The 126,794-nt window shown below is 44.1% G+C and overlaps 2 protein-coding genes across 2 annotated transcripts; one reads left to right on the plus strand and one right to left on the minus strand.

The window, feature by feature from the left end:
- Positions 1 to 27,167: 27,167 nt before the first annotated feature.
- Positions 27,168 to 98,456, plus strand: LOC118124022 (protein shisa-8). The gene is made up of 5 exons (XM_035181800.2): positions 27,168 to 29,303; positions 29,731 to 30,369; positions 60,184 to 60,299; positions 90,591 to 90,707; positions 97,523 to 98,456. Exons 2-5 carry the CDS (start codon positions 29,807 to 29,809, stop codon positions 98,113 to 98,115), a joined length of 1,389 nt encoding a protein of 462 aa, XP_035037691.1. The 5' UTR covers positions 27,168 to 29,303; positions 29,731 to 29,806; the 3' UTR covers positions 98,116 to 98,456.
- A 23,669-nt stretch (positions 98,457 to 122,125) lies between these two features.
- desi1a (desumoylating isopeptidase 1a) lies at positions 122,126 to 126,502 on the minus strand. Its single transcript, XM_035181835.2, has 6 exons — positions 126,307 to 126,502; positions 126,053 to 126,074; positions 125,227 to 125,296; positions 124,929 to 125,038; positions 124,713 to 124,835; positions 122,126 to 124,439 (listed from the first exon to the last, which is right to left on the minus strand). Exons 1-6 carry the CDS (start codon positions 126,395 to 126,397, stop codon positions 124,349 to 124,351), a joined length of 507 nt encoding a protein of 168 aa, XP_035037726.1. The 5' UTR covers positions 126,398 to 126,502; the 3' UTR covers positions 122,126 to 124,348.
- Between the last annotated feature and the right edge of the window lie 292 nt (positions 126,503 to 126,794).

The raw sequence follows: 126,794 nt of genomic DNA on the forward strand, positions 1-126,794 counted from the left end.
CGTTTCCTTCAACATTGACCTCAACCTAATCTCAGCCTAACCTTCAACCAAGTCCTCACATTAAAGTGTAATGACTTATCCTATGGGGACTTTTTAATCTGGTGACTGTGTAAACTTATTCATGGCCTCACAACATGAGTAATGCACACACACACACACACACACACACACACACACACACACACACACACACACACACACACACACACATATTTGGGTGGGTAAAATGTGCTTTGAGCAGGAGGATGACAGAGATGACGACACGGTTACAGCTCTGGGGCGAGGGAGCAAAACACACACGCACACACACACACGACTCAACACAAACATCTTTCTACATATAACAAGCAAAACACTGTTCTTTGTCAAACCAGGACATGTTTGGCTGATCTGAAGCTGTTAATGGGGGGAGCGGAGGATGCCAGACAGACATCTACTCCACTGAACCTGAAAACAAGTGTGTGTGTGTGTCAGTGTCAGACCCGGTATCACAAGGGGTCGTTGGAGGACTCCGCTCCGTCAGTTGTATTTCTGCCCCTTCTGGTTAGGACACGGCCACGAGCCGCCGCCTGCTGGTTTTGACAGTGATTCGTTCATGAATTCAAACGACCAGTGGGACGGTCCTGCTTTTTTTTCATTTGATTCTCATGATGCTGTTATTTAGCTTTGAGGGCGTCACACGGTTAAATCTATGATTTTAATTTTACGGCAACAAAATTGCTCCCTCGCAATCTTTAACAGCCCCGTTAGTCACTGCATGCTGGCGCCAGGCCTGGTGTGTGTGTGTGTGTTGTGTGTTGTGTGCATGATGATGACAGTCATGAGCACAGATATAATATCTTCTGATATCAATGTAAAAGCACTAATCCTCCTCAGTCCAGTTAATTAAGCCACATTTGCCGCATAAGTGCTTAGAAACGTCCACGGCTTAAATCAGCTGTCATGCTATTCTGATCAAATCTCAAGTGTAAGATAAAGGCTACAAAGAATCGCATGCAAGCGCTCACTTGTTCATTGATCTACACACACACACACACACACAAAATAAATCGCATTTACATTTCGACAGCCTGAAGTCATTCTGCAGAAACTTTGATGCATCTGAGCTGAACAGTGGGGGGGGTCCTGCCTTTGGTGTGGAAGCAAATAGCAACACAAAGAAACATAAGTATGCACAATGAAAAAAAACAGAAGTAAACAGGGATTTATAAAAGTGCACACATGCCCACATGCGAGCGTATAACTCCAAAAGCTTTTGCCAGTTCGTACGTTCAGTATAATATTGTAAAAACGTAACTTTACTTCTTCATACTTATTTCTTTTCCTCTGTTATCTCCACATCGGAGTTGACTTCCTCAGGAGCCGGCTCTGAGGAGAAGTACCTCACCGGCGTCTTGTTGCTGCAGTGACCAATTATATAACAAACTCACCTGGTTGGTCCAATACATTTGCACTGATGTGATGTAATGTGCTGTCATTCAGACTCAAAACAACCGAGTCCACCTTAAAACACACAACAAGCACATTCTCCATCTGTGGTGATGACTAGGCCGGGAAAAGCTCGGATGTGAAAGCGCCCACGGAGCCGTGGTGTGTGACATCGGCTGTGTTGCCGCCGCTGCTCCTGATTAGATGTGACAGTCTTTTGAAAGCTCGGGTTATTTCAGACCAAACATCATGACACCTCCGCCGTGGATGAGAGAGTGAAATTAATTCGTGGTTAGCAATGGGGGGGGGGTGAGAGAATATCTGGCTTCTGAAGCAGCCTCCTTTCAAGCTGAGAGAAGAAACACATGTAGGATGAGAGGAGGAAGAGGAAGAGCAGTGAAGAGGAGCCTACAACATATATTCTTAGAGAAATCCACAAGGTCAAAGCAGCTTCACTCCAGATGACAGATAATATTCTAAATCTGGAGCGTTCTAATGGAAACCTGCTGTGATGAAATGTTTAAACTGACACACACACACACACACACACACACACACACACACACACACACACACACGACAGACTTCAGCTCCAGCTGCACACACACACTAAAATGCTGACAGTAGCTGTCAGATACACATGTGAATTTCAAAAACATGCCTGGAAGAACATGGACACCCACACACAGAGCGAAAGAGAGAAACTGTAAGACATATTTATATATATATATATATATATATATATATATATATATATATAATGCATTATTATTGGCTACCTCAAGGGTCCTGAGGTGATGTTGCCGTTTAGCAAGGCACCACATGTTCAAGGGCAGAATCTATGCACTGGGATCATTAACACAATTTGCTGATTTAGTGCATTTTCATGGATTCAACGATTTACTCAGGTTTTTCACCTTGAACTCTTCTTGGAGCTTTTAATTTGTTATGTCTATAAATGTGATCCAGTCAAACACTGGGTTTGGTCGTTCTACGATACAAGTGTAAGTTTGGATTGGGTTCGTTTGTTAGTCAGCAAGATTTGAGGGGACTGCTTTGACGGAGGTGCCCTTCTTGTGTGTTGTCTCTCAGTGGCTTCTGGATTTTCCCTCCAGTCTTTGTTCGGTGGATTCCGTCACCTCGGTGGTTCAGACGTTATGACCACACGCTGCTTGAAGTTTCCTGTTTGCCTGTTTGCTCTGTCTGCCTGTGGTTTATTACCCAGCCTTCCTTGTAAACTGCCACATCCTGCTAAGTCCTCGCTCCGCCATCTGCCTGCTGAGCTCCGCCAGTCAAATCCCTGTCTGCAGCCCAGCACCTCTGCCAGTCCGCCCTCACATCATTTGTAAGTTTTTACAGAAAATAACCTGAAACTTTCGGAGTCTGTTTCTGAGCCCTTAACAACGCAGCATTCACTCGACCTGTAAGGAGTTTGGTTGTTTTCTGTGCTTTTCTTTTTGTTTTACTGAATCCTTCATCCTCAGTTTGTTTCCGTCTGTGTGTCTCTGCTGCCTCGTCCAGCTCAGTCCTCATTTGTTGTCTGCTTTGAACCGGATTCAGACCACTTCTGCTCCGCCGCCATCGCCAAATCCTAAACTGGTTCCAGTGTTTTCCCTTCAAGGCCTTTGCACCACTTCAGAAACCCCCAAAAAATCCAGCTGGCCGTTCAGACTTCCAGCCGCCATTCATCCCAGATCACTCTCATGTCTAACAGTCCGACATTTTGGCCAATCTCTACCAACGTCTGTCTCCATATCGATGCAGATACTGACTGTTTATCTGCGTCCAACCAATGCCTGCTCAAACGTGATTGGTCAAACTAGAAATGGAAACAACCAGAAGGCCCCTGTCCCCAAATTCTTGTCCCTCGTCGACAGACTCTTCAGATTCACATGTGGAATCTGTTTTTCACCTACTTGCAGTCGGTAATATACGAGTAGCACGGACACTAACTTGTTTTCTGCCTGCCAGAATAGCAAGTAAAGGCTGTGATAAGGCAACAGATCCCGGAGTGTAACCTCTCCCTCAAACCCTGAAGAGACGATGTTTTTACCTCGTGTCTGCCTTCCTCCCTCCGCCACTCGGAGGAACGGACTGAATAATAGAACAACGCCGGAGGAAACGCTGACATCGCGACAAATTCAACACACAAAGGGAACAAAGAAAATGTAGTTAAGAACAGTGGAACAGCGAGAGATAAGGTGTGAGAGCATTCAGGAGGAGGTGAGAGGGGAAGAGAGCGGAGGGTGTGTTGTGAGGAAGCAGGCGTGTGTGTGTCTCTGTGTGTGTCTGTCTGTGTGTGTCTGTGTGTGTGTGTGTGTGTGTGTGTGTGTGTGTGCGCTTTTTTTCCCACCTGGACCAGAGCTAGAAGAAATATGTGAGCAAGAGACAGGGGAAGAGAGAGCGAGAGGAAGAAGACAGAGAGGTGAAGAGTTAGAGAATGGAGAACAGAAATAGCTGCACCCCATTATCATCACCTCTACCTGTCTGGCTGTTGCACCTCTAATTACTGCTGCCACATTGCTGCAGATAACACACAATGAGAGAATCTTGTGTGTGCGTGCATGTGTGTGTCCTTGTGTAGATGTAATGTGTACAGTATATATTCATATGAGGTTTTTTTCCCCCCAGTTTTTTTGCCGTTACGAGACTGTTTCTGCACGAGTTGCTATGTTTCCTTGCCTATAGCTGTGTTCTTGTGTGTGTGTGTGTGTGTCCGTACATGCATGTGTGTGGGGATTAAACCTCTCCTGTTAACCACCTGGAGAGAGGCAGCCTGGTGAGGGAAGCTTAAGGAGAATCTAATCCTTGCCTTAATGTGACAGCAGCATTTTCTGTGAAACTACCATCATTATTTAAACTGGTTAGCCTCAGTGTGTGTGTGTGTGTATGTGTGTAGGTGTGTTTAAGCAGACTCAACGCACGCAGACACACACACACACACACACACGCTGTTGAACGCAGACGTTTGGCAGGAAGACACAGTCGGTGTGACTTCATGTGTCGTCTTAAGCAAACTGCGAGCAGCCGATGTAGGTCAGGCACATTGCAAACTGAGTGTCTGACTGTTCCCTGACTTATGCTTGAAACCAAATGCTACCGCGGGGATTATACAGAGACTGTGGAAAGCAGCACACACACACACACACACACACACACACACACACACACACACACACACACACACACACACACACTCACACGTATTAACATGCACACAAACACGTAAAGGGTCTTTTAAATCTAGGTCAGTGTTGGAGACAGGCCTGACCTTCCCCAGCGAACACGTTACCTGACAAATACAACAGGTATGAAAAAGATCCACGTGGAGTTTAAAGATGAGTCAAATCCAGTTTCACCTGCGGTTTGTGTTTTCATGTTTGCCTTCAACCCTCAAGCGTCCTCCAGCAGAGCTCCTTTCGTCCACATGTCCTTGCCGTCAATCTCCCTCTCCATCTCTGTGTGTAAACTGCAGAGGCAGCATCATATGGCCCCTGACAGCTTCCATACTTTCTTCCCCAGCTGAACCGTTGCCAGAGAGAACGAGCGAGCGAGAGAAACAGAGACGGGCAGCTCCCAGATTTCCCATCTGTTTACGATGATGCCCAATTTTCCCTGCCACGGTCTCTGTCACATACGTGTGTTTAAACTCATAAATCGGTGCGTCCATCTGTCCTGTGGCTTCAGGTAGTAGTCGAAAGAACCAATAAATACATTTAAAATACTACATTTATGAGTGAAAGTCCCGCATTCGACATCCTACGTTATCACAACTGACCTTGCGCAATGTGGAGTTTTAATATTTAAGACTGAATATACTTGACTTAAATGAGTTATGAGAGCAATTTGCACATTGGAAACACAACAAACAATCTCCAGTGCAGCCATGTGTGAGCTGGGACGTCCCCGGGAGCTCCACCTTGTGATGAATGTTTCTTTGAGCAGGTGCATTTCTCTGTAGTAATCCTGCCCAAAGCAGCTTTAAATTTAACTTTATTAGACTTTATTAGATTATGCAGATACACAGTCCTCCTTTCTGAGCCACTGTGTATTCCCTCCTCCTCCCAATCTGTACTGGGACGACAGTTGTAAGATGTACGACTCCGATGCAGGTGTTCCCTGACCTGACTTTAGTTGAGAAGAACACATGACCCCAAATTAACAAGAGGCAGAAGGAGGGCAGAGGAGGAAAAGAGAGGAAAGTTAATACAACAGGCAGAGTGGTGGATTTATTCACACTTTACCAGAGGAGAGGAGAGGAAATGAAAGGGGAGGAGAGGTAAATAGCACTACATTGTGAAGTGCAATGTTTCATAAACTCATGGTGGCTTCACACATAATTCAGAGACTCCAATAAACTGAACCCCAAATCGAATGTCTTTCCTAAGCTGAGGAACATACACCTTCCACACAGAAAGGCTGCAGCAAACTGGGATTCGAACCAACAACCTTACGCCGTGAGGCCACAGTGCTACCCCTCGCCACGCCGCCAGTAATCGTTCAGCTATTGGTGATGCAGGCAGGACATCAAACTTTGGCCTGTGGGAGCTGGAGGAGATCAGACAATATGAAGATTTGAACTCCACCCCCCCGTCTGTCGTCAGGGGAAATGTGCGGTTGCTGAACAGGAGGAGGACGAGCTGTCCGCCTTGATCTTCATCCTTCTTTGGGAATATCACAGAGGCCTCCTAATGTGCTCGACTGAGGATACACGAGGAAAGTAACTGACTCATTGATCGTGCCGCAGGGTTTTCAAACTGTGTGGGCAGACGGGTCCGGCTTCTGTGATTATTTTCCAATGGCGGACTCCCGGGGAAACGGCGGAGGTGCTGCCGTGGGAGAAAGTGAGGATGTGGTCAGCAGGATGTTGAGGTATCAACTCAAGGCTTCAGGGCAAGGGTGAGGATTATCCTGCACAAAGTAGGATAAGGTGGAAGCTACGTTTGGAAATTCCCTTCAAGAGACTGAAGCCAACAACATAGTTTTTTGGCGCGGGTGTGTGAGTTTGTCCTCTCGGGGGAAAAGGGAAAGCAAAAGGTCAAGCAGCGGAGTAATGAGGTCAGCTTCACACGTAAACACAACAGTTCAACTCCGAGGCTTCAACGGTCACTTTGTATACGTCTCTCTCATTTACACTCACCCAGCACCCGTTCCTGTTATTAAAAAAAAAGTAAAATAAATTCATAGCCATCAGGCAGGTTCCACAACAACACACTGAAAACATATTATTAATAAGTGAAACAATATGAGGTGTATTGCAAATTGCAAGGATCAGAGCGATGAGAAGAAATGAGAGAGAGAAAAGACAGAGAATTCTAATTATAGTGTGTAGTCACTTTTTTTTGCAGCTGCCTTTATCATATTTTTGCACAGTTGTATGTTTTCACACGTGACGTTAACAGGTAGGGGGGGGTCATTGAAAGTCCCACTCAGTGTCGCTAATTCAAATCCTTCAGATGGAGATCAGACAGAATAACAGTGCTGGGAAAGAGCGGCCGGTTTGATGGGGGGGGGCGTTAGCGAATCAAAACTAAGCGGGGTCAGTGTCATGGCGCCGGATCACGCCAGAGCAAGCGCTTAGAGCGAGCACTAATCAGGAAATGAGTGAGAATCACCTAATTAGAGACATGGGAAAATCTGAGGTTTAGTCTCTGCGTACAGAGGCCTCTTGTACACACACACACACACACACACAGACAGATCTACTCACATTGGTTTTGACAGTGAGTGTTTCCAGATAAAGAAGAAAGGGATGCCAATGTTTATGGAAGCCTACAGGAAAGAAAATGCAGGAAATGGAGAAGAAACTTAAATGCTGCAGCGTGTGAGAAGAAGATGGAAGTGGAGAAGATGAGGATGGCCTTCGCTGTAGAAACAACGGACATCGGAGAAACAACGGAGATACTGTCCAGCTGGAGAGGGAATGAGTCTTCACTGAGGACAGGAAGGCAATTGAGATGGAAATAAAGACGATGGAAAAGACAGACATCCAGCTGTCAGCTGCCAGAAAGTCAGACTCGTCATCTCTCAGCTCCTCTTCAGTTTGGACCAGTAGAGATGAAAACGGCAACTGCAGCTGCGACGTAACCTCATTGCACCCAAACTTTGCCAAATGTCAAGGACACAAAGAACAGACTTTTCTAATGATCCATCCAAGGCTTGTCGTTAAATATGCCTGCAGGCCATCATAGATTTAAGATGATGGTTCCAGACTCTTGGCAAAAGCAATGTGGACTGGACTGTCCCAGTTACCCCATAAGATGACCTCGGAGCCACTGCTATTCATTCACACACCCACAATTATAAACATAGGACCCAGTATGAGATAAAACTTTAAAAAATGTAAGTTCTTTGCTCTCAGATTTTTATTCCTCTGTCTTTTGGGATTTTTTTTGCAACAAGTCTGTTGAAATTCTCCAATGCCAGGTGTAGTTTTGACGGGAGGAGAATACACTCGAGAAGGAGCGCTGGGTTTTGAGTGAGAGCATTATGAAATCTGAAAGTGAAATCAATAAATCCTGCTCTGCGACTGAAAAACCTGGCTCTTCAATAAAGATCGGGGGAAAAAAACTCCCATCATTCGGCTGCATATCTCAATTTTCTGAGGGAAGAAGAACGAGGAGAGATCGTTTTCTTCAAGCTTCAGTTTTGTAATGTGGAGATAAAGTAACATCCCCCCGCAACGCAATGTGCTTCACTTACCAGAAATACAGTGAATTATTTAAGTCTATTGATTCACGCAGAAATTATAATGATTTCCAATTCCAGCCGCAGCCTTTGCCTCCTCCGCACATGAGGCAGAGACACTGGAAAGCCCCACTGCAGTGCTGTCTGTCTGTCTGTCTGTCTGTCTGTCTGTCTGTCTGTCTGTCTGTCTGTGTGCTTCGCCTGCACAGAATTGATTTCCAATACATGCGTCAGCAGAGCTGGGGGATGTGTGCCAGGCAGCCAGCACATTGTCCGCTCTATACGACCGATACATACAGTAAGAGCGTGTGAATATGATGCTGCACATCAGCAGGAGATGAAATATAGCGGCTGGTTTGAGCACAGTGTGTTTCACAGGGTTTAAACATCAATTATCACGGCGTTATTCTTTTATATCTCCTGCTGTGGCACCTCTCTCTTTGAAGTCACCCACAGTTTGGCCTCAGATGCGTTTACCCCCCCCCCCCCTCTGCTTTTCTCCTTTGCTCGTTATCCTGATTACCTCCATGACTTCGAAATACTGCGAATGTACTGTCCTTAAAAAACTGCTGCAGTCATGTTATAAATGGGGGAAGTTTATGCCTACGAGGAAGGAGATAAAAACCCAATGAATAAACATGACCCGTCAGCATCTCAGTGTTGGTTTTACCTCATTCGTGCAAAAAATACGACGTGTTGCCAACGAACATTTGATATCATGTCTCTCTAGGTTGAGCTTTTTATTTCACCATTTAAACACATCCCCTCTCTCTCTGCTACGCTCCGTCCACAACATGAAGCGCATCCAAAGCCACTTGACGGCAAAGAAAAAGTTCCTGTTTCGTACTTAACAAAAAATATCACATTTTAATGGAGCCTGACAATCTGTCCTGGTTTCACTCCTTGTCCCTTTGTTCACGTTAATAGAAAAAGTACGTTGTTAGAGCTGTTTACCGACATGTGGTAATTGCCTTGCGGACGCAGGATGCTGTTATTCTTGAGGAATCTCCGCTGAGTAGATAAATATGGCGACGGGATGATGACATCCATTTCCCACCAAAACATGTGAACAATGCGATGAGGGCATCGAGTCAGTCGAGCTGGCAGCAGCTTATAAAGTAGTTTGGGCCGGACGGCAGAACGACAACCAAACCATTACTTTCTGCAACAATACTATCATAATAGAGGAATCCCACAAATGACTGACAACATAACGCCCTTCAGGAATCAGTGAATTGTGCAGCAGCTTCTATTATTATCATGTGGAGGTAAAAACAGCAACTTGAATCTGCAAGAACTGGTATTGATCTTTGGGCCTGCACCTGTTTCACTCTGTTCCCAGGGGTCTTAACAATTAATTATCTGAATTGTAGGCGTTAAAAAGTCTGTAATGTGTCAAAGTGTTAGGTACCAGGTCTTAAATACGTTTAAGTAGGTCTTACTTGGAGCTGATCTAAGTACATTTAGCATGTCTGTGGGAGACGTTATGGAAACCTATGACTGTAGTTTATAAGATAATTATCTTCAATTAAGTGTAAGTAATTCTGAGACTCCCATATTCATTTATATCGTCGTACTTGACAAGGGTCTAAAATTAAATATATTAGGTCTTGAAGAGTCTTAAATTGAACTTGTTGAATCCGACACAAACCCTGGTTGCATCATCGACATGATTCATGGTCTTGTACACTAATGTCAGCTGGGATTGACTCGTCCAGCGGTGACTATCAATTAATTAAGTTGTTGCCATTAACTCCTGCTAATCAGTCCATGGTTGCACAAAGGAACTGAGGCAATGAGACTCCACCGATGAGAAAAGACACTGCCCTTGTTTTGTAATTGGTTGCTCTTAATGTCTCTATGAGCGATAACGAGCACTGAACACTTCTGCACAACAGACACAGATTCAACAGACACAGATTCAACAGACACGAAGCACAATGCTACTGATAAGGAGGTGAATCACTGCACAAAGATAAGCAATAAAACTGATCACACACACACACACATGCATTTCACCTGCAGATGCCGATGCGGCACACAGGCGGAGGAAACTGCTGACACAGTGTGTGGTAGTGAGGGAGTGTGTGTGTGTGTGTGTGTGTGGGGGTTAGTGTGTAGCAACGTGGAAACACTCATCAAAGCTATTAGCATCAGTGTGACCCCATCGGCTGCTGTGACAACAAAAGCTGAGCTTGCAATGATCTCAGCTCCACAACGGCACAAAGACGGAAGATAGGAAACCAGGGCACACGTGCTAACATGCAAGTAACATGTTAGCATGGCCGCTGCATGCTTGTTAAATAGAGATGAAATAAAATATTGTATGATGATTAAAGTAGTTGGTAAGATCAGAACTTATATAGAACTTCAGAAGTTGAGCGATGTGACTTAATGTATGGTTGTTTTTATAAAACGACGAAAGATTGAATGACCATGAACACATTTTGATGGTTAATATTCCCCGTTAGCGTTTGCAGTTTCCGCGGTGTCTCATCATCGTGAACCAAAGCGACGTATATGTGAAACGATAAGTCGGCGAATCCCAGAAGTCATTAGGATTTATCCTGTTGTGATACCGCAGACGTTGACCCAAATTTCACGGCAACCCGAAGGATGAAAGCGATGGATCCACAGACCCTGAGCCGGCTTCTCTAGAAAGATGAGACTGCGAGGAAGCGTCAGGAGGAGCCGTGTAACACGTGAGAGAGGAGAGAGGAGAGAGAGAGAGTGAGTTTGGTGTGTTCGGGAGGAGGTGGGGGAGAAGGGGTGAGGAGCAGACTCTCTATAATTAGCAGAGGAGGTATTGTTTACTGGCTTGTGGGGGTTGAGGTGTGCGAGGCAGAATCTCTCCTGGTAAACCAAACAGCACCTTTATTTATACAGACGGATCGGACCCTCACACACAAACATGCACAGTATATAAATTAGGAATATGTGTGTGTGTGTGAGAGAGAGAGAGAGAGAGAGAGAGAGAGAGAGAGAGAGAGAGAGAGAGAGAGAGAGAGAGAGAGAGAGAGAGAGAGAGAGAGAGAGAGAGAGAGAGAGAGCACCCCTCTAACCATTTTACGCCCAAGCAATGTCCGCTGGCTCCGTCTCATGGCTGGAACTCATCACATTATTATGATCATTATTCAGGCGATGACCTTATCAGTGTGTGATTTATTGCTGACTCCGACACAGTATTATTATCATCGCCCCCCAATCTCACAGATTTGGTGTCCTGGCACCTCTGTATCTCTTCAGCCGTATTTAATGAGGATCCCCAGACTGCATATAAACAACATTGGAATGGGATATTGGAGAGGGAGTGTGTCTGTGTGTGTGTGTGTGTGTGTGTGTGTGTCTGCAGTAAATGGTACCCTGAGCAGGTATCATTGTAAACAAACACTGTAAAGCTGCCTTCAGACATTGCACTGGATTCCGCAGTTCTTCTGTATTTTCCCCGGAGGAAATGAATGTGTGTACGTAAATGTCCGAGTGAGACGCTTTGCAGTTTGTACGAACTTTGTCCACCTGACCTGATAGAATAAAGTTCGTAGAAATCCAGAAGAAGCAGATGTTTCCCCGGAGGTCATGTCTGAAAACGGCTTAAGTAGCAAAAGTTTTATATATAACTCAATTACTTTTATGCAAGTGTTTCTTGCACTACCTACAGTGACCAATAGTGCCACAGTTTGCGACCCGATATTCCGCCCTGACACTTTAAAGAACATGAGTCTGTGTGTTGTCTCAGAGCGAAACGCACAGAGTTTAACAGCGTCCAGGGACCAGGAGACGTCTAAGATGGATTCCCTGGACTCCTCCCCTGACGTGTTGTGGTTGTGTTTGCACATGCGGTGTCATTAGCATTGATCAGAGGCTGCTGGTGCTGATGTCTGTGTGGCAACTGTGCGAGGACGACGCTCCACGCATGACTCCACGCAGTCCGCTGGAAGAAGTGATGGTCGACTCGGAGGAATTCCCCAGTGTTGCTCCAGGAGGCTTTGTGTGTTTTATCAGTGTCGTGTATCGACGTAGCACTCGGAAGTTGCCTCTGATGAGAGAATCAATGACAGCTGAAGCCCATTGACTTTGCTATAATTGTCTTTCCTCTTGGAAATTTGAGCTTCAAGCAGAGGAAGAAGCTGTGCAGCTAATGAGCTACACAAATGTATGGGAGGAAGCCTGTTGGGTTTTTCTATAGGACCCGTTCAGACCTGGATCCAACAATCATCCTGAGAGATCTGATCATACATGGACGTTGCTCATGTTAATACCAGGTCTGAACGGGGTGACTATGATAAAGAGGAAAAATACACAACAAACTTCACTTATTAAGCACGAATACTGCAGCTTTATGCCCTGAGGCAGGAAGTGTATTGGAAGTCCTCAACTTGTTCACAACTTGTAGCCTGAGGCCGAAGTAAAGCCGCACACACAGATCATCTACAGATTTAATTTGGGTCAATGGCAAAAATTGAAGAAGAAAAAACAGTCAAGGGAAAAAAAACCCTGAAGTAAAAGAAAATACTAGTTTCATGATTCTACTTGTTTCATCTTTGAAAGCTGGTTACATCATCCTCTTCTGTATTGACTTGGTTTCCATGGAGATGACTGGACGGCGACTTGAGGGCCACCAACCACGTCCCGGCGCGAAGGGCAGAGGATGCCCCGCCCCCTCAGGTTGAGTCAGGAAGAGAAGAAGAAAACTGAACATGACGGCGACCCTCACATGGATGATGCTTCACGTGCTTTTCTCTTTTTTCTTTTTTTACTCTGCAGGGCCAAGTTGGGCCAAATAGAATAATCATCAAGAAATACCCCTGGAAAAAAAAAAACCGTTAGAGAGGAGAAGAGCTGAAGGCGAAAGAATGAGGAGGAATAAATCGCAGAGTAAGTGGACCTTAAAATGTCAGACAAATGCTGCAACACAAAATAATGTACATGCTTTGACAAATAACCAAATGTTAGAGGCTGTCGTGAGTTTGACTGAAGCATCATTATGTAACTGCAGCGGAGAGCGGAGCAGCCGAGTGTGAAGCCAACTCGCTGCTGTAGTTTCTGTATATTTCTCCTGCATCCAGCAGGACTTTCTGACTGATGACACAAAATCAATCAAACTTGGTATTTCTGTTCTCAATCTTCAGGAAAAATAAACATCTAACATCTTTGCCCCTGAGGTCATCCGATGACAGGAGCTTCTCTCGTTCCCTCAAAGGGAATAAAGCAACGCTTCACTCATTCTACAAGAGGCATATTATATTAGTGCTACACCTTCAGCAGATGCACATGTTTATTTAAGATAATATGGTAAATTATTTGGTATGAATTCCTTTTGAATACAATTCCAGAGCAAAGAAACTTAAGCTCTGGTGAAAGTTCAGAACCAAAAACTTTAGCTTTCTATAGGAAAATTACCATGGTTTAATTTCTCAGTAATTCTACCAGTCGCTTCCACGTTCCCACGATCAAAGTCCCCACATTCACAGTTCCACATGTGTCAGATGATTGGTTATTGACAGATGTTCCATGTTGATTGCTCAGCCTCAGTGCAAATGAAATATCTCAACAAATAAAGAATTGACTGGTGAAAGGTTTTCATAAGCAACCGGCACAGTGGTCCAGAGGTTTGCACTCTTCCTGGTTTGTTTATGGATTCAACGGGCTTCTCCCTCTGTGGAATTTGCATGCTCTCCCTGTGTGTGTGTGGGGGGGCGTTTCTCCACAGTCCAAAGACATGGAGATTTGGGTTACGATTCCTGGAGACTCAAAATTGAATGTATAATAGCTTCTCTCTATACGTTGACCCTAAAATAAACAGGCGACCTAATGTCAGCTGGGATTGGCCCCAGCTCCTCGGGGACCCTCAAAAGGATAAAGGGTATAGATAATAGATGGATGATGGATGGATGGATGTTGATGGACATTCCCCAGATGTTAAAAGTTTTGCAATCCACTGACTTTTCCTGTAGCACCACCATGAACTTGGCATTGGTAGTTTTGAGAGAAATCTTGACCGCCATGAACACAGACGCTACCTTCAAGTGGAACTCTGCGTTCTGATTGATTTATGATATTCAACACCCTGATTATTGACTTCATTGTATTTTTCAATTGCTTTCTGTCAAAATTATAATCTTTAGTTACTCACTTCCTCACATTCCCATCAGCTGCACCGTGTTTTGTCTGTAGCACTGACAGGGTTAAAAAACACATATGTCCATTCCATGTCTCCTTATTGAAATGTGCACCGCTCGTCCGATCGATTCCACATTGCTCCATGCGGCACAATGTGTTGCCAAGAGAGAAGAGACGAGGAGAGGAGGGCGAGATGTGATAAAGAAGCAACACATTTTTACAGCACTGTCTTTATGAGGGATAACCGTCGGTGCGGAGGGGCCCCGCGATGCTCGTTCAGCGCACTGTTTTCAAGCACATAAATTGAAGTGATTGCAGGGCCTGTAGAAAACTAAAGCACAAGCCACTTTCCGAACGAGCCCGTCTCCTGCGCACTGACCCGTTCACTCACACCGACCAGGTAATGTTGGCTGTAAAGCAGCCGGGAGAAGGCACCGCAGAGTGAGAGCAGGGGGAAATGAGATGGCTTTTAAAAATCAATGAGGATATCAAAGAGACGCCTCTTTCTCTGCACTCCAATCTGAAGACAGAAATACCGAAAAACCCTCGAATCTCCCACTAACTTTTTATTGGTGTGCGGGGCGGGCGGGGTGGGGGTGGGGAAGAGCCTCGGGGTAACAGTTTTTAAAACGGCGTGGAAGAACAACAAAGAACAAATGTGTAACACCGCTGCAAGACCATTGATGACTTCTACTGTAAATACCAGCGGGGGGTTGCATATCTGTCTCTTGATGTTGCTGAGGAGACAGAACAGAGACGAAGAAAAGATAGAAGAAAAAACAAATAGAGAGATTGATAGAATGGGGAATTCAGGAGGCATTTAATTGCTAATTAATAGGATCGTGGTTGGGCTGTAACAAACTGTAAAGCCTTATGGGACCTCTACAGTGGTTCCTTATGGCGCTGCCTTTAAACTGCCTCTGGAACACTAATTAATTCACACCCTGCTGCTAATTAATTTGCCACCGCTAATTAAACCGAAAGGCACCTTCTTTTCACCCAGTCCTCTCCGTCCCGCAGCTCCTCTCCTCTTTGCAAGTTTCTCCCATCTTTGTGTTTTGTGTTTATTTTCTTGCCTCCCTTGATTCAACAGCCTCATCCAACAAGCCGAGCGCTCGCTTTCCCCACAGTCTCTTCACGGCTGACAGCTGATGCTATTATTGTGTTAGATGCCCCGAGCTAAGAGTGAAACATCTTGCTATTTGTACCTTTAAATGGTTTCACCAGCAGGGGGATTGTTAGCAGGATGTCAAATATAATCACTCTCTAAATCCCAGCACCACATTCGGCTGATGGGATTCACCCCATGTCTCCCACACAGCAACATCTGCAGTGTTCGTGGCAAATGGGCCCCCCCCCCCACACACAATTATGCATTTATATAATCACGCAATGCTTTTAATTTTGGCCTTAATAATGAGAAACACTGCTAATCTCCTGCTTTAAAAATACACAGCTGGTTCCGAGGAAATAACCACAATGTGCTTTACGTTCAGGCCTGTAATCGTTTTGTCAGACCACAGCGCCGGATGCCTTGCTCTGCGTCAGAGGCGCCGCACTGCCGCTGAACTGCGGGGTCGGACGGAGAGAGAGAGAGAGAGAACCTTGCGGAGGAAACCTTGAAGCGCCGCTGCTGATTTGTGCCGCACGGTGACTGATGAGTCAGGAGGCAGATGTGTGGGAATGATGTGTGATCCCGGCCTCGCTCGGATGAGCTCAGTGTGAGTTTAGTTCCCTGGGTGCACACACTGGCCTCGTGACCCCTCCGCCATAACTCTGTCATGGAAATGTATTGCATGTCAATCCGACCATGGCCCCCACGTCCACACCGGGAACTAATGCGCACGACAGTTCAATCCCGTGTCAACTCAAATGAACTTTTTTTTTTTCTACAGCATGGTTCCCATTATAACCAGTTACGAATTATTGATATACATTATATTGAGCAGCCATAGTGTCTCATTAGCCTGAGGATCTTAACCCCGGGTTAATGGCTGGCTCAGGGTGTTTGACACACAGACATGAATCCATGGTTAACTGTCATTTCCGGTCGAACGATTCCCACGGACACATGTGTTTTCATGATGTGTTCTTACAATGAACAATAGAAAGCTATTCTGCGTCAGAACTACCTATAGGACATTTACTCTTGAAATATAGATACTAAACACCAACTTGTGCCTGATGGCTCTGTACGGGCAACGTATAGAAGGGACGTGTGACCGTTAGAGATGTGTTGGGGGAGCTGCACTAACCAGAAGGTTGTTGGTTCGATCCCTGACCCAACTCACGCTGACTTGAGTCAATTTACCAGTGATGGTGTAGCTTCCTCTAGACAGAGCCACAAAGAACAGCTGCAGTATCTCACCAACTGAAACATGCAGTTAGCCTTGATTCAATATATATTCACAGATCTAAAGTGAAGATAAAGGTACACATATGCTTCACATACTGGAATGAAAACCTATTTCCATTATAACTCGTGTGTAGGTCCTCCACGCTTAAATGACTTGACTTGCAAAATTGATTTAGCCAATAATTTAAAAATATAAGCACCAACTAAATCTAATTTTCACACGACAGCTCCTTCTCTTTGTTCGGCTCCGACACGTTTAACATCTCTTTGACCCAAAGAAATCACATAAGACACAACAGTGCCACAGTTTGTTCAGCCATGTAATTGAAACAGTTCTCGGAGCGGATCTTCAAAGTAAGTGATCTTCCAGTGTGTGTGTGTGGGGGTGTGTGTGTGTGTGTGTGTGTGTGTGTGTGTGTGTGTGTGTGTACGGCTTCCCTGTGCTTTAAATATCCATCCACTTACATCAGCAACAATTATGATGATGATTATGATGATAGAGGTTTGTGCCCCAGTTCTCTTGCACAACGATGTGATTATATTACCAATGACAAAGATAATGAAAGTCATACACTATTGACTATAGCTGGTATAAACCTTTACGGTGGTGGTGTAAAATGTAAGCCCCCCCCCCTATCTATGCAACACTCTTACAGAGAGGTTGTGTGTGTGAGTGTCTGCTTGTCTTTCTAAAGTTATTGGGGACAATTTTTGTTCCATACCATCGTTCTGAGGACATTTTGGCCAATCGTCACAAATTCAAAGGGCTGTTTGAGGGTTAAGACTTGGTTTAAGGGGTTAGGGTAAGTTAGGGTAAGGGTTAGGGTTAGGCATTAGTTGTGATGGTTAAGGTTAGGGGTAAGGGGCAAGGGAATGCATTATGTCAATGAGTGTCCTCACAACTATAGAGAGACGTGTGTGTGTTTTTTCACAGCATCAATGCACCTTCACATACTTCACTGTAGATATATATATATATATATTTTTTAATATAGAAACGTCGCTGTGTCTGAGCGTCTCCGTGCGAGTGTGAAAACAGAGAGACGGCTCGTGTTGTCAGATAATGAGATGTGGTATTTAAAGATGTGTCAAGTACATGAGGTCATGTGGTATCCAAAGTTACACCTGTAGCACTGAAGCTTTCAATGAAGCACATCACATTAAGTCCAGTATAACACTGAAGCTCAGCACCTCATCAGTTGTTAGATTAAATGTAAAAAAAACTATGCAGATCATACTTTTCTGCTCTGGAGAGAAAGAAAACTGTTTACACCCTGATGTGGTAAAAAAAGTAATTATTTTATATTTCAGAACGAAACAACTACCTGTTTATTCATTAAAGCAGATCTTCTTTTTGAATGGAGCGAGCAACAGGAACTAAAGAAGAACCAGACTGTACAACTCCGAATGTCCCGCTCTGATGAGAGAGAGTTTTATGGCCTCGGCCGCTACGATAATGGAACCTGATCGGTGTTTGTCCTATAGAGCAGAGTAAATGGACTCTTGAACTGTAACCTTACACAAACCTGTGTGTGAGGTAACGGACGGCGGCGGCAGATTGAATGTCCCGGTGCAGCCGTGTTGTGGAGCAGGTCAATTACAGCCTCTTGGTGAAGGTTCAGTGTCACAGTCCTGCTCTGAAAGAAGCGTCTGCTCACACTGGAAGTCTTAGAAATAACCACAATTACACCTCATGGTCTAAAGCTGAGAAAAATCATGTTTGAAATGTAATAATATCTCTGATCGCTGAATTATTGTGGCACTTTTGAGCTTGTAACCTTCAAAGTGACAGTAATTGTTGGTGAACTAAACCTAAAAGTGGTAAAGATCTATTTTCCTTTCCCGGCTTCAACAGAAATATTTTCCTTAGGATTCAGAACGTCTGAGATCGGTGGAGACAGATCCGGTGATGAGCTCATTTCAGGAGCTCTTTGAAATTTGAAATGGATAATGAGATAACTGCGGCGGGCTTTGATGATGGCGAGGAAAACATCTCTGTCGGCTTTTGTAGGTGAGCTCTGACGCCTGACACCTTTTGGAACATAAAGAGAAAAGGAGAGTACCTCTTGTTGAAGTTTAATTCAGTTAATGTCTCTTTTCAAAGATTCTTATCTGTTGGGGAAAGGAAGGGAAGAGGAAACAGTAAATGTCTACATCAGGGATTTAACAAACTCATTTGTGGACCCAGTAAATCTCTGATGCTCCGCCGCCCTGGATGGTTCCATTACTGGAGTATCTCTTTTTAAGGCCATTTTTTACAAATACTATTTACGTCAGTATCTTTTTTAAATGTTTGTTTTTGTTATGCAAGCACAGAATCCAGATCTACCACTCGACAATTATGATTACCGTTATTATTATTTGCAGAAATATCATTCTCAGTATTTAGATTATTAATTCGAGTCAGGATTAGTCAGCTTATACTGTGAGGGCCCGACTTCCAATGTAGAGCCGTGAGATATGGTATGTAGTGACCAGGCGTTATACAAATAAAAGTTAATTTAATTGAATACCTTTACCCAGAATGTGAAAATTACATATTACAGTATATATCGTATACAGTGTAGAAATTGAGGCTGTGCGATAACTCAGCTCAGACACACTGCTGCTGCTGTGGGTCAATAAGAACCTGGCAGGCTGCTCTGCCTCCTGAGACGCTGCAGTAGAATCCCCAGTCAGAGCTTAATGTGCCCTTTAGATCCTCAATATGGAACCAGGGCCGCTCTCCGGCATGAGGCACTAAATCTCTGCTTCTACTTCTCCACCTTCTAAAATGGGAAAAGCTCCTCTTATTTTATCAAGTGAAGAGGGAGACGAGATCTTCATCACTGGATGTTTTGTGAATCCATCAGTCTTTTTTTTTTAAAAAGGAGCTGGCACAAATCTATCCAAGCCTTTTAGTGTTGGAACCGTCAGAAATGTGTATCTGTGCCAGTAAGAAGAGTTTTGTTAATATTCTTGTGTGTGAAGGCGTTTATGTCCTCGCAGCACTGAGCCTTCGACTGCTCTTTATCATTCCTGAACAGTAAAAAGCAGCCGTGCTTCAGCCCCCGCTGCTCACTGACTCTGCAGAGCATGTCCAAAATGTCCCCTTATGCACATATGGTCACGAAGTCAGGGCCTGTCCGACTGAATTATGAATGTTGGTTCTCTCATAATAAATATTTGAATGGATATTATGAATTATTTTTTGGCTAATTCTGAATATTTCAGCGTTCAAATTATAAAATAAAACATTAAACATTCTCACATTTCCCTCCTCGGAGGATTCAGCAACTCGAGCATCGCCATAAGCCTCCATGACTCAACTTTTGCTTTGAAGGAGTTTAGAGAATCAAAGAGGAGGCCCTGACTTTGATACTGCCATCTCAGCGTGAACATTTTAGATTAGATCAGGAGAAATATCCTCCCCGAAGCAATCTGCTCTCCAATATATGTCACGTATTTACACGCTATGAAATATACAGCCTTTTATCCAGTTTACAGCCCTTTGCGGAAGCTAAATGCTGCTCCTGGGCTCTTCATGGCATGTAGGTAATCAACTGCACAAGTTCGAATGTGTTTCTGTAAGTGTGATACGAAGATAAATATAGAGTCGGATAAACAGCTCCGGGCAGAGGCACTTTGAGATGTACGGTGATGTCATCAGCGCTACTGGACCAAATATGACTCATCCACAAGTTTAGGAGCCTCGGTGATGAAAACATCAGCCCTAAAGTAGGCTAATCCACTGACATCCACAGATTCACACTGCTCACACACACACAGACACATGTTTAACGTACAAATCAGTGAAAAAGAACATGCAACGAATGATGAAACTCTACATGTGTTAATAAACACGTTAGTTTATAAACCGTGCACTGTGCAGCTTATTAAACCCTCAAACTTTAAGAATCTACACTTCCATGCATGTGTGTGTGTGTGTGTGTGTGCGCGCCCAGATCACTGAGCTGCAATAAAAAGTCGACTGGATTTAACAAATCCGCTTTGTGTCAAAAAACTTCAGCGGGCGGAGAAAGAAGGAGCAGACGAGCGTTAGTCAGGGAGTGTCTGAGCATGAAGGTCCCCTCAGTGCAACGCTACGCAGCTCTGCTTCTCCGTTTGTCCTCCGTCGCTCGCTCCTCTCCAGCATTGATCTGGATTTTACAGACCTTCCAGGGGCCAAATGGGTCAGGGGGCCCTTGTGCAAGAGCCTGCGTCAACATAACTGTGGAGAGACACAAAACGACTGCAAAGAGACGCAGAATGACTGCAAAGAGACACAAAACGACTGCAAAGAGACACAAAACGACTGCAAAGAGACACAGAATGACATGCAAGACAACTACTAAGAAATGTGAACTGACAATAGAGATGCTAAATGACAATGGGGCAGAAAATTGACCGTAAAGACACAAAAACAAGACTCAGAACAGCTGAAGGAAAACATGCAACATGAATAAACACACACTGACAACCCCAAAGAGATGCAAAATGAACAGACGCAATATGAGACTCAAAAAAACTGTAAAGGCACAAAGAATGACGGCAAAGATTTGCGACAAACATACAAGAACAACCACCAAGAAATCTGACTCTATATGAGACAAACACACACAAAACTACAACCAAGAGACACACAACAAAAGCAGAGCAACACAAAACAGCCATAACAATAATTCCCCTGGAGGGTTTGTTTCAGAATCCACACCTGATGTTTATACACCTCCTTACTTCTTATGTTTCCCATATCACCACCTCCGCCTTTCCTTGTTCACCTTCGGGCGACCTTTCTGTCTATCTTCCTCTCTCACACACAAACTCTTCCTACATCTCTCTCCATCCTGTCTCACTTTCTGAGGCACAAGTGAGGACAGATCTCATCTCTGACTGGCTGATTGAGTTACTGCGGCTTGTTCCCTGTTGACACACACACACAGACACACACAGACACACACAGACACACACACAGTGGATGGCTTTGCGGGGGAACTGAGGCTGCATCAGGATGAAACCGAGACAGACAGTTAATAAAACCATGGACCTCCCACAGAGACGCAGTGGGATAATCCTCTGTTGACGTGGACTGGATGACTGCACGACTACTTAGCCGGTGGCACCTTGGGCCGATGGCGCTCTGGTTGGCTGATCGGTTGCTGTCTCTAAACATTTTCTGCAGTTATACCACATGTAGCACATTTCCAAACGAGTAGTTTCTCACCTGCAGGAATTAGTAGCTTGCGTCTGTGCACCCTAATCACCACAGACCATAAACTGACAGATGTCCACTTCCTCCCACTGTCCAGAAATCAAGCCAAACTATCCTGGATGCACAATCTTGTGCTTTTGGAGCCAGGGTCTGTGCAGGATGGAGCCGCGGCATCCAGCCAGTCAACCCATCACGAGTCAGTCTCAGCTGTCAATTCCACTTCTACTGGTTTTTGCTGCCTTCCCTGGTTCTCACGTCTCCCTGTTGCTCCGTCTGCACCGTCAGTCTGGAAGAGCCCGAATACAGGTGAACTGTTTTTGACTTTTTGGTGCCTCTGAGTCCTTAATGGGATTATGCCAAAGCCCCCATAAGTGTTGAGATATCACCGGTTGACATTTGTCATTTTGATTTAGCGTCAAGCTTCCAGGAGCAAACTTTCAGAAGTCAGAATCGGATCATGAGCTGCCCCGAGTCTTGAAAACATTTTTCCGGGCTTAATGGCTGATGGGTAGAGCTGAAATGTTGGCAGATAAACTTCGTCTCCTGTTTACAGTCATCAAACTAAATGACTGTTTGCATCGCTGACTGGAAAAACTGGAATCCGCTGGTTAACAATCGGCTAAAAGCAACCATCAATACTTAAGTACATTAGCATCAGTCATCGATCTGCCCTTGGAAGGGTGTTTTGTGTGGGGGTGCAAAAACAAATGGACACACAGAAACCAGACATAATATGCATCCTGTAGATTCACAGAGTATGACATTACTCTAAAGTTATCCCCTCCAAAATAAACCTGAAAAGTCTCCAACAGGAAATCCAAAACTCCCAATAGATTATCTTTTTTCTGTCTCACTCAAACTGACCCACATTGTCTTACAGCGAGGTTAGAGCCCGGCTCTCCTTTCACTACGGGGCCAGTTCTGTTTTTGCTCTGATGTGAGGAGGAGACAGGGTGAGCTCTCTGGGCACTTTCTGACTGAGGAAGAGGGAAAGTCGAGAAGGTTACAGACAAAGAGGGATCACAGTGTAGAAAAGGGAATTAGACCCAGATGAGGTTTTATCCGCAAATGAAACTCTGCGTATAAAGAGAGAGCTGAAACGACGACAGCTGGGGGACATCTTTAATCCACCGGTGGGAGAGTGTGTCACCTTCGAGAAGTTTTAGTTTTTATATTTCGCCTTTTTGAAAAGATTAGACTCAAATCTGCATCTGTAGATTTCAGAATCTGTAGGTCTGTAGGTTTATCTGTCCATCCCATTCTTGTAAACACAATATCAAACACAATATCAAACACCTTGATGGAGTTTTTTCCAAATTTGACAACATTCATTCTTACTCAAGGATGAATCCTTGTGACCTGATTAGATTTCACTGGTCAAAGGTCAAAGGTCAAAGGTCATGGCAAACTATTCTGAAAACAAATATGGCTTCTGGTTGGTGAAGGTAAACAACCTCAGGGCAGTAATTCTAGTTCCTTGCTCACCTGTAGAGTTTCGTCTTTAGGGCAAACAACTCAGCTGCTAAAGAACAACCTGTGTCCCTGCAGTGCAGCAGTGCCCAGGTGCGTATCAGGGTCGGGTGTGTGTGTGTGTGTGTGTGTGTGTGTGTGTGTGTGTGTGTGTGTGTGTGTGTGTGTGTGAGATGCAGTGACTCAGGACGGTGCTAATTGTGAATAGAAAAAATTGCTTATAGATGACATCCAACAATAATTTCCTCACTTGATCTTTTTCTTTCACTCTTTGCTTTGTTTGACTTCATCTCTCTTCTAATTCCATCATTTATTTTATTTCTTTTGCAGTTTTTACTTTCTCCTAAATTATCGCTGCTTCCATCCCATATTTCACGTCCCCCTTTAACCCCCTTTTTCCTCTGAGTTCTGTCACGGCCTTGTCTGACATACCCTGACGTACCTCCACCCTTCTTTCTCCACCCTGAACTCATCTATAGTGAGTGACAGTCAGAGAGCACGGGAACCACGAGCGGCTGTAGAGAGCGAGCGGAAGTGAAAGGGAGCGAGAAAAAGCCACGAGGCAAATTGGAGCGAGAGTGACAGGTGTGGTGTGGTGTGGCCCATACGCTGCGATCTGAGAGACACGTGAGATAGTTTGATGAGAGGATTCGAAGACGAGGGGAGAAATGTAGACAGGCCGAGGAAAGGATGGAGCGGAGGTAAAGGGGGGGTGCGGTTGAAGGTGGCGGCAGGTGACAGAGATGAAAACAAAGATTGAGGCTGACTTTGAGGAAACGTATTTACCCTCCTTGGGTTTTCTAGTAAAGTTAAAAGCAAGACGGAGATCAGAAGGAAAGGAGACGAGTGCCAGGGAAGGCAGAGAGAGGCAAGAGGAGAGGACACTATGTCCAGATTTGAACAGTGTAATTAAGTGAAACAGTTTAATATTCAGACTATTAACCTTATTCTGAATAAGACATTACTCTGATTATAATGCTCACATCAGCTGCTAATAGAATATTCCAATCATATCCTTGTTACCGGTTACAAAGTGTGACTATGCTCACGTCCACTATGTCATCAGCCGACATTCCCACCAGAATATTAAAACCCCCACCTGGAATGCTGGGAAAACTCCAGTAGTATAATGCGATTAAGACGTATACATGTGTACATATTGTTGGAATACTCCACCTGTCCTACTTTAACTATTGTAAGAAATAAACATATAGGAAAAGCACTAATCACGGAAATTCGTAATTAGAAATTAATTAAATGACCACAGACGATAAAATGCTGGTGTCGATAAGTCCTCCATATTTCTACTATAATTATGAGCTGCTAATTGGGGAAAAAAATTAATTTAAACCCTTAAAAAGCAAATGATAAGAGGCCTAATTGGTAATAGAAGACTATTCAGTCTAGACTGCTGATGTAAGTCCACTTGGCTAAAAAGAGCGAGAGGAGAGGAGAGGAGAGGAGAGGAGAGGAGAGGAGAGGAGATGATGTGTGCTATTAGACCACAGCCAAGCACCGAGAGAAAGGGGAGATTGAAATGATTTAAGACAGATCTCCCATTCAATCTGTTCTCTCCCCCAGGACTTCTCCTCCCATCCCTTTCTGCCTCTCCATCTTTTCTCATCCCTCCTTCCTTCCCATTTCGCTTTTCAGCCAACACCCTCTGCTCCCATGTCGCACCGCGCGCCTTCCTGAGCGCTGAGATGCGGCGACTTGTGCGTTTGATGCTGCATAGACCTGTCTTCATTCACAGCAACTTTGATATCTTCTCTTTTTGTAAACGAATGGCCTATTTTCCATTGGTAGAAAAAAAAAGCCTCTTTAATGTCAGACTGGGGGAAAAGGGAGGAGAGGGGGAGGGTGGGGAGGGGGGGATTAGCTCATTTGTGGCACATCGCATAGCTTTGGTGTGAAGTGTGTATCTGGCACGGTCGTTTGTGTGCATGTTGTAAACGTGCACGTATGTGTTTTTCTTGACACAAGTCCTGACGCACTGTGCCAGAGAATTTAGCCTGAGAGGTTTGGACAGAGTACAAACAGTGAGCAAAGAGGAGCCGCAGGAGAAATACCACAACAAAAGAAATGTGGCTCAGACACACGCAGGTTCATATTGTGTGTGTGTGTGTGTGTGTGTGTGTGTGTGTGTGAGAGAGAGAGAGTGGAAATGAAAACTGAGAGAGGGGAATCAGAGAGATTAAAAAGAGAGATGGTGGCAGGGAAAGGAAAAAATGAGAATATAATTTCAGCCCCTTAAAAAAACAGAATTAAATATATGAACAAAGCAGCTCAGTTTGCTCATGAGCGCCCAGGTCATAGTCAGACCCCGGAGGCACTACTCCTTATTGTTACCAAGGAGGAGGACTTTGTTTGTTTGATTGTCAGCAGGATTATGCAAAAAAACGACTCGATCCGTGGATGCAGGAGTGATATGATTGTTTACAATTTGGTGCAGCGTGATTGAATTTAACGGGACGATGGGGCCTTGGCAGAGTTCTGCTCCACTGAGGGATGTTCTAGTTATCCTGGTGTTTGATCTGTAGAGAAGGTGAAATGTAAAAACTGAACATTGTTGTGTTACATCAACGTTTCTTGTTGATTTCTCAGAGAATAATTCATGGATCTTGATGAAGAAAGCCGTGTTTCGGGGACTGATACATGTGAGTGGCTGCAGATCCAACTAAAAATCTGGATCAATACTGAATTTAGATGTGGTTTCATCGGGGAACTGTTGCTCTTGGTGGAGGTGTGTGCTCATACTGAGTGCTCTACTAGTCACACTGGAATTCTATCTCTCTCTCCCTCTCTCTCTCTCTCTCTCTCTCTCTCTGAATAATAATCCCTCCCTTTTCTCTCTGTTAAACCTCTATAGGTCTAATATGTCACTTTCCCTTCAGAGAGCTTTTCTTTATTTTCCTCCATATTGTCATCACTTACTTATTATCTCTTTTCCCGCACTTCCTACTACCCCTCCGTCACTTCCCATTCCACTTGCTATCCTTATGTTTCTTAATCCCCCCTCCCTTCCCTGTAATAATTCTCCTCTTTCCCTCTCCCTGCTTCTCTCTGTCAAGCTCCCTCTCTTTCTCCCCCTCTCTTTGGCAGCCGCTCCGCTGTCCTCTCCTCTCCTCCCCTCCCTCTCTTCCTCCTTCCCTCCTCCTCCTCTCCATGCATCCATCCCTTTCCTCTCCCTCTCTCTCTCTCTGTTTCCCTCCCTCCCTCAATCAGCACTGCAGCACCACACATGTTCCAGACACGCTCACGCTCACAAAGACGAAGATGTGCAGGGGAATTAGCTCAGTAATTACACGCAAGCAGAAATAGGAGACACACGTGCATGCACAAAAAAAAACATGCCTCACACATGCTACTGCTCTGTCAGCACTAATGCTCTCATTTGTGGGGCTGACTGGCGTTTTGGGATTGAAGCACAGAAGAGCTGGAAGCAGGGAGTCAGGGAGAGGATGAGAAGATGAGATGAGATGAGATGAGGATAGAATCTCCAAAATAATGGCAGAGCAGAAAAAAGACAGGTGGGGGGGGGGGCAGCCAAAGAAAACTGAAAAGGTTAGACAGACAGGACGTAAACAGAGATGAACAGATACAAAAAAAACCAAAAAAAGAGTAAGAACTGGGGTCGGAGATGGAGAGAACGGACAGAAAGGACAGGGAGACATCGTGAGGAGCCGAAACAGAAAACACAAAACTGAGAGGAGAGAGTGTCAGTGACACACGATGATGGAGAGAGGAGGAGAGTGAAAGCGAGAGTCAGCAAGTGCTCATTTACCCACAAAGGATGAGTGTGTGAGAGGAAGGGGAAAGGGAGGAGTGAGCGAGAGAGGGAGGGCGGAGTGAGCTGGGAGAGGGAGGAGAGAGAGAGAGAGAGAGAGAGTGTGTGTGTGTGTGTCTGTTTGTGTGTGTGTGAGAGAGAGACATTGTCATCCAGTCCTGCCGGAGAACAGCAGCAGCAGCGAGAGCAGCAGCAGCAGCAGGAGCCGACGAGATTCAGACGCACTGAGCAGAGCGAGGGAATACGAGGAATACACACTGACGAAGAACAACAGCAACAAAGGGGGAGGATGGAATAAAACAAAAAAACTGAAAAAGCATTTTACTGCTTCTTCCACCCTCTTCTGTTTGGAGCATCCCACAAGCAGAGCACCAGTGAAAACACATACATATGATATATATATAAAATTCCTATACATATATATCAAATTATGCCTGTTTTCAAAGAAGCTGCAGCCGGACATGGACTGAATTGACAGCAGAGTGAATCCATTGCATGAAAAAAATTGGGAGATAATATGCAGCATTTTGCTTAAAAACTGTTGCATATTAATGCTTTGAGATTTTTTTTTCTTGGTTTTTTTTTTTTTTAAAGCTAAAACTGGCAAGTGAGTTGTTGAGGCAACATCATCAACAACAACAACAACAACAAAGAGCAGCTGCTGCAGACAGTCCCACGTTTCCAAACGGGGGCTTCTCTTGAAAAAACAGGACATTTTTTGATCTGCCCTCGGTGCCACACGGCTGCTGCGTGGCTGTCGCATCTCCACTTGTCTCTGTCGTCCGCTCGGGCTCACGGGGGAGCATTATTCCCCGCTATAGGCTTGTGCAAGTGCATCGCTGAAAGTGCAGAGGGCAATCCACAGGCACTCTGACCCCCCCGAGCTGATATTTCCTCAGGGCATGAGAGCAGAGGGTGAGGTAAGTAGAAAAAGAGGCAGGGAGCTCAAAGAGAGGATAGATAGGGATTGAGATCATAGTGTAAAAAAAAAAAAGAAAAGCCAAAACCAAAGCCCAGGAAAGAGAAAGAGAAACCATCAAAGAACAATCCGTTAAACAGGACCCTCCACTCTGGTTTAGTAATTCCACCGCTTTTCTCTTTTTTTTTTTTTTTTACAGCTTCTGTTGGATGCAGCAGCACCAAGACATTTAGATTAGAGATTCAGTATCAGCACATCAGCCCTCCCCTTCCTCTCTCTTTCTCCTCCCCTCAGTCTTCTGAGCACTTGTAGGGCAGGACCGAGCAGGGCTGATAGACAGAGTGCCCGGCTGGTGTCCTGGGTCCGCTCGAGACCCCGGGATCCACAGGGGGAGAGGAGGGGGTTTCAGTGGAGTGTGCACGGAGAGCGGCAGCGGCGGCAGCAGCAGGAGCCCTGCAAACGCCGAGCACCAAAAAGCCATTGGACTCCTTGGGTGTTGCTTAAAACCTGCAGAGTGACACTGACAGAGCACTGTCATCAGGGGGATTGGAGCTGATTGTGTGTGAGTGTGTGTGTGTGTGTGTGTGGTGTGTGTGTGTGCGCATGCATGAGAGAAAACACGCCTAAGGTGCAAGAGGAGACGCTTTTGGACTGGAATAGGATCTCTGGAGTCTGGAGGTGTGTTTTAAAGAGCAGCTGCTTTTACCTGTTGGCTGGAATTAGGAAGGAACTGTCCAACATAACCTTTTCAAAATAAAGGCTGAATATTTAATATCCCTCACAAAAGACCTCAGGAGCTGAGAGACTTGGAACCAAACTTCTCAAAGAGGGAGTCACGTTCACCAAAGTGGACCAAGGTGGCGGTGAAAAGATGCCCACCACAAAAATAAAAAAGCCTACTCTGAACAGTGCCACGGAGAGTAGGAGGATGATAGATGCGAGTTAAACTCTGAGAGGGAGAAGAGGAAAACACTGCACACTGGTTTCAGGCGTTTTCTTTTTTCTTTCCTGGACTTATTTGACTCCAGACTTGAGCATTAGAGTTGTGATCCACTCAGGAATATGAGTCCGTCTGCGGAGTCAAAAGCCTTTCATGTGGGAGCCTGTGACAATCTGTGAGTTTGAGAGGAATCTGCCTTCTTTCTCCGCCGTCAGGAACCCAGAGTTCTCTCCTTTCACGGATTACTCATCCACTCAGCATGGGAGCTTATTGCTAGAAATGCCAGAGGCAAGTCCATTCGTAGGTAACACGCCCTCCTAAACTGCGTTTCCCTCCAAGCCAGCGGATTTGGATTTGTCTTCAGCCGCCTCCGCTGTCTGCTTGTGACATATGGCTTTGTGAAAGGTGACATTTCCTGAATTTTAGAATATTTAATTGCTTTGTAACACACACACACACATATTCAGTCACACACACACCTAGAGTAAATTGCCAGGGACTGTGATGTGTCTGTGCATGTGAGCTCCTGCCCACAAGGGACTCATTCACCCCCATTAGAAGCATGTTGAGATGAGAGATTGATTTCTTTCACTCACTTGTTTCTCTGCCCTTGGACGACAGTTTTCTGTAACTGTGCATTAACAACTCCCACAGCACTAATTAAAGGCTGTTTTATTTCTCTTCCAGGCATGAATATAGACTAAACTCCCTCTATTTGACCTCAGTGTTATCTTCAGTGTTTTCTAACAACTAACAGATTGATTAAATGAATATAATTTGAAGCTCCGGGCGTATTTAACTTTCTACTTCTTTGTTGTTTTCTCTAACCTAGGAACTTTAATTTGGGCCTCTAATTAACAATTACACATCAGCTCTGAGCCGCGAGACACTGGAAGTGTAAGTTCAAGATGGCCACCTCCATGCATCCACTCTTGAGAAGCGCGTTGCTGGCCGTTCTGCTGGGTTTGACCTCACTGGGTGGACTGGGCTCTCGGCCGTCTGGTCAGGCTATGGCCCAGGTTCCCGCCAACAACCAGACTGAGTCCTCTTTGTTGTCAGAGGTCGCCCTGGCAACGCCCACACCAGAAACCGAGGACCAAACGGCTCCGAGCGACGGCAAAAGATGCTGGGGTTACTATGATGTCATGGGCCAGTGGGACCCTCCCTTCAACTGTAACGCGGGCATCTACCTGTTCTGCTGCGGCTCCTGCTTCTACCGCTTCTGCTGCCAGTTCAAAATTCACAGTTTGGACCAGACGTCCTGTTCCAACTACGACACGCCTGTGTGGGCTAACACCGGGAAACCGGCGGCACCCGTCACAGAGGTCCACGAGGAACCAGACCGGGATCGGACCCACATGATCGTGTATATTATCTGTGGAGTGGTGGCCATCATGGTGTTGGTCGGGATTTTCACCAAGCTGGGGCTGGAGAAAAGTCAAGGAGGACAGACGGACATGACCAACTCCAGGTAGGAACTGAGAGCGGTGGAGGATATTGATACTGATATTGATCTTGGGTTTGGGGGGGGGGAGGGATCCTTAATTGGAAGATAATGGGTGTCATTGTCATAGTTTAGCTTTGCATAAAGACTGGAAGCAGGATTACTGTAGTTGTACTGTATTGTTTACGTAACTAAAACTAAATTTAAACAAAAAAAAATCCAAAATGTAAAGTTTTATAAGATGTGCTTGTATGTTTGTGGATGGTTTCCTGCACGTAGCACAGCAATGTTTCATTTTTCCCATTCATTTTTTTTTTCATTGCTGTTTCCCTGTTTCCAGTCATAATCCTAAAATCAGCTAATTGGCTGCTGATTCCAGCTTCATGTCCCTCATGTCTACAGACAGTAAAGTGGTATCGGACTCACACGTGTGCATTAACACTTGACGGTGGTGAAGTACGGCTAAAACAACATCCACAACCAGATGAACACAAACCAGCTTCACCGGCCGTCTCTGCCTCCTCTTGCGCATTAACGTGATTTGATTGGTTGGTGCCTCCGTTGCCGCGTGAAACAATTGAGCTCTGCTGAACTTATGTAGCACGAACAACACGACACAAGGGAACCACAATGCAGTACGGCGACACATGACATCGCCCTGTTCACAGTGGAGCTCTTGGAAAACAGATGAATGGATAGAAATACTCGTCTATTTTGGAAAAGAAGGAAGATGAGTTTCAATGAGCTCATTTGACAACAAACGTATGGACCTGATTTCAAGCTTTACTCTGCTGACCAGCTACTGAATGATGAAGATGAGGGGAGGACAAGTTACTTAACAATTCCATTACTCATCTAAAGTAATTCACCACTTACTTTATTAAATTACTCTCATCATAAAGCATCAGGCTTCATGTCCGTCCCAGGGACTGTACGCACTGTACGCTGTGTTTGAGATGAAGTCTGCTTCGTCAGGTGCACATCACATTAGTGTTTCTGTGTGTGTGTGTGTGTGTGCACGTGTGTGTGCAAGAACTCTTGTGCGCTTGTCTGCATATGTGCCAGAGGGTCACCGGCTGGATAATGAATCAAGTGTCTGAATCACAGTGAGGTGATAATGGCTGTGATGTCTGTTTGAAACCACGAGGGAAGGAGGGACAGAGAGGAGGAGGAGAAGGAGCGAGGAGGAGCGGATGGAGGTCAGGAGGGAGGATGGAGATTCAAATGGGAAGATGTCAGGTGATAGTAAGGGAGGAGAGTCTGTGACGGGGGGTGGAGCTACAGCGGTGTTGTGCTGTGTTTTTCTCTGTATTGGTGGAGCCTGTTTCACATTGATGGGTGATTGATTGCTGCTGTGACACAACTCTGACTTTGGCAATGTGCAGCCTCCAGTGAACGATGAGGAGGCAGAGGGTGGTTTTTTGGTAGGGTGGGATATCGAGTGGATCTCGCTGGAGCGCGTCCAACGGCTAATTCTAGTGCAGAGAACAGGGGGGTGTGTGTGAGTGAGTGAGTGAGGAGGGTGACCAGATCATTGGGTGTTAAGAGTCCGGAAATGGTGTCTCCTTTAAAATCCTATCATTGCTGGATCTCCTCTCACGCTTCCAGGGAAGGAGGAGGAGGAGGAGGAGGAGGAAGACGAAGAGGAGGAGGAGGATAGCCGTGGACATGAGTCAACCACAGCACAATGAGAGCTGTCTGCTTCTGGGACATTTTATTCCCTGAATCAAACAAATGTGTGAATTGAAATACTTGAATCCAACGTTTGCTTTGGAGACGTTCCTTTGTTTGCACAGTAACACGGCAGTGACAATAATTCAATACAATTGTATTTGTGTACCACTAAATCATAACAAACATTACCTCAAGGCACTTTACATAATAAGGTCGAGACCTAGAAAAAAAGAAAATCCCACAGTTTCACGATGTGGCTGCGTGAGAGAGGAAACAAAGACCACAGCACGGGAGCTAACCGCTGTGGTCATGTGACGAGAGCACAGCTGAAGCATTGCGAGGCGAGAGATACAACGACGATGATGAAGGGAGAAAGTTATACAAGAGAGTAGGAGGTGGCGACGAGTGAAGGGCTGTTACAATCCTGCTGAATCGTCCACCGAGAGCCGTGGAAGGCTGGTCGGCTCTGTGATCACGCTGCGTGGATAATGATCGTCTGAACAAGTCCATTGTGTGTTATTTAATTGTCTGAAATGTCTGAAATGACCCCAAAATACGATAAATACCTCTGACAAGTAAGTTGTGTGTCAGCCCGGGATCCGTTGGTTTGTTTGTCGCAATGATTACACAAAAACTACAGATTTCCACGAACCTCGGTCAGGAGACGACCTCTTTTATTTTGGATTGGATCTGGATCAGGGGACAGACCCAGGATTCTTAGATTAAAGATTGTATTTGGACATTTTCATAGATTTCCAAAGGAATCATTTGTGGATCTTGATGAAAACAATTAGGGGATTGACATCTATAAAAGGCCGACACACCTGATGATGCTAAGGTGCACAACTGAAGACATGTCCCTAACATCCGCATTAGTCAGTGTGGTAGAACATATAAGGAACATTCTTCATCTTGTCAAATGTCCTAAAATGGGACAGTGTTTAGACTAAAAAGACATAGAGGTAATGACGTCTGATCTACTGAGCCGCCACATGGTTTTCATAGTGCTGCCATACAAGCCAGTAGCCAGTCAGATTTACTTTTAGCCTCAGCACACCCTCAAGTTCGGCCTGTATCTTTGATTAAAAGCCTGAAACACTCAATGACGCTAAGGTGCTTACGTCCCTAACATCCACTGGTAGTTGGTAACTTAAATTGTGCAGAAGACCTTCAAACTTAAGGGATATTCACCATCTTGTCCTACATTCTGAAATGAGTGTATGGATGATTGAATTTAAGGGGACTGCTGGGGCTTGGCAGAGATCTGGAATGTCTTCCTATAGCTGCGTATTGTGTGTCCACTTTGTGTCTCTGTGGATGAGGAGGTGAAACAGTGTGTCACATCGATTTAAGGACGTCGCGTTTTTTAAAATCCATTCTCAACCTGCATACATTTGACAACGGGACACATTCACCCGGCTGAGAGCGGTAAAATGGATTGTGAGTCTACGTGCAGTCGTGTGTGTGTGTGTGTGTGTGTCTGTGTGTGCACTCGACAAATAAATCCAACCAGAAAGCAGCTAAGGTGGTAATGTGCTGAAACCTCGGGTCAGGCAATCACAACAGGCAGCGGCACAATGATACATAGCAACACATGCACACATGAGCATGCACACGCCCCCTCCGTCACACTGCTGCTCATCTCCCAAGTAACTGTTTGTGTTGTGCTTTCAGTCTGTGTCTGTGGAAACCGCTGCAAAGCAAAATTAAAAATGAATTATATCCTTTGAAACACGATCCAGCCATGGGGGAATAGATGTGACGAATCAAGTTTTTAAATTTGAGCGAGAGCTCGGCTCATGTCGTCGTCGTTGACTGCAGCTTCAGTGGAGGTGTAGACGGAGGAGGAGAGAGGAAGAGGAGGCAGAGAGGAGCACGTCACAGCACAGCGGTTAAAAGCTGACATTTTGCATCAGTGACTTTGCAAAGTGTATAGAAGTGAACGTCGCTAAATCTCAGTGCCGCACCAGCGTGATCCGAGACGCCCCCGCTGTGAAACAACCGTGCACGCTGCAGCGGTGATAAACAGAACCGGAGTAATTAAGGTGTTGGTCAATAAATATTCTGCACATAAACCTCTGCAGAATACAGTTGTAGAGCATTACTGCAAACACAGCTACTGATGCATTAAGCACTTTAAAAGACAATGAAACAGCCCAAAAACACAAATTATTAAAATGCCAGGCATGAATTAATTCCAGGGTTAGAAGAGTGAGCATCAAGTGAGCAGAGTATAAATAATCAGGCAACGTTTTCTACAAGCACAATTAAATAATCAAGGACAGTGGATAAGCCTTCGCCAATATTTACTGCAGGCTAGTACTTTACACTGTGCCGTAGAGTTAGGGTAAGAAGGTTTTCATGTAAAATTAAAGGTAGGATTGGTAAGTTGTGGGTAAAATATGTGAAATCATTGGCCAGCCTCGTCAAATCCAAGTTGCTTGTGATCAGTGTTGCATGTTATTGTTTGTGAGCGGAGAAGAGAATTGCTTTTATGAACATATTCACATTGTCTATGGTAGTATAACTTCCCCTTCCCTACCCTTAGCCACCCAAGTAAATAACACATATTATTTAATATGCAACATGCAGCTCATCATTTGGGGGCAAACAAAAGTTCACTCAACCGTAAGATGTGGAAGTTAAAGCTATTCAACTCATATGAGGGATTATCAATGATAATATTCTGTTTGTTATCTTCCTCTGTGACCTTTATAAACACAACGGTTTGTTACATCACACAGATCATGATGAGACATTTGGCCGATCAAGTGCTTTTGTTTTGGGTTTGGTGCAACGAGCGACCGCTTCATGCCTAAATCTATTTCATCTGATACCCACACACACACACACACACACACACACACACACACACACACACACACACACACACACACACACACACACACACACACACACACACACACACACACACACACACACACACACACACACACACACGTCCCTCTCATTCCCCTTAACAGCATTGCACCACTTATCATAAGTTATTCCTCTGAAGGGCCATGTGCTCAAGGGCACAAACGATTGAATGACCCACCAGGGATCTAAACAACCGTTTCCATCGGCCGTTCTATTCCTCCACTGTATTGTGTTTCATCAACAGCGCTCCCCTCTTTCCGCTATTGTTCAACCGCGGTGGCGCTTTTCATCATCGCCCTTGACAGGTGTGTTTAGAGCCAAGAGATAAACATGTGCACGCAGCGGGCGGTTACAGCGGCGGCCAGATGAACATTGCGTTGGGAGCTTTGTAGTCAGAATAAAGGCGTGTGTGTGTGTGTGTGTGTGTGTGTGTGTGTGTTTCTGCCATGTCATAACTTCAATAATTTTCTTTTTTCATCTAGAACAGAAAATATCAAGACCTGCTGATTAAAACGATCAAATAAAAAAATCAAGCAAATAACCCCCAAAACAAAACATCAAACTATTCCTCAAATTGACTTTGCACTTCACAAAGAAACTCATCACTAATGTAAAATGTGTCTTCGGGCGTCAGCGCTGATTTCACCTCTATTGTTCGAGCCGTTGCTTCTCTCACCCTCGCTTCAGCAGGAGCTCCAACAAGAGTCTCATTTGCCCTGTTAATTCAACTTCCTCCATCTGAACCCAAAATAAACTCTTTGATGCTGCAGCGGGACGAGAAAATAGACTCCCGAAGTGCAGCGTTAACTCAAACCGCCACGTAATTATAATTCCTCTAGTGTTGCTCGTCGTGCCGTTCGTTAGTCTCCGTGCATATTTCAGGCTTAGAGTGATAATTGTGAGTGTTTTTTTTTTTTAAACCTGGGCCTTATTTTTGTGCCATCTCTCACATTTGAGTTGTTAAAAACTTTCTGTGATCTTTGGCACTTTGGATTTTAAAAGGGATTTAAAACATTTTCACACACACACACACACACACACACACACACACACTGCGGTTACTAAGCAGGATGTTGGATTTCGGCCAGCTAACAGGCTTGAGAGTTTTCTTCCACGCAATTGACTTTTTGGATCGTGCACACATCCAAATTAAGGATTTAAAAAGTTTTTGAAGTAAACAACTCGGAGGAGCAGCAGCACACTGTGGGATGGTGTCAGGTCACGATGGGTTTTATCCTGGGTTCGTCTCCACCGAGCTAAACAATGGCAATCTGATCAGTTTCACAGCTTCTCGTGTGAACTGTGACTGACTCAGGATGACCTCACACATAATCAACATTTGACATCCTGTAACACAAACTGAAAGACGGACGACTCATCTCCACCTCCACACGCTTTCCAGACTTGAAGCTCAAATATCGAGGATACGAAGGCTGCCATCTCGTGCACTTGGAGCCTCATCATCAGTTTCTTGCCCAAGGACACTTCGGCACACGGAACGAGGAAGAGTGAGCCACAGCCAATCCGTTAGAGTGCTTCTAACCAACTTACCAAACCTGACCCGAACCCCACAGGCTTTCTGTTGTTTGCGTCTGAACCTGAACACGCTAGTACTAGTGCAAATACTTATGCAAGATTGGTGTATTTTTACATTTGATATACTTGTTTAAAGGATCCCAATACGTCCTGCAGGCGTGTCTTTTCACATGCGTGTCCCACAGAGGCGGCGGTACCAGTTGTTGTGATTGTAACTCCGCACCACACCTCAGTGCAGCACAGCTCAGAGAGACAGATTGCTGCAGAGCGTTTGAGTTCCTCAGCTCATCTGTTGCTGCAGCGGCTCCACGTCAGCTGATCTCCATACTCTTCTTCTCCTCACGCTCCCGCTGTGCGCTGTTTTTTCTATTTCCTCCTTATTTCCTCCTTTCTTACATCCTGTTGTTTTCCTCTCCTCTTTATTCACCTCCATTGCGCGACGACACAGCATCTGCCAAAACTCAGGCTGAAAAGTATGACAGATGGTCAAAATTAAATCAAAACGGCCTGATATCATAAATATGTATTCAGTGTTTGAATGATCCCTGTAGACACTTTGTGCACATTAATAAAACAGTGAACATTTGTTGGAAAAATATATAAAATCATAGTTTTTTATTTCACACATCATAATAGTAACAATGGTAATAAATACCAATATTTCTGCACAATGTATGTAGTTTATCATACGTATTTTAAATGTAATTTATGCATAATAGCCTGATGGCTCATTGTGAGAGGAAAGAAGATGGAAGATGTCATCCATCTCCTGTTTGCTTTGATATTTTAAGGTCAATATTGTATTGAATTTAGCTCATGAGGGTTTTCAGAGTTTACAATATTTGCTTCACGAGTTGAAATCCTGAAAAGAGAAACTTCAAGCAAAGAGTCATTGTTACTCCTCAAAGCAAAAATGATTATGTCCTCCGTCTCTCTATTATTAGCTTTCTTCAACAAAAGCACAATATATTCTTTTAACCTTCCTCACATCTTCTCTTTCTCTGCGGTTATTTCAAAGAAATTTAAATGAAAATACAACAGCGAGGCTCAAACTCGCAGTTTCCGTGTCTCGGCTCCTGCAATTTATTTTCATACCAAACCAAGGAGGGGAAACAAATTCCCAGAAGTCGCGGCTCCTCTTCACCACCATCATCATTTCTTATTTCCAATCTTTGCTTCGTATTAATATTTACTCATTCAATCAAGGGTTGTATTAGAATTACCTTTCAAGCCTTTGATTGAAAAATAAATAAATCATCCCCTCAGCAGGAGGCTGGACTCAGGGTCGATTTCCACAACAAACTTGCATAAAAGTTTGTCTAATAATCTGATAACCCCCCCCCCCCACACACACACACACACACAGCCGTCAATATCAATGTGGGCTGTAAACCAGCATCTGTGTCTCGTCTGACTCTGTCATGTGGAGGCTCTGTGGGAGGCTTGTGGGAGGAACCATTGTTGAAATGCATCGCCAGTCAATCAAAGCTTTGCCGTCTCCTGGGACAATTGTGTCAGTGTTGCTTTGTGGCTCTCTGTGTGTAAAGAGTGTGTAAACTTTGGTTGTGTGCGCTTGTGTGTGTAGCATCTACTGTACATGGAGTTTGGGTACACGCCGTCCACCGTGGACTCCATTTTCACTCCAGTGATCGCGGTAATGGTCTTGTCCCAGTGTAGAGTGACGCAGGCTCCAAGTCGCCCTGACAGAAAATCAAGTGCTTACATGTAACTGTTTGCTGGAGCGCGCAGAGTAACAAGCATCACCGCTGTCTGTGCACTGTAGCTGGTCTTCTCTCTCTCTGCTCGTCTCCTGTCTGTCCGTCTTTCTGTCCAGCCGTCTCATTTTTATTCATCACCATGTCACCTTTCCCATCTATTACCCAGCTCTTAATTTCTTTGCTATCTGCCCTTCGACCCGCTGGTTCCTTCTCAGCTTTTTAATATCTTTCACACTGTGGAGGGAAAGAAACTGAAATATATCACCCGCAGGTAAAACAGCTGATACCTGAAGAATGTTGAGTATCCAAAAAACTAGTCTCATGAAATTAATGTATTCATTCATGCATTTTACCGTTGTTATTGCAATCCTGCCTCCTCCATGTTAGTTGACGTGGGCCAAATTAAAAAATCTGTCTATACAGTTAAATCATTATATTACTGATGGCACAAAGTTCAGTCTTTTCCTCCCTTTTTTATTCTAGCTTTCAAAACCAGAAACCAATATGTCGTGCTGCGTATGTTTTCCCCAGCTTCACTCTCCTGTCGTCTTTGCCCCTCTCTTCCCCGCCTACATTTGCCCGTCATGGCTGTGCCTCTCGGCTCTTATCTCTACACAGCATCATATCTGAGAGAGAGAGCTTATACTTCACACGCAGATTAAACAAGAAGAAGAAGGATTTTCCTCCCAATCTATCCCCTATCCCTTTTCCCTATCGTCCAAAAAATAATTACCTGCTAGCTTGTTTTGCCCAAACCCTCGTGCATGTTCCGTGTTGTGGAACAGAGATGAAACGAAAAGGGGAGGATGAGTGTTGATGAAGAGGAGGGGGATGGCACTCTTGACTTTCATCCCTTACTGTTCATTTTACATTCGAAGGCTCGTGCTCCTCTCGTTCCTTTTCCTGTCTCGTGGCTCTTTCTCCCACTCAGTGCCACTGATTTCCCCACATTCATCAGCGTGCTACAAGAACATCTACTGTGAAGAATGCCGCCAAAGCCGAGAGACACGTCGATGTAGCCGTCTAATATCACACGATTGTCACAAAGTACATTTTACATGTTACTTGATGTGTTTTTTGCAACATTTGGGTCAGAAAACTTGAGTTTAAATGTTTATAGAGCAGCAGAACATAGTTAGTTTGGCGTCAAGGCTCCGACCAGATACTGTATGATTCCATTGATATAATAGGGAGTTGCAGGAAATATCTTTACCCCCCCCCTGTCGGAGCCTACAGGTGGATGCTGGCGTGGTGGAGACACTGAAAGTAGACGACCACATTGGGAGGATGTACTGTATATGATGGAGGATTGTGGAGAGTGAGGCAGGTCACATGATTGGAGCAGTGCAGCTCCAGTTGGCGGCTGAACTAGCTCGCAAAGCGTCGCTGCATTTATCCTAAAAACAATGGTCACGTTCTTCTGGGGCTCTTTTCAATCGTTTCCTCACCAACACACAGACTCTCTCTCTCTCTCGTCTATGAACTCGGTTACACACTCAGACTTGTTGCGACAGGCTGCACTGGGCAGTTCCTGCGTTGGGAACAATCTCTGCAGCACTTTTTCACTGTTGAGGCCCAAAAAACCTGTGTTATTTATCTTCCTCTCATACAGACAGACAAGCAGGAAATGAGAAAATGTGCACGTTTTTCTAGTTGGTTCTTCTCCAACAGTTACAAGGTTCCTCCCATATTTCTACTCTTCTCATTATAACCCTTTAAAAGTTATCATACCATCAGCCCAGTTTCTATCCTTGGTTTGTATTTTTCCTTCTTTGTAAAGCGTACATTCAAGATTCCTGCTCCGTTCAATGATAATTCTGTGACACAAAAGAGAGTTTTTTCTTCCCACAGTGTGTTGTTGCTGTTCCCCGGCAGCTGAGTGGGGGTTTATTCTGTATGTTGGTGGTGTAACATGTCGTATAATTGATGAGACGGGACTCTGGGGAGGGAACAAGGCCCATAGTCGATAAAACCACGGTATGATTTTGTCTTCTGCTCGACTCCCATTAACCTCCCCCCTCCCAACCCATCCACACACACACACACACACACACACACACACACACACACACACACACACACACACACACACACACACACACACACACACACACACACACACACACACTGAGAATCACAAACACCCTATTCAACAAAGCAGCATTAACGGCATTAGCAGCAGCACAGAGCCGTGCTCGCAATTTTCACATTCGCGGTCTCAAAATAGACGTTTTTACACTTTTCTAAAAGGCGGCCGTCGCTTCAGAACAGACTGGAAGAGAACAAGATGTTTTCAGGGAATTGATGCTTTGGCAAAATAACAAACATGTATCTGATTAACACGCGCTCGGCCTCTCTCTCTCTCTCCTACTTTCTCTCATGCACACACAGAAACAAACCCGCTCTTTCCCTGTGCCTTAAAAATAATTTGTTTTTGTTTATGCTGGATAAAATACGCCTGTCCACCGTGTCCCCCGTCTCTCTCTCCATCGCTCCCTCACTCATACTGCAGCTATCCTATATGAGGACTCTGCATTGACTTCCATTCATTGTGGACCCACTAACCAAAACCCTTATCCCTTAACCTTAACCTCACCACAAAATATATTTGTATTTCATTATGTTGCCTCATGACACCAGACTCTTGTAACTGTTTTAAGTGTTTTACGATACGAAGACACTAAGACAACAACCCGTGTGCTTCACAGAGGCAGCAGCAGCAGCGTGTATCTCTACTATCTGTGTACTGAGCAGGATTGTGTTTGCTCTTTGTACTCAGGATTAATAATACTGCGTTTGAGCTATAATGAAAATCAATCAGGCTTCAGCCCTGCAGTTACAAACGCATGATGACACTATCATAGTACACGAGAGCTGCTGTGCTGGAGGAGTTGTAATGTCGCTGCTCTGCCCAATTTAAATTCAATAACGTTTTCCTACCTGCGACTTCTAAGTACTTAGAAAAGCCTCTAATTATCACTGGAGACTTTCTAATTCTCTGTCAACTCGTTCCAATTTATATTTGAATGATTTTTCTGCTGTGTCAATGTTGCCAATGTTGTGTGAAGCACTGGCCGCAATTATTGTTTGTCTACTACTCAAGTGAATGATGCACTTTTTGTTGTGTTATCGTTCCAGCAATTCTGGAATAAAACCAAATAAAACAGAATAATAATGAGTCACTCAAGAGTGTTTTAAAGACAAAAAAACAGGGATGTCCTTTTGTGAATGAAAGGATTGGATCAGATTTAACATTTAAATGACTGGAAGTCGCATATGCTGAAAACCGGCTTTAGTTTGTATGTGAAACACACACACAGACACACACGCACGCACACTCAAACATACGCACACTCACACTTGGCAGCATGAGGCAGTCGATATGTGTGTTCTAATTATACTGATGTTGTATCAGCGTTTCAATGTCAGGGTGACGCAACACTGACGCTGGCCGAGGGAACCCTGTCACTGCGAGGAAGAGAGGAAGAAGGAAAGAATAGATGAGCAAGGGAGCAAGAGAAGAACCAGAGAGAGTAAAAAGAGAGTTTGATGTCTTGCCCTTGAGCCGGAGTGTGAAATAACACGGAGTGGATGGAAAATGACAGAGGGAACATAGATTCCTCATCGCTACACGACAGCCCTGATGGTCAAAATACAGCTCACCTTACACATCCATTCCTCCCTCTCTCCAGGCATTAGTCTCTCAATCCATCTCCCTCATCCATCAGCGTCAAACACCCCCTCCCCTGCTTCCTTTCTCCTCCCCCGTTCTTTTCGTTATTAACCTGCAGAGCTGTGATCCAGCAATATTTTCATACGGCCACAAATGTCGACATACCCTGTGGCTCCAAGTCACCGGCCGTGTGTTTTTTAGCAGATATCCTCGTCTGAGTGCCCGAATGAAATGGTTAAATCCAGATGTGTGCAGCTAAGTAAAGTGATGACCCTGCCGATTAGGGAGACCACCCTCTCCGTCGCCCTCCGGCTCGCTGGCAGGCTGCTCTGAGGGTCGCCATCGTAGATATTACAAGCTGCGTCTTCTGCAAATCCTCGCCTGAAAACATTCGAAAGGCCAACACCGGAGGACTGAAGGGCTGTGCATGAAACATAATCTTCAAAGAGCACGTCTGGAACATACTCGGGCTGCAGAGTATTAAGCCGTTTGAAAAGAGTTGGCAAGTAGAGTCGGAAATGTTTTTTTCAGCCTCGGTCCACGCGAACATGTTCTCGTTTTTAAAACAAATAAGCTTTTTAGTCCGTCTTTATTAAAATACCTAAAAACAAACGCTCATCCGTGTACACTGTGCACGCTGCAGCAAATACGAAGCAGATTGTCGTGTTCGGTTGCTTGGCTGCATTTCAGTAATAATCTGAATGGGTTGAAGTAAAGTTTCCATCACACTTTGTGGGTTTTATGCAGGAAATGTTTATGTTTCTATGGATTCTGCCGTTAACTTCAAGCGAAACACTTTGGCTAATTGAATTTTTTTGCCATGTAAGTGGTCAGCAGCTCCTGTCCACAGTGTATCCAGGCAGCTATCACTGAGTTACTGTGATACTGAGGTAAAACACACAAAATGTGATGATTCTCAGGGAGGATCTGGAATTAGACTCTGAGCAGGAGCAGGATTTCTGAAGCAATTAGTGGCAATCAGGTGTTAAGTGTCTTGAAAGTGCCTTAAATACCACTGCTGCTGTTCCAACTGCTGTTTGTGTTCGTAAACAGGCGAAATCATTCTGCAGTTACTGGGTTTTTAAAATACATTCTCGGTTGTGATTATGGGAAACTTGGCCGCAGTAAACACACTGAAGAATATAAAGTGGAGTATGATGACTGCAGAAGAGCCGCTCAGGTTTTTTACAGAGGCTGATGTGAAACAAGCACTTTAGAGTTCAGCTACCGCTCCAGGAAACAAGGTCACTTCATCTGCTCTGCTCATCTTTGCCCTCCCTCCCTCTGTCCTCAGCGATGGAATAAAAAAACACACCGGTTACCATTAGTCCTTACAACCAATAACCCCGGCCCCTGTTTCCCAGTGTTCATCTGCGTTGTTTAACCACACAGGCTCCCTCGCACCCCCCTACGAGAAAGTGGAGCACGAAGGCGCAGAACCGTGGTTACATAACGCGGCACAGGAGAAGAGAGTGTGAGAGCGAGACAGTTTGGGGAAAAACAGAAACAGAGAGGAGGGGAAACAGAGAGCAAGAAATGGATGGGAATGAAAATGTGAGATAAGCTTGCAGATATAAAAAGAGATCAAGGGAAATGAGGCAGGAGACCAATCAAACCTGTGGAAACCAGGACTGAAGACGTGTCGTCCAAATGCAGGGTCGACTATTTATTTTCATGAGATTAAACTAAAATATAAGAAAATATATGAAATAAACATTCACCAACAAGAACTTGATGAAACCTCTGCACCACTGTGGAACTTAACAGAATCCATTACAATTTCCTACACTGAATAAATCCCATCTCTTCTTCTCTCCTCTCGTTTCCTCGCTCATAACCTTCTTTTCTCCTCTCCCCACTTCTTTTGTACCTCGTCTATTCCTCAGTCAGTTTCCTCTTCCCCCTCCGTTTGCTGTGTTGATCAGTGTGAAATGTATACGGGACATTTACATTCCAGCCACATGGTTCCTCTCCTCCACACTTTTGTACAAATGAGTGCGATAAATCTTAAGGGAGGGGAGGACCGCTGTATGTGCTGCATACATAAATGTGGTAGGAAGGTGCAAGTGGAGAAACCAGATGTTCAGTGTTTTTGCACCGTTCACAACCGTTAACGCTGAAATAGCCACTTTACTCACCGACCGTATGTGGCGACATGAGTTTAATATGGAATACACACTGGATGCTGAACAATCTAATGAAATTGTGGCTTATTTATAGATATTTATGTGAAGAGTGATGGAGGGTGGCACAGTGGTGAAGGTAATTGGTTTGAATTCCAGTTCCTTTTGCATTTTCAAGTGTTTCTCTGGGTTCTCCGGCTTCCTCCCAAGTCCTGTGATGGACTAGCAAAGTGTCCTAGGCCGTTCCCTGTCTCTTGCCCAATTGGTTTCATGACCACCACCCTCAAAAGGATAAGCACCATATGGAAGTGTGATGAAAACTGGGAAAGAAAGAGAGGGGATGACATGATAACAAGCTTTTAAGATAAGAGCTCAGGAAGGAAATACGATGCATGTAGGACTACGTACATTTTGCATGTGTATTAAGATTCAACAATTATTTTAACTTCTTCCCAGGTCCTTTTTTAAATTCATGGCTGTACTTCACTCTTTGCAAAAACCAAATACTTTGTTCTGATGATAAAAGACGGGTCTGTTGTCACTGTGGGTGTTTGTGTTAGAGGGGGGGGGGAATCAATAACAGCTCTACAATAAAGTAAGATTTTACCCATCTGAAATAAATGTATAAAAATAGAAAAATCAATATGAGGCAATCAATGTTGATATTGTGGCGGGCTGCCATAAAATAAATCGATTTTTGGGAAATTATGAGAAAACTAAAACCGTTGCTAAAACTGAAACTGTAGTTGAGTAGGAGGTTTGTCGACGTGGCCGAGGACTCATTTGCGATCTCACTGCAAACATCCCACATGTGGTTCGAGGGATCAGATCTCAAGTGACCACACAATCCAAACTGAAGCTAACTCTGGACTGTCAATAAAGATGATGATGAGCACAACAAAAATCAGGATATATTTGTTGTGACTTCTTGGTGTGATCCATGTCCTTTCCACTAACATGAAGGAGGCAGGATTTAGGACAGCCAGCCACCAGGGGGCGATCAAGACACTTTGGCTATAGCTTTCGTGTCGTCTATCTTTATATACACTATAAGGTCAGGAGCTAAAATATATTCAGTTAAGCTTGGCATGTGATAATCCCTTCATTACTTCTCATTCTGTTCTAGCCGCAATCGTTACAGTTTGTTATTTTGCATCGTGACTGTACGTTTTTATTGCAGAGCGCTGACATCCCACAAAACTGAAAATGCTCCTTTGGCTACAGTAAGAATACAACTGTCTCTCTTCCTGCTCACTGACACGTCTCATCCCTCCACTCGCTCTCCTGTCTACAGCCCTCCAACACCTCTAAAGAGAAAGGAGCATCCCGCATCCCGCATTCGCTCGTGACACCACACAACTGAAGTGTTGCACTTGCACTCCACTCACATAACACACCTGCTGCTGTGAGCGAGCGGGGACGATAGTTACGCACTTTAAAAAAGGCCCAGAACGCGAGCAGGGCAGGGACGGGGCGGGCAGCATAACTCAATGTGCCACGGTGAAGTGAGAGGAGGAAGATATCACATGGAGCCCAGCATGCATATGTACACACACACACACACACACACACACACACACACACACACACACACACACACACACACACACACACACAGAGTTGGCATATCAGGCAGGGTTGGTCATTACACGCTGTGGCAGTCCAAAGACCTCATGCTAATAAGTAAGCAGAGTGCTCATAGGCAGATAACTGACTGCAGCCTATTCTGTGTGTGTTTTAATGTGTGAAATGATCCAAAATGGACTCCGACAGTGGACCACTTCATTATTACGACTTCATTGCGACTATATTTTTATAAAATTCTTCAAGGCCCATAGTAAATTAGTGATCATATATATCACACATTAAAATAGTAGTTGTTATGTCTCCTGTTCCATCAGAGGTCATGAAGAAAAACTGGAATTTTCTTTGTGCCGTATCATTAATCTTCTCTGCCACCGTCCTTGGAGACAAACTGACACTTTGGAACTATTTTCCTTTGTCTCTCTGAATTCTCTCAGCTCGGCAGCAGCAACAAGGCTCCTTCACATATATTCTCCTCCTAAATGAGGCTTCAGCCTCTCGGTTGTTAGCTCTGTCACGACAAAACTTGTGTCTGTCAGAATGGGATCTGGTGAAAGCTGCTTATCGGGCCCCAAACTCCGTCGAAGAGCGTTAAGTTGATCCGAGCACATTTGTCCTTCCAGCGCAGTCGTTTCCTGCTGTAACGATGCCTGAGATTTGCATTTTTCATCACGTTCCCTTCAAACTAGGTTACAAGAAAATATTGCTTGTCCATTTCTCTTGAACAGAATGACATTCCTCATCTGCCTGAAGATGTTGCTTGTGTTTCCTTCACCCTGACATTGACCTGGCAGGTACAGAGCCAGTCGGCACCCCCCCTGCAGGACATTAGTCAACTGTTGCACGTTGTCTTTTACCAAATACAATACTATAGCTTTAATGAGATGTGTATATAGGGTCTGGTATTTGCAGCTTCTGCTCTATCAGTCAGTCAATTAGTGAGTGAAAACAGACGGGCAGTAAATCCTGGGCTTTGCATTTTCTTCCTATGCCTCTGTTTCATGTGTCAGGAGACCACAGGTTGTCTGAGCATGCACCTCATCTGTATGTGCATAAGTATTCATTTACACAAGCGCATCGGCACTCTGCATATAATTTAACTACTTTCTGTTGTTTACATCCCGTCTGTAAGTGTGTCTGTATTCTGCCTTCCATCCATCTCGAAGTGATGAGCATCCCACCGGCTCAGCTCATGCTCCTATCTCCAGTCATTAAGTGGATTTATGGCCCCTTCTTTTCTCTGAGAGCTATAGGAACCTTTCAAAGGCAACCAATCAATACGCACTCTCTGCCTACATGTCGGCCCAACCTGATTTCATTAGAGAGGGGGGGGATCAACAACATACAGCACAGACAAGCATCGTGGTCGTTTCATAGCAAGAAAAGCAATATTGGTTCAATATAAATCTCTACAATAGATTAAATACTTCTTTCAACATTAATAAATGTATGTATATTTAATGCAGACGACAATGTAAACTGCAGGAAGGTCGCTCTGAGGGATTTTGCATGTTTTGCAGTGATTGAGTGGAAAAATAATAGCAGCTTGCAGAGAGTTTTCCACGGTGCACAGTTCTTCATGGTGCAAAGACCCGTTTTGAAAAGTACTCAGTTTTTAAATACCACTGTGCAGCTGACTGTTAAACTGAATTTGAAGATGTGGTATATTAACGGGACCTTTCTGCTTCTCATACCTTCTTCACCTCCGTAAGATTCAAATATCAGCCAATAGCAGAGAAAGGCAGCAGTAGACGAAGCCACGTTTATTTGTGGGGCGATTGTAACGTTGCACATTTAGTTAGGTGACCTCTTCCCCCCCCCCGGGCTACGGTGGATGTGTGAGCTGTTTTCAGGTTGTGAGCCTCGCTGCTCTTCTGGAGAGTCTCCAGGGTCTCGCCTGTTTCCTCTGCGAAAATAATCTCTCTCTGTCGAATATCTCACAAACTTAAATATTTGCCGTTTCAAAATAAAAGCGCTCCCGCGTTGCTGTTGACTGAATCCATTAGTTTTAACGAGGTTTTTATTGTTATCGTTGCAGGACCAGAAGATGCTTCAGTCCGTGGAGTCCTGGCGTTTAGCTGAGAAAATAATCCAACTTTTATCAGAGGAAATACAGTGATTATACCAAAAAAAAACCTTGTTGCAGTGAAATGTGCTGCACACGCACCCAGAGGGAGAGTCCGCTTCTAATCTCGTGATATAACCCATGATGCACCTATTTTTATTCAGTGGAGTGCCCATTTAATTAATACCTCGGAAACCAGTGTCCCGATGCAACAACTTTAAAATCTTTGTATCATAATTGAGACTTTTTCTTTCACAGCCATGAAGAATTAGTAATATATCAATTAAGATGATTTACTATTCAACAATCGATTTTCCTCATGTTCCCTCTGGAGCCACCGGATCATTTACATCGTCTACAATCAGTCCAGGGACACGTGTTTTATTTTGTCGTCTGTGTTCACATCTTAAGGCACGGAGGAAACAGTACATTCCTTTAAAAGTGTTGGTATTAAGACAGGCCTGCAGGTAACTGCAAGTGTGCATGGACACAAAGCAATAAGCCAGAGAGAGGGGATAGCGGGATGAAAGAGGGGTGGGGTGGTGAAGGCGGGAGGAGAAGATGCTACAAGTGTGTGTGTGCGCTTATATGTGTGTGTCTGTGTGCGTGTAAGTGAATCAGAGGGCAGTTTGTCATGTTGCTGCTCCACAGCCCTGATCCAAGCTGACAGGTGAAGCTAAGCGCAGCTAAACAGCACACGTAACAGAGGGCGAGAGAGAAAGAGAGGGGGGGGAGAGAGGGAGAGGCAGTCAGGAGGCAGCGGAGATAAGGAGAGACCATTAGACCAAAAAAAGAGAGAGAGAGAGGGAGATGAGGAAAGAGGGATGGACATGAAGTTGGGGGGGAGAAAGAGGAAATGGAGGGATTGGGGGAGATAGTCGTCAGAGTACAAAGAGAAGAAAGAAACAGCGGAAAGAGGGAGTGACTTTGAGTCAAATGGAAAGCTCGGAAAATGTAGGAGTTCAGATTAACTGGTGAAAGAAATTGAGTAATTGGCATTTAAATAAAAATAGACAAGTGGGCAAGTTAATTCTTCAAACCATCACTCCATTAATCTGTCGCTCTCTCCGCTCAGTTGGCGACCATTGTGCGAGTGCGCTGGAAATGACTGAACGTTTAAATGTGAATTATTTTCTTTGATTCGAGAACACAAGGATAAACATGAATCATTGTCGTAAATACAATCCAAAGAAGTACACCAAGTACACTAACCCTGAGTACAAAAGGAGACAAAGGAGGACAAATAGCAAGGTACAAATATACAAGATAATATCATATGAAGTGAATATTTACTGTATTCATATATTTATGTTGTAGCCACTGGAATAGTGTATGTATGTGTGTGTGTAGTAATGAAACCTTAACAGGTGGGAGAGAAAGTCAACCAAGTAGTGTAGGTTATAAAAAGAGGATGAATGCAGACTGAGGTCAGAAGTAAAATGACACAAGTGGGACGGACTGATTCAAAACCTCCGAGGAAAATCGGACGTACGAAAAAGATGATGAGGAAGAAGATACAGGTGGAGAGAATGGGAAGGAGGAAGAGGAGGAAGAGGAGGAAGAGGAGGAAAGAGAGAGAGAGGGAGGAGTGTGTGTGTGGATGGAATTAGAAGCAGTCAAGCCAGACAGGCTGATAGATTAGAGTCATTGATGTGATCCATCCTGTAGGTATATGCACTCACTCACGTGAAGGGAAAAGCCGACCTCAGGCTCCTCGTGTGTGTGTGTGTGTGTGTGTGTGTGTGTGTGTGTGTGTGTGTGTGTGTGTGTGTGTGTGTGTGTGTGTGTGTGTGTGTGTGTGTGTGTGTGTGTGTGTGTGTGTGTGTGTGTGTGTGTGTGTGTGCGTGTGCATGTGTGCGTTTGATTTCATGACAAATGAGGAATTGAATGACAGAGTTGCTTATACATTCTGATATTAAACTGCGAGTGTGTCCTTGCACTCTCTCACTCTGTGTGAGTGTGTGTGTGTGTGTGTGTGTGTGTAAACGCTGTGACACTCTACATATTGCGCGCAGGTTTGATGTGTGTGTCTGTGTACGAGGCTGAACTTTGAGCTGAATGCAGCATGAAGGGATTATCTGTGCATGTGTGAGTATATGTGAGCTAAACACAGGTTGACACCTGGCTCCCACTTCTGCTGCGCTGCGTTGCTAAGCCTTTTTCTGAGTGTGTGTGTGTGTGTGTGTGTGTGTTGCTTTCTGTTGCATTCATTGCATCGCGTCAATTTGTTGCACTGCATATGCTGACGGATGAATTGGATTTTCGTCATCATCATCACAGGAGCAATTAACTCATCACAAAAGAGGAGCTGAAATGCATCAAATTAGTAAAAAAAAACATTAATTTACAGGGTTTTAAATAACATTTTAAGACTCGAGTGCAGGATCTGAGCTAAATGAAGCAGAGAGAAAACGATGCTGAATGTTCTCAGCCACAGTTTGTTGTCCTTCATCGGAGTCTCCTTGTACATCTGAGCTACTACGTCTGTTTTCTTCTGTCACCTCACTAAACACCTTGCAGCAACATTTGAGGCACATCTCCAAAATGTGACGTCTTCTTAGATCCAGACGTCTTGTTTACAACCTCGGTCGTTCGTCCCCAAGCAGTCGGTAACTGATGTGTTTCCAATTTGCAAAATGCTGCAAAGTCTCCAACAGGTAATTTTATAATGTGATGAAAACGTTTACATGTCTATATAAAGCTGGAATACTCCACATTTCTAAATGTGTCTTAATCTGGTTAATATTGGAATATCTGTGTTAACATAGTCAATGTGTACACTTATACTTTAAGAGGATCCGAAATATCTCTGAAGTAAAGTTAATTCCAGTCCAAGTTAAAATGGGAACACTCCTGCCATGAGTCATGAAAACTCCAACATCATAATAAAAGACGTTTCAGCACACGGATGCGAGACAAAAGTTAAAAACCTCCGCACACTCGGTTACATAAAGCTTGAGTAATTCACAGCAGCATGAGATCTACTGTATTCTATTCCGTTTGACGAGGAGCTCCAACGACTTCCCCTGCACCCAGAGGTGCTCCAGCTGTTTTGACAGTCAATGATATCTAATAAAAATAGGTCGATACCTTTCTGTCCATCTGGGTGTGGTGATGGATGACGGTGAGATCAGAGCATACTGAGAACTTGTTTGAAATCAATAACGTCCAAGGCTCCACCGGGTGATAGATACTTAGCAGACGAGTATGTGTGTGTGTGTGTGTGTCTGTGTGTAGGTGTATTCATGCATGGGTTATGTGTGCGTCACACTGATGACTGTTTGAGAACAAATCCCTTGAGGAGAATTAATCTGTATGTGTGTGTGTGTGTTTCGTTGTTTCTAAAATAAAGACAGCCCAAAATAATGAGTGCAGGCGGTGACTCAGAGGTTGACATATGGTATTTTTTCTGTGACATCATCCGCGGCAGCTCCACAGCTTTAGCACTGAGATCCTGCCAGCGACTGGTTTATGCTTCTTCCAACATTCTGGCTTTAATTTATTTATTTATTTATTTTTCTATTCAGTTGCCTGTTTATTGCTCCTTCCACGTATCATGATACATATAATTGAGAGATTAAAGCGATTTGTTGAATAAACAGATAAAATAATCAGTCGACTAATTTGAGAATCAATTGTGTGTTTATCAGCTAGAAAAATATGACAAAATTGTGTATATTTACAGATTTTTGCTTCTCTCAAGTACATTTTTGTTGCTTTTCTTTGTTATACAGTTTATCATATAAATTGGATTATGAAGGATTGGTGTCTATTTTTGTTATTCAGAGCATTTCCAGGGACAAACAAATTCCAAATCACATGAATAAAGGACCAGTTTGAAGGATGGTATCCTCGTCTGGGCCTTTCATGTGATAGCTTGTGTTCTTAGCATGAAGTAACATGATCGTCTGCACCGTCTTTGTGGATATGAACAGTTTGCTCATTTAGTTGCTTCTGGAATTATATTTCGTTTAGATGAAACCGGGTCTGATTTTCTTAATTCACCTGGAGAAAACCGCGTTTGGATAAAAAGCTCCTCAGTCGACCTGAGAGTGAAATGTGAACAGAAGAGTGTTGTGACGCAGCAGAGAATAAATCCACTGCAGCTTTTTGTTGGCTCACAGAATACGAGAGAGAAGCGTTTGACCCACAGAGTCCGAGGCTGCTGCCGTGTTGTATGTGCCGCGCTGCCAGAGACCGACCTAAACATGTGACCCTACTATCAACACTGACTTTAACTGAACCGTCTGAATAACCTCAAACGTTCCCTGTGACCTCAAAACTTGATATCAAGTACCGAGACACCATTTTGTTCCAAATTTTTTAAGTGAAACTCCTCCGATGTGCGGTTACACACATGCAAACGCACACAATGAGACTATGAATAAACACACACAGGCCCTGGCATGGCAGGCACTCGGCCATGCCAAGGGACATTATTTGGCAGCTGTCAGCTCTAATCGGAGTAAGGCAGGGCGGGAGACAGATCCAGGCTCTGTACCAAGCCTACAAGGGTGCACTATCTGGCAGCTAAAACATATCAGCATGTCCGCTCCGCGTGTGTGTGTCTGTGTGTGTGTGTGTGCGCATGTATCAGTGCACGGATGTTTATGTGTCAGAGAGACTGGTGTATCAGATCCCCTCTGAGAAGATGCATGCCACCACTTGTGCCACTACAGTGCCCATTTAGCCTACTATCTGTGTGTGTGTGTGTGTGTGTATTTGTGTGTGTGTGAGTGTGTGTGTTGCAGTGGATTACTGATAAAGTGAGACTTCAAGTGTTGGGTCTGTCATTTCATAACGCCACAAGACAAAGAGAAGCGGGGAGAGATAAAGAGACAGATAAACTAACAGAGAACGGACACACACACACACACACACACACACACACACACACACACACACACACACACACACACACACACACACACACACACTATATCTGAGCATCTCTCTCTCTCTCGTTTCTCCTCTTACCCACAAAAGCTTTATTTCACATTCTGGCTCAAACATCCCATTCAGAGGCAGCAGCTTTATAACAATAACTCTGAACTTCAGCTTCATTTACATAAGAATCCCACAGTTTGGAGAAGCTGCTCATTGTCGCCGACATGTAAGTGAGTGCGGAAATCCTGCTTAATCCTGCAAAGTGTAAAAAAACAAAACACATAAGCACAGTGAGTAACGTTCCCTAAGTGGGCGGATGATCAGATCATTTGGTCATAAGGCGATAATGGATTTCTGTTGTTGTTTTTCTCATTTGCAGTTTTTTCCATTTGTAATCAAAGAGGGACAAAGAGAAAAACAGCCCTTGCGTGGTCGCAAACTCTCGTACGTCCTCCTGCTGCTTCACTCATGTGCTTATTTTGAAATTCACGCTCCCTGCCCTGGAGGACCGCACGCAAACACACACACACACACACACACACACACACACACACACACACACACACACACACACACACACACACACACACACACACACACACACACACACATACCCGTACAACGCCCACCCACTGTAACCTCTCCAAATTACCACCCCTGAGAATTTAAGGGGTGAGTCACACCCGAGTGGCATCAATTATCTCCCTCTAGGCACAACTGTAGGTAGGAGACCAGCGGCTGTGTGTGTGTGTGTGTGTGTGTGTGTCTGTGTTTGACAATGTGCGAGCACTGATGTGTGTTTTTTTTTTTTCTGTTTGTGTAGGCTGCTCGGGTGGCAACAAGCAGCGCTACACACAATTATACAGCATCAGTGTTTGAAAACAGCAGGGTTGTATCTGTGTGCTCCTCACTTGGTTACAGGCCCCTAGAATCATCCGTGGGGTGCCTCGTAATGTAAACTAACCTGCTGTGACAGTGAAGAGTGATTCAGCTACAGAGCACTGTGTTATAGACCCAGGGGTGTGAATGTGTTTGTGTGTTTGTGTGTGTTTGTGTGTTTGTGTGTGTGTGTGGAGCACAATAGTGAGTGTCTTTAAACGTGACCGTGGAGTCTTTTTTCTCACTTTAACTTTTAACGCTCTTTGACAATTGAAAAACAAAAAGTGCACGTTGCCACTGCAGAACAAACGGTGGCTGCAGCGGTTTGGTTTCAGGGTTCGACTGCATCAATGCTAAATTTGACCAGGGAAACAAAATGGCCGTCCTATTAGGGACGAGGTGAAGTAAAATGTGTTTGAACCAACTTCCTCAAAAGGTCTGATACTGAACCAGTGAGCTCTGTGTCAATCATATACAACTTTATTAATCCAGAAGGCAATTTGGTTAAAGGCAATTAGAAGAAAAAACAAGATACAAACATAACAACAATAACTATGAAACACCGTAAAAGAGCCAAGATATGATTTGGTAAACAACACATAAAAACATGTAAATGTAAAATCACTTTTTTTAGTTTTCTGTCGTGATGTGAATAACATTTTGACTCTTAAATACATATGTGTGAATGGATATGATAATATGTCTTATTAATGTATACAAAAATGTATTATTCATGTAAATAATTTGTATTATTTGAGTAAAATAACTATACTGTACCAAACAGTTAAATGTCAGTGAATAAATCTGTCAGAGAGGTTGAATTAACTTTAGTAAATTACAATGATTTACATCATAAACTCTGTTTTTCCACGGATTATATTTATAGACATGTATTTAAAAACGTTATCCTTCTCTCTGCTTTAGTCTGTTTTAAATAAGAGATGGGGACTCAATATGAAAGTTCCTCTGTGGCTAACTCTGGCATATTTGCAGAACTGTTATTAATCTGCTCCGTCCCTGTCAAATAAAGTAATAAAATAAAGTAATAAAGACTTCCCTGGATTGTCACAGTCCAATCGAGCGCCACATGTTAAGCAGGTTCCCCCCCACTGACTATCAGAGCAGCTTTCACAGGCTAATTGTTTTTCCCACGGACGTCTGAACGATCGCTAATTGCGCCCGACTGAAAAGATTCCGCGGCGGTAGATGGCCGACTCCATTTGAAGCAATTACCGCACGTATTAAAACAGCTTCACTTTGGAAACGCACTCGTGCTCAGTCAGTGGGCTCATGGGTTTTTTAATTTGTCACTGTTATCAGTTGGAGCAGCACCGTGGCTGCTGGCTCCTTTTTTAAAAAAGTTTTCATGTTTCATCAAATCAAGTTGTGGGCGCGACACGAGGAGCCGCTTGTCGTGTTTTGTGTTTTCTCACTCTGAGATCGTTCAGTCGGGATAAAGCTGATCGTGAGCCGTCCGTCAAATCGCCTGGAGAGGAGTTTTCCAGAAGTTCCACGAATAAAACTCTCAGTGGTGGATTATTTACTTCCCTCTCTTAAATAGGTTTTGTTTGAGAGTTTTAAAAAGTACTTCCATTAATCATTTCATTCATATCCTCTCATGCATTAGAGGGGGGGAAATTCCTTTTGCAGTAATTTAACTGGAAATGAGGCTGATCCAAGGCTTTGTGTGAATGCAGACCTCATGAAATTCATTACACTGATTCACAGTTCACAGCCGCTATTTATCTCGAGCTGCTTGTTGTGCAGCCCCGGCACTGAAAGAGGCCAAACCAGCTCCAGCCTTCAGAGGCCTCCTTAACAGACCACTTTCTAACTGATTGGCGGAGGATCTGAACGCCCGCTGAGCGGAACCCGGCTCCCGCGAGCTCCGCTTCATCCTCTCTCTGGTGTGGACTGTTTGAAGGCAAATTGTAAAACTCATTAATCACTGACGAAAACTAAAGTAATGGCGTCTTGAAGAGAATTCTGTAATGAAGTATACGCGGAGGCAGAATTGAAGAGGAAGGGTCTGTTTATTCCAGAAAGGACCACAGCTCTTATACTCCAACCCACACTTCCAGTTACTTCTCACTTTAGGTGAGGGACTTTCTTATCGTCCAGCCAATTGTGTTTGTATGTGTTTTTGTCCAGATAAGGTAACAGCTGGGAATTGCTTTCGTACTGCAGCCAAGTTTGGTCGAAACAGTTTGTGTAACACAGGTCATTTAGAGGTCGAGCTACACACAATAGGAGCGTAATTGCTTGGAAATGGCAACTTCTCCGATTCGTCCGTACACGGTCGAGCCCGAATGTGAAGGTGGAAAGCATCAACATCTGCATCAACACAGATTACAATAGGACGCCTGTTCAGTAAACCTGATGCCATTTACCTGCTCATTCGGTGTTCATTCACCTGCTCATAACTTTTTTCCGTTCATGCCCCTGGAACATGTGGGGAAATGCACTAAGACGCAGACTGAAGTGGAATCTGCTGGCAGGAAATTGTAAATTCAAAGAGGGATTTTGTCGTGTGCACTGCAGCCATCGTCGTTTGTGTGAGTTTACAGAATTCTGTACTCTCCTCGTTCATATATGTTTTGTTTGCAGCGACACTCGCTGCTTCTCCTCCTATCATGAAAGAGCCAGACTTGCCTCGGCACAGAGACTGGATAGATGCTATTCTCATGTGGGTTTCACACTGGATTCCAATTTCTCTGCAACTTATAGTGTTTGCGCCTTTGCCTCATGCAACAGAATGAAAGTAGAGGTTTTGCTCACAGCATCGGGTGCAAAGCCGGTGGAGGTAGAAGTCGTCTTTTAGGACTTTTTCCATATGTTTTGAGTCATTCAAGCCATTTGGAGACAATTCCAGAACATTTTTCAGACAGTTTGTCTTTCTGTCGCACAGGAAAACGTCCAGAAGACTGAATTGAGGTGTTGTGTTTGGGCTGAGCAGCAGGAGGAGGGACATGACGTATAAATTGCGCTGCAGGAATGTTTTATCGTCTTATTTTTCAGTTTTGCGTCTGTCACGTGTTAGAAATTTGTATTCTCTCTCTTTCTCTCTCTCTCTGTGTGTGTGTGTGTGTGTGTGTGCCGTGCTCTGATGTCATAATATTGCCCTCCATCATTTCAATAATGCTAATATTGCAAGTTGGAATAGTTTATGTGACAGTTTCCTGCGGGAAGGGAAGAGAAATGAGGGAGGGAGGCCTGAGAATACTATGGAGAGGAGAAAGAAAGGAAAAGAAAGAAACTAGGCTAAAGGGTGAGACGCTGAGAGACGGACCAGACGCACTGATGAGCGAGTGAGTGCGAGCGAGGCACAATCGGAGGCCTGAGAGGAGAAGAAAGGCAGAGACGCAGGGTTGAGAAAGTGATAACAGGGAAAGATAAAAGGCTCGTAGCAACGAAAATGACAAAGGGCAAGAGATAACGGGGGAGACACAGAAAGTTTAGAAGATAAGACGGGTCAGAAGAGGAGAGAAAGAAAGAGAAGTTGTTTTCAGGGAGATGGATGGTGGAGAGAAGTACAAGTACGCAACAATAGCGCTCTTAAACATTCTGCAGGGGACGGGGGGGAGAGACAGAGCGAGGGGTGGCGGGGTGGGGTGGGGGGGGGACGAGGAGATGCAGCTTCAGCTCACTTTATTACCCACAGAATGAGATGGGGGGGGGAAGACAAATGAAGTGGTGCCCTGGATGTGGACAGATATTAATGAGATGAGAGAGAGAAAATGGATTGGGCCAGCAGGCAGAAAATGCAAAGGTCAATTGAGATGCATGTGTGTGGCCAGGTTGTGTGTTTCTCATCCGCACACACTCTCCATGTTTATACAGTCAATGGACGGTGGCCCTGAAGTTTACATCACAACACACACTGACTGACCAGACAACACAACAACTAATCAGACAACACAACAGCAAATGATACAACACAACAACCAATCACATTACACAACAACCAATCACATAACACAACAGGAGATCATACAACACAACAACCAATCACATTACACAACAACCAATCACATAACACAACACATCATACAACACAACAACCAATCACATAATACTACAGTAAATTACAGAACACAATGACAAATCATACAACACAACAGTAAATTACAAATGACCGCAACAAATCACATAACAAGTCACATAACACAACAACATTCATTTCTATTGAAAAATGGAGGCACCTGCTGACGACAAAGATCTTGTCTTGATTGTGTAATTTTGTAATTTGTTGTCGTGTTTTCCCATCTGTGTGTTTGTGATTTTCTCTTCAGGGCCACTGTAAATATAAATTAATTTTCACTGACCTTCCACAGATTTACATGTTTTGGGGGGGGACAGATGAGATTATTTATCAATTCCAGCAGGAGACTAATATCAAATAAACTTTCTCCCGAACATTAATTTGTCCGGGAGAGTTTGTGCCGAGCTGAAAGCTTTTCAGCAACACCCTGTTTCCCACAGACACCAGGGAGCCGCCCAGAGCACAACCACAGACGACTGACATGTCGCTGTGCAGCTCCACTGGAGCGGCGGGATATTGCTTAATGGCACCTTCGCTGCGAGAACTGTGTCAAGGGAGGAAAAAACGAAATACCAGTTTAAATTTTTTTTTCTTTCACCCCCCTGTCTGATACTTTAGATTTTGTGCTGCACTGTGCAGTTACTTAAAGTCTCTGCTCCCCGGCTGGTAAAAGCCCACATGGCCAGTTTCTATCACATCGCAGCATCTGCATTTAACATGAGATAACTCAAATCACCTCAGAGCACATTGAACAACTGTTTCCACGGGGTGAGGTGTACCACTCATGTTGAGTAGATGAGCTTTGATAAGTAATGACGTGTCATATTGTGATAAATTGGCATCGCTACAGCCGTCGTCAGTCATGAGCTCCGGAGGACGTCCACACAATCGGGTCCAGACGTTCTCACATGAACAAAGAAATCTCCGGAGCGTTTAGCTGCAGGCAGAGACGTGACCGATTGATCCTGCTGCGGAGATCATGTGTTTTTCTTTACAGCACATCGACTCTGGCCTTGGCCTTCGTCACCAGAGGCTCTCCTGACATCTTCATCAGTCTCTACTACGTGTATCGCACCGCTTCATCCTGGGATGTCAGTATTCCTTTAGTCCTTTTTTAAAGTTTTGAGTCCCGCTGTGTTCTCACATGGGCTCATTCAGGCATTTTCTGGAGTTTTTACGAGGAGACGGGTGAAACTCCGACACTGACATTTGCGTTGTCACACACAGCCCCTCCAGAGAATGTCAGGGGGTTATCCAGAGTTCAGTTACTACAGGCATGAGCCAAAAGTCGCTGCTGAACTAATTACCATTGAACATTTTGTGCCTTCATTTGGGAAAAATGACACAAACAAAATAAAATAAAACTCACAACTTTGCCCACGTATTAAATCCTTTGTCCCCGTTGCAGATCTACTGCTTTGTATTGCGCTGGTGTTCATGCTTTTTTATGCTCACTGCTCTCGTGACCACGGGCAGTCATTTCACAGCGGGCTAATAAAAAAAGACAATTGCTCCGTTGCATTTCCGAAGGTTGTGCCAAGGTTTCCACAGCGAGATTAACGGTGAGGAAATATTCATGGGTCTCTCGATAGCGGCTCTCGGGGTCACGGCTGATTTGTTGACGATGTTGCTGTAATTTCCTTGTCAACGGTGACGTGTTGATGCTGAGCCCTCACTTTTACTCCTCGTTAATATGTGCAGACGCTGCAAAGTTTTGCGGAGCCAATTAGAGAGTTTGAGGTCAACAGAGGAAATGAAATCAAACTTTTCAAACAAGGGGGGGGAGCTGTGTACAGGATGTGTGGTTATTTTAGCTTTTCTTTGTGGTATTGGGTGTTTTTAATCAGTGGTATTTGTCTGTCTGTCGGTTAGTTTAATCCAATTTGGATTCATCTTGGCCCGTTGGTAGGGGGTGGGGTCAGGACCAGCGCCACTGATGAGCAATTTAACATGTGAGTGATGATTGGAAAACTCTCTCCGAGGGCATTTCTAGTTTTTAGGAGCGGAGCTGACACTCTAAAAGAAGTAGAAGTCGTTTCCTCGTGTTTTCCATGGGATGTTTATAGCAGCAAACAAAATGCGATCACTTAAACAGCGATGAAGCCGTTTCGTATGAGACAAAATCAGATGAACATGGCTGAAACCACCTTTTTTACACTCAATTACTAATTGAGTTCTGTAAACATGTTGAAATGAGAGCTAGCAAATAAGTAAACTGAACAAAATCGACCAAAAACAGTGTGAATCCCAGTTTCCTGCGTCAGGGTCTTCACGCTGGAAGGCTGCTTCCTGCCCCTGCTCCAGTTTTGAGGAGGCATCAAACAATAAAAAGATGGCAAGAGGGGAAGTCGTTTTTCTTTTTATAAATGATTGACGCGACCAGTTGGGAAACATCCAGAGACTTTATCCTTTTTATCCTCGATTCCGACACCGCCTCAGATTTCACTGCGAGCGTCTCTGTCTGGGTTTGTTTTTGTGGGCACGATCTTCAATGATCACAATTTTGTTTCAAACCCCCGTTTTCATCCTCAGGTAGATGAAGGCTGATTGGATATGATTAATGTACATTCAAATTATTTTCATGTGCATTTATTATCATCTTCCTCCCTCTGTCCCAACTCGAACTCACATCTAACGCTCCCCCCTCAGCCCTCCTCCACTTTCATTGTCTCCTTCCTGTGTGCTGAGTACACATGTGAGAATCCACAACGTTTCAAGTCGTGTTTTCTTCTCAGCTTGTTTGCAGGAAGCTGTAAATGTGTGTTTTCTTCTCCCTCCAGGACTCTGACGGAGCTTCTGAAGCAGCCGGGGGAGGCAGGAGTGGTGGACGGAACCGGGGTTCATCATCCGATCGGCACCAACGGCATCTCGGCCAGGGCTCTGCGCTCCAACAACGGTCAGTCCTCAGCGCACGTCTTTGTTTCTTTACACGCCAGTTTTTATAGTGTATTTACTGTAATAACTGATATTCTATTTATTAACTTTTAAAGTCTTCAATAATTACTTGAATTACTTTTCTCCAAATCGAGAGCGAGTCAGAAACAAGGCGGCAGATTAATCGAGAGAACAGGGGCAAAGCCTTAATATCCAATGAGAGACACCATCAAGACCCCAAATATGTACATCCACTCTCAGTGCTCTTCCTGTCACCCCCACTCACACCCCCACTCACACTCACACACACACATGGGTCTAACTCTCTTTTGCTGTAAACACATGTGCACACACACACACACACATACAAGCTCACATGTGTCATGAGGCGCAGGGACAGACAGGTCATTTTTAATCAGGATGTAATTAGCCGTGCTCCAGCTCCAAAACCACTGAGGGAAACGCTGCGTGACCCATCTGTCTCACTCTTCCTCTGGATGCTCTGACCACACACACACACACACACACACACACACACACACACACACACACACACACACACACACACACACACACACACACACACACACACACACACACACATACAACGTCAACACAACCCTGTGCGTCTTAAGTGGATTGAGACTCAAATTAGTGGGCGTACAGTATGTCCTGGGGGCTCATTTGTGTTGAGAGCGATGGCATGTTTTCAAGGACACAGGTCCCCGTTGCCTCGCAATTTGGTCCTCGTCATTAGGCTTAACAGGAAACTGCTTCGGTCCCGTTGTATCCGTAACCAGGTTGACTCATGTGACTGTGTGTAGCAGATGAAGGAGTTCATTGTAAACCACTTACGATCAAGTTAATCATCAGCGCAGCCGTATCCAGAAAGTCGATCAATTATCATTTACCGTGTGCTCTGGTTCCCGAATGACTCATTCAAGTGCAATTTTTGTTATTTCACGCTCTTAAACACACACATGCACTTGCACGTGCAGCATTTACACACAAAGAGGAAATTGCCGAGGCTCATCCCTTCACTTTCATCTTCCCCCCAATTGCAATAAACAAGTTTTTGGCCTCTTTTTCACCCTGCGCGCTGCTTATTAGCACTTTGTTGTTTTCTGCACTGCATTCCCTCGCTCCCTCCATTTCTCTCCGCAGCCATTAAACCCTCCTCTGCTTTCTCACGTTGCTTTGTCTTGGTAAATCTTCCAAATGATATATATAATCAGACTCTCTGAAATATACACATGCATTTCAGTACATATGGAAGAAAGTATAACAGCGTTTTTCTTGGTCTTTAATATAAATTGTATGTTGGGATAAACATATTTTATTTAATGAATCACTCCTGAGCTTTAAATCCGTGAGGAGCAAGAGTCATAACTGCAAAAGGATAAGTTGGTAACGTTAGAAAGAGGAAATGACAGTGGGAGAGGTGTTAAATTAGGAATAAACAAGGCAGACATATGGAGGAGAAGGTCTCAGTGTGTGCTGGGGGTTGGAATGGGGGTACAGGGCGATGACAGTCGGGACAATGGGATGAAGCCATCCTGATCCTGCTGTGTCAGCCGTCTACACATAATCACCTCTTAATTAAACACATTTAATCCTCCAGGCCAATTAGAGAGAGAGAGAGAGAGAGAGGGAGGGAGAGAGAGAGGAGAAGCGGAGATGAGTGCGAGCGAACGAGACCGACAGGAAGAAGAAGGCACGGCAGACAGATGGTTATAAATGCAGATGAATCTTTATCCCTTCACAGTTTAGATTAAAAAACTTTTCAGGGGAGATTTCTCGGCTGAATCTATTCTCCTTCTCCGTGAGTTGAATTTCTGGGTTCATCAAAAAAGACTTTCATGCTTCACTACTTGGTGCATTAAGCAGGGATTCAAACTCGCATTCAGCATCTTCAGTCAATGATATGTAGTAAATGTATTGTGTCTGCATAATGGTGTCGTTGCTGCCTGTAAATGGGCGAAAACACTATGAGACTATTTAAATACATAAGTAAAAGCTTGGAAATAGATTCTGTGCTGTAGCAGTTTTATACGTATGTCAACTATTATACCGTTTGTTTTTTTAAAGATTCATGGTCACCAGAGGATGATCCCACTGGGTTTAGAGATCCTGAAATATACCGTAACACCACTTGAATGTATTACAATGAAATGTGGTAAAGCGTATCATGGCTCCCAGAGGACAAATCCTACTGACTGTGGTGATCACTTATTCCCTTTAGCGGCAACAGCAGGTGATTTAACAAAAACTTTCACTTTCACATTCATCACTTGGAAACGTTACTATGCTAAAATAAGGCAGTGTTTTTCTATTATGACAAAACTGTGACAAATAAGGTCCTGCACAAAATAAATGTCCACAAAAATAAATCTCTTCTTAAACTAATATGATAAAGTCAGACGATGGTAACTTTTACTTTACCTGCTGATCATCAGGACAATAACATTATTTTCTTTATTTCTGTTCCTATCCAGTGGATTTTCAAACTAAATGAAAAATCTCTAGCACAGCATTAAACAGCAACTGTTATCGTGCATATTTAACAGTTTTCTCCCACTTATCTGTCCACACGCTGTCTTCGCTGCTCTGTGGCTGTCGCTGCACAAAGTTAGAGAGCAGTGAGAGGCGTGAGCTGATTAGGATGAAAATAGACCGAACAAGTTCTGAGCCCTTTCCCTAATGAAGACAGCAGCCAAATCCTCATGTTTCCTCTCTGGGAAAAGAGTGATCTGCCTTCCCACTTCTCTCCTGCTCTGATTTCCAAGGCAGATATATTTTTAATTCCATGTAAGAGTATGTATGAACCGAGGCACAAAAAAAGAAAAACGTGGTTTGATGTAAAGTCTAAAGCTGGAAAAAGGGAGAAAAAGGGAAGAAGGAGAAGTATTGAGGTCATATGACAGTTACAATGACTCAATCAGTGAGACGGGAAGACAAGAGATTTCTTTGTGGTTACACAAGACGGGTGATGTGGAGAGAAGAGGGAGGAAGAGGGGTTGGTGGACGGACATTCTTGAGGACAGTCGTAGGACGAGGTTTACGGGGGGAGAGGAGGGAGACAGGAGGGAGGAGATGAGATGGAGATGAGGTTAAATTAGACAAGTGACAACAGGGATGTGGGGAATGGGAGGTGGAGCAAGTGAGGCGGGGGGGAGACTGTGAAGATGGAGAATGATGATGATGGTCTATGGAGGGAGGGTCCGTCCCAGCTGAGATGATGAGGTGATTGAGGAATACGAGAAGGGAGTCTGAGGAAAAGGGGGAGGAAAGAGAAAGAGAGGGACAAATGTGTGTCAGAGAGAGGGAACGACCAAAGAATAAAAGGGTGAGAGAGAGCTGGATATATTAAAGTAAGACGGGAATAGAGAGAATGGATAGAGGAGATAACATGCTGCTAGCTGTGAGGGGGACAGCTGGTCAGATGCTGCTCGGCTCCGTTCTGGTGTGGAGAGCTGGCCTGAGGACAGTCAGGGCGCCACACACACACACACACACACACACACACACACACACACACACACACACACACACACACACACACACACACACACACACACACACACACACACACACACACACACACACACACAAAACAGTATGCAGATGGTTGCATGTATGAAAAATTGCCTGTGTCACCTGAGTTCAGGGCTGGGGAACATGGATAGAGAGCAGGGACTCGGGGGAGTTTTCATAAAGTGGTAAAGTGTGTGAGATATATTACCGCTGATGTCAGACGTGCAAACATTGCATCTAATTGAGGCACCGACTGCAGCACAGAGCGACACAGAGCGACACAGAGCGACACAGAGCGACACGGAAACTGTCTCTGTTCAGTCAAGTCTCCGTCAGGTGAGTTCAGCAGGGGAATCGACTTCCTCACTTGACTTCTGCTGCGTCGCATCAGAGTGGAAAACCTCAATCCAAGTTAACTTTAACAAAAATCCTCTGAGGACGCCTGAAATATCCAATCAGATGAAATCATCGTGTTAAGTCTTGTTCACATGATGCAACTTTTATCCATATTTTCTAGTCACAGACGAGTTTTGGAAGTCGCACACAAAACACCCCCGACAACTGAATGGAAAACTGTGACAGTTGAAAGTAGCAGCGTCTTGCATCTGCTAAAATGTCCATTTATTTTATTGAGGCTGCTGTTAATGCAACCTTCATACTAACAAAGTATAATTCTGTAAAGTCATCCCCCTTTTAACTGTGCTTCTTATTCATGCACACGCGCACACACACACACATGAATAATGCACGCCGGGTGCAGCGTACAGTGCCGGAGCGGGTGTTGAAACAGCATAAACAAGAAGTGAGGTTTAGTGGGACACTAACACTAGCGAGCGCGGCTCAATCGCTTCCTCTCAGGATGCAGAAGCTCAGCAGCCGAGCTGGTAAGCTCCTGATTTCCAAGTGGAACGCAGACCCAACAGCACAATGCTCCGTGTTGTAAAGGAACAAAACCTGAACACAATCAACGCTTTGTGTGTTTGCTGACTACGGGGGAAAATCCAGCTTGTACCCATTTTTCTAGGCTACATGACGGTGATGTCTCCAGTGAGTAGACATGGAAATTGATGGCTGAAAGTCAAAGGGTTGTCTTTTCTGGAAAACAAAAACAAAAAATCAATATAGCTTATATTTCCTTACACAGAAAGTGCAGGAGAAGTTAAATTTGTATTCTGACCATGTAGAAATATCATGTAGTCATATCAATGTGGACAATGGCTGATTCTTCTGATGGCTACATGCAGTAAATGTACACCAACAAACACCTACATGGATTATTATGCAAATACAACTACACACATCTCCATTTTACACACACGCTGAGATATAATGCATTGGTCTGTGTCAATAATGTAGGACTTTCTTCAGTAGCTGTCACAGGTAGCCTTCAAAGAAGCGATGGCCCTCTGTCAGGGAAGGGAAAAGGATTGAGGGGGGGTAAATATCTGAGCGGGGCGGACTCCACCGGAGGTCTCCTCTGATAGGGAAGGATTTGCATTTGTGGGGCATAATTTGCATGTTGCTGGCCTGCGAGAGAAAGAGAGAGAGAGAGAGAGAGAGAGAGAGAGGGGGAAAAGAAGTGGAGAGAAATAAAAACATCAGAGCACAAGAGGGAGGAAGGAGGCTGAGAGGGAGGGAGGTGGAAGTGGTGGAGCGGGAGGAAAAAGAGAGAGACAAGGAAGAGGGAGAGAGAGAGAGAGAGAGAGGGAGAAGAAATGTGTGTTTGGTGCAGAGAGAGAGAGAGAGAGAGAGCAGAGGAGGGAGATAGGATCAGTGTGACATTGAAATCAAAACAAGGAAATGAGTATCATGGGAGCCTGCAGAACGAGTGTTAAGTGAAAAGACGTACTACATGCAGGGTGTGTGTGTGTGTGTGTGTGTGTGTGTGTGTGTGTGTGTGTGTGTGTGTGTGTGTGTGTGTGTGTGTGTGCAGGAGTGTGAGAGAGAGGGTGTTTGTTTACATCTGTGCGCCCTTGATTTCTGTGGCTCGTCACTACAGTGCCACATGGGGCCGGTGCCAATTATATCTGCATTGACACCCCACCGGAGACCGAGCGAGCGAGAACGAGGGAGGGTGAGAGAGAGAGAGAGAGAGAGAGAGAGAGAGAGAAAACACGGCTTAAGAATATGTGAGTGTGTGTGTGTGTGTGTGTGTGTGTGTGTGTGTGTGTGTGTGTGTGTGTGTGTGTGTGTGTGTGTGTGTGTGCGTGTGTTCACACAAGCATGAAAACACGCACTGAACCATGAATGTACTGTACATCAGGTGGCCCACTTGTCTTCTAATTCAGCTTCAGATTGACTCGGCACCAATCAGCTTGTTGTTTAATGGTGTGTGTGTGTGTGTGTGTGTGTGTGTGTGTGTGTGTGTGTGTGTGTGTGTGTGTGTGTGTGTGTGTGGGAACCAGGAATGGTGTCAGTGGCGTTGTGACGGACGCCGTGTGCCCTTTGACTGACCCTCGGCTGCTGGCCTCATCCGACCACGTTTCACATTGCAGAGTAACACATTTCAGGGGATCACAGGAATGTGCTGAAGCAGACTTGGCAGCTGCAGCACGTCAACACAGATGCCAGTGACGGCGACGCAGTGCCAGCGCGCGTTTGCCTTAATGTCAGTGTAAACAAGTCGGAGCCACCCACAACGAGGGAGAGAGGCCGGCGCAGGAGAGCAAATGTCAGGGGGGGGGTTGAGATGTTTATCTGACCAGCTGCTGTGGTTTTGTTATGTTTTAACCACATTCACTCAACCTAACACGCTGAACGGTTTTATTAAATCTCTCTCTCTCGTAAATCTCCGGTTCCTTTTCTTTCCATTTCACGTTTTGAATGTTGCAGACCTTTTTGTGTGTTCTCGCTTGCTTTCTTTTCCGGTCGACTTGAGTTTCCTCCTCTGGGTCTTTCGTTCCTTTCTCTCGACCTTCATAACAGAGGAGAAATGCGAGTGTGCGTTTCCCTCCTCAACTTCAAACTTCTCTTTCTCTTTCTCTCTCACTCATTCTCCCTGCACCATCGTAACGATTGACTGAACTACCGACACAACCAACACACCCACGACTCAAAAGGCATTCTGAGAGCTCATTCCCCAAATGCCCTATCATGGCATGTCAAAGCTGTGCTCTGCATTTGTAATCAAAGACTAATTCTTCCTGCCAGAGTTGTACCAAAAAGAAAATGTCCACTTCTCATAATAACATCAGGGTGTTCGGCTTCGTCACTGCATTGTGTAGCTCTCGCCCATAAAGTTGTAACTGTCCACGCAGACAGACTGACCTCATAGTTTCAGCTGCAGTTGTGTGCGTACAAGCAAGTGACGTGCAATTTGCTCTGAATCGCGTCAGAACCCATTTTTGTAGTAAACTGTCAAGTAGTTTTTTTGCGTAATCCTGCCAATTAATATACAAACAAACAGATGAAAAACACGTCTCCTTGGAGGAGGTTATAAAGTGTGTTTTTCTTTTCCACAGTGAGTATTTTCATGCATTTGTTGTGATGATCTCCACGTTGTCGTTATCTCTGAAGTGGCAACAAATGTGTCGCCCTCACTTCTCCAGATGTACCGATACAGCAGATGTAACAGATATACGGCAGCGGGGAGATGTCCTCGCTGATTGTTAGTCGCTAAATCTGGTGCAAACCTTGCTGATAATTCTGCAGCGCATCACAGTCTCCTCTCCCGACGCATCCTTCCCCTCTCCACTTCCCTCTCATTAGCCGCCAATCTCCTCTTATCTCCTGCCCTCTTTCTGCTCACAGCCCTGCCTCCCTCGAGGTCTCTCTTTCTGTCACTCTCGCCACTTTTTTTTTTTTTCCTGCCATCTACCCTCCTCTTCCATCTCCCCTCTTCTCCCTTTCATTCTCTAAATCATAGCCTGAGTGTCTGCAGACCGAGCTGTCTGATCCCCCCCCCGTTTTCCGACTGAACTCTAAAGTCACCCAGAAATGATCACAGAGCTGCAGCAAATAGACCTGATGTTCCTTTTGGTGGTTTTAGGAGTTCAAGAGTTGAGTTTTGCGCCGAGTGGAAAGCAAACTTTTCAAGCTACAGGGACAAAACCTGAAGGCAGAATGATGCAGATACAATGAGAAAGCAACGAATAGAAATTGTTCAGAGTTAGTAGAGCAAATAAACCTCATATCGTATCGACAGAAAGAAAATTAATACGTAAACACTAGAAATTCACATTTTAAGCCGCAATTTACGGACATTAAAATACAAGAAGCACAGATGGTTCAATTCTATTCATCCTAGTTCTGTGAGGATCTGTAGTTGCTGCTGAAAGTCAGCCGGCTCCGCAGAGGGGAAATATCCAGAATAGTCTTGTTAATAAGCCGGGGCAGCGGCAGATTACAGCTTCAGTGAGCCGCCGAAACAATGACGGAGGATAACAAACAGTCGGACACAAAAGGAAGAGGGTCGGTGACACATGTTTTCAGAGAGACAGACGAGGATACTGTGTGCATTTCATATTTAAAAGACATTTTAATAGTCTTGACTGCAGCCACGTGTATTTTCTTTAAATTCATTCAATTATTTCACAGATTCATTTATTTGTGAATCTGTTGAGTTGTTTTTTGGGGTAATCTTGCTTACAAACAGATGAACAGGGGTTAAAACATAACCAGAAGGTAATTACGAGATCATTTAAGTTGATACGGTTTATTCTGAGGGGATAAATTATATGAATATCCATCAGAAACATACATATCCACCTCATGGTGACACTAAAGGAAAAAGTGAGAAGGATTCATCCGACAACCCGACATGTCCGTCACTGTCCCTTTCGTCTCTCCACTCTTCTGACTGGTGGGCGTTTTATTCTGGTGTCGGTGTTCTGTGACAGTGACAAATGAAAAATTAAATGTGTTTGGACAAAAAAAAAAAATAGCCACCAGGGCATCTCACCGTCCTACAAAGCCATCGAAAATCATTACAGGAGTGTTCGTGAAGATTTTGTCCCAGTGAAACACACCGAGTTTTCAAAATTCCCCATGAACACAGACCTTTTTCCTGCTGGTTGATCTTATTTCTTCAGATAATTTATGAAGGATTTCCAGGATCATCTCAGGGATTGCTTTGCCCGGGTCGGGGGTGAAGTTAATGTTTTCTTACAGTCGACCCCTCAAGGTGCTGCAGAGGACATTTTTGTTGACAAATGTATACAGCCTGCATACGGGAGGGCAGAGTATCTTCAGGCATATTGTGTAGTGTGTCTAGATGTGTGTGTGTTTGTGTGCTTGCGTGTGCGTGGGTGGGTGTGCATTGATCCTGCGCGGTGCGGGGGATATTTTCTCTAAGTCATTTGAAGGACACCAGACGTGGCTCTGCAGCCCCACGCATCAAGCATGACAGCCCCACTACACACAGACACACACACAGACACAGACACACACAGAGCAATGACAGCCATAGCGGATAGTGTTGACAGGCGACTTATAAATTGCAGCTCAATAGAGACAAATGACGGCGCGCGTTGGCTAGACGTTTGCCGCTGTGTCGACTTTGTGTGTGTCTGTTTGTCGATCCGCATGTATCGGAGATGTGGAGAGAAGCTGTGCGAGGCTTGTTGTGTGTCACCTCCTGGGCCTCCAACCACCCCGAGGGTCAACCCGTATGGATTGACACATTTTTAAGCATTTGACCTTAAAAAAAATACAGATGTGGGAAAGAGGGAGCGGAAATGTGGGCGTGCTGCTGCATGTGAGGATTTGATTGCGTTCACTATTTTTTGGCGTGTGTGTGTGTGTGTGTGTGTGTGTGTGTGTAGCCTAAATATTTAAGATCATCCATATTTCCTGTATTATTTTCCGAGCACTACTGTATGAGAGAGCATGGTATTATGTATTATGTATAAGGAGAAATAAGCGGCGGCAGTTCAAAGGGAGAATGTGGATTTCCATGGATGTGAAGAGCGTGTGTGTGTGTGTGTGTGTGTGTGTGTGTGTGTGTGTGTGTGTGTGTGTGTGTGTGTGTGTGTGTGTGTGTGTGTGTGTGTGTGTGTGTGTGTGTGTGTGTCTGTTGGATACTGATATGAGCCGCTGCTCAGCCCCTGAGTGAGGTGCAGTGTGTGGCTATACATTAAATGGCCGGGATTAGCCCCGGCTGCTGCACACTCGCTGATAGTATTACTGTTATGGAGCGACTGGGAGGGATCGGGCTCCATTTTGGCTCCGTTATTCTGTCATAATGAGGCATAACCCCTCTCACAGAGGACTAAGTGGTTTCCAGGTTAAAGCGTCAGGCCAAAGTTAGAGCTCTCGTGCTGACTAGCAGGGTGGGAGATGTGGAGGCTTTAGGAGAGGGAGCTGGAGAGCGTGAAGGTTTTAAAAATATGAGGAAAAACAAATCTTCAGCAGAAGCAAACTAACTTCTCCCCATTAGCAGAATATTATTTTTACAACTTCAAACATTTCCCTGCCTCTAAGGTCAAATTTATACGATATAATAGATAGATAATGTTTTAATAGAGAGTTTGTTTCTGGCTATTGTTAATATTGTTTATTTTGTATCTGTTGTTGGGTTATTGACCCCCAATTAAACGTGTGTGTGAAGTTAGACGAGTTCCAGTTTGGCAGTGAAACAGAGCTGGTGACAGGAAGAGGCAGAGGAGAGTTTGTCTCTCTGTCCGAGCCCCAGAGGAAACTAACTGAGCCAACATCTATACTGGAAAATAAATATGTGAGAGAGAATCGTGATTCTCAATCCAGAGTCGTGTCGCTCTAACGTCAACAATTCTACAGGGAACCGTTAAAACTGTAATTGTTAGTTCTACAAAATGTGTGCATAACTGCAGAGAATACACATATTCACAATATATACACAAAGTGACAAGTTTAAGAGCTGTGGTTTATTCTATGTTGTAATTTTTACAAATAACCCCACAGTCATAAAGGATAACAACACTGGGTGTGAACGGTGCTGGGTAAATCCATTTTTGTGATTGTGTTATATTGACTCTCGTTGGCTCAGTGATTTTTACTGTGTAAGATAAATATAGGATGAAGATGCAGCTCAGTGTAACAGCGACGCCTTCTGCTCACACGCTCGCCCTGACGCTCTGTACACGTGTCCTGTCATGTTCTCTGTCAGCTGGAACCACGTCCTACAGTCGAACCAGCACAGGCTCGGTCTCAGAGTTACAGGTTTTCACGATGAGATCAGATCGAGGAAACATCTTGTTTCCTCCCCGATGGATCTAAAGTGACGGGTTGTAAGTGAAGAACACATCACGAGGCTTCGTCCTGCAGTCGGGGGAAGAGTTCTGTTAAAGCTCCAACAGCAGATTGAAGGTGGCAGGTTTTCACAGGACACGAGTGAGTCATTAGCTTCACAAAGGAAACAACTATGAAGTACACGGACGAGGATTTACCTTTGATAGCAATGTGTCCTTGTGCCTGTGAAGGTTGCCCCCACTGTGACAGTAGTGAGCACTAAAGAAACAGCTACTGTGCGTGTGGGCGTGCACGTGTCTAAACTAAGCCAAACAATAGTGTATCTGATTAAAATCGGTCTTGGAAAGCAGAATTGAAGGATAACACACAGACACACACAGATACACACATATACACACACACACACACACACATATACACACATATACATAGAAGAACGAGGAGCCACTCACCTCAAGAGTCACAGACACACAAACTCTCGGCTGCACACGGCACAAAGAAAATGACAACACGTAAAAATGACACACATACAGTACATTCACTTTCTTTTTTCCCTTTCTGTCCACACACACACACACACACACACACACACACACACACACACACACACACACACACACACACACACACACACACACACACACACACACACACACACACACACACACACACACACACACACACACCATACCATGCCACATCACATCACGTCACTTCAGAGAGCGTGTTTAACCTAATCACACTCAACCATGCGTGAGCCTCAGAGGGAGAGTCAGGTCTGTTATGACAGCCGATGTGCTGTGTGACGGCCATGGGGGTTTGGAGAGCACCGACCAGCAGTCTGCTTTTACACACACACACACACACACACACACACACACACACACACACACACACACACACACACACACACACACACACACACACACACACACACACACACACACACACATGTATGACAAAGACCTGTGCAGGATGTGAGGAGGGCATGTGGACAGATGGGGAGGAAGCCAAACAGACGACACTGCGAGGCGGTGACTAACTGTATGGTTCATTTCCATATCACTAACCTGTGTGCAGACGCAGATCAGAGCCGCAGCTCCGCCGTCCCATCAGATTTGTCCCATTAAACCTTACAGGGGGGTATCCAGTGTAATTCAGTGTTTACCTGTGGGGAGATAATAGCACTGAGATGGAAACCTGTAACCCTAGATTCTGAGGATTTGATCCGGGCATCAAATAGATAGAAAATACATGTTTGATGTCTTCCCATAAAAACACCACAAAAATGTTTAATTTCAACAATAAAAACAACCTCTTTCTTATTCTAAAGAATGTTTTACAGCTACTTAAGTTCGGCTGGTCAGCTAAAGCTTATTACACTGCATTGTCCTAAACATGGAGAAAGTTCATTGTTTTTTTTTATTAGGTTTTATGTACGATTTCTGACTTTGATTAATACGCCACATTAAAAGGTTTCTGCAGTTTGACCAAGAGATGCTTCAAACTTTGAAAACCATGTGTCTGTGTTCTCTGCTTGTAAAAAGCAACACTGAGTTTTCATCAGTAGTGTCATAGATGCTATAGTAGTTACATCAATCTGTGTGTGTGTGTGTTAGTGTGTGTGTGTCTGTGTGTGTCAGACAAAGGTGAGATTGTCATGTAACAAAGTGAAGCCATACACTACTGCCAGTATACTGCTGCGTAGGTGACAGGTAACATTTATCTAGCAACAGCGGAAGGAGAGAAGTGCTCCCTCTCTCTCTCTCTCTCTCTCTCGCTGTCTCTCTCTCTCACACTCACTCACACACACACACTGTCACTATTAATAACAAATTTCTCTCTTAATTGAATCATTAATCCACAAACATTAACATAATCCCACGTTGGATGTCATTCAACTCGGTGGGCCGGGGGAAGTCATCCTCATTCCAACACTCTCGCCATATGTTGAGCGGCGCTGCTTTCGATCCCAGCTCGCCAATTACAGATCTGCGACGCAAGGACGAATCAAAACATCGTTTGTACCTCACGTTAAGCTGATCCGTGTTTGGATGCCGTCTGGATAATTAGCTATTTGAGAGGAATCTTTGTGTCCAATGACAAACTTAATGCTGCTATTCTTGTCATTCTTGAACGAACTTGTAGTGGTGGGTTTCTGTCCCGTGGTACATCTGTATCTGTCACCCTACGTGTTGCAGCTCCAGGGACAAGAGTTGCTCCATTGTGCTGTGAGCATCAATTAACCCCCTTTGTTAATGAGATTTCATAAAACTTAAATAAAAAAAAAGGGGGGGACCTTAATTTAACAGATGCTGAAGTAGAAAGGTTTTATCACCGCTCACATATCAGAGAGTTTTTTATCATTCATGTTTTCCACAGACACACCCACAATAAGTCAATAATCCAATCACAACCCCAGACCACAGCCCCGCGGATTCTGGGCCACTATACAGAAGTGACTAGTAGGCGGCGGAGCAATGAGTGTCTGGGTCGGAGAGGAGAGTCGGAGAGGAGAGTCAGAGAGGAGAGTCGGAGAGGAGAGTCAGAGAGGATCGTCTCTTTTACCTTTGCAGAGGTGCTTGATCATACACTGTGAAAAGATGGACAACACATCTCCATTTCCTCCTGCTTTCAAGAGAGGAAGCCAAAATATCCAGGACACAAACAAACACTGCCATCCCGGGCATTTGTAGTCTGCACAGAAGTGATCGGGGGGATGGAGCCGCGGTAGCGAGATCCTGCCGATACACACGCTCGACCGTCAGTCTCAGCTGTCAATCACGATGCCTCACCCTGCTCTTATAGCATCAAATACCCGTGGCTTTGTTTGTGCTGCCACAAAATAGGTGGTAGCATTTGAGGGGAGGAGAAAACAACCTGTAAACACACACTTATCCAATTGAACTCTGTAATCGTCGCACTTACCCGCAGCAGTCACACAAAAGAAAAACAACCCTGTTGCTGCTGGAGCACTGTGACAGAATATTTGTTAATTTTTTATTATACGACCTTTTTAATGTGCATTGAGGCGTTTTCCTGCCTGTGCGTGTGTGTGACAGGGAGAGAGAGAGGGAGGCAGAAAGAAAAAGACAATAAATAAATCACAGACAGACAGATGACAAGATAGCAAGAGAAGGCGCAGTGCACAGGGTGGAAAAGGTTGCAGGAAGTGACAGAGAGATAACAGAGGTTGGGAAAAAAAGAGAAGAGGATGTTAGAGAAGAGTGAGGGAATGAGATAATCAGACAGACGGAGAGAGAGAGAGAGAGAGAGAGGAGAAAGACAAACAGAGAAAACAGTTCCCTGGTGACACGGCGATATTGATCTGAGCTTGTTGCAGAGAGAGTTTCTTTGCGACCAGGGTGAGTGCTGACACAGCCATCACAATGCATTATGGGGGATCAAAGAGGGGCCACTGTTGGCCACTGTGCAGGAGCTGACGCCTGAGGGCGAGGAGGAGAGAGGAAGAAAGAGAGGGAGAGGGGGAAAAAACAGGAGGAGGAAACGCACTCTGCTAAACAGGATTTTCAATCACCGCCTGTCATTCGCTGTGGCATCTCAATCGTTCAGCGTGGCGCAGGAGGGACGGAGGGGAAGGAGGATTAGAGGTGGCGAACGGGGTAAACATGAGAGGGGAGAGAGAATCAGGGCCCAAGCAAAGAATAAAAAGGAGTGATATCAAAAGATTTCAAAAATAAAGAGATATCTGAGAGAGAGAGAGAGTGTTTGAGCGTGTGCGAGCGTCTGAGCGTGTGCGACAGATGGAGGCAATAGGGTGACGATGAGGTGAGAAACATGGTGGGACTCGGGGAGTGAAACCTGAAAGAGAGAGTGAGAAGGATGTGAGTGCAGTTGCTTCCAAGAAACAACAGGCTGAGTGTTTTCATGCACAGAAGTAAAACCTGTTTAAACGTCTCCATCACATCCTTCTTCTTCTTCTTCTTCTTCTTCTTCTTCTTCTTCTTCTTCTTCTTCTTCCTCCATCTATTGTTCTCATTTCCATCCGTATATTCTGCTCTGTCTCTCTCTGTCCCTCCATGCACTGTGTGAAATGTCACTGGACAGCTTCCATGTGCTGGCTGCAGAGTGAGAGAAATGTCAAGCATGACAAAACTGCTGATGCACATTATTACAAGCAGCATCTATGTAAAATCCATGGTGTAATTACAGTGTCATATGGCTCAGGGTTGGAATATGAGCAACATGAGGAGATAGAGGTTAGATTAACATTGTGTAGTTTGAATTTGGGGTTATAGCGTTGAGGTTAGCCAAGTAGCAGACAGTTAAATGAATGGGTTTGTAAAAGGGCCAAAAGTCCTCACATGTCATGCATGTGTAATTTGTTGTTTTGATGTGTGTGTGTTTGTGTGTGTGTACATCTGAGCTCAGCACAGCCACGTGGCCCAGCGCAAGTGTGTTTTATAGCACACCCTGCAGTGTTACACTTCACCCAGCCTGTCTCCACCAATGACAGGCTGAATCACAAATGTCAGCGTCCTGACCTTGGCATATGAAGTCACTTCTCCTCCTCGTGGACTCGCTGGGAGATTTTGAGGGGTGTGGTTCAGCAAACACGGGATTTTATTATTGTCATTAGTCACGTCAAGTCAACTTTATTGTTATTCATCCACATGCACAGGGTGCGGCCGAACGAAATGACGTTTCTCACAGGCCAATGTGCAAAAAGGAAACGATAACAAAGGTAAAAACACAATGTGCTGATGCAGAACGTCGTAGTTCTGATGCTGCGACCGTGGGACGGACGATAAATCAGTACTGTTATTATTCTATTTGCACATAAAGGAAGCAACATGTGAGAAGTATCAACACTCAGACCAGTGGGGAAAGTGAGGCCAGTGAAAGTACGGCTGCAGCAGGAGAAACCCGAGTCACTTGACCTCCACTCGTTCCGCCGCCGCTGATCTCTGCCCACACTGTTTGTGCTTGCCGGCTCTCAGGAGAGACTGCACCAAACCTTATGAATGAAAATGAGCAGGAAGCAGGAAAAAGATGGTCACAGCCGCCCCTCAGCAAATAAAGGTGACACAGAGGTCGGCGACGTCGGAATCAGGTCGGCGAGTTCAGTTTGAATCGTGTCGACGTGGATTGACACTGAAGTTGATGCAGTGCATGAGCTTTTAACAAGTAACATGTCGGTTTCAAATAAAGCTCTGTCTGCGGAGGATTTTCTCATGTGGTGTGAACACTGGCTCAGTGTGACGGTTTACAAGGGAGCATGGCTGCTGTAAGAAGTCAGAGGACGCCTGTCAGTCACTTGAAGGGAAAGATGAAGTCAGAGGTCGCCTGTCAGTCACTTGAAGGGAAGGACATAGATTAGATCAACTTCAGAAAAGGACCGACTCCATGTCCAAGGATTTATGTTTATAATGTGAATAAAGAAGGACGACTTTCTATCCAGAAAGCCAGAATGTCCCAGATAGGAACGCTGCCATGTCGCACATTTGGATCCAGAGTCTGAGCAGGAGCCATGTGACGTCTCACCTCATGTTTATTTTCATCAATTGACTAAATATAATCTTAGCAGACAAATGAGCAGCGTGATCAGTGTGATAAGAACAAGATCGACCTACAATGACAGAATCCGCCTTTGAGAAAAAACTATTTTGGGTGAACTTTTCCTCTAGTCCACGTCCCATCCACTAACATGGAGGAGGTGGGGTTTATGACCTGTAGCCAGACACCAGGTGGCGATCAAGACACTCTGGCATTCATCAGTAACTTGCAGCTGTTTGCAAAAGTGTAGCTTTTAAAATGTAAACTGGGGATTTTCTGGGGTCTGAAGTGACGCTTCTTGAAATTCATAACGAAGGTTAATTGTTTTGAGCAAAGAGCAAAGTCCAGTTTTAGCTCAGGGAGTCTGACAGAATGACAGGTTTACAAACCTCGGACCAAAAGGACAAAAGACACTCTGACGTCCCATTGCAGTGAAGGAACAGGTGTAATTAATAATGAGGACAATGGGTCTTTGGCCTGATTAAACATGTTATTCACATTTTGACTCGACACAGCAGGAAACACGTGCTGCACATGTGTCACTCACGCCTCTGCTCCTCTGAGGAGACATAAGATGGCGGCTGTAAAAGAGAAACAACCATCAGGTGTGTGTGGAGCGACGAGGAGACGGGGCCACACTCTTCAAATTCAAACACGAGACAAACAAATGCCATATGTCCATCAGGTCTATTCCCTGCTTTGTTTTCATTCAAGCTTTGACTGGTGCTCTTTTAATTACCTCACCTCATTACTCCCTATTCTTCCTTAATGGTTTCATTCACCTGTGAGATAATTAGCTTCCACAAACTAACTGCATCTACACTAAGTGGTGGATCGTTTGAGCTAAATTTAGGCCTCGTCTTCACTAGTGCAGATGTTTTTTGGATGGATATTCTCCCTTCCGTTTAAATATTGTTTTTCTAAATTCTTACAACCTTCGTTTTGACAAAATATCTTGAGAAAACAAAAAACAACTACAAACGCTCAACCAAGCATGTTGGACAGTAGATGGAGAAAGAGTCTTCATCAATCATCTGTCAGATACCAGAGAAGAACAGCTCTAATATTGAGCGAGGCACAAAGCTGTGATTGTTGTTAATGTGGTGCAGTGATGCTAAATCTAGCTGCAAACTTGTAATCACACCTATAGCAGTGTTAACCAAAGGTATAGGGAAACGTGTATAGCTGCCATTGCTGTTGTTGTTTCTGGCACCAGACTTTTACATGTTCACACAGATTCACAGAATCCAGAACTTTTGAAAATCTGCACGTTGGAAAGGCATTTGTGAAAATAACTGTTTTAATGAGTAATGCTGTTTTCCATCTGGACGAGAGGCCGGACCACAGAGGAAAAAGTTGCAAAGTATTCTGCAAAAAAAATCTGTATTACTCCGGACAGTGCACTATCCAGATGTTGATCCAGATGTTGATCCAGATGATGATCCAGATTAAAGGCACAGTCACACATGCGCAACACCTGGAATCATAACTACATGTTTGTTTCACCTGGTCTTCTGAAGAATGGAGGAAGTCATTCATAAAAGGGTGAGAAAGCAGTCAGGCTTATTTTTAGTTTGGTGGCCTACATTTCACACCACCTAAAGGATGACAGCGCACCGAGAGAGTGGACGTGTAATTATTCGGAGGTGGCGAGACCCTCGCGTCCTCTCATCCTCTCTCTCATTTCTCCTTCTCTCTCTCTCCCTCTCTCCGTCTCTTATCTCCATTTCCTCCCATTCCGCTCCCCTCCCCTCTCCCTCCAAGGGGATCAGGATCCAGCTGTGACAGAATTCACAAATCACTGGCCTGGGGGAGCAAAAAGTGGGGTAGGGACGGATAGAGGGAGGAAGAGGGGAGGTGAGCAACTGATATCATGGATAGCGTTTTTAAATAAAAGGTGGAACATTGAATATAATGGGGAGCTTTTCTGGAGAGTGTTTGAAAAATAAGTGATGCTTAAGGGATTGTTTTCTAACTTTCTCAAGCGACGAGAGGACGAGTGGACGTGAAGTTGACTGAACGTGCGTCCAACATTTAAAAAGGGGGCAGATTGCTTCTCTGCGACACAAAACAGCAGCTGGATGCAGCAATGTCGATTTCTTTTCTTTTGTCACACTCGTGTCATCCGTTTCTCTTCCCGAGCCATCTGCTCCCTCTGTTTCTCTTCATGTGCCGCCTCTCTCCCTCTCTCTCTCTCTCTCTCCTTTTATCTTTCCGTCTCCCTCACGCCATCACACCTCCATCCCAGCATAAATCATGGACCTTCTCTTCCTTTTTCTTTCCATCTTATCTTAGCTGCTCTCTCCATCATTTTCTTCCCACCTCCTCTCTGCATCCTTTCCTCCCTTTGTTCCACCCTCTCCGCAGGGTACATAGCAGCCAATTAGCAGTCTGTTCGGAAGGTGCTAACAGCCCCCCCCTCCCAGCTCCACATCCCAGCTCTGCATCCCAGGTGGCCTTTGCCGCACTGACCCAGTCCACCATGTTAATCAGGTATTGGTCAGAATCACCAAGATGGAGGCACAAACAGGGAGGCTGGGAGGTTGGGAGGTGATGGCCGTGGTGGTAATGTGGGTTAGTTTGGATGGAGGGTGATTTGAAGGTCAAACACAAGAGTGCACGCAGCAACACGTGCACGCTCAGGGTCTGTCGGGGAGTGCGTCTGTGGAGCATCAATCACCGTTAGACATGGTGGGTGGGCACACCAGCAAGAGATTCACGCTTTAGGAAACACAAGAGAGGAGCTGGCTCCTGATACGACAAGACAAAGGGACCGAGAGCACGAGTGGCTCAGTGTGTGTGTGTGTGTGTCTGTGTGTGTGCGTGTGTGTGTGTGTGAGTGAATGCACATACTGATTATGCGCAACTTGTGTGTGTTGTGCGTTCCTCTCCGGCACGCCACGTGACCGAGGTGTTTGTGTTTAGTTGCTTCTGAAGTCTGAGGCCGAGGAGGAAAACCCACTGTATGAAAACAAGCTTGTTCAAGCGCAAAGTATTTCTCGCGACTGCGGCCGTTGTGTTGTCTTGTGTCGTTAGACTATTCCAAATCTTTAGTTGTAATCTTATTCATTGTGTTGCAAAAAACTGAAATTCTTTCTCTGGTCTTATTTGACATTTTCTTCCTCTGTTACTTCCTCACGTCTAACTTAGCTCCTTAACTACACGTGTACATTATTAATGTTATGTTGATAGACACTATTAAACCCACATTTTTAATAATTCTAACTATACCTTTGCAATGGTTTGCGATTAAAGTGAATACAGCAAGTTAAACTGATGATTTTCTATCTGAAGTATAGATAAATTTGCATCTTAATCTAGTCAGTGTTTCCCAGTAAATACTCTAATCCTCAGACATTATAAACGTTAGATGGATCCTTTCGTCTTCATCAGTCAAGTCAAGTATTTTTGTACTTTCAGCATCGACGCTTAATTTTTCCTGCTCTTTCTAGAGTTAGTGAGAAACCTGCAGAACAGGTGCAGGATAAACGCTGGGTTGGTTTGTCTCTGATGGTTGCATCTGTGAGGAGATGAAAAACGATGCCCCTCATATCCACATGTCTTCACACGAGTATAATTCTGCAGCATCTTTCTCCCCCAGTTAATATTCTTGATCAGTCGCCCCTTGCCAAGTGGTGTAATGGGAGCAGTTGAGTGAAGGACAGCACTGGGCGGCGGCTGCGTGTTTATGGTGTGAAGTCAGTGAGCTGAGCGACTCCAGCGCTGCTGCGGCTGCCTGGAGAATATGGATGAGATCATTCCCACAAACACACACACACACAAACCAAAGGGCTGAGACATACCTGTATATTAATGTGTGTACATACAAGCACATTCCAGAAAGTGTTTGGCCTTTACACACACACACACACACACACACACACACACACACACACACACACACACACACACACACACACACACACACACACACACACACACACGCAGGGATTACCATGATGTATGTCCCTGTGAGCCTATAGAGAGTAGCCAGGCATCTCTCCTCTACAATCACATCACAGGCCTGCCATAATTAGTCAGGAGGCACCAGAGCTGAGAGGAGGCCCACACACACACACACACACACACACACACACACACACACACACACACACACGTACATATATATGTGCATGTGTGTGTGTATATATAGATGCTCTTATAGCCTCACAGGCACAACATGAAGGTGTAAAGAGGTCGGACATGTGCATGAGATACAGATGCATTTGCAATTCTACAAGGTTATTGTTAATCATTTTTACAATTAGTTAATCATTGTTGTTGAGGAAAAATAAAATAATCAGAAATGTTGTACTTTACATTTTTACTTTACTATCTTTTTATCAACTTCATTTTATTGTCCATTTCCATTAAATACAGAAGATCAATGTGTGTGTGTGTGTGTCTGTGTGTGTGTGTGTGTAAACCTATTTGCTCTGTGTCGATGGTTGTCCAGTAAATGAGGAGTTACCCGCTAACAAGTAGAGAGTCAGTCAACTCTGTGTTAAACCCTAAACACACACACACACACACACACACACACACACACACACACACACACACACACACACACACACACACACACACACACACACACACACATCATTGAGTATCACTATCATCAAGAGTTTCACATCCAATTACATCACAAGAGATTACATTCACTTCAGGAACCAAAACTATTAAAGTGACACTGAGCAAAGGAGCTCTTGTGTAATAATGGCCTTCAAACATGTACAGCATCTATACACACACACACGCACACACACACACACACACACACACACACACACACACACACACACACACACACACACACACACACACACACACACACACACGTGGATATAGTCTTTTCTTCTCCGTGCATCACTTTCACATGACTTGCCCTCTTCTCCTCTGTAGCTCCTCTGCTCTCTCGTCCCTTCGGCTGCATCAAAGCTCTATTCAGTAATATGTCACAGAGAAGCTAATATGCAAACCCCCGTGCCCTGACTTCCTGTCCCGATGCATACATTAATGATGAAGTCCACCCTTGATGCTCTTCTTTCACACAACGTGGACGTGATTGGAGGGAGAGTGTGCGTCCATATGTCAAATTGTGTGTTTCTGTGTGTGTCTGTGTGTGTGTGTGGGGGTTCTCACTGACCTTCATCCGCTTCCTCTTTCAACCTGCATCTACAAGTAATAGCGTCATGCTGTGGTCGTGTTCACACATGAAGACGTTCATTAAGTATTCATCATCAATACCTTTTACACCACGATACGATATAACCGTAAGAAGAAACTTATAATAAACTTATTTAAATTGAGTCACAGTAATCTCAGTAGAATCTTTTGACACCTTTAATATTGTGTCTTCATATCTTTTGCCTGAATATGTTGAATGTATGACACATTCCCCGACACTTATATTAATGTGATGGGAGTGAAACTGGTCACATGTCCTGACCCCGTGAAACAAAGGGTTTACAGTTTTATTGCCCTTGGAAACCGGGTAAATCAATGAGAAGGAGACGTGGCCCCCACAGTCACAAAAACATTTTACGAAATTAGATTTAATGATTTAATGTAAAACATATTAAATCATTTCCCCCCCTCACCTCTGTTACGGATACAACATTAGCCCCAGGCTGCGAGTAAAGTGCTTTTATGGATGAGGAGGAATAAGCTTTAAATCTCCTTTTATCAGGCCTGACGCCGGCTGTGATTCATGCTCCTGTACAGAAGATCACAGAACAATAAATAGAACAAATTGTGTCTCTTTCAGAAAACAGAGGAGGGTTAAGAGAAGGTGGGGAAGAGATTCAAACTTAATTAGAGTTAAAAAAAAAAGAACAGTAAAAAGGTTAAATTTCCATTAAAGGTGATAAATGATTGATGAGGATAATCCTCAGGCTGCGTATATACAAACCTCCAGCAGGTAAAGCAGACTGTATGCAGAGTGAATGGCAAACCTGAGGGGGGGGTCTTCAAAGCAGTTTCCTGTGCTGCTCGTTTCTTCTGATTTCACACAAGTTGACTCAGATTGAGTGTCTGTTATCTACTCGCATCACCTGGATGGAGGCAGCCGAACAGTCTGAGGTCACTGTTTACAGAGGAGTGTGTGTGTGTGTGTGTGTGTGTGTGTGTGTGTGTGTGTGTGTGTGTGTGTGTGTGTGTGTGTGTGTGTGTGTGTGTGTGTGTGTGTGTGTGTGTGTGTGTGTGTGTGTGTGTGTGTGTGTGCGGCAGCAACGCAGCAGCAATGCATGAATTGCAAATTTTCAGAAGAGTAAATCAAGTGTCATTTGAGCACTGAAGAGCCCTTATGGTTTGATCCTCTCGCCGTAAGCCTGTGAGAGGAGTTTGAGAGATTTGTGAGTGCGGAAGTGAAGCCTTGGGAGACGCTCGGCCTCTGTCATGAAAGGGCTTGTTCAACACCCAGATTAGCTCAATAATTCTCTAGTTAACCAAGTACAGGGGGAAAGAGAGTGTGTGTCTGTGTGCACACGCTGAAGAGACACAAATACAGGTACACACATCTACAGACTGGTTTTTATTATCCCTGCAGGTAGAGCCACTTAAAGATGCTCCGTCATCCAGGTCATGGTATCTTCATGGGTTGTACATGGGTAATGCACACATGTACAACTCCCGGAGATAACGTGCACTGTATCACCCACGTATCAGTTTCAGGCCTGAAAAAGTTGGATTGTGTTGTGATTTTTTTCTTTTTCATGAAAGATTAATTCAGGCAAACTAGCTGAATCCACTGCATGAGACCCAGTTTGAGTCCTATTGCATAACAGGGTTTTTACCTCTCCAAATATCTGCAGCTGTTAGGGGGAGCTGCAGATGATTATGCAACACACACACACACTTTCAGACACACACTCAGACACACAAACTGCAGATTGTTCACAGACACAAACATAAGGAACAAGAAAAAAGGACACACAGAAACCATCAGTAAATGTCTGTGGGTTAGCGAGTGAGTTCTAGATGACTGTGCAGCACAATTAACGCTTTTGAATAATTGAATCCTCAGAAGTTGAGAAGCGCTGGCCAGGGGTTTGCTTTGTTGTCCCTTGAAGAGAAATTAGATGGAGGGAAGGAGGAGGGAGAGAGAGAATGAGTCATGGTGACTTTGAGGGCGGCCGGTGGGATGTGAGGCGCCTGTCAGAGTTAAAACAGCTTCTTTGTAGATAATGAAAAATGAGGCATTCACTCACTATTTTGCACACACACACACACACACACACACACACACACACACACACACACACACACACACACACACACACACACACACACACACACACACACACACACACACACACACAAACAAATGCACACACCCTCATTCACGCTTGCACAGACAGGCACTAATCACTTACACATTATAACTACACTGAAAAAATGGATTCTGACATATTTTAATTGTTGCACGTTTGAACTGATTTTAATGTGTTACTGAAACTTTCATGTATTTTTAAATGTTAAATTACAGAAAAATAAGTGCAATCAACTTAAAAAAAATAAACACACTAAACTTTAAATATATATATATCTCAATTTATTTTGTGCAACCACTTGACATAATGAAATTTTGTAAAAACATGTTTTTCAGTGTGTACAGAAAGTCTGGGTTTGTATAAACAATGTTAGAATATTCCAATTAATATTCCCCTGTTTTTAACCCTCAGACTATATGACATTTACACAAATGAGGATATAATTTGCTGAATATCTTGACAGTGTTTCCAAAACACATTAGCAAATGAAGGATGGATAGAATCGAGAAAAAGGAGAGTGGAAACAAACCAAAAAATATGTATCGTATGAAAAGAGGACAGATTACAATGTAATAATAGGCTCCCCACTTGTTTAGTGTCGCTTTGTACAGTAAAAACTGTCCCGTAAAGTGTGTACACAGTCGTGGGTTTGATACCCAGCAGAATGACTCTGTCCATGGTGCTGAAAACAGCTGATCTACACTCAGGGAACGATCCGAACCAAGAGGGACGTTCTCAGCTGTTGTAGGATCGCTCTCTATCTTTCCTTTATCTGTCTTCCATCTGTTCATCTCTCCCTCCGTCTCCCCTGTAACTTCATTCCATCAGCTTTTACTAGAGACCATTATCCTTGTCTACATGAACTACAGTTTCCTGGCTGTTCTACTGAGTTCTTGTTTTTCCTTTAACCTTAATAAATGTAGTTAAAGGTGAAATAATCAATATTTTGATGTTAACAATGACTTGAATTCAGTCTGACTGATCTCATTGGCAGCAACAGGCAGTGATCAATGTCTTTTATGTATCAATAAATATCACAACATGTAATATGAAAGTTGTCACTATCCTCTGACTCTGTTCCCATCAGCTCTGAGAGCGTCAACTCTTTCAGGTCATCGCAACTTCACTGTTTTGATTTTATTGAGATGGTTTTGGGTGTTTACAGAATGTCCTTCAGAAAAAACACTCCTAATCATAATTCACTTCCTACGCATTATTTCTGTGACCTTGCTGGTGTTAAGGTCATCGTACAATTCTTCATTTCTTCTCCTTCCTTATTTGTCTTAACTCTATTTATTAGTTTGTTTCTTCCCGGCTCTCTTCCACACGGCCTCCTCTTTCATCTCTCCCGTGGGAATGTTTTAAAAGTACAAGGATCTGTCATTCCAATGTTTATCACCCGCGTGAACTTAGTGTGCGTGCATGCATGTGTGTGTGCGTGTGCATGTGTGTAGATGTATGGCCGTCCACTGAATTATGTAAAGTGCTGAGCAGACAGGGAGCCAGAGTTCAATGCATTCAATGTGAGGGCTAAAGGCAGAAAATAATGGTGTCATCCTGGGATAAGCCTTCGTTTACCCTGCAAATAGAGTGTGTGAGGCAGAAAGAGGGGAGGGGGACGTCCACACTGGACGCAGTGTACTGAAATGACTCCATTTAACACACACAGACAAGAGAGACTTAAGTGAGAGAGAAGCATGTAAGAGGGAGATTATTAAATGAGCAGGCGAGCCGGGTGCAGTTACTCTTTCTGGTCATTTCATCATTCATCTTTCTTAATGTGCCCGTTGGCATTAAATAATAATATAATCACTGGATGTTTAATCTGCTAATCCAGACACTTCTCTGATAAAAGTACTTTGCAAATACATACTCCTACTTTTGTTTTACTACTTTTCAAACGTTATTGTAAAAAATAATCATAAATCTACTGTTAACAGTTAGTGGTAAGTTGCTGTTAGTCACACCACAGTAAGTGTAGACCCAACATTTTAACAAACAAGTCGTCCAACCTGAAAGAGGAAAGTCATTGGTCCAAACACTCTGATACGATTCTACAGATCCTGTACACTAAGATACTCTCATCACCAAAATTGTAAAAATTACACTGGGCACTTTTCATCCTCATCTGATGTGCATCCACTCTAGTAAAAGTCAAAGTAGGAAAAAAATAACTTGAAACATTCAAAGGTGAGTGAGTTCTTCCCACACTTTCATTGTTTCATTACGAGACAACAGATGGCCGGCCTCGTCCTGACTGAGAGAGAACAAAAGAGTAAGACGAGGAGAGTAACAGGAAGAAGCAGGTCACAGAGAAGGAAGGAGGGAGGGAGGGAGGGAGGGAGGGAGGGAGGGAGCAGCTACTGAAGCAGGGAGAGGCATGTGACACCTACCTGTGGTGTCCTTCAAGGCTCTGTTCTGGGCCCTATACCCCACACTGCAGTCAGAGAGCTGAGGTCAGACACTCAGCTGCTCCTGGATCTGCCTCAAACTCATAACCAGAGGCGATCGAGCCTTCGCAGCAGCCGCCCCAAACTTGTGGAACAGCTCACAACTCCATATTAGATCTGCCCCCCCTCTCTCCAACGACTCAAATCATTGTTAAAGACACATCTCTTCTCTTTGGCCTTCTTTTCGATTCATATCCCAGCAGATTTTATCATCATTTGTATTATGATATATTGTGTCTTGCTGTTTTCTTGTTTTACCTTAGTCAACCAAGTTGTTTTACATGTGCTATATAAATAAAGTTGACATTGAAAAGGGGGAAAAGGCAAGTAGACACATGGAGAGAGAATAGGACGAGGGGAAGAGAGAGGATGGAAACAGCATCTGCTCAGCCTCCGTGTGTTTGCGTGATTTAGAGGAGCTACAGCATGTTGTGCTCCACGACACCTCAAACAAATGTTGGCGTGTATTTTCTTCTACTGTAGCACGTTGAGGCCGATAATAACGGAGGACCATATGTCGCACACATGCCACCCCCCCCCCCACTGAACGCTTTAACATGCAACACTTCTACACTTACCTCACATGTTCTATGATGAAGACTCTATGGTATCGCAGCAGCTAAAAGTAAAGATAAGACAATGAAGATGTTTTAAAATCACAGGTGTGTGGCAGTAAGTTGTGTTACTACTGATGTCTACTGATAATACAACATTCATGCTGACTTAATGTGCTGCAAAAAGATCAATTCCACTCTCACATCTGTATGTTACATCTGCAGCTGAACGACAACAAGACAATAATCCAGCATATAACACTTTATTAAGTACACATTGTTTTTACACCTCTTTTTTTTCAGAGTTCAAACAAACCATGTCTTCATTTCCCATCTTTAGGTTCAGATTAAACTTAAATCAAAACACCATCTGTTAGTGGAAGCGCTGTAATTAGAGAAACTTTTGGAAACGGTGTTAAATTAAATAGATACTTCTACACACTCACAGGAGGCAAAGTTTTTCAAAACCTATAGGAACCAAAAACTACACATACTACTGCTGTCAGTCTTTATGCTAAGCTACGCTAACCAGCTGCTGGCTCTAGCATCTGCATATTTAGCGTGCAGACATGAAGGTGGAGTTGATCTCCTGATCGAAAGATAATAAGCTTATTCCCTCAAGTGTATTTCTTTCAAATAAATTACTAAATCAGAATTATTTATTTAAAAAAAAGGCTTTTCGGGTAATACTGGTTGGATGCAGTGAGTGTGTATGATTCAGTAGCTTCTGCTCTAATAGTTTAATGTGCACGCAGACCTGCCGCATAAACAGCTGGTGCATTTTATGTTACACATGCTCAGTATAGAACATGTTCGGTCCCGAGTAGAAGTCAGAGCACAGTTTCCCAACATGTGTCATGAAGTGAACTTGTCCGCTGACCTGCCCTGCCCTCTCAGTCCTTGGTTTTTTTTTTCCTCCCTTCCTCTGCTTCTCCGCTCCACTCACATGAAACGATGTGACATAGACGCCACTTGGCCGTTCATCCCGCGCGCCCTACAGTTCCATAAGTGCACTCGTGTTGGCCTGGTGTGGCTCGCAGGACTCGAAACTGGCAATGGTCTGTGCATCAAACAGTCGAGGTAGAAGTTTGAGTTGAGTTGATTTATGCCCCATGCATTAAACAACACAAGCCTCTGCTCCCCACGCTGCTGCATCCTCCTGCATCTATTTCCCTCTCTCTCTCTCTCTCTCTCTCTCTCTCTCTCTCTCTCTCTGTGTGTGTGTGTGTGTGTGTGTGTGTGTGTGTGTGTGTGTGTGTGTGTGTGTGTGTGTGTGTGTGTGTGTGTGTGAGACAGTACTCATGTCAGAGTAAGGCTGGCTGAAGCCCTTGCAGCAGTCAGCCTCTTTGATGTTGAGCCCTGCTGAATTAGGCCATCACCCAGCGGTGCTCTGCTGCCTGCAAACACACACACACACACACATGCATATACGTACAAAAACAAATGCATGCTGGCAGGAAAGCATGCGCATGCAAAATAAAGTACACATGCTGCTTCTCACACTGCGATAGTGGACACACACACACACACACACACACACACACACACACACACACACACACACACACAGACTTGCAGGGCCCTAAATGATATGCACTAAAAACAGGTCCACATATATTTCCTGTTCTTAGTCCCACAGTTCCCATCACTATTTCTGTCAAACACACACACACACACACACACACACACATTTTGAATCACATTCATACACCTCGTTTCCGCTTCTCTTTAATAAACATAAATTTGAATTCTTATGAGTGCGTCTCCTCTGAGGCCTCTATACTACACAATAAAGAAATATGCACACGCTGAACCACACACACACACACACACACAAACACACACACACAGAATGAGAAATGTAGGACATTCAGAGGGAATTTATTCAAGAATACAGGGAAGGTTTTTTTTCTTTCTCCCTTTCAGTCTCCTATCTTCCAATTCGACAGTACCCTGGGATTAATAGCACCGAGGCAGAACGCCCCATGAATCACACATAAATACACATTAGTGACCTTAGATTTTATCAAGTGAATATTATTTCTTAAAATGGAAACATTGTGCAAAAGAAACGGGAAATGTGAGTTGCACATAGAATTAGACAGTCTCCAGCTCTATGGGGGTTTAAGTGTCTTTCAGCTCCTTGTTTTTGATTTCCAGCTCATAGCTTCACTGCTCTGCTTCACTCGCACTTGTCTCATACTGTGGTTGAATTTCATTTTAGCTGTTTTCAGAGGAGATGAAAAGGGAGAATGAATATCGGACCTTCATTCTTCACCGGGTGGACAGAAGCAGGGACGCTGTTCATGTCCGTATGAGGTGGAAAAAAGTCTTAAGTTTGATCATTTACCCGTGAGTTGTGCATTATCTCAACAGCTATTGGACCAATTGCCACAATATTGTATCAGCCTCAGTGAGTTTTCACTTCTGAGAGGTAATTCAACACAAGAATAACACACAATCAGTGACACTGGGAGGACTGATATCTGTGAGAGTGTTCAATTTGTTGCCTGTTGACTGAATTTGAAGGGACTTGTGGGCCTTGGCCGAGTTAGGCGCTCTGCTGAGTGACATTCTGGTCAAGTATAAAAAAGACAACACTATAATAACACAACATTACAAAATCTCTCTCTCTCTCTCTCTCTCCTCTCTCTCTCTCTCTCTCTCTCTCTCTCTCTCTCTCTGATGGGCAGGAACAGCCCTGTGGTCAAACTGGAGAACGGCCAGAGATCTTTCCATCAATTAAATGATTTCTTTCCCCCCTGTCTGTGTATCTCTGCCTTTAACTCTCTCACTCGAGTTGATCACGCTTGAGATCACAGCATCCAAACACAGGGCAGATGAAAGAGCAACATCTTTGCATATTATTATTTCTAAAAAACTCAATACGTCTCGTGTGTGTGTGTGTGTGTGTGTGTGTGTGTGTGGTTGATTGGAGGTTGTGCACCGCCACATTTCCATTGTCCTGGTGGTGATGAGTGAGTGAGGAGAGCAGGTGGGACCAGAGCTTCACATAAGACAATAACAATTTTACACACACATGCATCTACACAGGAATAAAATTACAAACGCACAGTTGTGGGTCCCCGCGCTCCACGCAGCCCACAGCGTGTCACCACTGCATATCAATTACACGGGGAAGTGAAGATCTATTTCTAATTCAATCACTCAGCGCTGGTGTCACATCCCTCGCTCTCCGGCTTTCTCCCCGCCTCACTCTCCCATTTTCTCCTCGCTTGATTCTTACTGATGCGTCTCAGTCACCGTGGGGCTGGTGGACGCGGGTGTCAGGTTTGTGTGTTTGTTTCTGCGTGCATGTGTGTGTGTGTGTGTGTATGTGTGTGTGCGCTTGTACTCTCCTGTGGAAATGGTTTAACTTTTGGAATTCTGGAAAGACGACATGTTAGAGAAGTGAAGTAATCCGGTCCTGACCTTGTTTCTTCAGAGCTCTGAGGTTTTTATTCTTAAAGAAGCAACTTGGAACATTTTCCCACATTGGTGCATAGTTTATTAACTTAACCCTTGTTTAACAACATCAAAACTATGGAGTCGGTTTTCAAAATTCCTTTACATATTTATGTAAAAGGATTAACTGAACCTGCAATTTACACATCCAGCTGATCTACAGGAACGTTACATTGCTGAAAGAACAAGATGCACCAGAGCTACAGAGGACTCACTGGTGCGCTTTTACTTGTGATGTTTTACTGTGGCTTCATGAGAAGATTTTCACAAGAAAACCAAATGAAATATGAACTGATTTTTATTCTCTTTGACTGACTTTTCATATGTGTTTCTCTCTCTCTCTCTCTCATAGATCACAACCATTTGAACAACGCAGCGTTGTCTCCCCTGGGTCCAGCCATGGCCTTGTCTCACCCTCACAACAACCTGGGAATCGGTTTCAACAAGTACACCTCGCTGAAGGCTGTGGGTGAGTAGGTTCACACACACACACACACACACACACACACACACACACACACACACACACACACACACACACACACACACACACACACACACACACACACACACACACACACACACACACACAGATTGTTTTGTCTCAATGACTTCAGGGCTCATTCTAACCCCATGCTTTACCGTGTTAGGTCCCCACAATAACAGGACAGATCCAGAACGCAGGCTTAGTGTTTAGAGGTCAAGTAATGTACAGTATGATAGAAAACACAACGTATCCACATACTGAGTGGGAAACTGTTTGAAGGGGGCAAGCACCCATTAAGATAATGTATTTTTTATGAGCCTGACTCTGATCCTGCGATGTTGGATCATGATTCACGTTTGAGCGCGGTGCTTTATTCCTGATTTATGCAAACTCAGTGTTCAGTAACTACACTTCAGATACCTTAATCTAAATATTACCACCAGGCTGAGCTGCGCACAAGAAAGGAGAAGATTTGAAACAATCACCCCTTCGCAAATAATGTTTGTGTTTGTCCACCGGTGTGAATATATCACCGAGATCCAGCATTTAAAAATACTGCAGTTGTTTGAAGGAGAGGAAAAGAAATACTGTGTTCTCTACCACCACATTGTGTAACACAGTGTTGCAGCAGCTGCATAGATGCTAATTGAGCCACATAAATACAAAACTGGAAAATGGCTGATCTTATCGCACAACCTCGCACAACAGTGTTAATTGTCTGTTGAAACTAAATTCAAACTTTACTCAAAAGCTGTTACCGATTAGCAAGAGATTAGCAGACAAACACAAACACAGAGACACAAACACAGAGACACAAACACTGAGACACAAACACTGAGACACAGACTCACTATTCCTGTCCTGGAATATATAGTAAAATATTTCAAATGAATTATATTTGTATATAGTTTATATTTTTATTAATTTACAGTAAAATATATCATTTATCACAAAAATCTCCAGCAATATTGATTTATTTTGCGAAAGTTCATGTTATTAGAGTCACGTGTTTCTTCTTAACAGAAACCAATAGTGATAATGATCGTGAATTAAAAACCTGACATGTGAATATTTAGTTTGAATATAATAAAACTTTGATCACACAAAAATACACTATATATATAAGAGAATAGAGAAGAATTTCAGATGAGACAATGTGGATAGACCCTAACTAATGTGGAGAGAAGCTGACGTCTTCAAAATCAGCGACGGGAACGATCTGAAAAAGAGACGAGTGGAGGAGAGGAGCTCATTTCATTATTCTGCTCAGTGAGTGAGAAACAAAGGCCGACTGCCGCAGCAGCGTCGCTGCAGCCACTGAACACTGAGCGTCGGCCAAACACTTGAAACTAACAAATCTCTCAGACACCGAGGTGCGACGCTCCCTCCTCACCCGACATCTACATACTCATCTCTGCCTCTGAGTGGTGATACACAGGCGGTGGACTCCTCCTCTGTTTGGTATCTGCTCTGTTTTGGGTTTCTCTGTCCCTATCACACACACACACAGACACACACAAAAACATGTACACAAACACACACACACACACACACACTTCTGTATTTCTCTTCTTTATATGGATACAAATTAGGGTCAATGGGATGTAGAGCTTGTAAAGTGATGTTAACAAGTTAATCCAAAGGTTGTAAGTTGGTGTGAAGTGAAGCCAAAACGTCTTGATCGCCCTCTGGTGGCTGGCTGCAGTGTAGGTTACCTCCTCCATGTTAGTGGATGGGACATGGAACAAACTAAAAAGTCAAAGTACAAGTTAAAGATGATGACTTTCATTTATCATTTTTCCGAGAAGTTTTTTTTCTATTAGTTATTTGATGCTATAAAAATGAGGTATAACGTCATGATCGACAGTTGGGCAGTAAACAAGCTTCTGGGTCCAGAGATCCTGGCTGTGTGGACAAAGTCATGGCGAGGACACACAGCAGCTTGGATGAGGCTGCCGACTATTTTCCGGATGAAACCGCAGGTATCTGGACCAAGCTGCTTTGAAATCTTGAACACGTTGCAACTGAGAGAAATGTCTTTGTTTTCTTATACGGACAAGAGATTAAATGGGGCACAGGAGGAAGTAAGCACAAAAATAATTTAAAAAAAGAGGAAAGGCAAATCAGATCTTAGAGGTCGGGGAACTCCAGATGTGCCAGATGTTACAGCTGTGAGATATCTGTCTTAGATGAAGTGCTGGAAGGAGGACAGGTGGAGGAGCAGTGGGAGAATCTGGGGTTAAGATGCTAAAGGTCAGAGAGAAAACAAACAGAATGTGAGAGCGAGACGAGGAAGAAATAAACACAGAGAACCACAGAGACATCATCATAAATCCTTCAGTTTTGTTTTCATTTATTAACCTCATGTTCATTTGGGTGTCTGGGAACTTGGAGCTGTTTTTAGTTGAAGTTAAAATGTGATTCGTGGAACTCGGCCAAAGTTGTTCTTCAGTGAGCGTCAGGAAAGACAACATGAGACAGAAGGTGGAGGGATTTTATTTTATTGTTTCAAAAAGGGTGTGAAAGGACGATAGGACTCCAGGTTCTGGTCCAAGGAAGCCTCAAGTCTGTAATTAAAATCTAATGAAGCAATCTAATGAACAGTTTGAGCTATATTGGAGATACTGTGGAAATAATTGCTGGGAAAATATATAATATTCACTATTTTTAAAAGGTCATATACATAATTTCTTTATTTTAGGTTATAAGTAAACAACATCTTTGCAAACATGATAAATATACCAATATTGTCATGGAAACAGCTTCGACGTGAATAAGGTTGGAACTTGTTTTATGGAGAAAAAATAACTTTTCCACTCCTTTAGAGTTTAATTAATTAGATGTGTCTTTACTGTCGCTGCTGCATCAAGTCTTTCATTAAAATCCAACAGTCTGAGCAATACTGGAGAAACTGTTCAAAACAATGTCTGGGAAATTAGATAATGTTCAATATTTGTTCATGCAAGATCACTAAGGACATTTTAAAAGGTCAAACAAGCAATAATGTCTGTTTTAAAGTAGACAACATCTTCACAAGCAACATAGTTTAGACAAAGATAGTTTTTAACTTGTTTTAGGGAAGTACCTGTCCAGACTAATGAGGTGAAGCAGAGCGGTGTGGTTCTTGAATTTCCTTTCACTGAGGTGGAAACGTTCGGAAGTTGTCTTGTCAGTAGTGATCTTCTGCTGCTTGGGAATTCTGCTACGGCACCTTTACTCCAAAATATAGATATTATACATCTTACTACAAGATCTATAATGTGCCGCCATGCATCGCCCCCGAATCCACAGAAGTTTCCAAAAGTAGAAATCAGTGTACATGACGTGAAAATGTGCATCAAGTGCTGCGGTGCATTCTTATGTAACGGTTGAAGCTATAAGAACACGGCTTCTGGGGTTTAAATATTTCATTCACTGTAAGACATCATATGGCTGCATTGCATTATTGAACAAGCGGTGAGGAGGCACTGGAATCAAACACACGGGCAAACCACTGTTTCTGCTGGGTATTTAAACATGTAATAAGCTGAATTTTAGGCCTTAAACATTCTTATATGTGTTTAAATATCACATGATAGGTCTCAAATACATTTAGGTTGATCTTAATAATGTTAACGCTCTTTTAACGCTTCCTCTGTTGTTCTTCAAAATGAGTTTTAAAAGACAAAAGACACTATACTAGATATGTTGTCACATCTGATCCCGGTCAGAACTGATCTCAGAGCACTCGGCTTCTCTGTGGGAAAGACGATGGAAACCTACCGTCTCTGCCTCCGTGCAAGATAACAGAGTATCAAGGGTTATTCTCTTCTGGGCTCTTTCCCCTTATCTTCAATTATGAAGTAGTGTAAGTAATTCTGGGATATTCCTTTACATATGTAATTTTTAAGAAACCCTGGCAGTTATACAGTTATAAAGGCAAGTGATTAAGAGGCTAATGGTGCACATTAACATGTGGTCACAAACGTCCATAACAACCTTGTTAATTGTAACTAGAGGTTGTAAAAATGCACAGAGAAGTTATTACAACCAGAAACAATAGATTACTTGAGAAATAATTACTTGTTAGTTCTCATTTCATTGTGATGTGTGTTGAAATCTTTTATACTGAGCAGGTTCCCCCAGTAAATCTGCTTTAACGTGATAAAATAGAATAGATAAATAGAATATGTTGTCAAACTCTGAAATCCTTCAGAGGGCCCGGCTTATGCAGTTATAATGCGGTGGCCCAGATTGGGCCCACGGGCCTCGCTTTAGGCTGTGGCTCAAAAGAAAGCAAGAGCTGATGTTGTTGGAGAGCAATGAAAAAAGTGCAACACAGGAGGAGAGAATGGAAAACGAGAGAGGGAGGGCGAGAACGAGAGAACGAGCAGATGGAGAGCGTGTGTGAAGCGGAGGGGAAGGCACATGATACCGTCACAGAGGACTCTGCTGTCAGGTGCTCCTGCTGGCAACCTGCGTGGAAACACTCCAACGGACGGCAACAGCAGTTGTTGTGGGACGAGGTTGTGTGTTTAATTCATTGTTTCGCTCCAGATTCGCCCCCTGTCCAGAGATTTAGACCAACTTAACGTCAAAGGCTGTCGCTTTACTGTAGCTTCAGTCGCGGCGTCACATCAAGAAGAAGAATAAACTGTAATTTCATGTACTATAAATCCAAAAGCTCGTACAGCAAACACAACCTGTCTAAGTGTTGCAACACAGCTGACGTTGAATGAGTGTCCACGTGTCACTGTGACAAACAGGCAGCAGAGGAAAAGCTGCCAAAAGCATGTGATGCACTTTACTGTGTGAAGAACGTATGTAAATTTGTTCTTTGTTGCACAGTCGCACACACATGCATTGCACGCGTACATATGAGACCGCAGACACACAAACACTCACTAATCCTCAACTCGCTTCTATCTTGCAAAATTTAAATGAAAGCAAATCAGTTTTTTCTGTTCATTCCCCTCGTTCTCCTTCTCACCAATATTGTGAGACTTTATTGCTTCCCGCAGAATAAATGCGTCTCCTAAAATAGGCTTTGTGATCGACGACAATTGTTCGCGCAATAGACTTTGTGTTATTTTTGATTGTTGGCCCCGGCTAAATCCTCGGACCAGCGAGCGGCGACTGTTACAGAGGAGGAGAGAGTGATTACCAGCAACTCTGTCTCCTTCCTCAACGGCTGCTGCTGAAGTGCCTCGGAGTTACACAATGACGGGTTCAATAAGCAATTACCAGACTGTGAGGACGCTGGACGCTTTTCTGACACGTGTGAATGTGAGACTTCTGCTTCAGGTGTTTTCTGGAAATACAAATATAAGACGGCGTCAGTGAATCTAGATTTTATGACGTGCACAGGAGGATTTGGGAACATGTAAGAGTTTGAATTCATGCAGCTGCAGAACTCAAGGAGCAGTTGAGAGGTGCGAACAAACATCGACCCAAACAGGCCGTCAAGTGCAGATTGTCTCGAGTTGAGTTGCATTTATGTTTCATAATCACGGAAATCACACATGCACTCAAACACACACATTCACGAATAAACAGCCACTAACAGCGATCGACATTTATTACAACGGATTAAACTCCGCTGGTCATTCATCCTCACACCAGACTATTGACATAACCCTATTATGTTCCTGTTTGGATTGCAATAATGATAAGATCAGTTACACACACACACACACAATCTGTCACACTGTCGTAACAACACAATGTGGCCTGATAGCAGCTGTGTCCTGTTTCGTTATGGAGATATTGAAAGATACCGTCGTCTGAGATGAAGACAAACGGCAACGAAGACACAAACGGTGACGCAGGGAGAGAAAAATGGCTCCGGTTTCTCTCCAGGAAAAAAAAAAATAGGGGGCCCACGCAAACAAGGTTGTTAGTGTCTTTCGGGCAGAGTGTGTGTGTGGGGGGGGGGGCAGTGGTTATGACCGTGCAACAGAGTCGAGTTCCACTCAGGGAGCTCGGGCTAATCTGACTCGACATGCTCTATTTTTACTCCCTACAAATCTCCCGATTTGCCCGACACACACTCTCTCTCTCACACACACAGACACACACACACACACACAAACACAAACACAAACACACACAGAGACACAGACACACACAGACATACACACACACACACACAGACACACACACTCCTTCTCCCCTTATTTTGCCGGTTGTTTTCTTCTTGGTGCTGTTGATATTTTGAACACTGGAGACAATTCAGCTGCTGATTTTCTAAATGTGGTCCACCTCAGACACACACACACACACACACACACACACACACACACACACACACACACACACACACACACACACACACACACACACACACACACACACACACATACACGCTCATTAGCTGTTGAATATATATGTATAAATATGAAAGTTGTAGATGTTGGGTCAACAGTTACATTTAAAAACTAGAATTGGCACAAACCTCATTTAAATTCTCTAGATCCACATCTTTATTTGGATCTGCAACACATTGCACACACTCAGAGATCTGTCCTCTGAATAAACCTGATTGTCGTCATCATCATCCATGAATTGTGTGTTATGAGAAATCTATGAAAAAGTTGTAAAACGTCCTATTTCACAATGTTAAAGAAAGATTCCTGGATCCGTCCAGTAGATTTTGTGTAATCCTGCTAACTAACAAACATTTTTTAAAATCTTTATCATCATTATATTGTGATTAGTTTCACATCCACATTCACCACTGATGCTGTAATCAAGAATTGTCTCATATGAATTAACAATGTCTCTGTCTCTCCTCCCCTGTCTCTCTGCCCTTCATCCAGACACGACCCCAAGAGACTACTACAAGAGCTACCCGATGGTAGACTACACCCACCGCCAGTCCCCTCCCACTTTCCAGCCAATCAACTTCCATCCCAAGGACAAGCCCTTCCTCCCGCCGCCCGACATCCACGCGCCACTGGCCATCACCATCAACACCTCGCAAATCCCCAAGCCCAAGATCTCCAAGACCAACACGCATCCGCTCACCTCCAGCTCGGCCTTCAAAGTATGGGACCCCAGTAAGAGCCACGCCCCCCACCCGGTGGCCACCCACATGGTGCTCCAGGGGCAGCAGCATCAGCATCAGCATCAGCATCAGCATCACCCCATCCAGCAGCTGCAGCAGCTACAGCATCAGCAGCAGCTACAGCATCAGCAGCAGCTACAGCATCAGCAGCAGCAGCAGCAGCTACAGCATCAGCCGCTGCACCAGCAGAACAGCCGGCGCCAGGCCTACTCCAACAAGAGGCAGTTCAGCATCGAGACGCTGCCCGAGCTCTTCTCGCAGCCGCTGGGCTACGGCCACTCGCCGCGCATGCACCCCAAGCACAAGGGACTGCCCACCAACAGCAAGACAGAGGTCACTGTCTGAACACGGGGGCGAATGGGCGAATAGAAGGGGAGACAAAAGAAAACCAAGCGGAGTTTGTAAGGGAAATCTGCAGATATCTTTTATATCCAAAGCCCAAACGGCGAGATGAGGGCGAGAAATATCGTATCTGGAAGTTTTTTTCCTCATTATTGTTGACAATACTAATAATGACGTGAGTGATATCTGTTGTACTTTTTAAGACCAGTGGGTCAAAACAGCAGCAGCAGCAGCAGCAGCAGCAGATAAGCTGTGAAGGTGGTGGGTTGTGACTCTTTGAACCCGACGGCTCTTCTGAATAATTGAGTGGCCTCTCAGTATGTTGGCCGTCAGCTCCTCTCTCCACCCCCTGCAACTCAATGACACCACACGCACATGTTCAGATCCCACGCACAAGACACTGTTTACTCCTCAAACTAACCTCCAAGACTATGAGGCTGTCAGCAAAGGCCCCTCAGACTCGGGCTTCCAATCAGCTCAGACAATGCCACTGGGGGCAGCAAATGAGATGAGGATGATCTGCACACACACACACACACACACACACACACAACACGTCAGTCGTCAACAATTACAGAAGGTTCCAAGCGTCGCAGAGACCACTGACGCACACAAACAGACACACACGCTTGTCTCTCCCTTGTCGCAGCGGTTTGTTGAGCAGCTAATTCCAGCCACCGTCTATTGTGGTGCTGCGGATGTATACCTCTAAAGAAGAAACCACCAGGACGAGGTGTCACCATGCCGGGAAAAATATGGGCAAACGAGCCCCTGTATCCAGAAAGGTCGTTATAAAGTCAGCACATTCTCTCCCCGCCTGTCCCGCTGCTCCACACGGAGTTTCACAAATTAGAATTTGTTTGTGTGGGGAGAAATGTCAGCCAACGCCGCGCGCTGGTACAGACAATTCCTTCTACCGGGAGGTGAAGTTACGATATGTGAATACATATCGTGTACACCCTCCGACACCTTTTTTCTGGCAGCAGCGTCATTTGTTTGCAAAGAAATGATTTCATAATCAGTTGCTAATGAATAACCCCCCAGCGCGGTGTGTGTCTGGGTGTATAGGGAGAGAAAAGCAGCGACGCGTTAGGGTGACACTGTTTCCCAGTATGGCCGCTGCTACACACAGCTGTGTGATGTATGTGTTTACTGCTGCGACGCTCACATAATCTGAGAGGCTGAGACCACTCGTCACTGCACTGCAATTTGCTCCACTCCCTGTTAATGAAGAGCTCCGGCCCCCACAACGACAGCCAGCCAACAAAGAGCAGGTGCTGAAGTGAGTCCATTCAGCTACAGATTGCATTGCTCAAAACAAGAAGGTTTCTGGTTCGAATCCTGGTTTTCTCCAACCTCCTCCCACAGTCCAAAGACATGCATGTTGGGGTTAGGTTGACTGGAGACTGTTAATTGGCTGTAGGTGTGAATTTGAGTGTTTGCTTGTCTCTGTATGTCGACCTTGTGATACGCAGGCGACCCGTCCAGAGTGAACCCCGGCTCCAGCTCCCCCTGCGACCCTCAAACAAAAAGTAGTTTAGATAATGAATGGATGTATTAAATATGTCCTGCTTTCTCCTTCTAGAATGTGCTTTCAGTAGATTTGTCCACAGCGCCCACTAGTGTCAGGGGTCACCCCACAGACTGCAGCGGGACCTTAACGTTATATCTCAAGCTGACGTATTTCAGTGACCACAGTAACACCACCAGTGTTTCTCACAACAGCACAATTTCCTTTATGTGTCTACCTCTGTGCTCTTCTGATTGATTTAGCTCCTTGTTAGTGTGGAGATGAGGTAATCTGCTATTGCATGTAGAATATGCAGGTTATTAGGGTCAGCCAGTGTCCCCATGAAGATAATGCTTATTTGTAAAGACTCCCATGCTTTATCATTCTGCGCTGTATGTTGTTTTGCATGAGTTCTTGCCCTCCCCCAAATTTCTAAGAGGGAGATGGCAAATGTAACACAACCCATAGAGTCAGAATACACCTGAAATATACTGGAGTCCCTCTTTAAAGGCAATTTAGCCGGAGCTGGGCTGAGAAACACAAGTAGCGTAATGAATTGTGAAAGCAATAACCGTGGCTGACGACTAATTAGTAATTACCTGAGCAATATATTACATTTTCAACTTCTCATTACAGATGGCTTCAGTTCAGAAGTTCAGTTTCTGCTTTGCGCCTTCACATTGCATCCGTCCGCAGCACGTGAGTCTCACCTCCGCCGTGCAGAGCAGCGCCGAACAGACCCGCTGGTTCCATTCACCTTCATTTGTTGTCACGAGGACACCAGATATGCCGCAGTGCATATGCCTGGCACATGCTGCAGCACATCAGACAGGTGGTGGAACCTAATCAAACAGTCGCGTTTACCAGTCACACACTATTTAGCACTTCTTACTCGCTCAATCGCTCTCTCTCGCTCTCTCTCGCTCTATCTCGCTCTCTCTCGCTCTGTCTCTCTGTCTCACTTGCTCTCTAACAGACTGTCATCTGCCCCCCCAACCTCCCTCTGAGCATCCGATCTCCGCAGAGGGTTGAGCGATGGGTACGACGCACTTGTCTGGCTTTTGGTACCCAGTGCTCTGTGCGATTCTCACCAGGTCCTCTCAGTGTGTGTGTGTGTGTGTGTCAGTGTGTGTGTCTGTGTGTGTGTTGGGGAGTATAATTAATGACAGAGTCAGTCACAGCATGGCAGCCTCCAGATTTCCTTCCCCGCTACACCATCGCACTCACACACATGAAATCGCTCACAGAAACTCGAGCAGGATTCACACACACACACACACACACACACACACACACACACACACACACACACACACACACAAACAGGAACGCAGCCTGGGACACCAGTGACCAGATGCTTTGTGATACATTATTCACATTTGGAGATTTTCCCGTGCCAACACGTTACCTTTATATGAACCAAGCGTACACTCTTTTCTTTTTTTTACTTGCAAGCAGAAATGTCAGTCAGCCAAATTCCCCAATTTGCATCTCAATTGAATGGAGCCGTGCATGTACACAAACAAATAAAGTGAGCAACGGAGTAAAACTTTAATGAGAGGGAATAAATTAGCAATATAATGCGTGTTCGTACTGCTGCCATGGCTTCTCCACTTTACCTCTCCAAGATGTGAAAACCCTGTTAAGCAAGCTGTTGGATTGGTGCATGGAGCTGCTGGCACGCCTTTGTAATAAGGGATCAGCGGAGAATGGGGATCATGAATACAAAAGCATCAATGGGATATGCATGGTGTGAATATGCATCAAACGCATCTGCGCTTACGCTCTCGCCAGCGCTGCGCGGAATATGTAATGTACAGTGTTGCAGGAGGTTGCACTGTCGCTTTGCCTCTAATCCCCGTGAGGTGGCTCCCTGCTCAGTGGGTCACTTCACATGAAAAGCTTCCTGGCCTCTAAAAGCCCGACCAAAATATTCTCTGGGGTCCGTCCTTAATCACTCGAAATGCATTAGAGGTTGAGAGCAAACGAGGAATGACAGCGAGTAAACAAGCAATATGCGTCAGTAAAGCAATAAGCGCCCAACCGTCCTCACACTATCCGTACGTCTCTGTCTCTGAGTTCAGGAGTGGGGGTGCTAATGAGGGTGCGGGTGTTAGAACCAAGGAGAACGCTGAGTACAAGAGGTAACTGCAGAGGGCTTTAGATGAAGGAGATGAGGCCGAAAAGAGGAACGGTGTTGCATGGACACAGCAGATATGGCAGTGGTTGTTTTTCATTCAGATTTCTCTGGGTCGTCGTCGTAAAAAAATAAATAAAAGAAACATTAATTCTTGGTTCTATCTCTCTGATGATCTCTAACTCTTCCCTAAAGAGACTTTAGCTGAAAGGGGAAAGTTGGTCTTTACTATGATTTGCACAGTTCAAAGTTATTGTTGTGTTTGGGTCTTGAAGTGGGAGCCGCTCCGACTCCTCGAACACACGCTGACCTGTGGGGACGTAAAGCTACTGGTAACAAACAGCAGAACTGGGTTGTTACACACAGTGGCAGCACTGGAACCAGGATTTACAGTCAGCGATCGGAGTCTTCAGGATGAACCGAGTCCGAGGACCAGCACAGATAAAGACTTTTTACCAACTCTTCAGTTTGTCGACGCCGCTCTCGACTGGCCGGCGGAGTTGAAACATGCACAATGAGTCGCTGATCCTTCTCTGGTGGATCTGCATCAGAGGTGCCACGATCGTGCACAGAGATCATGCTGATGTGCTGGGAAACAGTGACACCTTCGCTTGGTGATTTCCCCGCCGTCGGCCATCCTGGACCCAGGATGTGTTTTTGCCCTTCGATGCTGGATGGACTCCTCTGACTCCCTCCAGGCAAAGTGAAGCCTGGAATAACCCAGCGGGTGAAGCCGAGTAAATCAGACTGAGAGAAAAAAGCCTCTGATGAGCCACAGTTTTGCCTCTGTCATGGATGATGTACATACTTGAACACATGCACAAAACACACTTGCACACACACACACACACACACACACACAGGAAACAAGGAGCCACAGAGGTGTAATACTAATTATATCTTCCATACAATGTCCACAGATTTTGTGGTTATGAAACGGGACCAAAAGCCTTGAATCAGGAGAAACTGAGTACACCTAACTGACGTGGCCCAAAACGGTCAGACTGCTGAGGCGGTTTTGGATCGTCAGCTTAGAGTGCGTCTACTCAATCTCTCCTGATTGTCAACAGACTATGGCGTCGCTGGCTCTTCTCCGAGCTAACTGACTGTTGTTTGTAAAACTTCCTCCTATATTAAAGAAACGATGCAAGTATTCTACCGCAGGTTATCTGAATGCAACCTGGTAGACATACTTGGGCTCCATGATCCTTAGCAATATATAGATTATTGTGTACGGTTCAGTTTCTTTGTTTCCTGTCGGTTTGTTTTTTTTGTACTGTGTTTTCTTTTTTCTTTTTTTAAAAGGATTGATCTCCTGTCAAAAACAAAAACAAAAAAAAGTTCATTTGACCGATGGAACGTTTTAAAGTGCTTCCAGATTTTTGACTCCAGCCTCCCCTCCTTCCTTCCTCCCCCTGACTCACCCTCCCTCCCCACCAGAGGATGTCATACATTTGAAGCTTGTGATCGTTTCAGTTACATCGTATGGTATACATGCATACATGTATTTAATGTTAAAAAGATATTGCATTGTATCCAAGTGCTTTGCCAACACGTTTGCTGAAAGACCGAAGGAAGATTCAGTGATTTCTTGTACAGCTTTTGCATCTGCAAAAAAATGGAAAAAATAACACAAAAAAAATAAATCATGCGTTGTTTCATGATAATTTGTAACAGGCAGCAATAGGCTGCTTTGGATTGCTATGTACTACTTGTGTATATATGTATGCTGTACCACTTGTCTGCTGTGAAATTTGTTGACTACTCAGCTTATATAAGGGCTTTTTATAGATATAAAAGCAGACTGGGCAATCTGACGTCACTCTGTAACTCGAGACGAGTTGTTGTTTTTTTTTCGAGACGAACTGAATTTTCATGCGTACGAAAATGCTATTTAAATAAAGTTTTGACTGAATAACTGGCTGAAACGTCTATAGGCACTCATACAACGTTGGCCCATGTGTCCTGTTTGAATAAATCTTTCAAGAAATACAGCTGCTGGTTGTGTGTTCTGACTGTTTCTGTTCAGCAGAGGCAACATGTGAAGGAATCTTTTACTGATGCCACTCTAATGTTTGTACGAGATATATGAAGATGCAGCCACTTAGCTTAGCTTCAAGACTGGAAGTAGGGGGAACAGCTAGCCTAGCTCAGTCCAAAGGAAACTAAATCAGCTCACAATTTGTTTGTTAAACTTTTACATTATGTGTCCAGATAACAAGTTGTGCTTATATATTGGGTTATGTGCTGCCCTGTTTCCTAGATACTTCTTGTGAAACCCAACTTTCTGTCCAGCAACTTGGTTTTTGCTCATTTCCTGACATCTCACATCTCCATTCTACTTTGACTTTTTAGTTTGGTCCATGTCCCATCCATTAACCAGGAGGAGGTGGGATTCATGACCTATGCAGCCAGCTGTACCAGGTTTTGATCAAGATACTTTGGCCTCACTCCTGGGCCGTTGTCATGTCGTATATGTCAGGTATTATCTGTGTATCATATGAAAATGACAAACTAAAGTGAAATCAACTTTAACGTGTTTGAATCAGAGTTCAAACACGTTAAAGCTGATATTATATCAGTGTTTAAACTGCAGAGCACAGATGCGCCATCAAGTCGAACCATCATTGTGGTGTCATGTCTGGTCGCACTATTTTAGTGATGTAGAGCAGACGTACAGCAGCCCGACCTGAATTCAGGCTTGTTGACGCTTGTCAGAAAGCATCCTGGGAAATACAAAGAAGTACAGAACTAAAAGGAGAAGTGGAGGAACGAGGGTTCATGACCAGGGCAAATTACCACACATGAAAACTTAAAAGCAACGTCTGCCGCAGACTGATGATTTAAACAAGTGCATGATAATCCAAGAGACAACCCCCAGCCCCCCCAAAATAAATCCTTATTGAAGTGGCTGTGACAACAACCCTCGTGGCAGTGATGGCAAGGAAACTGGCTTCTCTTACATGAAGCAGCCATTTCATTTAACTCTCTGTGCGAGTCCTGATAAAACAAGCTCTCAGGTTGACTAATCAAAACGGAAACTACAGAAAGTCGACCAAAGAAATCCTTATCTCCCCGACGACAGATCGTGTCGAGGAGTCTTTTCTTGTCTTGTTTTTCTCCCACCTCATCTCTTTGTCATGCACAGCCTGAAGTCTGGGTCTCCCACGGAGGCGTCTTGCTCTGACATCATGTGGGATTTGACTGCATGTGATTCCCGTGGGGTCAGGAGCGAGCTGGCAGTGTGTGTTCTAGAGCCCTCAAGTGCGTGATGTCATCCGAGAGCATGCGTCCTTCATCTGCAGCCTGTCCAGAGAGCAACACACACACACACGCTCGTCTTTTAGTGGATGAAGCTCAATGTTAACGCATTAATAACAGTGAAAATGCAGTTCAGTGACAGAGAGATGATACACACATGCAGGGGTCATTATCAATCCATCGTTTATCATGAGGCGAAATCATAATCAAGTCTGCCCGACACGTTTAACCGATAAACTGTCCCTAATTGTCTGGCAGCAGCATCTTCACACGTGGATCAATAAACAAATCCAGTTAAGGATCGTCCGACTCATTTGATTCTCAAACTGCAGCTTGCGTTTTGACAGTAAATTGGTTTTGATGCTGATAATATTATTGCCCGTTTATCCCGCAATAAAGACGCAGTGTAAAGTGGAGCGGTAATTGTTTCTGGCCTGCAGAAATGTTACAGTATACGAGCGAGAGGAGGAGAGAGCAGAGAGGACGAGGGGAGCATGAAAATGGTTTGACCTCTAATAGCATTTGTATCGACCGTGTTTACACGCAAACATTGGACTTGCTAATGCCGTCCTTCATGCACACAGCCGAGAGAAATAGAGCAAAATAGGCATAGCTAATGTGTAGGCAGTGTGTTAAAGATGTTGAGTGTAAATGAGCACAGATGTTTACACATGAGGACACATCGCTGCAGAACACTATAGAAAACAGTGTCATGTTTATTCTGCACGGGGGCAAACAATGTCAGCTCCAGAGCCGGGAGGTAGAACAGGCTGCATGTCACCGGAGGCACAGGCAGCCGCACACAGAGGCCGAGTGGAAATACACTTTTTATGTTTTTTAACACGGCAAATTTCATGATGATCCTCTTTCATGTCGCTGCTCCCAGAGGCTTAAAAGACCAATTTGCACCCTTCCCGCATTTTTTATTTCTGAGGGCTCTTACAAAACCTTAAGAATAAAGAAAGGATAAACCTCAAACATAGCCCCCACACATGAGGTCTATTTGGAAAAGCCTGGTCCATGATATAAAACAAATGGCATTTATTATGTCTAAGAAAATTAGCACATTAAAAAACACATATACTAGTTCTATACTTTATTTGTCTGTTTCTCTCCTTCTTGCTTCCACACGACTTCACAAATCATCTCTGCAATGGGAATGTTTGAAAAAGAAAAGGCTCCGTCCACCATCCAAATTTATTTTTAACAGAGTACTAGTGTGTGTGTGTGTGTGTGTGTGTGTGTGTGTGTGTGTGTGTGTGTGTGTGTGTGTGTGTGTGTGTGTGTAAGTGCACAGCTCGAGCAGTGGTGGGCATCATCTCCAGCTGTCATTGATGTCACAGTTCATTTGTGTGTCTCAAGGGTTTGGACCAAATCCATCACAGAGAGTAAAAAGCCAAATGCCACAAACCATGTCCACTCTCTCTCTCTCTCTCTCTCTCTCTATCTCTCTCTCTCTCTCTCTCTCCCTCTCTCCCTCTCTTACATCCTGGGGGCGCAGCACCAGTGTATAACTTCTTCTTATTCAGGTCAGGGGATACTGGAATATTGCATTACCATTACTTTTGCAGCCGTCCCGCTAATACTCTCACTTACAGTATTGAGAGGAAAGTGTTCATCTTTGGATTTCTTGCACTTAACAGTCGGATTCTGTGTCTTATTAACAGACATGCTGACTTGTCATGAGTAGGAGAAGCACACGGGGGTTCTAACAACATTAATCACGGTTCAGTGAGTCGTGACAGTGAGCCAGCATTTTGTTGAAAACCAAAACAGCACTAAGAGGGTGACTGTTGGATTTGCATTCGCCTGGTGGCCAGGAACACAAAAGGAAAAGGAACGCCGCTAATGTTAGCTTTATGTTAATGTCGTGCATATTGTTTGCAGAACCTAAGTGGCCGAAATATGAATTAAGACCCTTTGTGTGCCAGTAGGAAACCTCTCAAAAGGATTATAGAATAGCCTTTAGAGGATTGTGGAGTTTTGGGTTTGTAGGAATAGACACTGCAGTTATGTCCCGTTCTCTCCCAAGACCCAAGTAGCTACAGAGCAATTCTGTACTTATCAGAGAAAAGGACAAAGGATGATGTGTCAGGTTGGGAGAGGAGGAGGACGTGTGTCCCCTTGCAGCTCAACTGTGCCGCTTTCTGTCCTCTTGTCGGTAGCAGCAGGACAATCAGCTGCAAGGTGGTCCACCAATCAGCATGTCCTCTTGGCACAGACCTGTTTGCATGCAGCACTCAGTGGAAACACAGGCCGGCTTTCACCATGACGGGGGAAAAAGAAGCCAAACATCTTCACCACAGACAGTAGTCATAACGTTAATGTTAGATTATGAATACATAAAACATTCATAACAGAGACAATCGATTTTCTCCTGGTCGAGAGGCAGCTTGAGGGTCAGATGAAGACAAACCAGAGGAAATCAAGACTCTCTCGGTGGTGTACAATTATTCCTCCCCTTGCAATGTGGAGGCAGCTCTGGCATTTCACCAGCCCACCTCCGTGCGTCCTACCTATGAATGGATTTCAACCTGCACCTGACAGGAGCAGATAAGGCCGGAGCTGCCACACAAAGCATCTCCCTGGGCCTGATAATGACAGGACAGAGAGTCAAATGAATGAAAGGAAGAAATAAAAGACACTAAAAAGCCAGACGAGGAGGAGGAGGAGGAGGAGGAGGCGGCAGCGGAAGAAGAATTCCCTCTCTGATGAGCTACTGTCAAACAGAGACTGAGACTGTGCCAGATAATACCAGGAGAAGAAAGGGAGGGGACAAAGGAAAACTAAAAAGAAAAAGAGAGATGACATTTCCTGCTGTGCGGGGGAAGGGAGATGTGCACGTTTGCCGCAGAACTAAGAGAACAGGCACAAGAGGCAGGAAGAAGACAAAGGACGGCTTTACGTGTGTGTTGCTGCAGGAGAGAGACAGACGACCAGAGCGAGCAGCGGGAGCGTGGAGGTTAATCCGGCTAATGCTGCGGTGGACTGGGGAGTTCACAGCTGGAAACGGGGGCCATGGAGAGCGGAGGAGGCGATGAGCCGAGTGGTTCGAGGGGCTAAGTGACACGGAGAGTGAAAAGCATGTGGATTTGACTTGTTTGATTTCCACTGAGCTGCTCTAATGCACATCCTTAGACCCACTTTGCTCCCTTTAAACATAAGAACCTATATCCATGAGCAAAACAGTCATTCATCCAAAATAAGGAATGTTTTCCTTCCTTTGACTCTTGTTTTGTCCATTTCCTAAGGATTTGATTCTCCTAAAGTTTGAATATGAATCTGAAAACATGTTCTAGTTGGTTAATAAGCTGCTCAAGAGAAGCTTGACAGAACTGGAACGCTTGAACGAGAGTTAATAAGAGGTATCAAGGTAATAAGATGTGTGTAAGGTGGGGAATTATAATCACAGGCGTAACAGCGTGACTCTGAATATGTGCTCAATGAAAGACAGTGGTGCACACACAGGTGTTTCAGCCTTTTCACACACACACACACACACACACACACACACACACACACACACACACACACACACACACACACACACACATACACACACATTCACCCCGTGCTCTTTTATTCATGCAATAATATGCAGCCATTAGCATTTCATTCTCCCGCTTTCTCATAACTCTGCATCCCACAGAAATCCCTCTCCCTCTTTCTTGCATCTTCAATCAGTAAATTCTCTTTCATACAAACGCACACACACACACACACACACACACACAATCTGCCGACAGCTCCATCAGTCTGGTCGGCCGTCAACACGATCAGGAGTGTGACAGGCGGACAAAACATAAGTGCACGTGTGCTGGTGCATGAGGTTGTAACTGCGAAGCCAACGGTGCTTAAATATGAGGTAACATGGTTCTTTCCCGTGTCCGTTCACCAAGTTCATCAGATTATTATCATAGCTGGGTAACGAGGCAGAATTAATAGTGTCACAGTGTCGATATTGACGTTCAATGATGAGCACTGGAAATCCCAACTAACGAAATAAGCTCAACAAAGAACACTATTATCAGAACGAGGCACTGAAAAGGGGAAATAACAGGGTTCAGTCTGAGGCCGAGCTGGATACACACACACACGCACACGCACGCACGCACGCACGCACGCACGCACGCACGCACGCACGCACGCACGCACGCACGCACGCACGCACGCACGCACGCACACACACACACACACACACCACACACACACACACACACACACACGGCTGGTGTTTTGATTGCAACATCTGTACCGTTAGTGCGCTGGATGTCTGGCGTGAATAAACACAAGCGACTGAGCTGTTAAATTCCCACCTGTTGGAAATTAGAGCGAGAGTCTTATTGCTTATTCCAGTATAATTACACAGCACGAGAATAAATACAGCTAAACAGAGAGAGAGGTACATGTTCACCTCTGTGTTAGAACAGATACCAAAGTTAACCGTTAGTGAAATGTACAACATTTGTGTAATTTTGTTATTATACTGAGGGATAATTAGCAGTTTAAATGAGAGTGAGTAGCGTTTGTGTGAGAGGAGAAAGTAAAGAAATGAGCAGACAAGAGGGAAGAAAGAGGCAAAGACAGTAAGTGAGATGAATAGAGGAAGAACGAGGGGATGGAAAAGATCAGGTGAACGATGGAGAGCGAGAAGGAAGAGTTCCACAGAGATCACGGTGCTATTAGATGGATGTCCTCCATCACTCCGCTCCGTCCACTGCTTCATAAACTCAATTAAACTGCAAGTCTCCTGAGAGGGAACACTCACTTTCTCCATCTATCCATCTGAATCCCTCTCTCCATCCCTCCCCCTCTAATCTGGCGGGAAATCTACCTGTTTTTGCCGTTAATTCTCTGGTCTTTCCCTCTTCAACAGCACGCCACGCCTCGTTTGTCAGGGGCAACATAACAGAGGAAATTAAAAAATATCCCCATACAGTTCATACATCCTCTAATCTTCACCTCATTTATCTTTGTCTGACGTTTACAAAACTGATTTTTTTCAGGATTCATCTTGTTCTTAAATGTTTAATTTCTTTTCTTGCTTTCGGTCAAAAACGTATATCAAGGGACCTCAGTTTTTATTAACCACGGTGACGAGTGATCTTTCTCCCGTCTTCAGCTCCAGAACAACGGGGATATACAAGAGAGGGGAAAATAGAGACAAGCGCCCCGGACGACTTCATAAAACGCAGACAAGCCCCAATCAATACATCTGCTTTAAAGGGGGAATGATGGGAGATGGAGAGGTGGGCGGCGGACAGCACATAAAACTGATGGATGGGTAGAGCCAGGACCTACTGCACAAAATTAATTAAACTTAAGGGAATTCATGGTGATTGGACACATCCATAATTACTCTGGCTTGATCCTCGTGTGCATGTGTGTGTAATGATCTCATCACAGCGTGGGCAGGGTTGTGTGTGGCTGACACTTGATTGTACAGTGTGTTGTGTGTGTTCTCTCTCAAATGAAGTCTTTGGAAGTAAACTCCCAGTCAGTAAACCAGTCAGTCATGGTGGAGCGGGGGCCACTCAGTCAGTCTGGTAGTCAGTCACTCCGACCTGACCTGGACTTCACCCACTATCAATCAGCGAGCGTCCGCTGGGACGACGCTTCTCCCTGTACGTTAACTTTTATCTCTCCGCTGAAACTCTGCTGAGTGCAGCACTGTCGTATACCACACAGTCATAATGTGCTGCTGCCTGCTGATGCCCGCTGATTAGCTGGGAGTTATGTGACACGCTTAAGGAAACACACTGACCGGAGCCGTATTTCTGAGATCAACTCCGGAAAACGTTGGCCCGACAGAGTCTTGACTTTTCCCCCGGACTTTGCTTTTCACATGCAACGCAGCAGGAGGAGCCAACGTTTGTGCCAAATGTTTTAAAGATCATTTTGGGGTCAAATAAAGCAAGTAAATGGCTGTTGTTAGAGAATTTTGTATTCATCATCTTCCTCTGTTAGACCAATATTAGCAGGTATATGCAGGTTTTCTAAACGTGCTAAAAAAGGGGAATGATATCTTTCTCCATTACCAGTAGAGGACTCTGCATTTTCCTTAATTTTCTTTCCCGTTGAGTCACGTTCGACGTAACAAATGTGCCGTAAACCAACAAGTTAGAAACCAACACTTCAGAAGCAGGAAACAAGACACATAACAGAAGAAAAAACCATGAAGACACTTTTATATTTCTCTCTTTCAAACTCAATGGCGACTTAACGATTTTACAGTGACGGATGTAATTTGTGCAAGAGATGACAGAGTGGCTATTTATGCACCAACGCCCAGAAGTTTAAATGCGTGTCATAATTTGCACCGCAAAAAGTGCAGTGTCAGCGTCTGAACTGCTAAAATAAAGACTCTGTGTATGTAAATCCATTCTCATCGCAGACAAAAGCCAGATGTTAGTGGTTTGTTTGATTAGTGGAGAAGGGGGCTACAGTTTCCTTGGGGAGAAAGAAAATCTTACCCCAAAGTCACTGTGGTGAAAAAGTAGATAATAGATCCACTGCTCACCGGCAGGCGCACCTCAACAGCTTCGCAATAATCTTGATTCATCTTCACACAAACAGAACAACTAGAAACTTTAGCTCAAACCGACTCGTATAAATTTTGATGTTGGCATTAAAAGCCATCTGCTGAAATTCAGGATTCTATCATATGCAAGTCAGGACTCACCAAACCCACATACAGAGTCCTGGTGAACCTGATGTCTCTGTGAAGCCTTAATCGTCTCCCCACTTTTATTAGATTGGAACAAATACCCAACGCTCTCCTATACAGAGCTATTAATACAATATCCAGCACAATATGAATCATCGGGGAGCAATGGCTGTGTGATGATGATCCTGTCACTCTCCATCACGACTCTCTTACTGTCTCTGCTGATCCTCCACTGCACCACCACCATCGCTCACCATAGCGGGAGCCGCACTTATTCCACCCAATTATCATTTATCAGCTTCATCTCAGGCTTTTGTTCCCTTTTCTCCATTTCTCTTCTCCCACAGGGTCGAGCTGCTGCATTACGTCAAAGAGATAATCATATAAAAAATGTGATGCTGTTCTTTCTATTTGTGTCAAGTTTTGAGCAACGTTATTGGAAAAAGATATATTTTTAAAGCCAAAAAGAGGAAAACAAACATCGTGAGTTGTGCGATATAGGTAAAGTGGAGAGTGAGTCCCATTTTCTTTTGTACGGCCCAAACCATTAAAATCTAAGAGGTAATTTTCCATGAAAGTGTTCAGATGATCAAAAACTCAAATTTTTGGAAGCAGTTGACCAATCACAACAGAGCAGATCAGCTGGCCAATCAGAGCAGGCTGGGCTCTATAAGGAAGGGGGGGGGACCTTAAAGAGACAGGAGCTAAAACCAAGTGTTTCAGACAGAGGCTGAAAAGAGGAGCTGCAGCAAAGGAGTTTTCTGAATATACGAGCATGAAAACCTTTTACCCAAATTTGGATATGAGCAGAATATTTATCTCCTTTGATAGAAGATAGAAGAAGCTCCATAACATTCACATTATTCTACAATCTTGGACTGATTGTTGATAGATCTAAAAATCTATTGTAAAATCAATGTAAACTGCCGTGAGAGACCAGAAAGCCTGACAGGCTCTGAATGGGGAAAGTTTCCTAACACCAGATAATTGTTTAATTGCTGTGGGCACACACGTCCATAATGAACCAACTTCTACACTTCTCCCACATTTCCCACTCGACGCGTCTTCCTATTTAACGGTACGTCAGGTTAGATTTGCATTTCCACTCACAAAGCGTCACTGTCCTGATTCCCCTCGCACCTTTTAATCAGCCACATCGCCTGGTAATACATGTGACACCTGAGAGCTGCAGAATTAATCCATTACAGCTTTGCAGTTGGTGCGCCTGCCTCTCTGCGCCGCAGTGAGCGATTCGATCCCAGTCACTTCCGGTTAAATCAATCCAGTCTGTCTTTGAGATCGCTGAATGAAGCCGTGATGCCAAAGCATTCAAACACATAACCAGAATAGTCTTATAGGCTAAAACAAATCCTGACTGTGACGTGTGAATGCAGAACATCCTGCCTGTGTTCCCTTATTGTCTGTGTGAGTATCTGTTGTTTCAGGGTCAGCTCGTAGGAGGATGTGACGGCCGTGTTGTGCAGTTAAAACTACAACACTTGACAGCAGCAGAAGAGAAAGTCAGGGATCCTGCAGCTCGGTGTCTTGTATCCTCCCTGCTATCCGATTTTCTCTGTTTTTTATTTCTCCAGCCCCTGTCTCCCTGTGATAAGATCAATCTTTCATGATTTCAGTTGGGAGGGAAAACGCCTCCGAGCAACGACCGGCGGAACGCTGCGGCAGAGAGAAAGTTTGGGGGAACTGAACAAAATTGGGTAAATGAAATGTACCGCTGAACAAAAATGTATGAAGATTGTCGACTAAGGAATAAAATAACAAAGAACAATGAAAAACACACACAAAACTGTTGCAGTAGCTGGACGGAGATACTTACAGTAGAATATTGAGTCTAAAGATTTGAGTCTGGCTGTGTTTGTATTCTTGCCCATGGGTGTGTTTCTTTGTGTGCCTCTATCTAATTCTGTTTGTGTCCCCCTCCTCTCGTTGGTTGGACCCAGCTCTCGGGTTCCTCAGTGTGCCTTCGCCATCTTTCACAAACTTTGCTCAGGGCCACTTCTTCCAGCTCATCAGTAAATTCGGCCACACGGATCAGGGCTCGCTCACATCTGAGAAAACATATCCAAACTTTCCAGCTTCTATTTTTACTCATCCTGCGACAGTACACCACAGTTTTCCCTCGGCCAAGCAGCCACTGTGCAATATAAACATGTTTTGGTTGCATTATAAGTTTTCCATATTGTGTGTTGAAAAGAGTTCTTATCTTGCAAAGTGTATTCTTCATGGGTCAGCAAAAAGATCAGAGAAGTGAGTCCGAGTGGCTGTGAGATCTTCACTCATTCAGGATTGCTGAAAGTCTTCGGCTGCTTCAAAAGATTTTCTGTGGATAAATAAGCGGGTGGTTTGCCGCGGCGAGAGGAATCAAATATTTCTAGTAACAGTCAAGATTCAAGTTATTTAACCTAATCCTTTCGGAGGGAAAAATGTCCTCAGCTTAAACTAAATTGATTTCAGCACACAAAGAGTGAGGACTATCCAAAGGGGACAGATGTTCTCAAAAGTTGTTTAACAAGACAATTTGTCTTTTTAGCTCTTTCCTATGCTTCCTTTTCTGCCAACTGCCAGAACTTCTCTCCATTTATGCCCTTTTTTCCTCTGTAGCATCTCGGGACATCTGGGTTCGCTTTATCACATCTGCCACTCTCTGACTGCTAATAACTTTTTAGAACTTTCTTTTTCTTTGTGCTCCTCCACCTCCACTTCCACTTAACCGCAGTTTTTGTGGAAGTCATCTGTCGTTGTCCTTCCTCGTAATTTCTCTTCGCTCCTCTGTCTTTTGAAGGCACCGATCCAGGTTTTGGTTCCACAGAGTCTTTAACCTTTCCAACCTGACAGCTCACAGGTTTAAAAACACACAGCTCGTCTCAGTTGTCAATTAATGCACTTTTAAACAGCGTCTCATGTCGGCCTGAGGTTGAACGGGGTTCACAGTTCTCCCCTGACCTGCTGACACCGTGTCAGTCTGGGTGCTGTTGCATGTCGTGACCTCATCTCCATGATGGACTGGCTCCAAAGCGCTCCAGTGGCCCAACTGTCTATGTAAATCTTTTACCTTTGGACCTATACCCGACCTCCCACCTGTAAATGAACGTGTGTGTGTGTGTGTGACAGAGAGTGTGATAGCCCTTGTCTCAGCTGGTCTTGATGCTAGTGCCTTTATCTCAATTCAGAATAATCCTCTGTGAACGGGTTTTGAGTTTGAGGAGCGAGGACGTCAGTGGCGTCAGTTTGTAGAGAGTTAAATGAGAAGAACACTCGAATGTGCGAGATCTGTCAAAACATTGAACTATTCCTTGATAGTACTTTATACTTCTTCACTACATTTCAAAAGGAATTATTGTACTTTTTCCTCCATTGCATTTATGTGATAACTTTACTTTGATTTTACACACAAACTTCACCATTAGCTTATAAAGTGTGATGCATTTTTGGAAGATTAAAGGTCAAAATGATGTCCACACTTAATTTATGTTAGACCTGCTCAGATTGGAGTTCCACTTCCGAGCCACTATTCAAATTACCATGTTTGAGAAATGTATCTGATGTGTACTTTGACTCTTTTAGATGGCTCCATGTCCCATCCACTGGTGACCTATTCTGCAGCCAGCCACCAGGGGGCGATGGAGATGCTTCTGCTTCACTTTTGGGGAAGTGAAATGATTTGGGGAATCATAGTAAATATATTTTATTTTCATAACTGACACTGCCCCTATTCACACACCACAGTGACATTATACACACACACACACACACACACACACACACACACACACACACACACACACACACACACACACACACACACACACACACACACACACACACCAGTATGCACTAACGTTTGAATCATCTGTATAAAAACTGGAGGTTTGTTTCTTTGACAGTTTGGTTTGACATAAATATTTATCCTTACCGCGGCAGCAGCATAAAACACCTTCGGGGGAGTAAGAATGAAAAAGCCTCGGTGTGAAATGTTTATTTGCTGCTTTTCCACTTTTTTTCAGTTCACGATGACAAGGGCACTTATTTTATATTATCTGAAGTTGCAGAGCGTAGGTTCACATAAATGTGTCTCCGCATTCTGTCTGGCAGATGTGATAGAGAAGATTTGAAAGAAAGGTGTAATTGATAGTCGAGGTGCTGCTGTTCTCATCCACTCAGCTCTGTTATAATCATCTGCTGTGATATAATACATTACTGTGTTCTGTGAGACAAATGACTCTAATAGGAGGACAAGAAAACAAAAGGGAGGAGGAATAAAAAACAGACTTTATTCATAAAACGGATCTAAAAGTGGGTTTTACAGTTTTTACACTGGTGCCATTTAGCAAATCGATGTAAATTACAGTTGACAGACTTGGCGGCGGCGGCGGCGGCGGAGCCAGTGTTTCTCTCGTTGATCCCACAGAACAAAAGAGGAAAAAATATGGTTCCATCGTCGGCACTCGTCTGTTCGCAGTGATGTTTTCTAACCATTGTGAAGGTTTCCTCTGAGGGGACGTAGCAGTGCTGGATGCAGAGGATCGGTGAGGATGCCAGCTGGCTGAACCTCTCATCCTTCTAACCCAGAATCTGTCCACTCTCTCCTCCTCTGTTGCTCTATCTCCTTCCTGACGGAGATCTGGTCGTCTACCAGCTGCTCTACTTACACGGCCTTGTCACTGTAAACACGTTTTTATTTCAATTTGTATTATTATTTAGCATAGAAATCATGTCCCATCCACTAACATGGAGGAGGACACCTATTCTACAGCCAGCCACCAAGTGGAGATCGAGATGATTTATAAGAGTCGATGGTAAAGAGACACAGTCTTTTCAGTAATACTTGAAGGACATAGAGTGATTTTATATTTAAGACTAAAAGCAAAACTCCAAAACTTCCTAAATTCCCTGAGATTTTTAAACTATATACTTTGCTTAAGCCGTCCGAGAGTGTTTTGGTTTTCATTCCCCTGCATTTAAATAATTTCAGTGTGCTTTGTATAGATAAATACCCCAAAAGAAGACAAATTAGGTCTGGAACATATTGTTCCTTTCAAACACAACACGTGTTCAGCCTCAATTACCTCGACAGCTCCGGTGCCAGAATATCTGTCCTGTGTAGGTAACACTGCTCTGAAATGTTGCCATCAAGTGGAAAGTGTGTGAAATGCTAAACTGGGGATTGTTGCTACTGAGGAATTTAAAGCTTCCAGGCTTGTTCTAATTATAAAAAAGCTATATCACAGTTTGAAATCAGCTGCTACTTCGCCAACATCAGAAACTGTCTGGATATGATGTCGAGGAGTCGAAAAATGTGCTGATGCTGATAATATGTGTAATTTGTCTATTAATACCCATTTAAGCTGTCTTTAGTTTTCACTCTCTCTGGAGGAGCCTGCTCTTTTCACTCTCCCCCTCTCTCTCTCTCTCTCTCTCTCTCTCTCTCTCTCTCTCTCTCTCTCTCTCTCTCTCTGTCTTCCACCCTCCCTCTTCGCCTCCGGCAGAATCCACAGTGACCTGATCAGCCACCACAGTCCTGCGACTACACACTTCTCCTAATGATGGACAAAATGGGTTTGCAGCCCTGATTCAGCTGTGGATACAACTATCAATTTATCTGTGTGTGTTTGTGTGTGCGTGTGTGTGCGTGTGTGTGTGTGTGTGTGTGTGTGTGTGTGTGTGTGTGTGTGTGTGTGTGTGCGTGTGTGTGTGTGGTGGTAGGTACCAGAAAGATAAATACACAAGGGCAATTTCCTGCACAGGGATTGCATGCGTGCTTCGGTTTCGTATTATTTGACCTCACAGGATATTTTCAAAATAAAAGAGAGAGAGAGAGACAAAAATCTGAAATTGTTACCGTATCTCTTAAAGGAAGTTTGACATTTGGGAAATGCTCTGTTGTTAAATGATCAACACTAACGACGTGCAACATTAGTCCCAGAATTTACTCACTCCTCCTGAATTGGTTTCTTCTGAGAACTACAGGTGATGTTAGATAACTGTCACACAGTCGTGCAACAGGTCAAGCATCTAAATCATCGTCTGAACGAGATCATCAATGAAGATTTTTTGACAGTTTTCAATAAGAAACTCAGGGATTCACTCTCAGCAAGATATTAAAGAAGCAAATTTACCAAAATGCAAAACTATCCTTTCAAGTGAATGTTACTTAAAGTTCTGAATAGTACAGAACAGGCATCATGTGCACACACACACATCCACAATGTCCAGATGGGACGACCCAAGGACATTCAGGGAAACAGCTGCAAATGGCGAGTGATGCGGCAAAAGGTCTCGGGGACAGTTCACGTATACTTACACATCTATGTATTTATGCAAGGACGTGGCAGTTATCCTGGCCTTGGCTGGACGTAGACAAGGAGCACACAGCAGCTGCTGACCCAACCGATTCCCAAACGGCGACCTGGCCAGCTGGTTGGCCGTTCCCCAGCTGGTTGCCTGTGGTGTTGGCTGACAAGTTACAGGGGTGGCGGGGGGGTAAACGAGGTGGGGTGGAGAGGTGGAGGAGCGTCAGATCAGGACAAAGTGAAGGCGAGAGTGTCACACCTTCATTCTCTCGCTTTGTGTCAAACGCTGACAACGTTTTTTGAATTCAATACTCAAGTTAACACCAGAGTGAAACATGTTGGTGCACGAGATTAAAAACTGAGCGGCAGCGACTCATGAACAACTGGAACATGAGTATTCTGACTGTGGGTGTGTTTCTGTGCATTTGAGCAAAAAAACAAAACCATGAGACAAAAGCACTGTGACATTCAGGGACTCTGGTCGTTTATGTGCTTTGGATTCGCATGAGTGCCTTTATAAAGTTATCCTGAAGAAAAACTCAAGGGAATTGTTTGTAATGGCTGCGAAGTCTAAGCCCATTACGGCTCGAAAGCAAAATGGATAATGGAAAATGATAGAGGTTAAGGAACAAGGTCAGAGGGAGTCAGAGGAGGACCGAAGAGCGGAGGAGGCGCAGCCAAGCAAAGAACTCTCTGGGTAATTAGGGATCTTGAGAGGGAGCAAATAAGCAAGGAGCGATGAAATGGAAGGAAATAACGGAGATAGAGAAGGGAGACGAGAGACTGTGGAGAAACAGGTGAAACATGAAGCGAGGGTGAGCGTCCCTGAAGACATGAAGTGGGAGAAAAGATGGGGGAGGATGAAGATGATCGAGATGGGAAGGTCGATAATAAATATGGCGATTGGTGTTACAAGGGAGGAAAGAGGAGGAAAGGAAAAGAGGGATGAGAGTTAAATGGGTGCAAAGACGGATATCCTCTATTTTGGGGGGGGTTGGGGTTAGAGAGGCTGCTGTGACGTACTGGCGATCATTCAAAGTGACACTTGCAGCAGAGATGAAACCATGTCCGAGCAAGCATGACTGGACAAGAATAATCGTCACACTTACTGATGTGGCGCACAACATTTAGCCCGACTCCTGTGAGACTTCATCAGATGTGGAGAGAACTGTCGTAAAACAACACACGATCGCATCTGTGATCGCAAGCAACACTTATTTGAACGAATTGTTTTTAGCGTCGGAGGAAATCTAGCTCAGCCTTGGATCCTTGTTTGGGTTTAGCTGCTTGAAACTGTCTTCGTGGCCGATTTGGTTTCCGTCGAATGAGATTAGAGAAATGAGACTTTTTCCACGACGCAGGAAACAAACGGTAGATTTTTTTTTCAGTGACTCACAACTCAGAGCCTGACACTCACCCTCTGTGCGCTGCATACATTCATTATTCCGCGCTCACAGTGGCAGGGTAACCTTCAAACATGCTACAGCAATCTCTTAATTATGCATATCAGGGCTAAATGAAACATCAAACCTCGGGGATGTGCTTTTTTTCCCCCGATAAAACCTTTAGTAGAGCTCAGGAAACTGCGGCTTTTAAACACTTACCTGTTAAAAGCATCCATCTGTCTCTCACCTTCACAGCGGCACACACACACACACACACACACACACACACACACACACACACACACACACACACACACACACACACACACACACACACACACACTTCTCCTTTCATTTGCAATGTCACAATCCACTTGATTTTGTGTGGTTAACTTCTGAACCACTCACTCACGATATTTTCAGTGTCACTCAAACTGTTTACTACTTTGCAGCGTTGTGCTGTTGCTCCACCACTTTGGTCCAGACTGAACCGGTGTTCAAACACACAAACACATTTTTATTTGTCCCATTTTTGTTTTTGATTTATGACCAAACACCTTGCAAAACTAATGACATTCCCCGTTGCGAACACAAAACAAGTGGAGACACAGTCAGGGGACATCAGACAAACTGACACAAGGACAAACAAAAAAATAAAGAAATAGGCAAATATATAAATAAAGAAGGAAACAAATCCAAACAAGGATTATAATGAGTTTGCTCACAGTAAAAGATGGTGTGTGTGTGTGTGTGTGTGTACGGAGGGTAGTTGTGTGTGTGTGTGCGTGGGTGTGTGTGGGTGTGTGTGTGTTTATTGCATAACATAGTACTAATATATACACATCCACATACAGTGAATGCTAATGTTTCCCTGTTTATGCTGGATGTGTAAACAGCCACATGTTTGCCAACACATCTGGAGTAAACACTTAAAATTATGAAATTGTGAAGTCAATGTTTTGAAGAATATCATGTTGCAACTATCGTAACATCTGTCGTTAACAGATTGTAACAGCGACACTTTCATGTGTTTTGACAGCCGGACTTTAGTTATGTAATCCTATAATTATGTTGGCTAAACAGTGAATGTATCAGGTTTAATTTATTCATAACTTCTTCAGATTTTTATAATATCAGTATTCATAGTAAGAGGAACTTTGCACTACAGCTAAAACAGAGCCTGTAGGAGGAGAAGCCAAGTCACCCCTATGTGTCATGGGAGGATACGTCACCACAGCAAGAGGCTCAGTGTTGCTCACTGGCTTTTGTCACAGAGGTACTGGCGTGCTAACGACTCTGGCCCGGGCTGACGGTGACCTTGAAGTTTGACAGAAGGTCAAAGTTTGTCAAACGACACATGCACGCTCACCATCGTGCTACAAACGGAGCTGATTCAGCTGCTCACCCACGGGTGGCGAGGACAGAGTGGGTCTGAGTGAGTTCATCATCAGCTCTCTCTTTGGAGGGGGGGGCGCTGATCCAAAGGCCATGGACCTGGTTCTGCTTCACATCTGTCTGCTTCACATCTGTCTGCACAGTGAGATATCTGTGGAACCTTCCTGACATCACGATTCACATGAGTTCAGACATGACAGGGTGTGTTTTTGTGATGAATGTCCCAACTGAGCAAAAACCATGAACTCCAATCATTGTTGTGAACTAAATGTAGAATTTATTTATCCACAGTAGAAGTTGACCCTAACCCCAAACTGTGCCATGGACATAATATCTTTACTTAATGTCTTACGTTCACCTTCATCACTTATTAGGTTGGTTGTACGTCAGCATTAAACTAGATGAAGTGCATGAATGACCTTTTGCTTTTCTCCAAGAGGATCTGGTTTTGCTGAGTGTTCACTTCCCTCTGAACACCGTCACAGGTAAATCTTGTTGCACCATCATTTATTGCTGGGTGTGGATATAATGGTGTTGTTTTTTTCCCCCTGCAAACATTTAAAGTTTTATTTTGAAAGGGAGAAGTAAAAACTTGTAAATGACTAAATTGTAATTCAATTGAAGAGTAAATTTGTTCATAAATAACGTGTAAATTATGTTTAATAGCAGCAGGAACTGGTTAAAAATCAATCCTCTGTTGGGAGAAACATCTTCAAACTTCAGACAGTGTTAAATTGGTTTAGTGCTCATGAAGAGTAAATAAGTCAAAGTGAATTCTGATTAACACTTAAAAGCTCTTAGTGTAAAATGTAAATAACACAATGGATGTTATTTTGCTCCTAACTTTATTAACACTTTGCAGTGGAGTGTAAATTATTCACTGTGTAGTGTCTCTGTTATTGGTTCTTGATAGAAATCTATAGAAAGTGATGCATTGATATTGATTCTGCAGCTGCTGCAACACAAGATAAATTTCCCCATGGGGACAATATGGTATATTTGATTGGATTTGACTCAATGCTCTAGACGGTTCACTCTAGGTTTTGAAATCACAACCTCTTAAATAAAATCTATCTGTTGTTGTGAGGATGCATCTGGAGCTGGAGAGACAGAGCAACACAGTCCCCTTGTGGATGATGGAAGAACTGCAGTGAGTGAGTGCAGTAGGTGGAACAGGTGACATGATCATTTCAACTGCAATATTCCCATTATGAGAGTTTTCCTTATGTACATTAATCCCTTTTCACACTTAAATCACCAAAGTCTGAGATTTTCACATAATATATCACACATTTGCAGTATTTTGAAAGTGTGAAGTCCATGTAAAATGATAAGAAACACACAAGAGAGTCACAACATTTGCAGTCACTGGCTTTATGTATAGGTCAGATTACAAAAAAAAATAAACAATTACACAAACCATACAAACAATATGCATTTAACATATCCACCATAGTTAGATTATTCAAATAGGGAATAATATCCATGAATATATCTGTTTTGAATTTCACATTGCAGGTCACAGCCCAGCAACGACACGTCACATTGAGGGAGGGGCGACTTGTGCAGTAATACATTTCAGTGGTCCGGTTAGCATGTCAGTTAGTTGGTTAGCTGAAGGCAAAAAACAACAGAACCCGGATTCACCTGAGCTTTCTGGCCTCTCGAAGCACGATTCAGTTTCATTTCTCTCAAAGTATCCAAATACTTAAAAGACGTGAGGTTGAGCTTTGAGCAGCGGCTGCTGGGAAGGTCATGTGTGTGTGTGAGGTTTGTTTATTGCAGGAGAACACGGTGAGTTAAGTTAATGCTGGTTTAATCACTCTGCGGTTTTTCTTTTTCTGTACTTCTTCCATCCTTCACTCTGTCTGTTGGCTCATGAGGTTCAGTGTGTTTCATGTAAATCAGATCAACTATAAGCACGTGACCCAACTTAAACAGATATCTCTTCTTTCTAATGGCAGAATGCAGCGGTTTAACTTCGCCTAATTTGAGTTTTTTAAAAAGATATTTAGGGACGGTTTACTTCATGCAGTAAATTAAAAACTTCACAATGTATCATCTGTGCTAAACTATAACCACGTCAGCCCACAACGGCGTGACTGCAACCAAGCGATGGGGAAATGAAGGCACAGAGATGCATTTTGAATCAAACACACTCTGGTGGCTGTTAAAGGACTCAAGCATCGGCTGTTAATACGTCATCAGTGCAGAACTTCAGTCGACATATGGTCACCGCTTCGTTACAAATATCTGTGGATGTGCAATTGTTTAGAATTATCCACATGGCAACTGGAACATTGGTATTTAAAATAAGAAAAATGAAAGAAAAAAAGAGTATCAGTGATCAGCATCTACCTCTGGAGGTGGTGGCACAGGCCAAGAGGCACAACGTATGTGATGTAACTGCGCGGTAGTTCACTTTTAGTAGATTTTAAACAAAATAACTTAAACTCTAGTTTGTGTCTGGCCGAGAAAACTCATTTCATTTTCCAAAACTGAACAAAAATTATTTCTACAGCCCTCACCTTCATCAACAGGGTTTCCTTTTATATGCACAGACATAAGTGAATCTATGGTGACCCGATCCCAGTCCTGCTATAGAGATAAACACGTTATCTAATCTCTTATATAAGCTTAAAACCTCTCAGCTCATGAGGCATCGGTCACACGCTGTTTGTCATTTCACAAACTCTGTGACAAGTGGAATGATAATGGAAGGTTCGGTAAGTAGGCGACCGGAACGGAGCTGAACTCAGGAGAAACAGAGACAAATATTAAAAAAGGTACAAAATGATCTCTGACGAGAAATGCAGGCGACCAAATAACAAAAAAGTAAAACAAAACATAAAAGTGCAAAATTAAAATCTGATCATGACATTTAAAGATTAAAACTCTATTTTCTATCTATATATTAACCCGCATTCCATCGATTTGAATATATTAAACATACCTATGCTAAAGTGTACAATCTGATTCATTCCATTGTAGTCAGCAGGAGATGATCCTCGCTGGAGGAACCATGTGTGAAACCTGATATGTGCGGAACTGAAATCCTTATCGAAACAACTTCATTAAATAAATAACATGTTGCTATACCAACAAAAACACAGTTTATTATATATTATACTATATATTAATGCACCAATGTGCTAAGAGGTATTTTAATGTATTAAATCTATGATGAAATACACTTTGTTGCCATTTACTTCTAAAAACTCTTTGAGGAGGCAACTTATCAAATCTTCCTTGTTTTATCAAATCTCGATATAATAGACTCTGCTGGTCTGGTGAAATGAAAACTTTTCAATTGATCATTAACACGTCACATTTCAACTGACCAAGGCACCATCAAATTTCATCAAGTGGGCAGGGAGTCAAATTCACCGACCCACTGGACTTTAAGGAAGAAATAATATAATTTTAAGAATTGAGGTTTTGTCTATCAATTATAGCTTCCAAAACTGAGAAGAAAGACAGAAAGAAAGACAGAAGGACAGAAAGAAAGGAGAGCTTGAGACGTATTAGTGACTGACTACAATGGAAGTGACCTCGGACACTGTAACTCTCGGGTTAGACGTTTCTGCCTCCGTTGATGACGTTGCCCCCTGGTGGTGCGATGTGGATCGAGTCCAGGATGGGCCGCAGTATTTGGCCGAATGGTCTAAAGACAGAAGGAAGGAAACAGTCGATTAGATTCTACAAACATATTCATACAGGTGATGTTTTGCTGCCACACCAGAAACAAAATGACGCAAGACAGCATTTTGAAACAGATGATGTGGTTGGCTGATAGTTTTAAGTGTGATTACTGAGGATCTGAGCCTCTGTCTTGCTCGGATCTTATCAGCGAACAGACATGATCATGTGGTGTCCGATGGTCGGGGGAGGGGCTGCGTTAGAGTGAGTCAGCTGAGGGGCCGAGGTCTACACTCACGTGGAGAGGACTTCGGACGGAAGGTCGGTGATGTAGGAGGGGATGGTCCTGCCCGTCAGGAACTGAGCCACCTCGTTGGTGAAGGTGTTGCAGTTGTGCTCAAACAGACGATACCTGTCCCCTCTGAACCAGGAGGGAATGGAAGACGGTTAATTAGTCAGATCAGAGCATATGATCCCAATGAGGTGAGGAGGAGATGAAGAACAGTTATTTCACCTGTATGTGCTCTCTCCCAGGGAGGAGAGGTATTCCATGAAGATTTCCTCGGACACTTCGGTCTCACCCAGCTCCACGACTGTGTCTGGAGGTCCCAGCATGGTCCCACCCTGACAAACATATAACACACACTATATGTGACAGCTGTTGAAGAGCGTAACCTGATCATTGGTGTTGGATTGATCTGAGCCTTATATACTTCTCTTACACTAACACTTAGTGAGTATACACAGGTTTCAAAGACGGCTCCTGTCCCTTTGCCAGTAGAGAAGTTTCACCAGGAGTCAGTCCGACTTACCGGTGAACAGCTGGAGATCCCCTCCCCGCCGAAGAAGAACTCATCACCGTACGTCACTATAGCCGTGTGCCTGGAAGAAAACACATTACTCAACATTGGCAGCGGCATTTATTTAATATTAAAATATATATATATATATGTCCTGAAGGACTATTGGGACTTTGTTCATGCTTAAAAGGTCCAGTGTGTAAGATTTAGGTGAAAGGGATCTATTGGCAGAAATTGAATAAAGAATAATCCTAGTGATGTTTTCACGAGTGTGTTTCATCTAAATTGTATGAATTATTGTTTTCTTTACCCTAGAATGAGCCCTTCATATTTAAATACTTTATATTTACATCAGGAGCGGGTCCTCTCTACGGAGGCCGCCATGTTTTTTTAACAGTAGCCCAAACTGGACAAACTAAACAGCTTTTGAGTTTTTACGATAACTGAAGCTACCACAGGTTCTCTTCCATGTTTGGAAGGGGAGGGTGAGATGAGATGATGAGCTGCAACATGCAACTTCATCATTAGATGTCACTAAATCCTACACACTGAACCCTTTCATTTATGTCTAACGACATGTTTGTGACAAAGGGTTGTAAATTACATTTTGATGCATCTCCTATGACAAATTTGTCTTGTGAATTAGGTTTAGAAACCTTCACACAATTTCTTTTTAGCAAAAACCAACAAACTGGGACAGAAACACTGACACCAACAAGCAGCTGATTTCACCCAGGGGAGGATGTTAAATCCTAAATGGGTCGCTGGTCCACATCTGACTGAGCTACACAGCAAATGACAGTGTTTCATAAGTGAAGAACAGAGGAGAGGTTCATACCATATCCCATCCAGTTGTTTTCCTGTGTGAGAGAAGAAGGGACAGCAGTGAGAAGAAGCAGATGATCCTCTACACAAGATAGATGTCAACAGAAATCCAACCATGTTTTACATTTTAAGCTAAGGTGTTTAAAATGACTGTGTGGTCCTGACAAGTTGACAGCAGAGAGGAGTGCTCACTGCAGCCGGTATCTGTCATCATCACTTGTTTGTGCCTGAGGCCACACTTCACCGGGCTGTTCTCTGTGGACTCACCCAGCATGATGGGGCTGAGGCTGCGGGCCATCCCTCGAGACAGGTCGTAGATGTACAGCTGCACATTGTACCGCGTAGGATTCTTATCCATCGTGTACAAGTATCTGTATTTTAATGGGTTTTCCTGTTAGCTGCCTCGGCTAGGTCCGTCCCGAACAGCTGACTGGGCGGGGCTGAAAATTATGATGTCATGACGTATTCTTCTTCTTCGGTTTTCCGGCAGAACAGATACAGTTTGGCGCACTGCTGCCCCCTACTGTTATAGCGTCAACATGAATTTTTTTTGTGAATTATATATAGATACATATATAATATATTATAATATAATATATTATAATATAATCATGTATTAGTCCCACAAGTGGGACATTTGCAATATTACAGCAGCAAGACTCAAAATATTCAACAGTACTTAAGTGCAAGGAATATATCATATGTAGAAAAATATGAATGTAATTAAACTAATATATACAGTGTAAAAACAGGAA

Source organism: Hippoglossus stenolepis, chromosome 16, assembly GCF_022539355.2.
Source record: "Hippoglossus stenolepis isolate QCI-W04-F060 chromosome 16, HSTE1.2, whole genome shotgun sequence".
NCBI lineage: Eukaryota > Metazoa > Chordata > Actinopteri > Pleuronectiformes > Pleuronectidae > Hippoglossus > Hippoglossus stenolepis.

Excerpts from the sequence above, each read along its gene's own strand:
- LOC118124022 (XM_035181800.2), top strand. The coding sequence starts at position 29,807 with ATGGCCACCTCCATGCATCCACTCTTGAGAAGCGCGTTGCTGGCCGTT. Across the intron at positions 30,370-60,183 it reads ACGGACATGACCAACTCCAG|GACTCTGACGGAGCTTCTGA; the intron begins GTAGGAACTGAG and ends TTCTCCCTCCAG. Across the intron at positions 60,300-90,590 it reads GGCTCTGCGCTCCAACAACG|ATCACAACCATTTGAACAAC; the intron begins GTCAGTCCTCAG and ends TCTCTCTCATAG.
- desi1a (XM_035181835.2), bottom strand. The coding sequence starts at position 126,397 with ATGGATAAGAATCCTACGCGGTACAATGTGCAGCTGTACATCTACGAC. Across the intron at positions 125,297-126,052 it reads AAACAACTGGATGGGATATG|GCACACGGCTATAGTGACGT; the intron begins GTATGAACCTCT and ends GTTTTCTTCCAG. Across the intron at positions 125,039-125,226 it reads GGATCTCCAGCTGTTCACCG|GGTGGGACCATGCTGGGACC; the intron begins GTAAGTCGGACT and ends TATGTTTGTCAG.